Source organism: Trichomycterus rosablanca, chromosome 2, assembly GCF_030014385.1.
Source record: "Trichomycterus rosablanca isolate fTriRos1 chromosome 2, fTriRos1.hap1, whole genome shotgun sequence".
Lineage (NCBI taxonomy): Eukaryota > Metazoa > Chordata > Actinopteri > Siluriformes > Trichomycteridae > Trichomycterus > Trichomycterus rosablanca.
In genome coordinates this window covers 27,211,995-27,333,890 of record NC_085989.1, presented here as the reverse complement: position 1 = coordinate 27,333,890, position 121,896 = coordinate 27,211,995, and the positions used below count along the sequence as shown (strand labels likewise).

General features: G+C 37.1%; 10 protein-coding genes across 13 annotated transcripts; 6 read left to right on the top strand and 4 right to left on the bottom strand.

The window, feature by feature from the left end:
* Positions 1-821: 821 nt before the first annotated feature.
* Positions 822-12,866, bottom strand: klhl43 (kelch-like family member 43). 2 transcript variants are annotated; one of them, XM_062990564.1, is made up of 6 exons: positions 12,644-12,866; positions 4,200-4,913; positions 3,720-4,066; positions 3,121-3,420; positions 2,755-2,930; positions 822-2,671 (listed from the first exon to the last, which is right to left on the bottom strand). In XM_062990564.1, exons 2-6 carry the CDS (start codon positions 4,609-4,611, stop codon positions 1,927-1,929), a joined length of 1,980 nt encoding a protein of 659 aa, XP_062846634.1. In that variant the 5' UTR covers positions 4,612-4,913; positions 12,644-12,866; the 3' UTR covers positions 822-1,926. The 2 variants fall into 2 exon arrangements, with proteins under 2 accessions (XP_062846634.1, XP_062846635.1); XM_062990565.1 differs by having other exon boundaries at positions 12,649-12,866.
* Positions 12,867-15,533: 2,667 nt separating this feature from the next.
* On the top strand, positions 15,534-28,087 carry eloa (elongin A). Its single transcript, XM_063013289.1, has 12 exons — positions 15,534-15,618; positions 16,278-16,334; positions 17,596-17,708; positions 18,403-18,857; positions 18,989-19,263; positions 20,008-20,119; positions 20,252-20,404; positions 21,342-21,439; positions 22,983-23,163; positions 23,333-23,468; positions 24,268-24,413; positions 27,123-28,087. The coding sequence occupies exons 1-12, from the start codon at positions 15,547-15,549 to the stop codon at positions 27,182-27,184; spliced, it is 1,860 nt and encodes a 619-aa protein (XP_062869359.1). The 5' UTR covers positions 15,534-15,546; the 3' UTR covers positions 27,185-28,087.
* Positions 28,088-32,696: 4,609 nt separating this feature from the next.
* On the top strand, positions 32,697-37,211 carry pithd1 (PITH (C-terminal proteasome-interacting domain of thioredoxin-like) domain containing 1). The gene is made up of 6 exons (XM_062990563.1): positions 32,697-33,015; positions 34,083-34,126; positions 34,227-34,304; positions 34,391-34,495; positions 34,609-34,717; positions 36,918-37,211. Exons 1-6 carry the CDS (start codon positions 32,827-32,829, stop codon positions 37,017-37,019), a joined length of 627 nt encoding a protein of 208 aa, XP_062846633.1. The 5' UTR covers positions 32,697-32,826; the 3' UTR covers positions 37,020-37,211.
* A 2,652-nt stretch (positions 37,212-39,863) lies between these two features.
* lypla2 (lysophospholipase 2) lies at positions 39,864-54,071 on the top strand. 3 transcript variants are annotated; one of them, XM_063013264.1, is made up of 10 exons: positions 39,864-39,942; positions 44,361-44,452; positions 45,212-45,243; positions 47,332-47,397; positions 47,853-47,900; positions 48,346-48,416; positions 49,308-49,381; positions 49,521-49,622; positions 50,780-50,956; positions 52,262-54,071. In XM_063013264.1, exons 2-10 carry the CDS (start codon positions 44,375-44,377, stop codon positions 52,310-52,312), a joined length of 699 nt encoding a protein of 232 aa, XP_062869334.1. In that variant the 5' UTR covers positions 39,864-39,942; positions 44,361-44,374; the 3' UTR covers positions 52,313-54,071. The 3 variants fall into 3 exon arrangements, with proteins under 3 accessions (XP_062869334.1, XP_062869348.1, XP_062869342.1); XM_063013278.1 differs by lacking the exon at positions 39,864-39,942 and adding an exon at positions 40,103-40,121; XM_063013272.1 differs by lacking the exon at positions 39,864-39,942 and adding an exon at positions 40,182-40,287.
* Positions 54,072-57,352: 3,281 nt separating this feature from the next.
* gatad1 (GATA zinc finger domain containing 1) lies at positions 57,353-61,540 on the top strand. The gene is made up of 5 exons (XM_062990562.1): positions 57,353-57,686; positions 59,891-60,013; positions 60,105-60,164; positions 60,257-60,440; positions 61,292-61,540. The coding sequence occupies exons 1-5, from the start codon at positions 57,507-57,509 to the stop codon at positions 61,477-61,479; spliced, it is 735 nt and encodes a 244-aa protein (XP_062846632.1). The 5' UTR covers positions 57,353-57,506; the 3' UTR covers positions 61,480-61,540.
* Positions 61,541-62,468: 928 nt separating this feature from the next.
* On the top strand, positions 62,469-74,608 carry LOC134307663 (protein naked cuticle homolog 2-like). The gene is made up of 10 exons (XM_062990561.1): positions 62,469-62,587; positions 63,067-63,093; positions 63,191-63,273; positions 69,989-70,049; positions 71,015-71,106; positions 71,203-71,298; positions 72,009-72,141; positions 72,248-72,314; positions 73,130-73,257; positions 73,794-74,608. The coding sequence occupies exons 1-10, from the start codon at positions 62,563-62,565 to the stop codon at positions 74,201-74,203; spliced, it is 1,122 nt and encodes a 373-aa protein (XP_062846631.1). The 5' UTR covers positions 62,469-62,562; the 3' UTR covers positions 74,204-74,608.
* Positions 74,609-76,013: 1,405 nt separating this feature from the next.
* On the top strand, positions 76,014-80,473 carry lrrc14b (leucine rich repeat containing 14B). Its single transcript, XM_063013245.1, has 3 exons — positions 76,014-76,918; positions 78,264-78,623; positions 80,158-80,473. The coding sequence occupies exons 1-3, from the start codon at positions 76,014-76,016 to the stop codon at positions 80,471-80,473; spliced, it is 1,581 nt and encodes a 526-aa protein (XP_062869315.1).
* Positions 80,474-82,471: 1,998 nt separating this feature from the next.
* Positions 82,472-87,091, bottom strand: LOC134331743 (cytochrome b-c1 complex subunit 7). The gene is made up of 4 exons (XM_063013256.1): positions 87,048-87,091; positions 83,619-83,687; positions 83,346-83,512; positions 82,472-82,640 (listed from the first exon to the last, which is right to left on the bottom strand). The coding sequence occupies exons 1-4, from the start codon at positions 87,064-87,066 to the stop codon at positions 82,563-82,565; spliced, it is 333 nt and encodes a 110-aa protein (XP_062869326.1). The 5' UTR covers positions 87,067-87,091; the 3' UTR covers positions 82,472-82,562.
* Positions 87,092-88,594: 1,503 nt separating this feature from the next.
* On the bottom strand, positions 88,595-95,389 carry mterf3 (mitochondrial transcription termination factor 3). Its single transcript, XM_062990560.1, has 7 exons — positions 95,028-95,389; positions 94,201-94,353; positions 90,932-91,121; positions 90,638-90,785; positions 89,488-89,559; positions 89,231-89,392; positions 88,595-89,062 (listed from the first exon to the last, which is right to left on the bottom strand). The coding sequence occupies exons 1-7, from the start codon at positions 95,266-95,268 to the stop codon at positions 88,868-88,870; spliced, it is 1,161 nt and encodes a 386-aa protein (XP_062846630.1). The 5' UTR covers positions 95,269-95,389; the 3' UTR covers positions 88,595-88,867.
* A 3,160-nt stretch (positions 95,390-98,549) lies between these two features.
* Positions 98,550-112,724, bottom strand: rad21b (RAD21 cohesin complex component b). Its single transcript, XM_063013233.1, has 14 exons — positions 112,662-112,724; positions 110,904-111,092; positions 110,658-110,787; positions 109,228-109,327; positions 109,001-109,107; positions 107,699-107,908; positions 107,465-107,590; positions 107,236-107,367; positions 105,267-105,490; positions 104,865-105,015; positions 101,943-102,088; positions 100,050-100,214; positions 99,736-99,810; positions 98,550-98,861 (listed from the first exon to the last, which is right to left on the bottom strand). The coding sequence occupies exons 2-14, from the start codon at positions 111,045-111,047 to the stop codon at positions 98,670-98,672; spliced, it is 1,902 nt and encodes a 633-aa protein (XP_062869303.1). The 5' UTR covers positions 111,048-111,092; positions 112,662-112,724; the 3' UTR covers positions 98,550-98,669.
* Between the last annotated feature and the right edge of the window lie 9,172 nt (positions 112,725-121,896).

Genomic DNA, 121,896 nt, shown 5'->3' with positions numbered 1-121,896 from the left:
ATCACTTAAGTTTTTTTGCAGACGTATCAATGCATTAGGCTACTTTCCAATAGCTTATAGCACATTCCGTTATTTTTACACATTTATTTTACAATTTTTATTTGTACTGCCTTGTTAGACAAAACTTTACACTTAACTGACATAATCTAGTGATTAAAAAACTTTCATGCATTTTGTGTACCAGTTTCTGGCTGTTTTCCAAACTCTTGACATGTGCCCTACATAGTGCGCATGTGCAGGATAGACATACTAATTAGTACAGCGGTGAGCAATTTGTGACAATGCTGTTTAAAACCTTTAAGACCCACTCCTAGGAGCCATAGATTATCCCACTTACTGTTTGTTCTGTTTTTTTGCTAAAACTCAGTGCAGTAGACTGGCAACTTTAGTTTAAAACAGCAATTTCTTTACAACACTGCATACATCCTTAAAACATGTAGGCTATTTATTACATTTAAGTAAATATTTAAGAATAAACTGGCAAATAAAACTATTTAAATTAATGCACATTTGAAGCATTAACAAAGCTTAATTAAAAGGCCTAATTTATGTAAGTGTTTATTTTTGAGTAAGTTACCAAAACTAAATACATTTTACAGTTGGTTTGTTTGTTTGGTTTGTTTACATGTTTGTTTGTTTTTAATAACAAAATTTCCAGAATTATTTAATTGATAAAAATTGTAAGCAGTGTGGTGATGCTGCTTGTTAAGTAGGTGCTGTAGAGAAATATGAATCCTGGTGCCCTGGCTTCTATCCTTGCATCTATGGTAAGGAGTTTTATAGTAACAGCAACTGATTTATAAAGATAACACGAGACATAATTTGCTTTGAGAACTTTTGCTTTAATCAAGTAAAATCCTGGAGACTTGATACATCTGCATTTCCATTGTGTACATTTATTCCTTGTATTAACAAAGACAAAAGGCTTAGACTTAACCCTAGTTGATTTTATACTTCATAAAGGGAACACTGCATACAAATGAAATGCTTTTTCTTGCTCTGAGGGTTTTCCCGCCAGGTTGCTCACTGGATTTCATTGAAAATTAACAGCGCTTCTTATCTTAAGGAATGAAGGCAGTAGAAGGTAATGGAACCATTAATGACTAAGTAGTTACTGTATGTGCAGAACATCTTATACAACATATTGACATAATGTAGGGACTATCTTATTTAGTTTTGGCTATTTGGTTTGATTTTATGAAGGACCAGGTTCAAAGAGCAAGATGTTAGTCTTGCTTGAGCTGGAAATATTGCTGACAATAACTTGAATATTTCACTTATTACTAAAATTACATGTTTGATATATTTTAAAAATATATATTTAAGTTGTGGGCATGTTGGTGACACAGTGGTCTATTATGCTAGCCCAAAACAGTTGATAGTTTTGTTTGATATCTAGGCGCTGCTATCAGCCAGCCTGGTGTCCACACAGACATGATTGTTCATGTATGAGGAGGGGCAATAGCTAAAGCTTGTTGATGGATTGGCTCCCTTTCTGGAGTATTCTAGTGACCAGTATTTTCTGGTGGAGTTGTTGTTAAAAAATAAATACTTAAGCCGTATACTTTATACTATGCAGCTGACAGATGTTATTTGAAATTAAAAGTATTAAATAATATTTAAAAGCATCATTTTTCCATTTAGGTTTGTAGACATTCAGACATACAAATAGAGGTATATAAATATTTCTGGTAGCGCAGCAGGCTGCCCTAGTTTTTTGACACTATTAATCCATGGGCCCTATTTTCACTTGAGACTAAACTCCATTCACAGTTCAAAACATTGCTGTCTTAAAATATTTCTGCCATGTAATCTACATATCCCTCTAGTTTTGAATCCTCACTGACATCTACTCTGTTTCTCACTTTCTCTTTCCTCAATACTACCCAACATGTCCTTCATCCTCTCTGCCTTTTCTTCTTCCTCTCATGCATTTATTCTTCCTTGCTCATCATGGTTTGGCATGTTACGGTGTCTGCGGGAAGCGTGGCGTGGGGGTAGTGCGAGAGCACAGCAGGATACACCCACTGTGGGCTCCGGTAGCTCTTCGCCAGAGGACCAGCTGTCAGTAGCTGGGTCATAGCGCTGTACCGCTGCTTTGTAGCGCTTCTCAGCTTCATTCCACCCACCAACAAGATACAACTGATCACCAAGGGTTGCCAAACCAGCTGTGCTTACTCCCAGTGGCAGAGAGGCAGCCCTATTCCACTGGCCAGTCTCTGGTGAGAAAACCTCTGTGGTCATCACATCCACACGCTCTCCATTCAGCCCCAGCCAACTACCACCAACCACGTATACTTTACCGCCTAGTGTAGTGGAACAGTGCCAGCCACGTGGTGTTTCCAGTTGTGCCTGTTCACTCCATGTGTCCCTTTCCAAGTCGTAGTGGGCCGCAGAGCGGGAATAGGCACAGTTGACATAACCACCGGTCACCAGGATGTTACCAGAGGGCAGGATCGCACTGGCGTGGCAGCAGCGAGGCATGTCCATTGGAACACGAAGCTGCCAGCTGTTGGATGAGGGCTGGTAGCTCTCAATGGTGGCCAGCAGGCCATCTGTGTTTCGACCACCAATTGCATAAAGACGCCCATTGGTGGCCACCAGGCTGAAGTGAGTGCGCCGCTGGCGCATGCTAGACAGGTGTAGCCATGTGTTGAACCTTGGATCATATCTGGGAGTGGTGCAAAGTCAGGGTTAAGGTAATTATTTTGTTAAATTAGGTTACTTTACAATCACAGATTTCCTAAAGTGTACCTGCAAAGTGTGCCAACAGCATGTTTAGCTTGGTTTCGAGCATCGTTCTGGTCCTCTCCCCCTGCCACATATAGAAAACCATCCATTACAGCGACACACTGGTTAAAGCTCTTAGCAGGCAGCTGTGATAGATGGCGCCATGTGGCGACTCCATCACGAGGGTCTCTCCAAAGCACCTACCGACAGAAATGTATAGTATTAGTTTTGTCAAAATTAACACCAATGAAAGTAATCAAAGTACAGATAAAGACAACTAACTGTCATTGTCTAGATTACAAATTTTGCTCCTTGGAAAACAATCTACTCCCAACTCTTTACAAGACCCAAGCCTTTGTTTTTAATACAGTAGGTGTTTATACGGCTTACTTCTCGACTTAAGGCACGTTCAGTGAGGGATGGGCGGCCACCAATCGTTAGCAGAGCAGTCTGGCTGCCTCTGATCTTGGTTCGGCGGGACTGAAGAGCATTCTGTTGGTAAGGTAGCAAATGGTAGTTCATGGCATCCACCAGTAACCGGTGACACTGAGGGTCCTGCATCATGCGAGCAACAGGCTGGATCTCACTGACCAACTCGCTTGCAGGGATAGTCTCAAAACGGACATGAGTCAGCAAGTCGGAAGCGTGAACTTGTCTTTTCTGGTCAAAATCTAGCCACTTCATGGCCACCTGAATTGGAAGAAACATAGATAGCCATACATATTAACACTTGAGTTCACTCTATATCTAACTACTAGGATTCCATTCTCCACCCATTCTATTTCTGTATACAGTACATAAGTATTTATATGTACTGCAATAATTTGCTTCTGGGTCATACATATAAATAGTACCATGTGAATACCCCCACACTTAGTCTCTCCACCCCCATTGGTATATTTTTCCATTTACAGTCCAATGCTGTGGGTTCACTGTAACAAGAAATGTTTGATATAGCATAAATGTCTGATATAAACAGGTGATCCTACCTGAAAGGTGGTAACCTCTGAGGGCAAGATCAGGTTGTCATCCTGTAGGAAAGCAGTGATCTGCTCCAAGGAGAGCTGAGTGAACTGGGGGGTGTCTGCAAACTGGGCAAAGTTTTCTAGCACAAAGCGGCGTGCAGAATCCCTCACAGGGCCCAGACCATAAGCAGCACCGATGTTCCACACATACACACATGTATGTACATTCAGCTCAGCCATTAGAAAATCCATGCACATCTGGAGGAGATTAGGAATTTGTAGAGTAGTGGCCGCAGACACGGTACAGCCAATAGTGTACAAAGACATGTGCACACGGCCAAGATAAGCAAATGTGATCACATTGGCTAGACCTGAGGATAAAAGTAATAAAAATGTAATGTATTAACTTCCTGCATACAATGTAATTTACCAAAAGGGCTTGTTTAATATAATTGGATGATATTTACAATCTTTTCCAAATACTACAGAAATCAAGCTGTTTACCTAGTGGTGAAATTGTAGGTAACTCCAGACGTTTGAGACCTGGGTCCTTGGCCAAGACTTCACGCAAATACTGGCTGACAGAGGACATGACAAGCTTATGGACATCAAAGGCCTTGGTCTTGCAGGCCAGCTCCAGGTCAGTAAGGAAGCGCTCTTGTCTCATGCGGCTCAGCTCCTCTAGAAGTGCAGATCCATGTAAAGGTCTGGTCACCTCCCCACCCAGACCAAAGCCCCTTTCCCCCGGCCGGATCACAGGTGGCATGGGTATCCCATTAAGACAATTTAGCTGCTCAACGTTGAGAGGCAGGTCTAATTTTTTCACTCCTGGTTCAGGTACCAATACACCACTTTCCACCTGTGCTGGCTCTGGAGTTGCTTTCTTGGGACGAGATGACTTCTTTTTGGGGGCCATTGTGACAGGCTAATTTTGGAAATGTTTATAGTTACTGATATCTGATTATTGAGTGTCAGTAAGCAGTGGTGCTCGTGCAAACCTGTTAAAATTAATAAATATGTAACTAAAGTATTTAAGTATGTAAGTTTTAGGGGTTTTTTTTGGACAGACTTACTTTCTTAACCCTCTTTTCAAATTAGACTGACAGGCTAATGAAGCAAACAGGCAAAAACAGTTAACTGACTGAGAACTGAAGGTGGAAACTGACAAACAGATTCTATCAGACGGGGTAGGAGGTGGTCAGTGTTAGCAGTCAGCACCTGAAAAGAAACAAAAAACATAATGATTCTTCTTTATTCTAGTCAGGTAACAGTCACTGTTCAGCACACACCCTTTACAGGATACCAGTTCATTGCTGTGCAACAGAAACTTATTTACTCTTTCACACCTAGGGCCATTATCCGTAGCCAATCCTCTTACTTGCATGTTCTAGAGAGGTGTCAAAGTCCATCTGGTTAGTAAACAGGAACAAATCTTGGTACCTGGGCCTGTGCAGTGTGAACAATATCTGCAGCACCTTCATAATGACTTATTGCTAAAGTGACTGCAGAATAATTTATGCAGGCAACATACATGTAGTTAATTTCATCTGTCAGTCTAGAGTTCAAAATAAAATGATTGACATGTGCAGGTGGTCTTGGGGCATGACTACTTGATAGGGAGTGTCAAGTTTATAATTTAGTAAGGTTCATCACATATGCGAAGAAGTTAGTTTAGTTAGAAAGCTTTGGGGATTCCCACTTAAGCACTTTTAAATTAATGTTTCACATCTATATATTTTTTACTGTGAATCAGAAGCAGAATCTGGCCTTATTGGCCAAATATGCCTACATATATACAGTATATACAGTGTATCACAAAAGTGAGTACACCCCTCACATTTCTGCAGATATTTAAGTATATCTATTCATGGGACAACACTGACAAAATGACACTTTGACACAATGAAAAGTAGTCTGTGTGCAGCTTATATAACAGTGTAAATTTATTCTTCCCTCAAAATAACTCAATATACAGCCATTAATGTCTAAACCACCGGCAACAAAAGTGAGTACACCCCTAAGAGACTACACCCCTAAATGTCCAAATTGAGCACTGCTTGTCATTTTCCCTCCAAAATGTCATGTGATTTGTTAGTGTTACTAGGTCTCAGGTGTGCATAGGGAGCAGGTGTGTTTAATTTAGTAGTACAGCTCTCACACTCTCTCATACTGGTCACTGAAAGTTCCAACATGGCACCTCATGGCAAAGAACTCTCTGAGGATCTTAAAAGACGAATTGTTGCGCTACATGAAGATAGCCAAGGCTACAAGAAGATTGCCAACACCCTGAAACTGAGCTGCAGCACAGTGGCCAAGATCATCCAGCGTTTTAAAAGAGCAGGGTCCACTCAGAACAGACCTCGCGTTGGTCGTCCAAAGAAGCTGAGTGCACGTGCTCAGCGTCACATCCAACTGCTGTCTTTGAAAGATAGGCGCAGGAGTGCTGTCAGCATTGCTGCAGAGATTGAAAAGGTGGGGGGTCAGCCTGTCAGTGCTCAGACCATACGCCGCACACTACATCAAATTGGTCTGCATGGCTGTCACCCCAGAAGGAAGCCTCTTCTGAAATCTCTACACAAGAAAGCCCGCAAACAGTTTGCTGAAGACATGTCAACAAAGGACATGGATTACTGCAACCATGTCCTATGGTCTGATGAGACCAAGATTAATTTGTTTGGTTCAGATGGTCTCAAGCATGTGTGGCGGCAATCAGGTGAGGAGTACAAAGATAAGTGTGTCATGCCTACAGTCAAGCATGGTGGTGGGAATGCCATGGTCTGGGGCTGCATGAGTGCAGCAGGTGTTGGGGAGTTACATTTCATTGAGGGACACATGAACTCCAATATGTACTGTGAAATACTGAAGCAGAGCATGATCCCCTCCCTCCAGAAACTTGGTCGCAGGGCAGTGTTCCAGCATGATAATGACCCCAAACACACCTCTAAGATGACCACTGCTTTATTGAAGAGGCTGAGGGTAAAGGTGATGGACTGGCCAAGCATGTCTCCAGACCTAAACCCAATAGAACATCTTTGGGGCATCCTCAAGCGGAAGGTGGAGGAGCGCAAAGTCTCGAATATCCGCCAGCTCCGTGATGTCGTCATGGAGGAGTGGAAAAGCATTCCAGTGGCAACCTGTGAAGCTCTGGTAAACTCCATGCCCAGGAGAGTTAAGGTAGTTCTGGGAAATAATGGTGGCCACACAAAATATTGACACTTCAGGAACTTTCACTAAGGGGTGTACTCACTTTTGTTGCCGGTGGTTTAGACATTAATGGCTGTATATTGAGTTATTTTGAGGAATGAATAAATTTACACTGTTATATAAGCTGCACACAGACTACTTTTCATTGTGTCAAAGTGTCATTTTGTCAGTGTTGTCCCATGAAAAGATATACTTAAATATCTGCAGAAATGTGAGGGGTGTACTCACTTTTGTGATACACTGTATATATATATATATATATATATATATATACAGTATATATATATATATATATATATATATATATATAATTTGTTTTTGGTTACAGTAGCTCACGTATGCCTACAAAAATAAATTATGTTTTTTAAGCATTTTTGTTTTGATCCCACTTCAATTTTTTCAAAGGCACCTCTGAAGATCCTATAATTCTTAAATTCTCTAAAAGTTTCAATGGTATTTTTTTATTTTATTTGAAGTTGTCAAAAGGTCCAAGTTTTGTCTCCCAGTACCATGTGTCTTTCATATTTATTCAGTAACATGTCACATCACAGTTTATTCTAAGAATTAGTATGGTGTTCTTGCAAACATATGAACAATCCTCCAAAAATTATTAGCTAATTGAATTTAGTTTTGTCTGTGCAATTTTGGATGTGCATCTTTGTGCTTTTTCCACTAGATTTTCTTGCTCCTGAGAACCTTTGAAAGTTTCTTTATCTTTACCACAATTGCTTTTAGTCGCATAAAATCTTTTAAATAAAACAGATGCAATACAGTTACTGGTCTGTCTGCAGCCTTGATACAAAAATGGAAATAATAGGACAAAATAACACCTGAAACACTTTTTTGTTTGGTGTCCTCAGTGCAAAAACATCTTGTAAGTGTTGTGAAAAGGAATGATAACATTACAAAAAGGTAAATGCTTTACTGTCCCAACTTTTTGGAATGTGTTGCAGGCCTGAAATGCAGTAATGGATGTATATTAACAAATGAAATGTAGTTGACCAGACAAAACTGGTTCATACTGTCTGCAATAAAATAAATGTCAAAGTAAATGTAAGAAACACAGAATTTCATTTTATTTGCAATTTAGATACTTTCTGATTTGAGGTTGTACTTGTTTATAGCTGAAATGACAATAAAGGCTTCTGAATCCTAAATCTGCTATTGTCACTGTCAATAAAATGATGGTTTCAGCAAATTCCTATAGTTCTGCATACCTAGCTTCACACAAAAACAAACCAAGTTAGAGCATGACCCACAGGAGCAATCAAGTCAATGTCTAAAAATATTCTAAACCCACAGAGAGCATGCCTGGAGCTATACTGCTTAAATTACCCTCCCAGTGCCATCTGCCCCTTCCATCTCCCATGTAAATCCCCCACTTTAACAACTTTTATTCACCAGTTATGCACCTGTCTCTATTCTATGTCTTAAGTTTTATTGTTTTTGTTATGTATTGTCTTAGAACTATGTGTTAATATTCATACCAATTTGAAAAACAATTACAGATTATTCCACAGTGGATTTAATTAAGTGGGAATAAAAGAAAGTACACAATGTCAACAAACAATGGTTGCTTTTTATAGGCTGGCAGCTATGTAACAGAGTATCATATTATTTAAGATACTGCTGATTTGCTCTGGTATCAGTGTGTGGTGGTGGGAAAGCTATGTAAGTTACTGTAAAAACATTTTGATCTCGCACCTCTTTTGTTACAATGTAAAACACCTGTTAGAATTTAGGCTAAAACTGTTTACCTTAGTTCCATTGGACCACCAGCTTTTTTTTAGCCATATTGGGGGTTCTGTGAGTAAGAATATGCTTTCAGTAAGGTTCTCTTACTTGCATTTTAAATAAAGCCCTGTGTGTGTAACACCTTTGTAGAAATTTTAATTTGTGTGTTTAAATTCAACTCAACATTAGCTCAACAATTACAGTGTATCACAAAAGTGAGTACACCCCTCACATTTCTGCAAATATTTTATTATATATTTTCATGGGACAACACTATAGAAATAAAACTTGGATATAACTTAGAGTAGTCAGTGTACAACTTGTATAGCAGTGTAGATTTACTGTCTTCTGAAAATAACTCAACACACAGCCATTAATGTCTAAATAGCTGGCAACATAAGTGAGTACACCCCACAGTGAAGATGTCCAAATTGTGCCCAAAGTGTCAATATTTTGTGTGACCACCATTATTATCCAGCACTGCCTTAACCCTCCTGGGCATGGAATTCACCAGAGCTGCACAGGTTGCTACTGGAATCCTCTTCCACTCATCCATGATGACATCACGGAGCTGGTGGATGTTAGACACCTTGAACTCCTCCACCTTCCACTTGAGGATGCGCCACAGGTGCTCAATTGGGTTTAGTCCATCACCGTTTACCTTCAGCTTCCTCAGCAAGGCAGTTGTCATCTTGGAGGTTGTGTTTGGGGTCATTATCCTGTTGGAAAACTGCCATGAGGCCCAGTTTTCGAAGGGAGGGGATCATGCTCTGTTTCAGAATGTCACAGTACATGTTGGAATTCATGTTTCCCTCAATGAACTGCAGCTCCCCAGTGCCAGCAACACTCATGCAGCCCAAGACCATGATGCTACCACCACCATGCTTGACTGTAGGCAAGATACAGTTGTCTTGGTACTTCTCACCAGGGCGCCGCCACACATGCTGGACACCATCTGAGCCAAACAAGTTTATCTTGGTCTCGTCAGACCACAGGGCATTCCAGTAATCCATGTTCTTGGACTGCTTGTCTTCAGCAAACTGTTTGCTGGCTTTCTTGTGCGTCAGCTTCCTTCTGGGATGACGACCATGCAGACCGAGTTGATGCAGTGTGCGGTGTATGGTCTGAGCACTGCCAGGCTGACCTCCCACGTCTTCAACCTCTGCAGCAATGCTGGCAGCACTCATATGTCTATTTTTTAAAGCCAACCTCTGGATATGACGCCGAACACGTGGACTCAACTTCTTTGGTCGACCCTGGCGAAGCTTGATCCGAGTGGAACCTGTCCTGGAAAACCGCTGTATGACCTTGGCCACCATGCTGTAGCTCAGTTTCAGGGTGTTAGCAATCTTCTTATAGCCCAGGCCATCTTTGTGGAGAGCAACAATTCTATTTCTCACATCCTCAGAAAGTTCTTTGCCATGAGGTGCCATGTTGAATATCCAGTGGCCAGTATAAGAGAATTGTACCCAAAACACCAAATTTAACAGCCCTGCTCCCCATTTACACCTGGGACCTTGACACATGACACCAGGGAGGGACAACGACACATTTGGGCACAATTTGGACATGTTCACGTGGGGTGTACTCACTTATGTTGCCAGCTATTTAGACATTAATGGCTGTGTGTTGAGTTATTTTCAGAAGACAGTAAATCTACACTGCTATACAAGCTGTACACTGACTACTCTAAGTTATATCCAAGTTTCATGTCTATAGTGTTGTCCCATGAAAAGATATAATGAAATATTTGCAGAAATGTGAGGGGTGTACTCACTTTTGTGATACACTGTATGTTTTAAGAGGTAATCTGACCTAGGCAGTGTGGCTGTAATTTAATATTTCCTTACTTGAAAATTAAACTGCGCTCTGAGGTATTTTATGTTCCTTTGAGATGGTCTTGTATCCTTCTCCAAATCTGTGCCTTTGTATGATTAGATCTCAGACTTGTTTAAAATCTTTCTTGACTCTACAGATAGATCAGTAGATATAATTGTTGACAATTATAAAAGTTAGTGGGTATAACATCAAAACTAGTCTTACAAGGGTGATATACTTTTCCAATGTCAGTAAAAACCTTTGTTAACTGCTGTCAAGCTGAATATTAGGTTTTTGAACTGTACGTTTTTAGTGTATTTTTAATTTAAATCCCTATAATGAATTGTTCATTTGTTTGTATAAATTATTTCCTTGTTTTACATTTATGTGACCAATAAATCAGTTCCAAGAAAACCTGCCTTTTTAGATTTAATTTAAATTAATTTTAATGATTAAAATTTACCTTCTTTTTAGTAACATATTAGACATGCTACTGTGCATATTAAAAAAATAATAAGACACTGTATGCCCACCATGGCGATGTCATTAAGATAAAAGAAAAAAAATAAATAACTGTAGGAGTTTTGCATTTAACAATTGTACTTAAATTTTCTCTGTGATACGTGTGCTTTGTTTAATAATAAACTTGCGAGTGTTGCAACATCCTGTCACTGCACATACTCTCAGCCAACCAGTGTTGTTTCACATGACACCACAGCAGCTGCTGGCTTTAGGTTGTAGGATGCACATAGTTTATTGCAAATATACAGAGCCCTACTAACAGATTAAAGATTTTGCTAGAAATAGAACACACAGATTTACAAGTATTACAGCCCAATTACAGTAAGACCACCTGTCAATGAACACTGTAAATAGTAAATTAGGAAAATTTGTGTAGAAAAGAAAACATATACATTTTGTTATTGTATTATTGATGCTACAGTGTATTCTTTTTTGTCTTTGCACTGTTATGATGTATCATTTTGCTTATACAGTCACATTGATTTTAGAAACCTGAGTTATTCCTCTCTTCAATACAGACACATTTTACATTTACATTTTCAGCATTTAGCAGACGCTTTTATCCAAAGCGACTTACACAATGAGCGGAACACGATGAGCAATTGAGGGTTAAGGGCCTTGCTCAGGGACCCAACAGTGGCAACTGGGTGGTGGCAGTGCTTGAACCGGCAACCTTCTGTTTACTAGTCCAGTACCTTAACCACTGAGCTATCACTGGCCCCCAATGATGTTGAGACACAATGATGTTGCAGTGCTTTGCATTTTTAACCATAAAAATTGGCAAATGCGTGCATTCCCCTTAAATGAAACCACATAACTGATGTGGATTCTTTTAGGAAATCTAGGTGAGAGGTTAAGGTTTTTGGTTTGAGTACTTGGTCTTGTATTGATGTCACTATGCAATCAGTGAATGCAAATTCAAAGAATTTGGGTACAGAAGTGGCTTAAAATATAAAAAGTAATGAGGACAATCAAATATTACCCATAATTATACACATACTGTACACCATGCTATATAACACACTTATACTATGTTCTCCCAAGTCATATTATGTTTTATTTTTGTTTTTGATCTTTCACTAGTAGCAGTAATGAGTACTTTGTTGGTGAAATTGAGATTAGTCGACCCTTGGAGGAGGTAAAAATCTGACTTGCAAATGAATTATGAGGGAAGGGATTTAGTGACAACTGTCATGTTAAGTGCCAGAGCTAATATTGTACCATGTGTAATGTGTAAGCCACCTCCCTTCAGCCACAGCGTGTCATTTACTATATCTACCTTGTTATTTAAAGAGACTGGAAAGCATGCAGGAACCCTAGAGCTGGAGGTGAAATTAGTTCCCTCCTACATGTTATCCAGTGTCTTGGTCCAATTTGGACCTACTTCCTGGAATTCAGTTTGATCCAGTGTTATATAAGTATGCTTACACTGTAATTCATTCCTGAGCAAAAAGCAATTGTTTGCAAATTGTTGTGGAACTAGAACCCTTTACTTTATTCAACTATATTAGTCATTAACTGTTTCAGTTATTTTACATAATCATGACACCAGTTTCCATTGTGTTGCATAGATAAATCAAATGTTGTATTTTGAATTATAATGAATGAATCTACTCTTTTATGAAGGCAAGCATGCACTAAAAATTAAAGCAAAGACAAAAATGTTTTACCTTACTTTTCCAACTTTTTTCTTACTCTATGATCTTTCTTTGTTCTTTCTTTCTTTCTGGCTTTCTTTCCTTCATACAGATTTCTTACAATTCTAAACAAATCCTTTTTTGCTTTTTCTTTTCTGGTCCTTTACCCTTGTGTCCTCTGTCTGTCAGTCTGTTTGTAAGAGCACTGTCCATTTCCCAGCTTGAAGGAGGCATGTTCCAAGCAAAGCAAAGCACAGTAACATTAACCCCAACGCCTGAGCTCCACCTGGGCTCTATTTCCATATACAGTCAGCTACGCCTCTCCACCAAACATAGCTCACATCCAGCCTGCACCCCATTCAAGAGCCTGAAATGGAAAGAAGGCGGGCACTGCAAGCAATTTAGCCATGCCAACATGCTGTGTTCATGTTTTTTGTTGGAGAGTGAGCATTACAATCTTTATAGAATTTTAAATACAGTCACTTTCATCATCTGCTTCATCCTGGTCAGGGTCCTGGCAGGTCTGGTTCCATTAGGAAACTTGGACAAAAGCCAGGATTACCAGAAATACCCCCTTTCCCAGACATAGCTAATCATGTCTGTGTAGACACCTGGTCGGCCAATAGCACCGCAGACAATTGAACTTGGATTGTAATAGTGTAATAGATTGAGCACCTCTTATCATTATTTTATCATCAACATTATGAAACAAAGATATATTATTAACATTTTTATCTTTAAAAAGGTAATGAATTTTATTTATATTTAACAAATATTTAATCATCTCATTAACTTATCTTGAAAAGGTTACAAATTCTGAATGTTAATTGTAAGCAAGGCCTTAACCCTCTAATATCAGTGCCTGAGGAGCAGATGCTATCTATTATCGTTGTGCAGGATGAACCAACTCCTTATTAATGCCTTTTTGCATTTCACCTAGGGTTCCATCTCACATTTGTATATTTAAAAAATATATATATATTTTTAGTATTTGTAGTTGTATGTGTTCATTTAAAAATCACTCCCTGAATATACCATGCATGCATCTTTGGTAGTGCATTAACATTTGCTTAATTGCATTTAAAATCCTATACATTTTTTGACATTCACATTAAGGCATTTGGCACACCCTTTTTTGTAAATCCAAAGTTACAATTTAAGCAGTTGATATTATGGGCCCAACAATAATAGATTGGCAGTGGTTAAGCTTGATTGATTGATTGATTGATTGATTTTATTAAACCATTTCATATTTTTTAAATAGATGCAATACCTCTTATAAAAAAACAGAAACAATCAGGGATAACACAAAAAGTCTGTAGACTTATTTCCATTGTGATCCCTATACATAATCAAGTCCAACAATAAGCAGCATAGCAAGCTTGACATCATAATACAATCACTAAAACATAACAACACAATGCATTCATTTAATTTAATGCTTAAACTCTCAACCTTAAGGCCAACGCTTCCCAAAAAAGGGATTATCAGTTTCATTACCAACAAAAGATCAGGTGGTGAAATATAAATAGAAAGTACAATGGGTACTACACATGTCCAGGGTCCTGAAATTCAAGGTCATTTTTCTCAATTCTAGTCACTGTCCATAAGGAGTTTACCAATTTATTAATGCCTGTGTGATTTCTCTTCATGTACTCATAGCAATAAGTGGACAATTATTAATATTATAGACCATATGGATAGTGGTCACCCGAACAGGTCAGAACACCTTGTTTTCTGTTTGGGTCTTCAGTCTTATCATATATTACTCTTCTAATTGTATCCATCTCTCTGGTGGCTGACCATCCTGTTTTTCTTTTACCTTTAACTGTTCCAAGCATAATTGTTTTTCAGTGAAATGGTTCTTCTCATAATGTGTCCAAAGTAAATTGCCCCTACATGTGAGTAAGGTGAAAATCTTGCTGGATTGGCGCCCTGTCCAGCATGTATTGTATTAGTGCCATGTGTGCGGTGTTGCTGCGTAGACTCTGGCTCCACAACCACCACCTTTTAACATGTCTTTTATTTTAATATTTTCTGTATTATACAGTACATATTTCACACTAAGCTATAATGTTAAGATTGAAATGTTGAGAGTTTTTTTTATTGCTGTTGTGTTTAGTACTGAAATGCCAGTGTTACCTCGTCTGTGTGTGTGTTTTTAAACTGGACTTTGTGTTTCTACAATCGTCATTTTGATGAAGTCGTGGGCAGATATGCTGGCTTAGTGGGTGGCACTGTCACCACACAGCAAGAAGGCCCTGGGGCAGTGGCGTAAGTACAGGGGGGGCAGGTGCACTGGGGCCCATGGCAGGAAGGGGGGGGGGGGGGGGCCCTCCACGACATGAACTCAACCACCCACCTCACTATATATATATAATAAATATATATATAAAATAAATATATATATAACATTTGTTGAAATATATAGCAAACACTGATATATATGAAATAAAACTGATATATATATATATATATATATATATATATATATATATATATATATATATATATATATATATGAAATTTGTTGAAATATATAGCAAACACTGATATATATGAAATAAAACTGATATAAATTTGTTGGCCCAAAGAATTTTTTTGCACTGGGGCCTATGAGCCCCTAGTTATGCCACTGCCCTGGGGTCCTTTCTGTGTGGAGTTTCCTCCGGGAGCTCCGGTTTCCTCCCACAGTCCAAAGACATGCAAGTGAGGTGAATTGGAGATACAAAATTGTCCATGACTATCCAAATTTTAACTGATGAATCTGACACGAATGTAGCCAACGTGTGTAAAAATGACGTTAAAATCCTAATAAATAAATAAATTGATGAAGTCTGATAAATAAAAACAAAGCTGTGACGTGTTTCCGGTATTTCCATGTGGACAGATTGGGGGATGAAGCGGTTTCCGGTGGCTGTGAGGCAGCTGTAAACATGGCGGAGGAGCTGCTGGAGGTGGTGGAGAAGTTACAGTCGCGACTCTCAGACAGCCAGGAGTCTCGTAAGGTAGAAAGTGGTGGTTCGATAGAATCGGTGGTTCGGTAGCAGACGCGTCCCATGTATTACTTTGAGTGGTTTTGGATGTGTGTCAGTGCAGCCGAACAGTTCTGCTAGTATAACAACTCACACGTAGTCATCAAATCGCTTAAGAATGAGTAGAGAAGTAGCAGCCGGAGTTCTGCATCACAACTGCTTTGTCATGTTTGTGTTCTAATAGATATTTTACTATCATGTCGGATTTGGTTTTAGTTGTGAATTGTTATGTGAAATGATAATTGTACTACTATGATTAAGCAGGCATTTAATCATAAAGTACTGACAGTAAGACAGGCCGTGATTGATAGGATTTACCGAACGAAATTAATGGCCTGTAAGAACATTTCACCAGAACTGTCTTTATCGATTCCCAATATAACTGTTTTTGATCATCGCGTAAATTGTGTTTGATAGTCAGCTAACTGTTTAGAACCAGGCCACGACGACACCATGTAGCTTCACCAACTTCCACCGACAACGTCGTTTTATCTCAAAATTAACATAATATAAATTTTCTTTGATGAGGACAGTACGTGGATTTTGTTGCCATATTTAGCTGTCATCTGCTGATTTCAGGTGCTTTCCTGACATAATTCTCTTGTCTTTATTTTATTATATATTGTGTCCAGCTCCTGAAGACACTCAAGAGGCTGGGGGAGCTGCCTATGACTGTGGACATCCTTGTTGTAAGATTATACAAACCTTACACATTTTACCATGACTTTGTTTCAGTGCCACTCATTTTCACACTTTTCATGACTAGAATATCACTAACTTCAATCTTATGAATGGAAGTATTGAAATGCACCTTTGCTCACCTTTGCAAAGCAGCCACCAAACAACTTGTATAAAACAATGCAAATTCTTAAAAATGCATTCTAACTTATTTTAGAGTGAAATAATTTAGCTTTAAAAGAGCCAGATTAAAAGCTGTCAAGTACGTTTTTGAGTAGTGAGTGCTGTATCAAAACAGTTATTCGTGTATGTTTTAAATTCAGTTATTCACAAACAGTGTAAAAGTTTAAGTATTCATATTCTGTCAAAACAGCTCTGACCCAAGACATACAAAGGAGTCCTGTGGTTTCTGGTAGCATTACATTCCCTGCAGGTCCTTCAGCTTTGGTATGTCTGTGGTGGATTGTCCTCTTTTGCAGGTACACAATGTGCATATGCGCATTCACATGATCTTGGACAAAATAGAATTAGTCTGACCAGTCAAGCTTCTTCCATTGCTTTGATGTCCAGTTCTGATGCAAACCTGCCCATTGTAGGTGCTGTCAATGATGGACAGGAGTTAGCACTGGCACTTTGACTGGCACTTTAACTATGCAGCACCACACACAAAAGGGACACATTCACTTTATTACCAGTATTTCAATTTTCTCCGATTGAAGCCACAGTAGCCCCTCTGTTAGTCTGTACCAGAAGCCATAGTCTTCATGTCCTATGGAATCAATTAGTCTTGGCTTCCCAACAACCTGTCGGCAGCTTAAGGTTGTCCCTCTTTAGGGCTCTGTTGGTTGGTGTTCGCCATGGCTGCCTGTTAGCACACCTTTATGTTTTGGAGTTCATCAAAGTCATCTGGCCATAATAATTTGGCACCTAACAGAGTCACTCAGCTGTCCATATCTGCTTCATTCAGCACATTCACATTGATAAGCTACCATCTCAACATTTAGTATATCCCTGACCATGACATACAACACTGTTATGAAGTTTTAATGAATCTGTTAAAATATTATGGTAACATTTTGCAAAAATACAATCTAAACAAAATGCTGCTGCCTAGAAATGTTTTTGCTTCGGAATGCATTGTGGTCAGGACTTTTCAAGGATTTTTCAAGCTATATGCGTGTATTTTTAAATTTTCTGATGGTTATGCTTTCTGACAATAAGTAATTAATATACACATTTCACTTATGTCTGTATTCTTTTCTCCCCCCACAGGAAACTGGGGTTGGAAAGACAGTAAATTCTCTGCGCAAACATGACGTTGTTGGGGAGACAGCAAAGAACCTTGTGGCCAAGTGGAAGAAGCTGGTACCCCAGTCTGCAGAAAGGTAAGCCATGAATGATACTTTGATATTGTGTATGGGGCACTTATTTTTCAACCCCACAATTTTCGCAATCCCATTAACCCTAAACACTCCTGCAGAAACCGTACTCCTTGCTCCAGCAGACACTTTGCAGAAATTAATAAACGTGTCTTTTTTAAACTAATTTTAGCATTTTATCTATATCACCTCATGAATAAGCCATTGATATCTGGTATTGACTAATAGGAGGGCTACTGTGGCTCATATTGCAGATTCTAATACTGTTGATGAGGTGAATGCATGCATTCATGTGCATTAAATCCTTTTGTGCATGGGGTTGCATAGTCACAGGCTGTCGAAGTGCCAATTTGGCCATCAGAGCGACTGGTCTGACAAATCCTGTTTTCTCCAAAAACATATTGATGGCTGGGCATGTGTGCATCATTTACCAATGTAGAAGATAGGATGCCCTGAATGATCATTCATCTTGTAATATAGAGAAATTAATCCCAATCTGGGCCTAATTGTGCAGCTTTTGTACAGATTAGACTGAGTATCAGCATTTTCTAATACAATATTACTGCAAAATCCTTTTGAGCTGTTCTGAATTCTGGTTACCAGAACTACTGTAAAAAAATAACAAGTGCTGTTCAAGCTGTAAAATTGTTGCAGTCCTTAAATAGGTGACTACTCACAAGATTCTCTTATGCATCAACAGAACTAGTAACACAAAAGACACACGCACCCACTCACGAACAGACAAGACCAGTGGATACAAACGCCCCAGACAACCTTCACCGCCACCAGTAAGGGAAGAGGAGGATGATGAAGAAGAACATCAGCACACCTACTCCCCGTCACCCATGCAGCACTACAGCCCACAGTACAGCCATGAAAATTTAGGAGGTTATCATTCAGAGGAGTACGAGAGTCCAGCAGAAGAGCCAGTACCTAGTCCCCCACGGAAACAAATCAGACAGAAGGAACCAGCACGAGATCATAGCTCCTCCAGGGAACAAGCAAGACAGAAACGACACACACAGGGTCAGAGTGAGTCTCGAATACGCAGCGAGGACAGAGAAAAGAAAGGAAGTGCAACTCACACGCCATCCAAACATAGTCGGCAGTCCACCCAACTAGAAAGTAAGGGAGAAAAGAAAAAAGTCAGTGATGGTAAGTGTTTGCATCCCCACTTACTTTAACGGAAATTGATTTCTCAATGTCATATTTGCCTTTGTGGTTGTAAGGTTTAGTACATACAAATCTAAATATACCATGTGTTTAAGAGGACATTTTATTTACAGGCAGAGAAAGACGAGAGAAGCCACAACCAGTGTCAGATAATAATGACGACGATGATGATAATAAAGCTCCCACCATGTCTTTTGAATCATTTCTGTCATATGATGAACCCTCGTCTAGTAAGAAAAAGAAGAAAGCTCCTCGACCGTCTCAGCCTGTTACTTCTGCTTCTTCAGGATCCTCCAAGTCTGGCAAAGCTAATGGAACTTGCTCTAAACAACCTAAGCCATCTACTAAACCAGTATCCATACCCAGAGTGCCAGAGAAACGAATGAAGGTGAGGTCTTAATTACTACTGCCTAACAAACTAAAAAGTTACCCAAAGTTAACTAAAAAGTACCACGTCTGGATCATTTTAGTCTGGTATCTTTTTGAAGTTTTCATATCTGCTACATCATAAGAGTGTGCACTTCATGGTCATGTAAATTTTTGGTTTTTTTTTTGTATCTGTTGGTCCTGGATTTTGTAAAGTTGCTTTGAGACAATGTCTATTGTAAAAAGCGCTATATAAATAAAGTTGACTTGACTTGAAATGTAGGTTGAGTCATTATCAGCGTGGACACAGTGCTGACGACTAAAGCATAACACAAAACAGTGTTTTTATTTATTATTTTATTTAGTAATGAAAAACGACTTATTTGCCTTAAAAATTATGGCAAGTCACCTAGGGCTTAAAGCTGCAAAGTATCCCCAAACATCACTACCACAATCATATTTAACTGCTGGCATGATGATGAGTCTTTATGTTTTTTTTGGTTAGCTGTTCTAACTGTGGAATCAATACTGCGGAACCTGTTCGAGAATAAATAAATAAATTGGATAAATTGTCTATGTGCTCTATGGTTCCTGTTGGTCAGCTGGAATGCATTGGTGCACACAATAAGGGAAGGGAATTTTTTAAGCTGTGCTTGGACCCCCATTTCTGTGTCAAAATATTTTGTAGCATGTAATTGTATCAGTTGTTTTTGTATCTTACACGCTGCTAACTTATGTTTATAACATGTTTGATTTTTTCTGCCAGGTAATTGAGGTTATGCCTATTTTACCTGATATCCCTTTGCCAGCGATTCAGCCCAACTACAGACCACTGCCCTCAATAGATGTCACCCCATTGTCCCCTCAAAGACGCAAAGGTTAGGCCTATTTAATTCACAGGCAGCCATTCACAACATTGAGTCTGACCTGAAAATTCTTAGGGCAAATCTGAAGTCAAGTTTTCCCTAATTTCATTTATGTCATAATGCTGTTGCTTTTTTCTTTTCTAGGTCCTGTAATGTGTGATGAGGAGGATGCTGGCTTTACTGGACGGCGCCTTAACTCCAAAATGGTGGTGTACTCTGGTTCAAAGACTTCATACCTGCCTAAAATGATGACCCTGTATCAGCAGTGCATTAGAGTTTTGCAGAACAATATTGACTGTAAGTACCACAACGATATTACATTATTGTAAGCCATTATTAAAGGCATATTGCTTGTTTATTTATCATAATATGTAATTTCACAGAAAGGGTCATGAGTTTTTAAATCACACCTAGGTTACAGCATGAATTAAGTCATTTGTTTAGTGTGGATTTAGTATTTAGCATTTTGCAAGTCCATGTTGTTAGTGTAATTTATACTGAAATTACTTTATTTTTAGACAAAGTGTCTTCTAGTGGATTGTCAAACACCTAAGCCTTTAAAAAAGAGAACATTTCTCCAGATTGATAAATCACTAAAATTCGTCTTCTAAGGTTTTCAAAATGTTTTTTTGATGGTTCACATGAATACAAGAAAAGCAGATTCAGTCTCTGTGTGTCGGCACTGTCGCCTCACAGCAAGAAGGTCCTGGGTTCGATCCCCAGGTGGGGCGGCCCAGGTCCTTTCTGTGTGTTTGCATGTTCTCCCCCTGTCTGCGTGGGTTTCCTCTGGGTGCTCCGGTTTCCTCCCACAGTCCAAAAACATGCAAGTGAGGTGAATTGGAGACACTAAATTGTCCACGACTGTGTTCAATATAAACTTGTGAACTGAGGAATCTTGTGTAATGAGTAACTACTGTTTCTGTCATGAATGTAACCAAAGTGTGTAAAACATGATGTTAAAATCCTAATATAACAAAGCAAACTGTGTGTCGGTTTATAACACAGAGTACCTTTATAAACCAAGTGAAAACAAACTTGTGTTACTATTTCAGATAGAATTGGTGACCAGATGTCAGTACTTACTGCTAAATTTAAAAGTGTTCACCATTGTAATGTGTAGTAGTATAATAATAAAAATGTAATATGTGCCTTTATATAAAAAAAAAAATATATATATATACTGTATATGCAGCTAATGTAAATTGACTGATGTGTACTATATTTGCTTCCTTAGCAATTGATGAAGTTGGCGGGGTGCCTTTTGAAATCTTGGGGCCTGTTTTAGAGAGGTGTACTCCAGAGCAGCTGTTTCGTATTGAGCAGTGCAATCCGGTAAACGAATACTTACACACACTAGTACAAAAATTTTAACTATTGACCTCATTCAATACATTTTTAGTTAGAAAATAACTTGATATTTTGTAGTTTTTAAAGATTCTACACTGTTTTATAACAAACACAACAATTTCTTACTATTATATACCGTTTCACCAGAGAAAATATTTTAGTTTTAGTTAATGGCCGGTGTTATGTCAATGTGTATACAATTGAATAAAAATATACAGCAAGAAGTCTCAGTAAATAGAAAAAGAATATTTGTTTATAGAATAAGATATACTTTATTTGTCATATATACATATACAGATGTACAGTACAATGAAATTCTCTCTTCGCATATCCCAGCTTGTTTGGAAGCTGGGGTCAGAGCGCAGGGTCAGCCATCGTACGATGCCCCTGGAGCAGATAGGGTTAAGGGCCTTGCTCAAGGACCCAACAGTGGCTGCATAGCGGGGCCTGGATTTGAACCGCCAATCTTCCGGTTGATAGCCCAAAGCTCTAGCCACTAGGCTACCACTGTCCCAATACTATATACTATACCACTGTACCAATGTTATACATACAAGCACGACAAATGTCTGTGTGCACTATTATTTAACCCTCAGTGTCAGTACTTCTAATAAGCAATTGTCAAGCCTATAATAATCAATTGTTACCTCTAAGCAATTTCAGTAAGTGTTAACAAGCTTCTGACACCTTTCTTATGGAATCTTTAGCCATTCTTCACGTGCAAAAGCTTCCACCATATTGAACATTGATGGCTTTTGGCGGCAACTGCTTTCTTTAAATTCCACTTTAAATTTTGTATAGGTTTTAAATCTGGACCGATTTTTTTTAAACCAAGCTTTGCTGACTTGGACATCAGTATTTTTCGGATTCTTTATCAAGAGTGGTGTCCGTGGTGCAATTTAACCATGAAATCCTGGGTTGTTAAGTGACCTTTTTATGGTTGCCACTGACACATTTGTCCCAGTCTTCATCGGGCCATTCTTTAAGTCTTTTGCTTTTTGTAAGTTTTTTCTGCTTTTCTGATGAGATTGCTAATGTCTTTGGACTACATTTGCTTTCTCCCACGGCCAGGCAGGTTTGCTTCCATTAGTTGGGAACTTCAGGGCAATACTTCCAATGTTGTCTCAAATGTTTAAGGTCTTGGAAATCTTATACCCATTCACTATTTTGGTAAAATGAAATAATCTCTCTCAGCTTGTGTGACAGCTCTTTAGTTTGCATGGTTGCAACACACCCTGAACACTTCAATGGGTGGTGTTTATATAACACATAACAGCTGATACAAATTAAGGGTTGTTATTGAGTTCCCAATAGTTTAATCATGTTGTAACCCTGCAGGTAATACAGACTGGTTGTAGGTTTTAAGATTAGCAACATTATATAGGGGTTAAATAATTGTGACTTGGCAGTATTAACAAAATATTCTGCTACTAAACTCTTACTACGTTGATTTCTATGTCTTCACTAGCAATGGGTGTGGCTATCCAATAGTTTAATTATATGTTAATTCATATTATCTGCATTCAAGGATTTTACTGAGGAATCGGATGATCTGTGGATGCGACACTGCCAGCGGGACTTTAAGACTAAGTCTCCTCAAGAGTACGAGTCCTGGAGAGAAATGTATCTGCGCCTATACCAAGAACGGGAAGACCATCTACGCAAGCTTACAAAGAACATCAGCTCAGCCCATGCCAATAAACCCAAAGGTATTACCAGTTCTTTCCATGAGGGTTTTACTAAAGAGTTTAGAGAAACTACATAATGATTATTTGATTTTGATGTGACAAAATGTATTTTATGCTAAAGCATATACATGAATGTGTTTACCGGCTGTATTTAAGTAAAATACTAATGGTAAATTTACTTTCCTTACAGGTCGACAAGTAAAAATGGCATTTGTAAATTCAGCAGTCAAGCCCCCTCGTGATGTTCGAAAGAGACAGGAGAAATTTGGCACGAAAGACGGTTCCACCAGCAGTAGCAATTCTGCTGCCGCTCCCATCCAAGTCAAGCAAGTTGATTTTATATACTTATATATATCTTACATGAGCTAGTTCACTCCCAGTCACTGTCAGATTGCACTATATAGGGAAAAGTATGTGAACACCCAATCAATAACATTTTATCCTAAACCATGTATAGTAAAATTAAGTTAATACCACATTTACTGATTTAACCTCCACTCTTCTTTCCAACAAACTACACAGTTAGCAATATGGTAGCAAACTGTAACTTTGTCTTGCTACATGCCAAGCCCAAATTTGATCTGTCAAACTTTAAAGCAATATCAATTACACTAGAGAATGTGTTTTCACTGCTCCAACTCCAGTTATGGCTTGCTTTATTCTACACCAGCCATGACTTGGCATTGCTCACTTTTTTCATGGTCTTGTGTACAGCTACTCAGAAAATCCCAGTCCTCGAAGATTCTGACAATTCGTTCTGACATGTGCTAACATGGCTTCCATATGCAGTTTACAAGTTGATAGAGCATTGTAACAGAGTTTTTATAAGTCTGTGTAGATACATTAACAAATATACTTGTTGAAAAATGCCAAGTCACTAAGATTTTTAGATTCTCTTATTTTACGGCTATTGTCTGTGTAAGAAGGTTGCATGGGTGTATAATTCTTTTTTGCACCTGGTAGTAATGGGAGGCACAAAATAGCTGAATTTGCTAGTTAAAAAGATGTCAACATACTTTTAGCCATGTAGTGTATTTTTGTTGTTTTCAAATATTGGACATGGTGTAGTGTGTTGTGAATTAGTGTGAACTCAGCCGACAATATTTAATATTGCATCTGTTTCAGAATCAGACCATCAACGTCATATAGCTCCCACAGTCAGTCGAATAACAATGGCCAGTCCTCCCACAGCAGCCCTGCCGAGTCCTCTTATTCTCATGTTCCCAGCAGCAGTGCCAGCCATAGTTCCAGAGACAAACCACAGGTCAAAAGTAAGTAATAAAGAGAAAATATTTCTGCATTTTACATTCAGTTTCCAAAAGTAATGATTTCACATCCTGTTTTTGCAGTACTTTACAGTGATCGTATGATCACAACTTTAAACATAAAATACTTATTAAACATTAATATGGCAAAGGCTCAGCTTTTTAATACCAGGTAAATAATTCTTATTATAATTTTATCCTCCATATACAGTGTATCACAAAAGTGAGTACACCCCTCACATTTCTGCAAATATTGTATTATATCTTTTCATGGGACAACACTATAGACATGAAACTTGGATATAACTTAGAGTAGTCAGTGTACAGCTTGTATAGCAGTGTAGATTTACTGTCTTCTGAAAATAACTCAACACACAGCCATTAATGTCTAAATGGCTGGCAACATAAGTGAGTACACCCCACAGTGAACATGTCCAAATTGTGCCCAAAGTGTCAATATTTTGTGTGACCACCATTATTATCCAGCACTGCCTTAACCCTCCTAGGCATGGAATTCACCAGAGCTGCACAGGTTGCTACTGGAATCCTCTTCCACTCCTCCATGATGACATCACGGAGCTGGTGGATGTTAGACACCTTGAACTCCTCCACCTTCCACTTGAGGATGCGCCACAGGTGCTCAATTGGGTTTAGTCCATCACCTTTACCTTCAGCTTCCTCAGCAAGGCAGTTGTCATCTTGGAGGTTGTGTTTGGGGTCGTTATCCTGTTGGAAAACTGCCATGAGGCCCAGTTTCCGAAGGGAGGGGATCATGCTCTGTTTCAGAATGTCACAGTACATGTTGGAATTCATGTTTCCCTCAATGAATTGCAGCTCCCCAGTGCCAGCAACACTCATGCAGCCCAAGACCATGATGCTACCACCACCATGCTTGACTGTAGGCAAGATACAGTTGTCTTGGTACTTCTCACCAGGGCGCCGCCACACATGCTGGACACCATCTGAGCCAAACAAGTTTATCTTGGTCTCGTCAGACCACCGGGCATTCCAGTAATCCATGTTCTTGGACTGCTTGACTTCAGCAAACTGTTTGCGGGCTTTCTTGTGCGTCAGCTTCCTTCTGGGATGACGACCATGCAGACCGAGTTGATGCAGTGTGCGGCGTATGGTCTGAGCACTGACAGGCTGACCTCCCACGTCTTCAACCTCTGCAGCAATGCTGGCAGCACTCATGTGTCTATTTTTTAAAGCCAACCTCTGGATATGACGCCGAACACGTGGACTCAACTTCTTTGGTCGACCCTGGCGAAGCCTGTTCCGAGTGGAACCTGTCCTGGAAAACCGCTGTATGACCTTGGCCACCATGCTGTAGCTCAGTTTCAGGGTGTTAGCAATCTTCTTATAGCCCAGGCCATCTTTGTGGAGAGCAACAATTCTATTTCTCACATCCTCAGAGAGTTCTTTGCCATGAGGTGCCATGTTGAATATCCAGTGGCCAGTATGAGAGAATTGTACCCAAAACACCAAATTTAACAGCCCTGCTCCCCATTTACACCTGGGACCTTGACACATGACACCAGGGAGGGACAACGACACATTTGGGCTCAATTTGGACATGTTCACTGTGGGGTGTACTCACTTATGTTGCCAGCTATTGAGACATTAATGGCTGTGTGTTGAGTTATTTTCAGAAGACAGTAAATCTACACTGCTATACAAGCTGTACACTGACTACTCTAAGTTATATCCAAGTTTCATGTCTATAGTGTTGTCCCATGAAAAGATATAATCAAATATTTGCAAAAATGTTAGGGGTGTACTCACTTTTGTGATACACTGTATGTTAGGAACTTTACAGTAGATAGCAGATTTAGAGTTATCTTATATATAATAATACCAATAATCTACTGACATATGTAGTAGTATATGTTTTTAGACATAGTTTGTATACTTATATATACAAACCCCATTACCAGAAAAGCTGGGACTTTTTGTAAAATGCAGTGTACATGTGATGTGTCAATTGTCTTAAATCTAGATTTAACTGACAAAAGTAGAAAGAAAAGGTTTTCATTTTGTAAATATAAACACATTTAGAAATTGATGCTTGCAACACATTCAAGAGTTGGGGGCATGTTTAGCACTGTGTTTCATCACCTTTCCTAATAATGAGACTTTTTAATTGTTGTGGAACTGAGGACACTAATTGTTGCAGTTTTGCAGGTAATTTTTTTGTCCATTTTTATTATTGTTCTGTATGTATGTATGGTGGTGAGCCATGGTCAATCATTGCTTGTATAGACTGAGCTATTGGTGGATCCTTCTTGTATACCCAGTTATGATTCCCTTACTTGTTACCAGTTCACCTGCTTATTGTGGAATGGTTCAAAAGACTTTTTACTCTTATTTTGTCTCTCTTTCAACTTTTTTAGTGTGTTACAGGCATTAAATTCAAAATGTGTTTATATTTACAAAATACAATAAAGTTGATCAGAGCATGTAGATCATGTTTTATTTTTACTTGTAAAATTGCATAACATTGGACTGATAAGTATAGATGAATTATAAGCTACATCTTCAGAAAGTAGTGATGCTGCCAGTTGCAATGCTAACTATTCAAGAAACCAACTGTTTTACATTATCAGATGAATACAGTACATGCCACCCTGATTAATAGATTGTTGAGGTTTTCGGTGCATGTAAGAATGATGTGAGTATATGCATTGTCTAATTTTGCCTTTTTTTTCTTTTCAGAAATTGCCCCAATGATGGCTAAAACTATTAAAGCCTTTAAAAACAGATTTTCACGGCGGTAAAGGAAAAATGAGACTGGTTTTACTTCCTAAGACAAAAAGTGAAGGCAAGAGGGTACATTTACATTACAGCAAAGCGTTTTTTTGTTTTATCTCAGTGCAGAGGATTGTGAGTGTGGAAGCAAATATCACTGGATGATGGGTGATTAGTTTGTTAAATGCCTCGTAGCAGGATTTTTCCCCAGTGTTCCTCATTTTCTAATTACTGCAGTCTAAACTGTCTCTGCACACAACAGACTGATATTGCAGAGAATACCAGGTCCTTAATTACAGCAGCTAAAGTGGCTAAAGTCATTTTTACAGACTTCTTCGCTCCTTCAAGAAAATGAGCAATTTTGCTTCACTGTAATGTAATGTACCCAGAAAAACTGTGGATTCATTTTTACTTTTAAGAAATGCATTGACACATTGGTTATTGTCTATTTTAAATACTTATAAGCATTACATACATGAAGATCACTGGAAAACACATGCAACAACATCACAGATTTTGATCTAGGATGTGGTAATTTCTCTTACTTCAAAACAGTTACACACTGTACAATACACTACACTACAAGGGGACATTGAATTTTATTCTTTTTTGTGTAATCTTTTTAAGCAAACCATTTTGCATAATGGCAAACCACCCCTAATAGTGTGATTGTAAATTTTGTTGTTTTAATTTAATTCACAGTTATCAAAATTCTGTCTTTGCTAGATATATATATGTTGAGAGAGAAAGAGAAAACGAGGGTCAGTGATCTGGACTGTAAAACATCCACTCAGCTATTTATTTTTAATCTATGGACTTGGTTTGGTCTAACTTGGTCCTAAATGGATAAAATGAAAGATGATGAAAATAATTTTAATGCATTTTAATAAATGTTATATGGACCTTTTAATAAAGTCTACATTTCCCCCTGATGTACTTGGTGTAGTAGATTTAATAAGTAATATCTGTATCAGTCAGTAGAACATGTTTCAACATGGGCTTGCTGAAATAGCCTATTTACTGGGAGGTGCATTTGATTTCAGTGCCTGTCCCCAGTACGAATGACTGTAGGAGTGTTGGGTCAGGAAGGGAATCCGGCCTAAAAACTGTGGTATGTGGACCCGATCCGTTATGGAGACCCCTGAATATAGAGCAGCTGAAAAAGTCAGTTGTCAGTACTGTGTATTTTCTTCAATGCTGAGTGGCACAGCCAACAGAAAGTGAAACTTGCAATAAATGAAGTGCAAAACGCTTATCACTTGAAACACTTACAATCATGAAAAAAAGAGCTTTTAACCTGGAACTAGTGATACTGTCTTTGGTGGGGTCATGAAAATAGTGCTACATTTTCTTATTGTACAGTATTAATTATACAGTATAATGAGGGGAATAAAAAAACATTGCTGTGCTTAAATGTGATTTATACCTCACTCACAGGTAATACAATGGGCTCAGAAACATTTTAAGCTTTAAAAGGAGTCACAACCTAGAAATGGTAATGAACTCCTGCTCTATTTAAAGGAACACTGAATCATAGTAAAACACCAAGTCACTTAAATTCCAGGGATATCAATCTGTCCAGTAAGGCAGCACAAGCAATTGTGAATTAATTTTACATGCTTTAGTGTAAATGAAAGTGACAACAGATGCAGTGCAGAGGGAACGGCAAGACATCCCCTAAAAAAGGAATGGTCTTGCAGGTGATGGCAACAGACAGTTACTCTATTTTTATCTTTTCTGATTGACTTTTCGTTACTTTTGCATTTTGCTACTGTCCTTGTCACTACTGCTTATAGGCGATGCATGCAGGCCATTCAGGTTGCACAGGCAGTCCAGCTCTTTCAGGATGGCACATCCATAAGTGGTGTCACAAGAAGGCTTGCTGTGTCTTCCAGCACAGTCTCAATAACATGGAGGATATGCCAGGACACAGGTCATTACACAAGGAGAGCTGGACAAAGCTGTAGAAGGGCATCAACCCAGCAACAGGACTGGTATCTGCTCTTTTGAAGGAGAACCTAACTTCATGAGGGTGGTGTAAGGGCCCAACGTCCTATAGTGGGAGATGTGCTCACAATTTAGCACTGTGCAGCTTAATTGGGATTTACCAGAAGACACCAGAATTGGCAGGTCTACCACTGGCACCATGTGCTCTGCAAAGAGGGGAGTAAAAATGTGACAGATGTGAAGAGTCTGGAAATGCTGTGGTGAAGGTTGTGCTGTATGCAACATCATCTCGCATGACTGGGGTCAGTGATGGTCTGAGGAGGCTTATCCTTGGCCTCAAGTGTGTAGGCAGCTTCTGGATGACCAAGGCATTCATGTACCCCAGCCTTAAATCCAATTGTGAACCTCTTGGACATTATGTATCGGTGTATATGACACCACCAAGTAGCGCTGCAGACAGGAGTATGCCCAGACATTGTTGGTAGTGGGAGTTACATTATGAATAGCTGTAATAAAATTTATGCAAACTAAATACAACACAAGTAAAAATTTATAAAATCATATTTTTTCCCATATTACATGCACAATATGTTACATGGCTGCTATTTATTAGTTTGCTAGATACTTGATTGCTGTCAACGTGACCCTTGACATTTTCGTGATGACACTGCAGGGTATTCTAAATAAAGGGATTTAACCAACTGAAGTATCTCATCTATTCTATGCTGCTCTGTCATTGTATGTAGAGAATTTAATTTGTAAATCTATTGATAAGATGTTAGCCAACTATATATGAAAATCAGTATTTTTAAACACTTTCAATTTCACCAATTTCAGTTCCCTTAACAGTACATTAAAAATCCAGCTTCTATTTGTAATTTCATCTCTCATCACATCTTTTCACACTTAAGTGGCCTAAAATGTATCAATTTTACATATGAAGTCAAATTTTACAAATAAAGTCAAAAAGTATTATCTAAGGTGTTGCATAGATGCTATCCAGTAAATCATTTTCTGATTTAACTTTAATTTTCTCGTAACTTTACTCACTGTCCGTGGAAAGGTGTTAAAAATGTTATAATAGCCAGTATTTTCCGTGGCTTTTCTCTGTGCTATAAAATGCTGTATTCAGCTGTTATGATTATATTAACAGATACATTATTCCCCCCCCCCCCACACACACAATAATTATAGATTTATATACATATATATATATTATAAATAGATTTTATTACTTGCCAAATTGAATATTCACAAATGTAGATTTACAAACAAGAAACCTTACTTCATTGTGTTTCTAAAAGAAGTGGAACTCTTTGTCACGGATCTCCAAATCTAAAAACAAAACAGCTATTAAACACTGAATATTTAAAATCTGTGTTTGTTTGGTTGTTTATTAGGATTTTAACGTTATGTTTCACACCTTGGTTACATTCATGACAGGAACAGTAGTTACTCATTACACAAGGTTAATCAGTTCACAAGGTTATATCAAACACAGTCATGGACAATTTAGTAACTCCAATTCACCTCACTTGCATGTCTTTGGACTGTGGGAGGAAACCGGAGCCCATTGGAGGAAACCCACTCGGACAGAGGGAGAACATGCAAACTCCACACAGAAAGGACCCGGGCCTTTCTTGCTGTGAGGCGACAGTGCTATCCACTTAGCCACCTGAATTCTGTGTAAGTTATATTTGTCTTGTCATGCTCTTGCTGCTTAATTTTTTTTTTTTTAAATATATATTATTTTTGATATTCAGGGCAGTTGTAGCCTAGCGGTCAAGGTACTGGACTTGTAAGCAGAAGGTTGCTGGTTCAAACCCCACCACTGGCAGGTTGCCACTGTTGGGCCCTTGGGTAAGGCTGAATTGCTTAGACCAGTGGTTCTCAAACTGTGGTACGCGTACCACTGGTGGTACGTGAAGCAGCATGAGGTGGTACGCCAGATAATCTCGGAAAAGTAATTACATGTACCGAAAAAATAAATCATTTAATAATTATAAATAAAAAATAATATGAAACAAAATGTGTAAATTACTAATAAAATCTAATTCAAAGTTCTTATAATTCTGTTTTAATAAAATCAGTTTAATTAAAACAAGTTGTATTTAAACTAATGTGTTTTTAAAAATATTCGGGGCTACGCAGACACCGTACTTCATTAAGTCTATACTTCACGTTCGCAGTTTCCATCTCGAAATTTCTGAAACGTTATTAGTAAAGTTATCAGTAAAGTGATCAGTAAAGTTATCAGTAAAGTTATCAGTAGCTCTCTCGCTTTTGTCAGAGCAGATCTGTGTTTGAATCTCACTGATCTCGTTCCTGACATCACCAGGCTGCTCCGCTAAACACGCGCACTCACTCAAATCCGAAAACACTTTCAGTATCGCGGAGAATGAGCGAGCGACACGCACGCACGCACGCACGCACACACGCACGCACGCACACACACACACACACACACAGAGAGAGAGCTAGAGCTAGTAGTATAATGACAAATAATTCAGAAATAAACTATAAACTTGTTTAATTAGGTTAAATCTGATTATTTTATTGTGCTTATGTTTTAAAGCAGAATCAAACTCAGTCACATCTTTGTACAAGAAAGGATTTTTCTCAAACTTAATGAAATGCAACCACAGTCTGTCTCTTCCCTGTAGTTTTTTGCCTTTTGAAATTAATCTTTCTTATTTAAATGATGTTTGAATTAGGCCTACATTTAATGCAAATTTGATGTTAATATCGGGGATGTCTTAGTTTACCTAGCAGCGCGAAGATTCACTTTTTGAATGGCTCTTTAAAAGGAACCAAGCCAAAATATCCGGCTCCTGTCAAGAAGCCATAATTCCCATCACTGCCTATATATATATATATATATATATATATATATATATATATATATATATATATATATATATATATATATATATATACTGTACATACACACACACACCTAATTAATGTGTGTAATTACATAATGCTATATGTGGTTCTGTGATGAGAGACATAGGTGGTACTTGGAAGTTTTGATTTGACAATGGGTGGTACTCGGTCTAAAAAGTTTGAGAACCACTGGCTTAGACTGTATAATGTAAGTCGCTTTGGATAAAAGAGTCTGCTAAATGCTTAAAATGTAAATGATATTATTACTGTCATATGTTTTACTTTTTTTGTCTTTCCTATTTTTTCCTTGTCTTGTTTTTTGATTGCTGATCTTGTTCATCAAGTCAAGTTGTTATAATTGTTGAAATATGTTATAACGAAGTTTTTAAATAAAGATCTATCTAAAAAAAATAATAATAAGTTCCCGTTAGTTGATATCACGTGATTAGTGTGTAGTAAATACAAGGACACTGCTTGGAGTGGAATGTTATTAATATTAATATTATTAATAATAATAACAAAAAATAATTCTTTATTTATTCATTTATTTTGAAATTGAAATAGACTTTTTTTTTGCCTCATCAGGCGGCGCAAAACACGTAATTGTACGCAAAAAGGTAAGCGACGACATACGCAGTTTGCTATTGGTTAAGCTCGATCGCTTTGGTCCAATCAAAAAGCTGTAAATTCTTCATGCTTTGGCTTTCAGTTAGCAGCGTGTTGTTTATGTAAAGTGTGTGATTAATGAAGTAATGTGTACCGTGGGAAGTCTGACAGCACGAGTTAAAAGTGTACGCAGTTCAACACAGTTTGCAGTGGTTTAATAAGAGCACATGTCATGTCTGGGCACGGACACGGGCACGGGCACGGGTGTTGTGAGGATGATCATGAACCAGCAGAGCGTGGTGTAGAGTATGGACTGTACACACGCATAGATATAGAGAAGCTACAGTGTCTCAATGAGAGCAGAGACGGAGACGGTAAACTTGTCTTTAAACCCTGGAATGAGCGCACTGACCGCGTAAAGGTACACCACTACTTCTTATGTTGGCAGTTTCTCCCTGGCACCAACATGATGCTTCCTTGTTTTAAGTCGGCCTGTGCTGTGCTCCCCAGAGTTGTATATGTAGTAACCCCATAGTGTCACAGTGTTCCATACACTAAACTGCAAATCTCCAGCAAGAGTAAAAGATTTACTTATTTACAGTTTTAACAGAGGTTTAAATGAAGTTAAATGATAATTATATAGTTGTTTTAATAACGATAATGTCATTATAATCTGAATACTGTTCATATTCCTGATAAAAATTCAAATAAATCCATAATAAATAAACAAAAAATTCAAAGTCTCTCTTTTAACTTTCCAAGATAAAACAACACCTATAAAGCACTATTTAATAACAGTGGCAGCTTGGCAGTAGAGGGGACTTGAATCGGCAACCCTCTGATTACTAGTTCAGTGCCTTTACCACTGAGCGGCCACAACCCATCCAACCATTAATGGTTACATTTAGGACTTTTAAGTCTTTTATACATTTACGTCTTTTATACACTTGTTACTTGTGGTTAGCCACATATATCCAGTTTAAAACAAATACATTTAACTAACTACATTTAAGGTGAAGTTTAATGGGCTGTTGTAGCCTAGTGGTTAAGGTAAGCAGAAGATCGCTGGTTCAAACCCCACCTTTGTCACTGCTGGGTCCTTGACTTTCAATTGCTTAGACTGTATACTGTATGTCGCTTTGTATAAAAGCGTCTGCTAAATGCTAAAAATGTAAATGTTAGGGCAGTTGTAGCCTAGCGATTAAGGTACTGGACTAGTAATCAAAAGGTCGCTAGTTCAAGCCCCACCACTGCCAGGTTGTCACTGTTGGGCCCTTGAGCAATGCCCTTAACCCTCAATTGCTTAGACAGTATGCTGTTACAGCACATTAAGTTGCTTTGGATAAATGCTGAAAATGTAACAGTGGAATATTGTGTAGCTGAAAAAATTCATTTGCAATTATTTAGCTAATATTTGGTGATCTGTAATTAGCATGCCTTTTAGTTCATCTGTTCAGTTAAATCCTTTGTAATCTATATTTCTTCTAGTTTGTGGAGAGCGATGCAGATGAAGAACTCTTATTCAATATTCCGTGAGATACTAATCCTCTTCTAGTTCTGCATATATAGATTATATATGGACAGTATTCTAGGTTTATAAATTGATTACTTGTTCTGCTGTGTTTTTGACAGGTTCACTGGAAGTGTGAAGTTAAAAGGAATTATTATTTCTGGGGAGGATGATGAATCACACCCATCTGAAATTAGACTGTAAGTATTCTTAAACAAGTTTCCTAACAAACATTTCTATGTAATCAGTGTGTATTTTAATCATCCTCTTTATAATGTTTGGGCAGTTACAAGAATATCCTGCAAATGTCATTTGATGACACAAGCAGAGAGCCAGAGCAAGCATTTCGTCTTAACAGGGATCCACTGGCTGAACTTGAGTATCCAACAAAGTAAGTGTTTGCTCGCATTTAAACATTGCATTTATATACTCATCACAGATGTATTATAAAACCTTCTTCTGTGTGGTAAATACAAATATTTGTTTTTCCCAAATATTGTTCAGGATTGCTCGCTTTTCCAATGTCCAACACTTATCTGTTCATATTCCTCGAAACTTTGGTGCTGACTCCACTCGTGTCTACTACATTGGTCTTCGAGGAGAATATACTGAGGTATTGAACTTAGTCTAGGTGTTGACTTAATGAAAGAATTCATTCATCTGAAGATTTACCTTCTGTTAAAGAGGCTTGAGCCACACAACTAGCTCTAGACCAGGGGTGTCAAACTCACGGCCCGCGGGCCAGATCCGGCCCGCCACGTCATTTTATGTGGCCCGCGAGAGCTTAAACGACTATTGTTGTGATGGTTCGAGTAGGTACAGAGACGCACTTATAATTTAATGGGACACCTGCGACTTTAAGCCTTTAACTGTTGACATCGTAGTTATGGCAACTAACTTTGACCTTCGCTGAGAAGCCATGTGACTTTTATGGCAAAAGAACGCGGGTAGTAATGTAAACAATAAAATAAATATAAATAATTATCTTGTAATATAATACCAAAGCATCGTCTGTAAGTAGTGGCATTTATATTCTCAGTTGTTTGTAAATGTTTAGTGAGTATATCACAGCGTTTTAGTTACAAATTTACCGTAATTAAATACAATCGTTACCGTTACTATAGCAGTTAGTATCTTTACACAAAATGCTAACTCGTTACCTCTATTTTACGTTTGGTTAAATCTCATATTGTACCAGATGTAACACTTGACTACAGCTGTGTGCTTGTACTGTATTAAGTTCTTTATTGTTTTTATTGTTTGTATTTTTACTTCATTCTGGTGCACACAGTGTTTCACACAGCTGGCGAGCAAATAAACCCGACTGTATTCTGAAGAGAGCTGTCTGTCTGTCTAGCTGAGCAAGGGGGATAAACTATTAGTGAGGGCAGAACAATTGTCTTAAAATACACTGTAAAATCCTACATTAACTGCATCTCTCAAAACGCATGCTGATTTTGTGACCTGCAAAGTGACACATCCCACCAGTAGATGATGTTAAGAAATATTTACACATAATCCCAAAATGCACAAGAAGATAAGTAAGAAAATTAAGCAGAAGGAGGAAATTTAATGAAAATGAAAACAAGTTTGTGCTTCAGGAAGAGAAAACGGTGCGTCTCTTGTGTTATGAGGCCGTGTCTGTGGTAAAGGAGGACAATATAAATGCAGAATTTAGCCTCCAAGAAAAACAACAGACTGCAATCACAGCAGGATACGTTACAATCGGCCCTTTGAGGGCCACCATAATGCTGATGTGGCCCTCGGTGAAAATGAGTTTGACACCCCTGCTCTAGACCATACCCAAGATAATCACCAGCTCTACTTTTTAATCTGCACAGATTCAAAAGCCTGCCTTCTGGATTCAGCATCTCATCATTCGACTCACCCATAATAGCAATCATCACCCAAAAACTAAGGCAACTAATAAGTAGTGGCCATGACATACAGTTCTGCTGGATTCCAGGACCTTATTTTGCGACCTTAAATGAAATGAGCAAGCAGACATGGCAGCAAAGCAAACTGTTACATCACCAATCCAACAATGCCCTTACCCACCATTCGATGTCAGGCCAGCTATAAAAGCATACATCACAGAAGCTTGTCAAAAAGAATGGAAAACTTATACCATCAGTAAACTTTATGAGATCCACCCTACCATAAAAACAGATAAAACTCAATACCCAAACAACAAATTATGGTGGGAACAAATAATTAGCACAAGATGCCGCATAGGACACAAACTTACTCATACTCATGCTAAAGGGAGATTACGCCCTCACTTGCCCCCTCTTTGGATCAAGAACCTCTGTCAAACACATCCTCTATGCATGCCAAAAGATTAACCCCATTGGAACAAAATTCTACAATACAAACAACTACAAGTAAATCTTTACCTTAGCCCCCTTCCAAATAAACCTGCTTAAATTCTTAGAAAGTACTGAGAATTAAAACACTATATAAGATGTAAAAATGTTAGACTTTTAGACCATTACAGAATTATTATTAAAATTATTACATTTTGTGATTGTCATTAGCTGAAAATTCCTATGAACAATTATTTTTCTTTATCCAAAGAGACAATTTTGACAAAATACAATCCAAGCAATTGAAAATTGAGGGCTTTGCTCAAGGGTCCAACAGTGGTGGGGCTTGACTTACTGATTACCAGTTCAGTATCTTAACCGCTAAACGTGGGAGTGAAGCAGAGACCTCTATATCTTCTATATATTTCTGCTAAAAAAAAGCCTAAACTTTGCTGTTTGACATATGATTTTTTAAGTCATCATATTTGTTTGGTTTTCCTCTCACAGGCTCACAGACACGAGGTGACTATTTGTAACTATGAGGCAGCAGCAAATCCAGCAGATCACAAAGTGGAAGCAATAACTCCACAAACACAGTTCATTTCATGATGTATTGAGTTGCCTTTGTTCAAAAAGAGAGATGTGAATGCTTTTCATAATACTGAGAACAATTATGTTCTGTATACTAATGAAGAATTGAAAATATGTTGGACTTTCAAATTGAAGATTGTTCTTTTGTGCACCAATTAATTTAAATAAATGTAAGTTTACTTTGAATAAATGCAAAAAGATTAATACGTTTTTTTTTTTGTATTTAAGTGCATTATTTCCTATGTCTCTGTTTGGTCTGGTGCCAGTTGGCAATGCGTTCTGCCCCTTTTTTATTCCACACATAACTGTGGTGGTTGAGACAAAAAAGCTCAGTTTGTACTTCATCAGTCCATAGCACTTGTTTTCAAAATGGTTTGGGCTTATCTAGATGTTTTGCATAAATTAAATGTTGACTTTTTGGTGAGGTTGCAGGATTTCTTTTGATAGCTAATTGTTTGTAAAAAATAATGCTAGACAATATCACAATGCACCACCACTCCAGTGATAGTGATCTATAAATTTGCAATTCAAGTCGATGTAAAGTGATTATTTAGCCAGTTTTGAGTTATTTAGTCTGTAAGTTTGGAATTGTCATGTTTTTAAAACATTTATCTCTCCATGTTCACCCAGGTTCATCCAGCTTTTTGACTTTGTAGCAAATAAACAATACATTTACATTTTACATTTACATTTTCAGCATTTAGCAGACGCTCTTATCCAGAGCGACTTACAGAAGTGCTTCTATAGTGAACATTTCATTTCTCAAGTTTAGGAAAACAACAGTGAAAGAACACAAATCTGCTAAAACCTGTTAGAACCAAAGTGCCTTTTTTTTTTTTTTTTTTTTTTTTTTTTTTTTTGAAATGGAAAAGAATGGAACAAAATGTTAGTAAATAAGTACAAGTCAGCCTAAGTGTTTAGTAAAAAGGTGTGTTTTTAATCGTTTTTTAAAGACAGCAAGAGACTCAGATGTTCGGACAGACAGAGGAAGTTCATTCCACCACTTTGGCGCTAGAACAGAGAACAGCCTTGATGCTTGTCTTCCTTTAGTCCTGGATGGGGGCTCAAGTCGAGCAAGACTAGAGGCTCGGAGGTTGCGTGGTACAGAGCGGGGTTTGATTAGGCCAATACATGGATGACTCAAAACATTTTTAATAGCTGTTAGATTTTACATTTTTTTAGATCGGGTATAGAAAAAAATTATGACAATCAATGTTCAGTAAAATAGTATGGGATCACCTTGTAATTTGCATATCTAAAACATTCAAATTTGAAAATGCAGTCTGCAGATTTAAGACGTTAACGTTTATAGACGTTAGATTTATAGATGTTAGACTAGGCTTATATGGTTCCGGTAAAAGAGCTGTTGAAATAATTAAAACAATAGAATGGATCACAAAACTTTAGCAAGGAGTGTAGCAAAAGATAATGGCTGTTACCAGTCAGCTGTGTCCACAATTACACCCTTTAAACCTTACGCCCAATAAAGTAGGCCTGACTAGAATAAAGAAGTGGTGAAATAAATTTAAAAAACCTTGGGCGGAGCAACAAAGTACTAATTGTGCTAATTTTTTTGTTGATTATTCTATAATTTAAATAAGTTTAAAGTTTAATTACATATTTTTTTCTACACCACATTTCTGGAAAAATCTTGGATTAAACTGTCAAAACTACAAATAAGACTGTCAGTGTTTTACTGCCCAACTTAATTGTATTTTGTAAATATAAACAAATATAGTATACAGTATAAGGGTGATTCTTCAATTGGGGGAACTTTTACGTCCCTAAGTTATAAATTTGTGTTAAAAATACTTTATTACAAAACAAATATTTTAGGTATTAAAAAGATAATTTAGCATCACTAAAAAATATTACATACCAAAATAATTATGATTTTCATTTTTTATGATGATTTAAACATCAATATTTTGCTACTTTGGCCATGTCCCCAACCCAGACTTTAAAACTTCTCTGCTCTAATAAAATGCTAAAAAGTGATCAATTCATTATAAAAATCACAATATGAGTTTTATAATAACTTAAAAAGAAACAAAATGTAATTTTTTTCTTCATATTTGTACAATCTATGCATATTTTTGAGCAATATATTACTGTCCCCAGCATTATCGTCATTACCGCAACAGTGTATGGTTTCTGTAGGGAATCATTTGAAGGTAACACTTGTTTATGTTGTAACCATGGAAACAAAGACTTGCAAGGAAGCACATGCCAGCCATGAGAGAAGATTGACATTTTAATGTCTGGAAATGTGAGTAATTTAATCATGTATTCCTCCTGATCATAGAGTATATTTATTCATACAAAAAAAAAAAAGTATTTAAAGTGCATCTTGTACTAGCTGTTGACTAGCTTTAGCAAATCCATGGCCTATCTAGTTTTTTTCTTAAAAAAAATAAAAAATTGTCATTACCGCAACACGTCATTACCAACACATAATGACATTTTGCTATGCCACTTCGCTAATAAATATGAAATATTAAAATTCTATATAAGCTCAATTGTAGCCATCATTAAGTCTTTGCTCTAGCATTATCTTGACATAATTAAAACTAAATTATTCCTAATTTTATTTTTCAAAAGTTAAGATGGTCAAAAGAGCCCGCAATTGAAGAATCACCCATAAACAAGTACATATTTAAAAGTTTACACTTATATTAACCCTTTTATTATTATTGCATATTATAGCTCTTTTACTTGAAGATATATATCGACCATAGTAGTTTAGTAGTGTCATTCGTATTTCAAACAGTCGTGTTTATTTTACTGGTGAATGTGTGTAATCGCGATTAAAAGGCAATTAATCGCTCAGCTCTTCAACATAAAGCGGATGAAGGAGGGTGCGCCAGAGATGACGTCACACAGAGTCTTGCCCGCCCTTCTCCGGCACAAGCAGCGGAAGTTCCGTTGTGACCTGCAATCGGTGAGTGTATGAATTTACAGCAGCGGGCCTAGCTCTGTAATTATACTGATTCTGTTGTTTTTAATATGCGGAGATGTTGGTGGCGGTGATGAGGGTTTAGTGCTGGTGTTAATGCTGGGTTATGAGCAGCAGTGGGAGACGTTAGTGACTGGGCGCTGGGTTAATGCAGTGAGAGTGAGGTAAGGAGGGAGTGGGTTAGACAATACACTGTGCATGTGAGGAGCTGGATACTACTCTACATACACAGAGACTGGATACGGGCGGAATTAAGATGGCCATCTAAGAGAATATTCTCATTTAAAACCATCCGCACGGTTGCTTGACTAAACAGCCGGCTAGACTGATGTAAGCTGGTTACTTCCCCCTGTTGTTTTTCATGTCCACCCCTCTTCCTCACGGTTTGAATAGCAAATGAAAGCAGAAGCAGCATCGTAGATGATTAATCATCTGCTAATCTCATATCTGTGCTCAGTGCAGTCTCAGTGGCCATGTTGTATCTACACAGGGCACTGGCGCTGCTTGTTGTATAACGCAATCCAGCCCGCATATACAAGGCTTTCTTAACAGTAGTGCAGTATGAGATATTATTGTGTTTGGGTTAAACCATTCATTTGTTGCAGCAGTCGCTTCATGTATTGTTTTGTATCTTTGTTTTCCTGCTATAGATTCACATTTACCAATTGAACCAATGTATTCACCTGCTAGTAGCTAGCGCAGTGTAACAGTATTCCGTACAGTTGAAATTTATCATCGACTTTTGAAATAATCGTACCCAAGCATCTAAAGCGAACACATGTCACTGCAAACTACTTTATCATCCCGTTTGTTTTCCACAAACTGGGGGCTTCCGCGAAAGTGACCTTTATGTATAGTGGTTGGGAATATCACGTCACGCCTGGGCTGGTATTTGCCCTGGGTTACTAGCTGCATCCTAATTTTTAAATGTTAAGTTACGTTTCCTTTTCTTGACTTTTAACTCGGCTCTTTGAGGTGGCAAGGAAAGGGTAAGAAGGGCATATAACTCAAGGCTATGCATAGGTGTTAAAATTGACACAACTGCTTAATAAAGCACCAGTTTCAGTCTCAGGGGCTGATCCTGTTACGAGCTGTCTTGTCAGTCACTGACATTAGTATTAAAATAAAGTACTGTATTACATACAATAATAGACCTATTATTACTTACATTTACTACTGTTTGGAAATGCCATTACTCGCAGACTAATCCAGATGTGAAGATGGAGGCTTAGAATTTTTGAATGATCTCCTAGTGACCTCAGAGTGCCTTTAACATTAAATCCTTCACTCTCTTTCATTCTTTTTCATGCCTCTTTTAAATTAGCCAGATGTAAACAACCCACCCCAGTTTGCAAAATAGTTGATTTGCACCATACCATGATGTCAGTCCTTAAGTCCTTTTGCTTATAAGGCTTATTCTACTAGCTGTTTCTAAGCTATTTCTGTACAAATGTTATCAAGTTATGCAATATTTTTTTCCAGGCAAATAGTAATATGCCACTGGAAATTGTGGCTATTTCTCTTTGTAAAAGTATACACAGTTATATTCCAGTTATCAGTAAATATCACTTGTGTGGAACACTAAACTGTATGTGATGTAGATGGAAAATTGTCACTGTATTTTGTACAGTACTGTGCAGACTCTGTAGTCTTAATCGCAAGTCAGTATAATAACACTGTAGCTGGACTAGTAGTCCTAAACAAAATAAAAGCATAATCCCAAAGTCAGTTTTACTGTATTGAACATGGTAGCTCATAACAGCAATGCATACAGCACAAAAGAAGTAGCTGCAGTAATCTGTACACTTTGTTTGGATTCCAAAGATAAACGGTCAAATTTATTAGTAAACAGCATTTGCTTATTCCTGATAATAACGTAACACTATGACCTTATAGGTTGTTTATAAGATCCTTATATGTTTATAGGTCATAACACTCTTAGCAAGATAGTGGTCAGAGGTATTTCTGCACAGACTCCATATGCTTTATTGCAACCACACAATATGAAACCTGAGCAGCTGCATCAATGGGCTTAAGTGCAGAGGATATTTTAAACTTTTTTTTTTTTTTGACAAAATCCAAATGGACAGATTCCAAGAACACAACACATTATAGTTAGGCATACACACACTACAATAATCTGTAGTCTATTCAGACCCAGATGTATACTGTAAATCCAGCTAGCATAAGTTATTCATAAATATCCTCTGAAATATTGAGGTTATTGTGCCACCCATCCCTGTAGTTCCTTTTCTTTAGGTGCTCTGTACTACTTAAGCTGTTGTTTAATTAAAAACAATCCTAGCTATTCACTTCCCTAGATCTCTATGTAACAGGTGAACAGGTGATAACTCTGCTAGGATTGGTTGGTTGAGTACGGTCATGTTGTGTACACTTCTGTACATTCTTGTAACAGTTACCTGGTTCTTTGTAACTGTTGTCCATATAGCTCAGAAAGCATTCTCACTACAGTTCATACACTGTGTTTATACCCATAAGTAAATACTTTAAGACATTGAGTCTTAATTATTATACTAAGAAGCATTGTGTTGCTTAAGTTGCTTATTAATTTTTGTAGCTAAAGTTTTTTTTAATGTTATATAATGCAGGCCAGTCATTTACCTTTTAAATCACCATTTTACAAATGTATATGTAAAATCATGCTTAATTTGGTTTTCTATAAAACATTCGTTAGCCTACAGTAAGGGCATCATGTTCTGCACACTTTATTGTGACCACATGTCACCACGAGGACACAGCGTGATCTTAAATGCTGGGAAAAGCCATTGTAGTTAAGACCCTGACTGCTTCAGCTATGACGGGTCAAACAAAAGCCAATGTCCATACAATTGACTGACTCACTGTATGTAACACAGTCTACAGAAAGTATTCATACAAAAGCCAATGTGCATACAGTTGACTGGCTCACTGTATGTATCACAGTCTACAGAAAGTATTCATTTGCTACAAATGATAATGTTTACATTGGTTATCTACTTGTTTCTGCAGTCCCTCATACCGCTTGTCTTGTTATTCTCTGTTGTCTATTTTTAATTTATTATTTAAAAAGTAATTAAATAACTGTTTTAGGGGTTGAATTTTCTGTGTATCAACTATTTGGCTAATTTTCTTATTTCATAACATCACCGTGACCCATTCATAATGGTCCAATGAGCAACCAGTTTAGAAACTATGGGTTAGAGTACCTGCCGAACACATTTGAGTTTATTCATGTAGGCGTGGTTTTCAGTTCATTATTAAGTCGGCCAAGATCCGGCGAATGTAGGACAATGTACACACTGTGATCTTTTATTACACTTTTCCTTATGTCATCATTCCGGCATTAAACGATTTTCCCTGCTGCCATTTTAAATGCTCATGAATGGAGCAATATGTGTGAATTCCTATTTGTATGGTGAACAACAATATATTATATTTTAACAAACTGCATGGAACACTGACTTCAATATATTTATTATTTTTGCTAATTCTGGAAAAGCAAATAGTATTAAAAATATAGAAAATAATATAGAATATACAATATATAATATATATATATTATTATTATATTATTATATAATAGAATATAGAATACAATATATATACACAATATAGAATAGAATTTCTATTTGAGAAATTCACATTGTAGAGAAGTTATGTACTGGAGGTCATGTCTCAGTGCTTCAGAGCTGTTTTGACAGCACATTAGGCAGGTTGTCCTGATGTTTGGCTCATCATTTGGCTCATCAGCTTCTTTAAAAGCTGGGGTCTGAGCACACATTGTATGATGCACCTGGAATTGAGAGGGTTAAGGGCCTTGCTTAAGGGCCCAACAGTGTCTGCAATGCAGAGCCAGGCTTCGAACCCACAACTTTCTAGTTGGTAAACTGTACCCATTGCTACCACTGTCCCTGTCAAATAGTTAACTGTTATCTTATAGGTGAATCTTATCGCCATTCACTTTATTTCCATTCTGTACTACTGTACATTCAGTAGACTTGTTTTGTGCATTTTATTGGGGTGGGGTTGCAAAAATTATTTTGACATTTTAACATTTACAGTATGCATTGGTATTCACTCTTGCTGAGAATTTGCTTACAAAACAACAGTGCAGTTGTACTTTTAATATGTAATATATACAAAACCATACAGATTTTAAGTGTAAGTAGTTTTATGAGTGCTTATTAAAGTCATTATTTTAATTTATTCCAGTATTAACATCATATTGTCAGCACTGAAGTGTTTTTGTATGTTTTATTTAGTTTATCAAGCTTAAGTAGTTATGAGGACACCCAAAATTAAGAAAGCTGTTTTAATTGACATGGTTAATGAATTCCTGATCTGCTGGATGAATGGACTGGGCATGTTTTACTCACTGTCTTTTGTTTGTTTAATGGTTTCAGCACCCTTCCAGTGTATGTGTGGCAACAACATGTCTGTGCCGCTGCTCGCCGAGGCTGTGACCGTGTCTGGGACAGAGAAGGAGACAGCTGCGGTAAGAAACCAAGAAAGCTCATGACATTTTCTTGCATAGTATTCTTTAAAAATGTAGTACAGTAGAATAAAGACAGGATGTCACATGCACAAACCTTCAACACATTTGGGTTTTACACCCAAATGTAATTGACTGTGGGGTTCAGGGTGTTTTTTCCATTTTCCCCCTTTTTTTTTTCCAGTTTGTACACCAATGATAAGCTTGGATATGTGTGAAAGCAGTTTCAGAACACAGTGTGCTCCTTGGTGCCATTTTTTTGGTTTACCTAAAATGGGGTTTTGGTGTTTGCTTCAGCTCAGTTTAAGCCCTTTTTCAGACCAGATATAGAGTAATGTGAATGTCAATAGGGATAAAACAGAATGCACTCTAAAAACAAGTGTATTTGGGGCACTCAAGTGGCGCAGCGGTAAAACCCAGTAGCACCCCAGAGCTGACATCTCGAACTCGTCACTTCGAATCTCAGCTCTGCTACCGGCAGGCTGGGTGCCTAAGCAAACAATACAGATAAACTCATTCGCAGGGAGGGTGCAGGGTAAGCATAATGCAATCTAGGTAATTGTACATGACTAGATTGGGAGGAAAATTGCTTGACTATCAGTTGACAAGTAGTATTTAAAATGGCTTAAATTAATTTTCTATTGAGCAGTATTTATAGTATTTTCTTAAACTTCAAACTGAGCATTTTAAATGGTTGATTCAGACAATAATAGCCTGGCAAGGTTATTTTATAATTACATTTACTTTGTTCTTCCATCACAGGTGATCTTCCTTCATGGTCTGGGTGACAATGGGTAAGTTCAGATTGATCATGGTTTGACAAAGCTGGTCCATTGGGAAGTAAATCATCAAATAAGCTTGATTGTCTAGAAACTATTAACTTGACTCAAAAATAAAAATGTAATGTAATTGTTATTTAGCTTGTTAGACTGACATGTTAGATATAACTATATAAAGTATTTATATAATTACACATTTATTTAGCTGTTTTATGTTTATATTCTACAACTAAATGTCCTGTGCTAAACAACCACAACTAATTTATTTACAGTTTTAAGGGGTGGAAGCTGGAGCTGTACTGCTAGCTGCTGTTTTAGAATTGAGCAGTATAGTGCACTGTGTTGCCCATAGGTTCTTCATTTCATGAAATGCAATTTCAGACAGATTAAAAGCTTTAAAACCCAACCAAGTATTAAACGTGTTTATATGACACACTCTTTACTTTCAGATTAAATCTTTTCCTTTACCACTACTTCAAAAAGTGCAACTGTTTTTAACTGGTAGAATTAGTGATTTCATCTTGTTTTTTTGGGCTACTGATAACAATGAGAACTACAGCAGCAGACTGATTTTTTTCCACATTCACAACAAAAGTACCCTACAATGCTAGCCATTAGTCAAGGTAGGCTGCCATTTTTTTAAAAATAAAAAAATAGACATGCTTTTAAGAAGTTTTCACTTCTCCACAAAAAAAACCTATTATTTGAGGAATAGAAGGAGAAACATAAACAAGCCTGCTTTTTTTGTTTTTGAATGCTGTTTTCTTATTCTAATGACACTCCTACTTAAATTACTTTGTGCAAGTTTGCATTGGTCAGTACAAATGTTTTTATTGATGCTGTACATTAAAGAGCTTACTGCTTAGCACAAATAGACATTGGGAAGTGTGTTTTGGTGTGGAAAATTTTTCATTAGATAATTTAAATGAGGCTGTTTATGTCCATATATAATCATGTTTGAGCTTAGATTCAAAGTGGCATTCAAAAAGCTTTAAAAAATTACTTGTTTAGATATGGTACAGAAATACAAATAATTTTTATGATAAGGTATGATAGTAGTTTAATGAGCAATTAAAACAAGCTGGATACTGAATAATTTGTATTTTTGTTTTCCTTAAGGGCACAAGGGCATAGATGAAATATCTTGGGTGTACACAAACCCAAAATCTTGTTTTGAAAATTATAAACTCCATTCTCTGTTTTGCCCTCAAGAAATATATTTACCAGTACCTGTGTTCTGTTCACATGTGCTTAAAAATGATTTCCTAGGGAAATCCAGTAAGAGCTTGAGTCACTTGTCTGCCAGGCAGTTATAAATGAACAACTGATAAAGACCAGACACTACATTGATTTTTCCTGGGCGCCAGGACTTCCTGTCTACTGTTCATGTAACATTTAAACAATATTCTTGGTCTGCATTGATTTTTACCAATAATGCATTTGTTTACAAGTGGTGTATTGTTTTATATTAGATTTAGAGTAAGTTTTAAGGCATGTTTGATAAACTAGTCTTTAAACAAGTAGTATAATTAGGGTATGATGTAGCAAATTATACATCCTGCACAATGACTGGGATTAACCATCTTGTGAACTAGATGTAGTATTCAATAGTTCCATACAGTAAACAAGGATTTAATCAGTGGTGTTTTTGTTATTTGCATGTATATGTGTTCCAGATTACATACTTAAACGTTTTTAGAAACCAGTGTTGAATTAAATTCGCTTTATATTAACAATCTTTTATCTTCCTTCTAATTTGTTTTTGGCCAACTTTTTCGAGTAACTGCTGGCTTCTCTAAACAACCATATTGATCACCTTTTGAATGAATTGGAACATAGAATGAGGGCCAGGCCTTCTTGTTCAGTATCACTCTCTGTGCTCTTTTGATGGAACAGGCACAGTTTTCTATGGACACACTCTACAATCTTGTTCAAAGCATTAACAGAGAAGTGGAGGCTGTTTTAGTGACAAAGCCAGTGGAGCCAACTTCATATGAATGCAAATGGTTTTGTAATTAGATGTCCAACAAACTTATGGTTTAGGGCACTTGTGATCTTTATTGTGACCAGGTGTCTTTCTATTATCTTGTTTTTTTTGTTTAGGCATGGCTGGGCTGATTCCGTAACATCAATTAGGCTGCCATACATCAAGTACATCTGTCCACATGCGTAAGTAGTAAACTGATGAATGCACTTTGGATTGAGCATTACTGATGGCATTAATAAAGATAGAATGAATAGGAAGGCTGTGTGTAGAAAAATAGAACACATAATGAGATCATGATGTTGCTCCTAGTGCTGTAAACTGATCTCGGTTGGTGCTGTAATCTCAGTTGGTGAGATACAGATCGTGATACAGATATTTTGGTATGAATGTCTGACAAGCCAAATGGTTTTATTAAATTGGCTTACAATCGAATTAGTGTTAAAAAATGTACATTCATTTGAATGCTGTTTAATAGTTCGTTTTTAAACCTCCACTGATTTGCCCAGGTCATAAAAAGTGAATACAAGAAGTACTACAAAAACAAAATATACAACAGTAATACATTACATATATTTTTTAAACTATTCACTGTTTTTTTTTGGTTTTTTTTTTCATTACCTGTTTTTTATTCCTACAGACCCAAAATTCCTGTAACACTCAATATGAAGATGGTCATGCCCTCATGGTAAGACATTGAATTTTCCACAGCCATCCATGGCCAGGTGTCAGGGATTGCAATTTGCTCCTTTTCTTTGTTTGAGTGAATGCCATGTGTCTTGCCACTCTCAGTTTGATGTGAAACCAGCCAATTCCAATTCCAACCTATTCCAATTACACTAACCTACCCAGTGACACACACTTAGGGCAATATTCGTTGCTCCAATTGGCTTGACTAAATGTCTTTGGACTTGTGGGAGGAAAACTGAGCATCCATGTGAACACAGGGAGAACATTCAAACTCCCCATAAAAGGGACCCTGGCCGGGGAATGAAACCCAGCCTCTTTTTGTTGTGGGTGACAGTGTTATCCACTGTGCTACCCCAACATGCATTCTGTTTACTTAATACGATTTCAAAACATGTAGAATATTTATTTAATCTACAAGTGCAAATGTTAAACTTTTTTTTCAGGTTTGACCTGATGGGGCTGAGCCCAGACTCTCCAGAGGACGAGGCAGGCATTAAGAGAGCAGCAGAAAACAGTAAGCAAAAGTTTTTTGGTTTTTTTTTTTTTACTTGAGCCATTAGCTCCTATAGAGTATTCTTAGTTTCATAATGTTGTTCAAAAAGTTGTTTCAAAAGTGTGATGCCAAGATGCAAAAGAAAATGCTGGTATACAATAGTCATTACAGTATCTGTGAGAATTGGGCACGAGCCACCTTGACGAACAGTTCTGATGGACTGCATGCGCTGATTTTTGAAGATGAAAGAATAAGTGACACTATCGTGTTACTGTGTTGTATGCAATGAGACGTAAATTTCTCAGATTAAAATAATCTACACCAACAAAATGCATCAAATCAGCAACATACCAAAATGTTCTTGTGTTCTAATCAGTATGTGTTATAATAACAGAATTAGTATTTATTTGACTTTTAGTACTTTAAACAATAGTAAAAAAACTGCTTCAGCAGTCTAAGGCGAGTTCATATGCAGATCAACTGTGACTGTATGTATACTTTTAAAACAGCTTTTCAACACTTTGATTGATTGGATCACGGCACTGCATTAGTCTTTTTATCTGTAATGAACTCATTCACTTATAGTCCAAGATGCCTCCTAACTAGGTGTAAATGAGTCTATGTTGACACAAATGATTTACTTCTTTGACTCATTTTGTTTGCACTGATATTTTCCTTCTTGGCACACATTCACTTTTATCATCAGCAAACTATTTAATTGTGTTGATACTTGAAAAGAACACCCTCGGTTGTGACTCAACCTGTTTTTACAGCATTGCAACAAATGTATGGACTGTAGTTTCTTATGAATGATTCCGCATTGCAGCACTTCACAGCATACGCATTAAGAATTATGCTTAAATAATTGGCAAAAACTGTATATACAAATATTAATTAATTCACTTTCTTCAGTCAAGGCGATTATTGACCATGAGGCAAAGAATGGAATACCACCTAATCGCATCATCCTTGGTGGATTTTCTCAGGTAAAACAAACCTTTTTTTCATGTTATATGGTAGTGACCGCTTTAATAATGGCTGTGCACACCCTGTCAAATATTTGCCAGTGTAGTATGTCATTATGATTATGTAAGAGTGTGTGTTTTTGCATGTTTGTGTCTCTAGGGTGGAGCTCTCTCACTCTACACTGCTTTAACCTGTCAGCAGCAACTAGCGGGTTTAGTTGCTCTAAGCTGTTGGCTGCCACTGCATAAGACCTTCCCACAGGTGTGCTTTTCATCTGTGTGATGTGCTTTTAAATATGAGCTTGAATACATTTAGAAATGTTTATTATTACATCTCTTTTCTACTAGTAGTTTTGCATCATTCTGAATGAAGACAGTTTTTTTTTTACTTCATTAACTATAGACATACACACTATCTAAACTAATAACACAAACAATTTTGTCTTATAATGAAAAAGTACAAAGATTAATTATTCGAAATCCAGGCTGGGAAGATTTGTGAACACAAGTATTTAAAGACCGGTAAATATATGGTAATTTATTATTTGCAAGTTGGGATGGGGCAAATTAAGACCAGAAACACTGACAAATGGGGAAAAAAGCCCTTTTTAAAACAGGTCATGTCATGACTTGTGTAAGACATTTTGTCTTTGTCTCTTTGACACACAAAAAAACAGACACACAAGAGGAAGCACAGAAAGGGGAAAACAGGCACATTCTCAGGGTAATTAGCCTCCACTGGCGTAACCACTTATTAATTATCCAGTTCTTCCCTTATCCTCTCAGGTTCCAGCCTTAAGCTAAACTATAACCCACCTGTCGCTGCAAGTTAAGCAAAGCAGAAGCCATCTATCAACCAGAAAACAGCTGACTTTTCTAGACTTAAGGACTGATGCAAGAAACAAGTGGAAACGTGTTTTTAGGTCTGACTAAGTCCACCGTTTAGATTGTTTTTGAAAATATGTTCTTCAGCCGAAAGAAGAAAAAGTTGTTTTAATTACCAACACAAAATTGAAAAGCCAGCAGCTGTCATGGTCTAGGGATACACTTGTGCCAAAAACATAGTTAACTTGCAAATTTGAGGGGTACTCATGCAACATTCTTTCTTCTATAAGGCACCTTTTTAGGATAGCATGACTTTGGACTGCAGACAGGCCAGTCAAGCACATGCACTCTCTTATTACAGACACGTCTCTCATTAAAAACATATGGCGCAATAAAGGGCAATGAAGACCTCGGTCTGTGCAGCTGAACTGTTATATTACACAAGAATAAGAGAAAATGTCACCTTTCATTTACATATCACAATATTTTAGCAGTTAGTTCAATATAAATCTATAATTCCAGTTGTCTAAACTGTGGCCTCATTTATAGCTTGTGACGGATTATGTGAATAAGTATATATTTTTGCTCTCTTAGGCTGCAAGTGGCAGTGCAAATAGGGATATCCCAATTTTGCAATGTCATGGTGAGATGGACCCCATGCTACCTGTGCAGTTTGGAGCCATGACAGCCGAAAAACTTAAGACAATCGTTAACCCGCAGAAAGTCGCCTTCCATACTTACCCAGGCCTCATGCATAGCTCCTGCCCTCAGGTGAGTCTGGCGATGTGTGTTTAGTTTTGTTACTCTTTACCTGTTTTTGAACAGTACAGTGTTGTTGTTCTTTCTTTTTATCAATAGATTGATCCTGTATTTTATGATTGTTTAAATACAGCCATTATATGTATGACAGCTATTGTTTGTTTTTCACTCTAATACATTAACTTGCTTTTGTGAAGTTATATAATGTTGATGTACAGTATATTGTGTTGGATGAGGGATGTAGGAGCTAGGGATGAGTGATGTGGCACAAATGGACATAACATACAGTACAATAAAAGACAGAAGTTTACATACACTATTACATGTTAATGGCTGTCTTGGGGGTTCAATTATTTATCTGATATCAGATACTTAGAATCAGATACTTAATTTTCTGCAGGCTATCATTTTAGCCCATGGAAATGTAAAGTTGGCTTGATTGTGGACAGTGCCAATTCATGGCAAACGTGCATTTGAATTACATCTGACCATCCAAACAAATATTCTCTCAGCATAAGGACACCCCTAACAATCAAACATATTTTATTAGAATGTCCTACAATTTCAGCCATCAGAGACTATTTTTATAGGGTTGAGAACATAAAAGAATTGTTTGAGAAGATTTGTCCAGTTAAAAGTCTTAACTTTTTAGAAAGTCTTGATATTAAACAAATGATATGAACATATCTGTCTCTGCCATAAAATAGCCGATATGTTGCTGATATGGCAATAAACCCAAACAAACAAACTCAGCATAAGGTGACAGTTTGTAATTTTAATCTTGACAAATATGTCACTCTTCCATGTTCCCTGTGTGTACAATCGATGTTTTGTACAGATACTGGGATCTAAAGTTAACTTAAAATAGCTGAATGTATGATTACACTGGGGATGTATTGAAATCTTTGCACAGTTCACAGTAAGTGTTCAGTCTGCTGGGTGCTGTCAAACTAGCCCTATTTATTTGAACTTGGAACTTTGGATTACTATCGGTTATTACTGTCTACAGCTGGTAACGTCTTAAGTTACGGTAAGTATATTTTTGACACATTAGATCTTGCCATAATATCCTTATTCTTATCCTTAGATTTTTTGAGATATGTCATTTAGTTACAGAAATCATTACAATTTCAAGATTGCCATGGCGTGTCTTATGTTTGACATGCGTGTAAAATTTTTGACACAACTTTGTTTTTTGGAGTGTTACTGGCTAGACACTGCAGTTCACTTTAACACCTGGGACATTTTTATTTGAATTGTAACTGTGTCTTCATTTCTGTATGTGTGTTAACATACTTTTTCTGGTTGTGTGTGCAGGAGATGTCTACCATGAAGGAATTCATTGAGAAGCATTTACCCAGAATCTGACCTTACTATGACCCTTGAACACCGACCTCTCACCTCTGGCCTGCCATTTTCACACAGGAAACAGCCATAAGCATCCCCTACTACACGGTCACCCAGAGGCTTTAACATCTGTACATACTGTGAAGATGCAACACATTAATCCATTAAGTCTCATGCCTTTTATTGGAAATGTATATATGCAAAAGATGGACTTTAATTTTAAAGTTTTAGTGCCGCTGTACATTATACAGTGTTTAGTGTGCACAATACATGCTTGACATTTACCAGTACTTTACCAGTTTATTTGGGAGAATCATTAAGTTTCACATTACATTCCCATTAACGACCCAGTTCTCAGCAATGTTTTACTTTTTAAGGTGTAAACATCATTCTGCTACATTGTAACTGCTGCCGTCTGGAGTGACTCAGGTCACACTGCTGTGCATGCCGCTGTCAGAGGTTTCAGGAAAGGAGAGGAGGATTGCAACGCTGCCTCCTGGTGCTCTGGTTTACGCTAAATCTTGTTTGGTTCAGTTGAAAGCTAATAAAACAATTTTCATTCTGAAATAAATGAACTTTTCACCATGCTGTGTTCTTCGAAAGCAGTTATTGTTTTTAATCTATACATTGAATCTATTTTGGTTAGAATGGCTGCTTGCAGTTGTACCATATGTGCTAAAAGTATGGCGTGAGTATTTAAAATGAGTATTTAGTCAATGTGCTGTCTATAGTGTAGTGATGTTAGTTACAGCTGGTACAAAGATTCAGGCATGATGAGTTTATAAAATAGCCAACATTAGATTCATTTTTATATGCAGTGTGCATCACTCCAGGTGGCGTAGTTTGCAGCGGTCTGTTTTTAGACAAGCCTTTTTTAAGCAGACAGCATCTGCAGTTTCTAATTCTTAACCTCCTCAACCACTGCTTAATGCAGAAAAGCCACAGTCATGTGACATGCAAATGCAAACCATTTATAGAGCTTGTACATTCTTTTCTTATGAATGCTGGTTTAGCATTCATCAGTTTTAAGGCAGCATTGTTTTTTTTGTTTTTTTTTTCAGGAAATTTTGCATTTATTTCTCACACTACAGGTTATAAAAAGGTGAAAGGTCGGTTTACAGGGTTTAACCGCTTAGTAAACGCAAGATATTTGCAAGTCAAGTAACATTTTAATAATATACGTTATACTAGGATCTATGACTGTATAAATTGGAAATAGTAAGGTTTACAAACCTAATTGATCTCTATTTCATATGTTCTTGCTCTGTGCTTCTGACCATTTTAAATCAGTCAAAAAATAAGAAAATATTAAGATCTGCAAGTCCTGAATGTTGACTAGAAGATTTTAATTGCTTAATCTCAGTATTACTTTATTTTGCGACCTTTACCTTGTTTCTTCAGCTTCAGTTGGCTTACCTACCCTTAGCATTTCAAGTTTCTTTTAAAAGTAATAGTTAGGTTTGTGGGTTAGAATTAGATGTGTGTGTAGCACATCAAAGGCTTAAATGTTGTGTGAACCTGGGCTGTGTACGGCCCAGGCTGTTTCCTAAGCAGCAACTACTTAAAACTGGGTGAAACAGTAAACTTAAGTGTGTATGCTCTTTCTATATTGTATCTTTGGTTAATATGTTATTATTTGTGCTCAGTTTTAAAATGATTGTATTATGTTATCATTGTCTGTTTGGTTGGAGTGTGCTGAGGGACAGTTAGTTCTTTGATATTTTTTTTCCAGGACCCAAGTATGTGGAATAAATAATGCAAATCATGGCAATATAATGAATTAGCCGTGTTTTTATTACTGTACATGTGGTGCACACTATACAAAAGCAGTAAGCAGCCCAAAATGAACATAGATGTAACTTACTTAATGTTGTAGGCTACCTCCTATGTAGCATGCTACTGATTTTTTTAAAAATAAATAAACTTTAAAATAACTAGTTATTAACTAGTTAAAACTAATTTGTGTTTTCTGATAAGTTAATTGGGGGTTTCTGAAAATATGTATACACAATTTGAATGTATAATTTTGCTTGTGTAAGTTCTATAACAGCAATATAGTCCTTGTTAGTAATAATCTACAGCCAGTGGCTTCTTTGTGTTCCCATAAATAGGACTAGTTTGACTGTACACAGTCTGACCCTGAAGCATTAAAAAAGGGACAGTTTAGGAAGCTCTGTACCCATAAAAAAATGAAGGTCTTAAATTAATCTGTACAAACAATTGTTGATTTGTGCAAATTACCTGATATAGTCGTCTTTTTGCGGAGTTCATTAAGAAAACCTGCCCTTTCATCTTACGCTTAGAAAGCTCCTAATTTAATATCAGCAACTAATTTAAAGTTCTTTGGTTTGCAAAGTTTGTGAAATAAAACAAGTAAACATTCAGGAATATTGCCATCTCTGGCTGTCTTCACCTCCCAAGTTCTTTTTGTGCAAACAGTTGTGCATTCCTCTATTATATATACTCCTTACTTTTCAGTGGCGGCTGCTGGTCTTTCAAAGAGGGGAAGCTCATTGTCGGCTTACATCATAAAATTTGTCAATTTATTTATACATAAATTCTGCCCTCTGTTCCTTTTCAAGAAAATGGCCTGTGATCCTATCGTACCAAGTAGGCGTCTTTTCCAGGGACTTGACCAGTGTACTCTCAATGGCCAGCAGAGCTAGGCTGCTTAGACGGCCTTGGCCCATTGTACTTACTTTTTGCACCAAATCAATCTTAGGCGTTGATCTGCCCTGCTGTTTAATTCTAACTTTCTCCTCGTAAGGAGGACTATCAAATGGCTTTGCCAAAATCAGGTTGACAATATTAGCATTGTCTGCCATCGTGTGCACCTTGCTAGCTGGCTAGTTCACTCCGACCTAGCCAACAGTATGAATGATTGATTGAACGAACTAACGAAACGATATTAAACTCGAACAAGGAAATGTTGAAATTATGTTAAACTGAAACAAATACTATGAATGTGTTTTATTTACACAATGAACAGTGGAAATGGTCAAGTAATTTCACCGAGCAAATACCAAGAAATGGGTTGCAGTTTGTCTTTCGACTTCACTCGCAAAATCCGCGATGGGACTGAAGCTCCCAGTGATTAAGTGACATGTAGATCTCAAAATAGCTGTCAATCAAAACGGGATTCAGCCTTTCGACTGATCCTCCAATCATCTTGCAGACCCGCCCACAGCTCCATTCCCCCTTAGAGACGCTCAGCGTCCGGGGGCGGGACAAAATCGTGGCATTTATCCAATGACCGGCGAGTTTCGAAGCAATGAAAAAAACCGTTCCATGCAGTCCCGTCGAAGTGAATAGACGCTCAGCTTCTACGGGCAAATGCATTGACGCTACGGGAAGTTAACAAAATCGAGTCAGTCGATTTGTGATAATTAGCTGATTCTGAACGAACTCGTCTTCGAGATGAACGTGTTCTAAGGCATTTGTAGTCAATGAAATGTTAACACAACTGTACATATTTGACCATTTAATTTTTGACATTTCAGGGGAAGCTGAGCTTCCCTTGCAGTCTTAGAGAAATCACCAGTTATTTTTGTATCTTTTGTATCCTCTCATGCATAACTGTAGCATATTTACTCCAGTTCTACCATACTAATGGGCTATCTATCGTGTACTGGTTTTTTAAACTCTATCTACACTAGGGTGGCCAGACGTCGGGTTTTAGGTCGGACAGTCCGGCTTTTCAGCTGCCAGTCCTCCATCCACGCAACGCTAGGACGGACACTTAAAAATCCTTTTTTTGGAGTGAACTGGTTTCATTTTTGATCAATATTATCTGTCATTGGCTCAGGTACATGTCAAAACAAATGCTTTGTATTTCATTGGTTTAAGCCTCATTTGACTGCTTATAGTGCTACCACTGGCCAATCGCAGAAGGTCCGTCCTCTAAATGCTAGTCTGTGATTGGGTGGTTGAATTTCGCCCGCCCGCTCTGTTCTGTAAACACCTCTACCTGAGTCAATCACTCAGCTCTCATGCTCAGGATCACTGTAAAAATGCCAAAAAGTAAACTTTTGGAGGCAGCGAGGAACGGACTTAAATATCAAAAGTAGACACAACATTTAGTGAGTAAAACAATAAATTTGTTATAGAATTCTTGCTTAAATTGGTCAAAAACTCTGTTATATGGGTTATGGTTTCATACTGTGTGTTGTAGTATCGTGTCCCCCTGTTCCTAATATGACGTCCTCCTTTTGGGTGTAATGTCCTCCTTTTTGTGACTATGAATATGGCCACCCTAATCTACACATTTTCTTATATTCTATTCTGAGAATTGGAAAGGACATAGCAAAATTTTGGATTTTTAAAACCATACCAAGGACCATTGTCTTGTTGCAAGATTCATCAACGTTTTAGTTTATTTTTAATGATAATAGTTGAAAGTCTGTTAATATTGGCCTGCATTCATTCATTCCCACTGTTTTAGTCCCTGATGCAGAAATACTAAGAGAATGGTGTTCCTCTCCTCATAAGCACAGTTTTCTTGTCATGCAATATATTTTTATTTATTTTATTAAAATGAATTTTATGTTAATCTGAATTATAATTGAAAACAATAACCAGTACAAAAGAACAAACTTATTTCGCTTGCCTAGAGTTTTAAATTAGCACCCAAAGGTAATTATTTCTTTAAATAAATTACAAACATTTCGTAGATATATTTTATAGATATTTCTGTTAGAAAGATTATTACTTCATGCAAATAGTTTAAAATAGCCTAAATTTAATTTTCATTTTATCTGTTTACATTGATCTCTGCATCAAAATCTTTATTACTTCATTCTGTGGTTTTCCTGACCTACTAGTAAATTAGGGTGTTAATACCTCTTGATGGTTTACTTCTAGTATAACTGGTTTAATTCTAGTATAACAAACAAGTCCATTTTAAAGACTATTAGTACAGAACATTTTAATAAGCGGATTTGTCACTGACCCATAAATTCATGTATTTTGCGCGCTTTCGTTTAAAACAGAGACTTTTATTTTGAAGCGCAGCTGTAAGGACCCGGAAAGTGTACCGCAGTCAGAGCGGACGTTGAATCCAGCCGATAATGGATGCCATTTGTTACAATGAAAGTGTTCAGAATAAACCTGTTATGTTCTATACACATGAACCAGTTTACTTTGTTTAAAGCGTTTAGTAACTGAGTCATTTCTTTCCGCAAGCAAATCAGCAGACAGTGAGTGGAGTGAATGAATCATGCCACTGGGGTTAAAACCGAGCTGTTCTTACTGCAAAACCAACTCATCGTCTATGTGGAAGAAGAGCAGCCAGGGAGAAATCCTCTGCATCACATGTACAGCTAAAAGCAATAACGCAGCAACGTCGGGACTGTCGGCCTCCTCCAACACCCAGCAGAATAACTGTGGAGGAAAACAGGTACACACACTTCTGTTTGCTTCACCAGGGCTACTCAAACAAACTAACCCGCAGTTCCTCTGGTTAAAAAGATCGAGTTAAAGACCTGTTGTGCAGTCGGTGTTCCAAACACTTGCACAAAAGATCAGTAATGTTTACATCTGGTAATGAGGGATAGAATTATTGTTCTTGGCGTACATTTACATTTATGGTGTTGAGGAGACGCTTTTGAACACAATACAAGCAAATGAGGGTTAAGAGACTTTCTCAGTGCCCAACAGTGAAAACTTGGTCATGATGGGCAGCGACCTTCCGATCAGTAGTCCAGTACCTGAACCGCTGAGCTACTACTGCCCAAATTCATCCAGGTGTTCATCATGGTGTTCATCCAGGTGTTTCACTTCAAATAACAGTACCTTAAATAATCTTAGCAGTTTCGGGGTATTCTCCAAGATTGTAAAAACCTTTTCATGTTGGCATATTTGCTCCAGTTCTACCAGATTGGTGGGCTGCTTATCGTGTACTGCTTTCTTAAACTATTTACAGATTTTCTATTATATCCAAGTTTGGAGATTGGGAAGGACATGGTAAAACTTCAAACCATGCCACAGTTGCCTTGTTGCAGGATTCATCAACACTTTATTTTTATTTTGTCATTTTCCAAGATTGTAAAAACCTTTTTTTTTTTTTTTTAATTCTGTTTACTGGATTAAGGAAGTAAACAATGAACAGTAATAACAATGAAAAACGTGTTAGTCTTAGGAACCAACTAAATATAGTATTTTCGAACACAAATTTCAATAATGACCCGCACATCGCGCCACACATATCACCCATAATCAAATGTTAGATGATTGATATTAATAGTTTTCATCTATCTTACCACTAAAGTTAATAACTCACTATAATAAAAATTAAAATAATAAAAAAATAACTACAAACAAATATATAAATATTTCCAACACTTTCCTTTGGGATTAATAGTTCTATCCATCTATCACACACATCAAATTTACAATTTCTTAAATGGTTCTATTGGATTTCCCCATCCTGTCTCATTAAACCGCAAGAAATAAAATTAAACCTTTCTTTCATTAAACCTTTAAGACTGGTAAATATGCTTTTTTCGCACTTTTATTCACACGCGATTCACGTTTGTTCCAAATTGGTGCATTGCTCCGATGAGCAAAAAAATAAATACTTTATATGTTGACAAGTGAAATTAACCATGTGAGCTATGCACATAATCACTCTAAAAATGTCCTGAACAACTGCATTTTCCTTTCTGTATTATAGAGGACAAGATAGTGTTTACTTTTTCTGAAGAGCAGAGACTAATGGTACCATCTCAAATTATATCCACCGCCCTATGTAGTGCACTATGTTGGACATGATATCATAGAACTTTTACAAAAATCTTCCTTAAAACGGCTGGTTTAAAGCCCCTGATATCCAACAGTAGCTTAGATAACTACTTATTAATCATTCAGCGACTGTTAAAAGAAATGTTTTGTACTGTTAGGAAGTACCCTAAGTAGGGCATAGGCGACATTTGAGATGGGCCCACAGTCTCTTTTTAAACGGCGTTACTAACGAAGCAGAGGCTCTGAACTCTAACTTTTCCTTTTCTGCTCTTTGGCTGTGCTGTAGTTCCTCACTGTCAAACAGGTTGTCCAGTTTCTTGCACTTTTCTGCATCTGCTTGCAGCTTTTTCTGTGTTTTATCACGGGCTTTTTCTGCACCTCCTGTACGCTTTTTCGACCCTTTTTCTATCTCGCACTCATTCATAGTTTCTGTACCGGTGGTTGTGATTACGATTAATTTTGGGGGAGGGACATTTCTGTGATTGGCCAATGGACATGCAGTGAGGATACTGTGGTGGGCCAATGCACACTTCAGGATTATTATTCAGGAATATTTAAAACAGAATGTATTTTTCACTCTCTCAGCGGCCCACATACAGAGCGGCCCACCGGGAAAACTCCCGACCCTCCCGATGGCCAGTCCATCCCTGCCCGAACCTCTTATTCCCATCTTAAGCCTCAAACACAGTTAACTGCATCATGCACTACACTCATCCTTTGGTCACCAATGTTTATGTTTACAAAAACGTATCTTGTCCAAATATTATTCCACAGCTTTACTGTTTTCATTAAAGGTCTATTTACCTAGATTTTATTAGATTTTATTCTGTATAAACAATACATTTCTGTGCATATTGTCAGTCTAAACAGGAGATCCACAGAAGGTCAGCACGATTAAGAAGTACTAAGTACAAGGCCCCTGCTACTGAGAAGAAAGTTTCTTCAAAGGGTAAAGGAAGACGCCACATATTCAAACTCAAAAACGTAAGCACTTGTAATGTTAAAATATTGTATTTTTTTATTGCTGGTCAGGCTTACAAGTATACACAGATTGAATGCGTGTCTCTTTCCTCAGCCTATCAAAGCTCCAGAGTCGGTGTCCACAATAATCTCATCAGAGTCCATCTTCTATAAGGTAGTTCAATATTCTTATTCTTTTCTTACATAATGGTTTCCTTTTTTTATTTTTGTTTATGATGATGACTTTAGTTCTGTCCTTTCTTTAAGGGTGTTTACTATCAGATTGGAGATGTAATAAAGGTGACAGATGAAGAGGACGGTAGGCCATATTTTGCACAGATTCGTGGATTTGTTCAAGACCAGTACTGTGAGAAGAGTGCTGCTCTGACATGGCTAGTCCCTACACAGTCGAGTCCTAGAGATCAGTTTGATCCAGGCACTTACATTGTTGGTAAGTTAGCATTGTTGCTTAAACCATGCACCTCTATCTAATACTGACAGCATTACATTGGAAAACAGAAGGCTGGAATGTTTTCGATGCCCTCTAGTGGCTGGCTCCAGTTCAGTTTTTACTGTTATGATTACCCAATAGACCTAACATAAGTAAAATTGACATAAGTCAATTTCTTTTATGGTAAAACTGTCACTCCTCATACTTTCCCTCACGTCTGCTTATATTTCTTTTTGTCTGCTTATATTTCTCTTTTCCTGTTGATATGTTTTATACATTTTATCGGATGATATTTAACCGGACATGAGTTAATAAACACAGAGTAAATTTTATTGGATGGTTTTTAACCGGACCTGAGTTAATGGACATAATTATAAATAAGTACATAATTAGACTGGATTCCACCCTTCAGTAAATACTTGTGCTTTATTGGTCCATTCTGTGCATTGGACAAATTTGTCAGTTTTTCCCATTTGTCCCACAATGTCCATGTTAACAGCATTTTTGATAAATGTTACTTCCTACTGCAAAACAACAACAATAAATAAACTTAGAACAAGACACCCTTTGTTGTCAGACAAATCCGTCTTGTTCTTGCCCTCTTACCTGGTATAATCTGTGTAATCTAATTTTTTCTCAGTGTTTACTAAATAACTTGGTCATATATAAGGAGCATGTGTGAGCTGGGCTTGTGCCCTACATCTAATATTTACTGTGCAGCCGGTTTTGGCTTTATTGAGCTTTAAAGCAGCCCAATAGTAATCAGCAGTAACATGTTGTCGCATCTACTGTGTGATTCTGATGCCTGTTGACAATAAACTTGTTGACTAATTTAAACTGTTTTTGCATAGGTCCAGAAGAGGATTTACCAAGGAAAATGGAATATCTTGAGTTTGTTTGTCACGCACCTTCAGAGTATTTCAAATCAAGAAGCTCCCCTTTTCCAACAATTCCTGTTCGCCCAGAGAAAGGCTACATTTGGACCCATATTGGACCTACGCCCACTGTTGCAGTCAAAGAAACTGTTGGTTGTAATTAATTTTGCAATTGAACTTTATGAACAGAAAACATGATTAAATCATTTGATAACTTTTTAGCAACTCTTTAGTCATCTTTTTGCATTTTCTTTGACTTTTGACTTGACCTTTGATTTAGGGGTTTATCAAAATTAAAAGTGATTGACATGCAAGTCACAAACAGATATTCAATATTTTTGACTAGTCTATATTCATCAGTTAATTGCTTGTAATTTTTCCTGCTGCTTTTCCAAATTTACAAGACATTCAAAAACAGACTTAACTAGTTGCTCGGTAGTTTTCAGTTTTTGTTTCAAATTTTTTTTTAGTTGCTATTTTCAAATTTGTGGTAACAGCAGTCATAAGGTGGTTTGCAAATGTAAAGTAACCAGCAGTGATTACAGGACAGGACTGGGTGAAATCATAACATAGTGCTTTCAATATGACAATAAACAAGACAAAACACCATGTAGATTTTTCAGCCAGCCATCTTAAATATTTTTGTGTTGTCAATGTGTTTAAAGTGCAAAACAGATATACGAAATGTAATGTAGAAGTAATTTAGAACTTATAGTGATACAGTCAAAGTTTGATATCAGATAAACAGCACATAACTCAACTTTAAAATAATAAAAACATATGAATCTGGGTAAATTTGCTTGTACACCTTTATGTAAGAATAGGGCCAAAATGAGGTCACACTTTAAATGGCTTTGTATCAGCAGTTTTGTATCTGCCTTCAAAACTAACTGGTGAGGGTTTCATTAATGAATATATATGGAAAATCGTGGCTCAGTGGGTAGCACTGTTGCCTCACAGCACGAAGGTCCTGGGTTCAATTCCCAGACTTTCTAGCTGCTGCAGGAACCAATCAGTGAAGGTAGGCGCGTCCATTTGGTGGGGGTAGGGGTTGTTCTTGTTCTTCCTCAGTAAAAAATTCCCACAGAGGAACTCTAGTAACTTTAGTGCTGATGTGAATATTAATGTACAGCATATAGAGAGCTAGTTCCAAGACTTAGTCCTAAGTTCTTTCTATCTAGTCATGGCAAACAAGATTTATCAGCTACTTCTAACTGGCTAATCATTTTAAAAAGAGACCTGGCAACATGGGACAATTACAGTCAAAAAATGGTAAGATGTTATTGTCAGTAATCTGATAATAGACCTAAAGTAAACAATTCTTTAACTCTTTCATTAGTTTATTTACACATTTTACGTGACGAGGCAGCAGTTGGACTAATACTAACTGGATGTTTTGCCTTAACTTCAGCCTTATTTTGTTTAATTTCGACCAGTATAAAAGCCAGTATTTACTGTTTCACAAGACAGGTAGTATTAACACAAATGTATACAAAACTGAGTGATCGGTTTATCCAGTTCCATGACAAGTGTTTCTCCTCTGCTGCTGCTCGTACACGCTTATTTATTATTTACTTACATATAACAAATAGAGTAAGCGTTGGTGTTTATTTGTTTTAACTTACATAGAATTTGACAATATTTGTAAACTGTTTTGGACGCTGAGGCGCTTAAAGCAGTGTGCGGAATACAGTGAACTGTTAATAACCATTTCTATGTACCTCACGGGCTGTCATTTTCTGTGATTTTAGCTTGTAAACGCAGGGAAAGTCCAGAGGGTAAGTAAACCGCATTAGATTAACCCTTGTTTCCTGAGTTTATTTCTGATACTTTGCCAAAAATTAAATAACTTGAATTAAATTACTGCTATTTAAGGTGGCACGTTAGCGACGGCCACTCATGACTTGCAGAAAGAGTCGGTTCATCCCAGCGAATCACACCGATTCAGAAGCAAACAGGTAAAGCGATGGCGCAGCTGTTCATTCAGCACCTCACTTTATTACATACAGTTATCTGACATCATGCTTAGCTATCACAACCAAAATACAATATATTTAAAATGCAAAATGTTCCTAATTTTATGAACAAAAAATTTTAAGATGTTGCAATAGTGGTCAATATTTTATTGTTCTTACTTTTACAGATAACGTGGAAATATCTATAGAACCGCTGTTAAAACAATTTGATTAAAATAAGTTTATGTTTAAAAACATTTGAATAAAAAAATGTGAATGGTATGAAGTCCTTAATTAATACAGTTTGCTTTAACTGAAGGCTTTTGGTATTTCTAAATGATAGAAACTATAGTGTGTGATTAGGTGGCAATGCTTAATTAAATTAAGCCTTTACATTGCTGCACACAATGATTCAAACATTTAAAAACTATACCTTTAAACCTTTTGCATGTGATTCACTTTTGACTGCTGGCATAAGTTATAAACTGACATGTAAAGTTATATCATTTCCACTCTTTAGGTGTACCATCAACTTCTAAACTAAATTAGTTATACTTTAGACATGACCATATAGGCCACAGTTTTTGAACTGTGCTTGAGAAGGATTTAGTGCTTTTTCCTGTCTTTCTTGCCCTCTTATTCTCTCAATAGAGCCTGGAACTTTCATCACAGTGTGAAATGCATGTGGCTTGTAGCCAAAAGAACAGGGTCTTTGAACACAACTCCACCGCACATCTGGTACTGGTTTTATAAACAGAGAAGGGCTGTCTTGGGAAAATGGGGGTAAGTGGTTCGAGGAGGAGGAAGAAGAAGCGAAGTTAGTGGGAGGGGTGGCATGACAAAGGGTTTTGGATGAACTAAAAATGAGTGAACTTGGGCAGATGGGATGACAAGCCTGGGGTTGGTGAGGAGTCTTTATGTCTCTGCGTAGGTTGTCAGGGGTCTGTCTTGTTGATTAGCCCCTGTTAACATTCATGTTTGTTGTACATGTACGTTGTTTAAATCTGGACCAAAATGTCACCAAACATGTAACTATATGGTAGTGTTATAAAATTCTGACTAATGAACTGGACCAACTCAAAATAGTTATGCTTTAAGGAGACTTAAAGCATAAATTGAGGAGTATGATACAATTTCAGATGGCTTGAGAATTGAGTCACACTTTTACATTGTACTTTATTTGCAGGGTTCCACCGCACTTTAGGTGGAGTAGACACCAACTTTTAGTCTTTAATGAGTGCATTTGAAATTGTAATTAAATAGAAATTTCAGTATACATATTTTTTATAATTTTATACCTCTTAATAGATGGTGTGGCTGTTGTTTATCTGTAAATCTACCTTAATGCTTTAATGTTCTTGTCAGTTTAGCATTTTAATGTTTCTTGTCTGCCTATTGTCTGCTTATTATTTTGTGTGTGTTGTAAAGCATGTGTCATTTAAAAGAGCCAGCCTCTCAAAAACATTTGATGTTAGCTTGGAGGACCTGAAAGAAACCCTGATTCACCCTTTTTCCACTCTCAGACACACTTCAAAGGTGGGGAGGTTGGCTCTGGAGGTAACTGTTACATATTTACTGAAATGGTTAAAACAATAAGCAAGCAAGACTAAAATCCCAGCTTACGGAGTGTAGCTCATGGTACCTGTAGACCTAAAACCACTGGAACAGATTTGGTGGTAACGCAACCCTGTCTCTTTTATACTGTTTCCTTGCCAGCAAAGAGATGAAAATAAAACTTAGAGATAACTGTTAATTATTTTTGCTATGTTGCTGGGAAGTAAAACTGTAGCTCTTAAATGTTTGCCTGACAGAGTCTCGAAAGACAAAATAAACAAATCTCAGCAAAAATAATTATATTCACAGCTGTCTAATTAAAATCATATAAATTCATATGTATTGATTTATGGATTAGTTTTAAAGTCTATATTTTCAACACTCATGTATTGCTTTAAAGCCTCCCATCAACACTCTAAAGTAATGTGAGTAATGCTAAACTACACACACTAAATAAAATTACAAAGACACTATTCATCACAAAATCTCTGCTTTGACAGAAGAAGCATAAACACTAGCATAAAACAGTGCCATGTTATGCACAATCTGTGTAGGAACTATAAAAATCTTTACATTTTTAATATTTAGGAGGATAATTTAAATCTTTTTTACATGTTTGTACAAATAATTAGTTAGTTTAGTGCATGACCACTAAAGCGTCAATTCCATTCACCACGAATAATTCTACAGAGTATCGGATGTTTTAGTAGCTTGGGCCCGGTCCATACCCTTTGCTACCTTGGTTCAGTAAGATGCACTGTCATGCTTTTTTTCTTATCCTCTCATCATGTAATAAGGCTCCAGTCCAGGTGTTTGGTGACAGGAAGTTAAAATGGACAAAGGAGACCACTGTTCCAATACTCCGATTGGGTTCAGAGAGCATTGTGTCTGGGTGGTGGAAATAAATCAGGGTTTGTGGGGGTGGCTGGCCTCGTAACACCCGGCTTAGGGCAGAAAAAGCATCTCCTTTTCCAAACTGGTAATCTGAGCACACATGAAAGTCCCTAGAACACAGATTGTGGTAGGAGTTTGGCTGTAATGACTCAATGGCTTTGTTTATTGCCTTATTTATGCTTCAGTTAAGCACCTATATGTTTTATGGTCACATCCTGTCCTTGCACTTTTCTATCAGACCTCATTGTATGGGTCTCGGAGAGATTAAGCTGCTCTGTTTATTTATTGCATGATTTAAAGTTGTTGCAGATTCCTCATGTTTGGTAGATGTTTTTACAGATGACACTTACTTAATTAAAGAAAATTCTATTCCAAAGCCTTCCATAGGTTTCACTAAAACTACTGTGCATGGTAACTACAAACTCCATTTTCTTAAAAGTTTGGAGATTTTGTAAAATACAATAAAAACAAGAATCCACTAATGCAAAGTTGTATATAATGCTTTTCAAGGTGATATCTTAGGTGATGTAAAACAATGTCAGGTCTCTGCTGTATAACTTACAAGTGTGGCTGTGTAGACACAGGGTGTATGTGCTTGACTAGCCTGTGTAATTAATGGAAAAAGTGATGTAACACAGTGGTAAACATGCACAAAGCTTCACGGTCTTTTGAGCTATCTGAGATTAATTCAGGGCCCAGAGAACTAGCGGTGTTTCTGCATGTAACAAATTGTCCCAGCATTTTTGGAAATAAGGTTTGTAGGTCAGTACTTAATAAAACTAAATCACAGCTTGTAAATACCAACTCGAGTCTTTTTAAAGTTTTGGGAATTTTACAATTTACCCAGTGTTTTTTGGGCTGCACGGTTGCTCGGTGTGTAGCACTGTCGCCTCACAGCAAGAGGGTCTTGGGTTCGATCCCCAGGTAGGGCGGTCCGAGTCCTTTCTGTGTGAAGTTTGCATGTTTCCTTGTGTCTGTGTGGGTTTCCTCCGGGAGCTCCAGTTTCCTCCCACAGTCTAAATACATGCAAGTGAGGTGAATAGGTGATACAAAATTGTCCATGGCTGTGTTTGACATTAAACTGATGAATCTTTAAAATCCTAATAAATAATAAATAAATAAATATCCAGTGTTTTTACATAATGCTAGTAGTTCCAAGATATTCTTGGATATTCTTGCAGCCATAACATTTTTTGGAAATTTTTATAGTGGACTATATTTTCAGCTTTACTGACTTTATAGATTTTAGTGACATTTGCTTCCTGAATTCACTGATATTTAGTAGAATTAGTTCTTTCTGTGCTACTAGCTGTCACACAAACCCAAAGCAAAGATCCACCTCCATGATAAACAACTGGCAAATATGTTTTTGTCATCAAATGCTAATCCCTTTTTCCCCCAAGCATTTTTACTGACTGTGACCAAATTGTTTTACTTTTAGCTTATCAGTCCATGGCATTTGTTTCCAAAATGTCTCAGGTGTATCTTGATTTTTGTGTATTTTAGATGTTGACTTTTTTAATAAGACTGTGGGTACAGTTTGATGATTATGTTTTCATGAACATCAACACTCCTGTGTCACCCAAACCTCCCTTCATGTCATTGTGTCCCCCATATTGTTAAAATACGGGAATTTGTTTTCTTTTTCTGGACAGCATACAAACATTTCTGAGAGTTTTCTTGATCTCTTTACATCCACAGTTTTTTACTGAATATTATTTCCTAATGGCATTTTAAACAGTGGACATCGTGTGCTGGAAGAACTTTGGTACAAGGTCTGAAAAGCCAAAAAATTGTTTGGAATTGTCCTTAGCTGGTAGTTTTTATTAGCAACTTGCAAGCAGGTAACACAAAAAACACATTTGTTTTAAATTTTTTAACTGTATAAATTGTTTTGATTCTTTCAACTAAAACATCAGCAAAATATGTTATTTATTGTCCAAGATGCTCAAACCTTTGAGATACAACTGTGTTACGGTATTATGATATAAAATAACATAAACTGTAGGAGTGGCTATTTCATATTGGCAAACTTCATATTGGCAAAAGTGTGTAGTGTGTGCAAGTCTGTTTCTGCTTTCCTTTTACTTTTTATAAGTAATGTTAATATAATCAAGTGTTCCTCTTTTGTTTTGATTAAATTAAAAAATTGATAAATGCAGCATTTATCAGATGCTCTTATCCAAAGTGACTAACAGAAGTTTTACCTTATTTCCATAGTCTAGCACAGTTTAAGGACAAAAATATATAGATAGAACACATGGGTTGTGTTTTTTTCCTGGAAGACAGAAGCATTAGTGCGTGCAAGGGTAATTTCTATTAAAATACATAGTAAAGCGATAGTTCTTTAGTTATCTTTTGAACATGACAAGGGACTCAGCTGTTTGGACAGAAAGAGTTCATTCCACCACCTGGGTAGGAGCCTTAATGTCTTTCTTTCTCCTCTCTTCAGTTCTGACTGCATATGTATCAGACTTAATGTCCATAGACATAGACATGTCTTATATTCTAACCTGTATGACTGCTGAATGTCATAGGTGTCTGTAGTGACTGCACCTGAAACAGACTGTATTTGTATCACCTGTATTTGTGATAACGTCATTGTTGTGAAAACACCATACAAATGAATTTATTTGAACTAAAGCTGTGTATAAATTTATCAATGGCAATCAGAGGATGTCACTGTAATTAGAAATTACAGATAAACATGCAACATTGATTTTTAACCACAAAGAACAACAGAAAGAATAGACTGGAAACACGTGTAGGCAGTATTGCCAGAAAAAGCATGCATGTACTTAGCCTTTGTGTTTCTTATTGGCAGTAGTGCATCAAGAATTACTTGGCTTGATGGAGAACATTATTTACAAGGAAAGAGACATGCTCATGGTCGAATGTTTACTTACATTTGACCATACAGTAAATAACTCCTTACTTTTTTTGCATATCCTTTTTTAATACTTTTGAATCCTCTAAATATTAATATTTATGACAGCTAACACATTAAGACCACCCTGCAAAAATGTGCATGCCAGCGTACATGGGATGGCACTGCACATGGTCTTAGTTCATGTGGACAGCAGGGCACTACATTGTTAATCCAAGGAAAAGATGGCAGCAAGATGCACCTCGGAACATATAGAAGTTAAGGAGCCTGATGGTAATGTATTGGTATCAGAGGCCACAGGACTCCTTTAGATGTCTTGTGGAGTCCAAGATTTGGCAGGTCAGAGCTGTCTTGACAGCATTTTTTTTGTGGTGGTCCTAATGTCAGTGTATGAGTTCTAAATGTGGTAGATTCTTCTTGACATATTTAGTAATTCAGTCATCCAATGCCTTTTTAAAAAAACATAACTTACTGCAATAGCCCATCTTTCAGTGATCTAGAAAACAAAAAAAGCAACAACAACAAAAAAAACTCACTATATTTTCCTCCAAAGTATTGCTCAAATAAGATGTCTTGCCTGCATGCTTTCTATAGTACACATGTAACGGCATTAACAAATACTTGGCGCTTTTAAAAGGATCACTTAATATGTCCCTTGTGTTCAGGAACTCTCCAGACCACACACTTCGTGTTGTATAATTCCAATCTGAGGCTGAAGGGTCATCTTTCAGTGTTACATGACCAAAGGGAATTTGAAAGGCCTTCTGCTCTGGTTTGAGGTGCATGAAGCAAATTATAACTGAGAGATTAGCAAAGATCTTGAGCTGTTTTGTGGCGTAGGCTGCTTCACTTCCTCTTGTTAACAGTAACAGGACAAAGCGTCTGGAAACAATTGTGCTCGAGACCACAGGAGTGTAAAGAATGAAGCTGTTCCCCTCTCCATGGTGGATACATTTGGGGGCTGATTAAACATCTAAACATATCAAGTGTAGCAGGGTTTGTATGCATGTTTGTGTCCTAAAGTGTCTGATGTCTTTTATTACATTTTTGACTGTTTTTTATAGCTTTATGTTATATAAGAAGCAATGAGTGTTGGCAAAGACTTTTGGGAGCCTGGTGCTTTTGTGTAGATGCACTAAAGAATTATTTCTGACTATTATTTTAGAAAAGTCTAAAGTTGGAGCACATTTAAAAGAACTGCTGGAGCTGTGCGTGTTTGACCTAGATACTAATACAACCCTCTACAGATGTGCAGCCTGCTTCAGTTCTCTCATCCATTTGTATTTCTGCCAGACAGACCGACCAGGCCAATAACAGATGTTTTTGTAAAAATTTTACTTATATTTCTTAGTCTTTTTTACTCTCTTTCTTCTTTCATTGCAGGATAAGTGTAGTGCAGAAATAAGAGACGACCTCTTCTTGGATTATGACTGCCCTCTCGAGGGTAAGCTCAGAAACCTTGGTTAGAGCTGATGGAATAATCAAACGATTTAGAACCTTTTTTTGTCCCTCCAGAAACTTTGCATGTGATAAATAGAGATAATAATTACAAATACTGAATATATGCAAAGAAAATGTTTAAACCTAAAGTACAAATGTAAAATCTAAATGTAAATTGCTTAGTTTACTGTACCTTTGTCTTATTTATATAGATGAGTATTTATATATAGTTTTTGTGTGGTTATCATTAGTGTACATATCTTAAGAATTATACATTTATTTAAAATATTAGCTTATTATAGTGACAATTATTATACCCAGATTGTATGTCCCACAAATTGAATACAATAAAAACAGCATGGCCAAAAAGAACATTCCTTCCTATTTTTTTCTTTTACCAGGTTTCCTAATTAAGCTAAATGTCAACACTATTCTCAACAGTTTGAAAACTGTAGGTCCAATTTAGCACTCGGATATTTTGAATATTTACCTGGACTTTCTGTTACTGGTAACCTTATTACTATGCCATGCTGGGCACAGGTATGAGTTTAACGTGTTTTTAAATACTGAAACTGTAAAACAATGCACTTGTTATAATGTGGAAATATGATCAGAATGTTTTATTTCATGTACAATAAAAATTACATGATACAGTAGTCATAATTCTAATTTAAAGAAAAACGTTACATTATTGTCATTTTAATAAGCTTGGAAGCTGTTCGTTGCTGACAGTTTGAGCCAATTTAAATGTCTAAATGGCACTTTCTTAATGAAATGTTTCCTACACTACAGACATTCATCACAGTTTATCCATTTAGTCAGTCAATGTATCCTACTATTTCTTATTATTTCCAACTGACGGCTTTCAGAAACAATGTTTGGATGTTATATAAAAAATTATTTGAATGTTAAATATATGTATAAATACATTCTTTTAACACTTATTTGTTCTTCTTTTTTTACTTGCAGTGATGTTACCCCCAGAGAAAAATGCTGAATACCAAAGTCACAAAATCTTTCCAGAAAATAGAAATACATTAAGACTGAATGCAAATGTCAATGTAAGCATGCACCATGTAGTACGTTTAGTATAGTAACTACTACTGCACTGAATGTGCTGTTAATGTGATAAATGCTTGCTTTTTATTTTCCAACAGGACATGAAGTGTGATGGTCCATACAGAGAGGAAAATCATCAAGAATGGGTGTTTACTTTGTATGATTTTGACAACAGCGGCAGTGTATCGAAAAAGGTAACAGCTGTGATAGTGCTAATGATGTGTACAGTATCTATGTGTCCAGTTAATGATTGTCCCACTCTTCCTGCAAACACACCATAATGTGTGCAACAGGACGGGGTTTTGTTTTAAAATTCTCTGTACATTCTATATTGGGGACAGGCCAGGCAGGCCAGCCCAGTACCCGTACCCTTACCCTTCTTCTACAGCCATAAATTAATTTGCATTTTTCATACTGTCCCAACTTTTTGTGATTTGGGGTTGTAAGTGATTTTTGCACTTCACTTAATTGACTTGCACAGTTCTGAAGTGAAAGCAGTATATATAGTGACAAATATATATGCAACATAAATACACCAGTCATATATAATATTGCAGTGTATATATTATCTGTGTTTACGTTTGCCTACAATGGCTGATAATTCTTCCATTATCTGTTCTATGAAATTCCAGTATAAATGTACATTTAGATGATTAAGTATTTTTTATAATGTTTGACTTCTTAATATTGGTTTTTCATCCTTAATGTAGTTACACTGTCATGTTCATCAAAAATATTTTCTTGTTTATCCTGTACATTAATCCAAATTAATCCATTCTGATAAAAAAAAGTTATTTTAATGAAACCCATTTTGATACTCTGACAATTAGCTACTCCATTATAGCTCTGAAAATAACTGCACAGTCTGTCAGATTGTGTATGTAACTGTGGTTTTATGGCACAGGGCATGTCAAGTTTAATGCATACAATCTATGAGGTGGTGGAAGCGTCAATAAAGCAATCTGCACTTTGTGACAACCAAACTCTAAGGGTCAGACTGACTTTCACTCCCTTATTATGCAGCGACATCAAAAAAGGTAACTTTTCCCAGCACATTAAGCTGTATACACAATATAACAAATGAACATGTTTTAACATAAAGGTTGAAGGTATTAACCAGGAGGAACTTTACTCGCCTTTTAGATTGGGATTCTGGGAATCTTCTGAACAAGAGTGACCAACTGGAGAAACAGTGGCCAACACATATCAGGTCAACTCACAAATTAGTATGAATCCTAAAGTAAAACTTTGCCCATGTTATTTACAGAGGTCATGTAGCAATTCTGAACAAAGGAAGAGAAATTACAATACGTACATTTAGCAAAAACTCTCTCTCTCTCTCTCTCTCTCTCTCTCTCTCTCTCTCTCTCTCTCTCTCTCTCTCTCTCTCTCTCTCTCTCTCTCTCTCTTTCTCTCTCTCTCTCTCTCTCTCTCACACACTCACACACACACACACACACATTTCTGTAACAGGTCTGTGTGGAGTTTGCATGTTCTCTCCGTGTCTGGGTGGGTTTCCTCCAGGAGCTCCGGTTTCCTCCCACAGTCCAAAGACATGCAAGTGAGGTGAATTGGAGATACTAAATTGTCCATGACTGTGTTTGATATAACCTTGTGTGAACTGATGAACCTTGTGTAATGAGTAACTACCGTTCCTGTCATGAATGTATCCAAAGTGTAAAACATGATGTTAAAATACTAATAAACAAACAAACTGTAAAAGGTTTTGTAGCAAATTACAGTATCATGCCCACCTGCCATGCCAATAATGGTCAACAGTGGGTCATGGAGGTGCAGGTGATTGTGTTTGTTCCTTTTACTCTCAGTGCCTCATTGAGCTGGTGGAAGTAGGTCTATCATGGCTTCCTTGCAAGACAGTTGCTGGCTTTTCTGTTTGCAGTCTGTACCTGATTTTGATTTAAAATTCCAATCCAAATGAATTTTTTTACTCCAATGACACAGTTGCAAAATATTCACTGCAACAGTATACTAGATGATATAAAAACTATTTTTCAACCCTGACAGGGGCCTGGATAGAGACCAGTCTAACAGTTCAGAGAAGAATCTCTCTCACCTTAATGAGAATACAGAACACAGAAACCACTATTTGGACCTTGCTGGGACTGAAAACTACAGCTCCAGATCTGAAACAGGTATGATTTTTATAAGTGCACCATCATACAATAAAGCTTTCAATGGTTGGTTCAACAAAGCTTATAATGTTTGCTGTGTAAAAATATCCTGTCATTTGTATTTAAAAAATAATTAAAATAGGATACATGTTCAAATAGACACACAGGAAGGCTGGGAATTTTTTTAATGAGCTTCAAGTCAAGTGGGTTGCTTTTCTGTCTTAAAGAATGTCCTACGTACGCTGCACACATGTTGGCAGTTTCCGCTCCACAAGTTCTACATAAAAATTGCTCTTTTGTTGAGGCACAACAATCTGGAAAAAAGAATGCTTTAAATGTTTTATGAAAACAGTTTAAATGAAATACTTTTGTTAGATAAGCAAAAGTTTTAAGAGAATTAACAGTTCACATTGTTTTGTTTTTATTCCATTTTACAAAATATCCCAACTTGATAAAATGAAAAGCTAGAGCTAGCATGCTTGAATTGACACATTTTTCGTGTACTCAAACAGCTGTTTAAAAGTATTAAGTAAAGACTTAATTCAATATTATTTCAGACAACACCGCACAGTCAGCTGTTGAGGAGCAGTGCCAGGCTAGTCATGCACATGTTGCCCCTCAGACCCATCATCGATGGCCCCAGTTAAATCACTGCAGCCCTGGGAAATATAATGGACGTAGCATTCCAGTCCTCAGGTCCCTGCGAAGTCGCAGTAAGTCTATGGGAAGTGGAGGGGGCACTACCAAGATCAACAAAATGAATGAGCATCACCCAGTCCGCTGGTGTTGTCCTCCTCAGCAGCAGAAATCTTTGCATGATATCCACAGTAAACATGCCCATTCCGGATATCGTGATGCCACGACAGCCTCAGTTGCTCAGCATGAGCACCATCATATTCATGAGCACCATCATATTCATGAGCATCACCATCATTATCACCATCACCACCATTACTACTCATCCTGACTGCAGCATTTAACTAAAAAGGGAAAAAAACATTAAGAAAGGAACAAAGAGAGTGACATATTTTGAGACATATTTAGCCTTAAATTTGGTAAACTACCATGTTTTGCACATATATGTGGGCAATTGTTTCCAGAATCAGCTTCTTGTTGCTATTCTTTAAAGAAAAAAGCATGTTGACTGCTATTTGTACAAACTTTGCTACAACTGCTTCTAGTAATATACTAATACTTTAAAATCCCTTTAAACCCTCATTGTGAGATACTAGTAGGTTCTGGTACTGACACCTCACTTGAATGATATGTTTTTATATGTATTTGTAGATAAATAAAGTTCTGTATTGGTATAGATGAAAACATTGCATTTAAAAAAAAATCAAGAGTATTTGACTTTGCTCTTGCTTTAAAAACCAAAGACTTGTTTTAAAAATGCCAGAAGACTGGTTTTCTACATATATATTAAAGAGTTTTGTATTTGCACACTGCAACAATAAAACAATATATATAATTTGTGTAGCATTTGTATTCATTCTTAATGAGCACTGCTATGTTTGATTTTTAAGCTGTATTAATTTAAATGACACCAAATCTTTAAAAATTACTTAATGGAAAATAATGTAGAACCTCGGTAATTGTAATGCTTAATTTATCAGCTAAAATTAATAATTTTTACTAATACCAATTACAGGGAAACACACACACATTTTATTTTTCACTGGTTATTGGCCCCAAACTCTTAATTGCTTGGATTCAGCAACTATTTTTAGGGTCGTTATAGCTAAGATTAATCAGAATGTCTTGGTTTAAGGCCTTGGTTGTATTCAACACAACTTTAGGTCACTGTGGATTAAAGGGTCAGTTAAATGACAAATGTAAACTGGAGGAGAACATGAACAATCTACAGATACCTGCTAACATTAAATTTTGTATTGAGGTGCTTGGGTGGCACAGCTGTAAAACATGCTAGCACACCAGAGCAGGCATCTCAAACTTGCAAGTTCAAATTTCAGCGCTGCTACTGGCAGGCTGGGCACCTATACACACAATGATTGTATTAGCTCGTCTACCGGAGAATGCTGGAGGAGATTTCTCATAACTTCTGCAGTTACGACCTCTGCTGGCTGATCAGTGGCACCTGCACAGAGAAGGGGATAACGGAGATTGTTGTGTGACACTGTGTGTAATACAGATCTCCATATGAGGTAAAAGCACAGGTGAAAGCGCCCATGTCGGAAGTGGTGTGTGTTGGTGCGGCCCTCCTGTCAGCAGCAGTAGAGAAAGCGAAATGCAATCAGGTAATTGGGTATTTGGGAAAAATACAAAAAATTTATTGATCCCTCAAATTGTGCAGCAATACTTACTAAGTATTACTTAATAATATTGGAAATATCTTCCTTGTATAACAGTATGCTGGTGCTATTTATTATATTAAAATTACACAATATATATATAGGTCTCAGTTCAAAAGCAAAATTAGCTTTAGAACAAAAACAATAAAAGGTTGTTTTAGATTTAAGTGTGTTGTTGGTTGTAATTGTTTGCAAAAGTTTGATGCAATTTAGGTTTTCAAATAGAACTGCCTTAAGCCAGGTTCTAACTGAGTTCATGAGACAGCTGATTCTAAAAATACGTCCCTTTCCTCTACCACCCTATCTCTCTCTCTCACACACACACACATACACACACACACACACGCACAGAGCATATTTCAGACTCAACACATGCTGGTACAACGAAAGAAAAGAAATCTGCCTTTAATAACATTGCTAAAAGGCTGACGAATTTTAAAAGAACGATAGAGTTGATAAAACAGCATGAAAAGCTTAAGATTTTTGGCAGCAGAGGGCTTTGGTCGAAGTGGACTATGTACGGATAATAATCTCAGTTGCCTGTCATACAATCTCTACCCTATCCTGTTCAAAGCTAGTTACCTTCAAGAGGAGGCAGATGTGCTCCATAAGCTGGTCAAGACATGGCCTCTGACCGAGCTAAACCTGCAGCGACTGCTGGGCCCAACAACAGACTGTCAGGAAGATTTCACTTCCCGCACCTGCAGTCTCTGTCTTAGAGCCCTGCTGATTGGACTGAAGGACTACGTTCTCCATGAGACCACCACATATGCCAAAGTTCTGCGTGTGGTGGATCTAACGGGTCTGCGGGACATTGAGCACTTGGTCTGCCACTGTGGAAGGTCACTGGGTCGCTGGGCACGCACCGAACTGCTTACGCGTATGTGTTATGAAACAATGGTTGCCATGCAGGCAGGCCAGGCGGCTGCATCAGCCTGGGAGGTCGAGGTGGATGTCCGAATTAATGCTTTCGTAACTGGACGAAACTATGAGGTGGTTTCCCAGGCTTTGATTCTCCTTAAGCACTGTCCGCTAAAGCTGCGCTGTGTAGGCCTGCGGGTAGACTCGCTTGGCCTGAAAAATCTCTTTTATCTTCTGCGTCTGGCCAACCCTGAGGGCATGCAGAAGCTAGAGATGGTACATAACATACGTCTAGAGGCTCCGCATCTTGAGGTGATGCTATCACAGCTGCGATTTCCCCTACTGCGCTCCCTCACATTGCCAGCACAAGCGTTGGATGTGCGTAGACTGGCTGTGTGGGATGAGGGCTTGTTTGGAGTTCTGGGAGACCTAATGAGCAAATTGGGAGAGCTTAGAGAGCTTTACATGGGCTTCTCCACCCTTACAGGACATCTGAGACAATTGCTAAGGTGAGAAAACATTGATGCTTTTGCACAGGCATAGAGTCAGAATTTTTAGTACCATAACATGTAAAAGTGACTTTCAGTAAGCACTACATGCTTGAAACATTATTATAATATAAATTATAAATGTGTCAGTATCGGCCAGGACCTAAATGATAAACTGATATAGTCTTCTAATTTTATGCCATTATGACATGACACAGATCCTGCAAGTAAACATAAAACACAAACTTCCATAAAACCTGCCATCACACTTACCAGATGTCAGTATTATTTAACATTAGCTAATCCTTTAGCTTTAACAAGAAGTTTTACAAAAACCCCAAAACAATTAAAGTCAAAAGTTTCTATAAACTTGTAAGAGATATGCATGTTGTGGCAGTTATAGGGAATAGGGAAAAACTGTCAGCTCATGCTGAGTGGAAATTTGTCCAGGCATCCAGGTATAATCCAAAAACGTAGAAAAAAAGTTAGGCTTTTAATTAGATGCTATTGGGCCTCAACTGATATTTTACTACAGTCAAGCAAGCTCTAAAATCAATACCTTAAAGCCTGACTAAAGAGAAAATTATTCTATAAACGATTTATTATGTGCAGGAAACTTAGCCATGACACAATGGCACATAATAAATAAATAAATGACATTATAGAACTTTATATACCCTTAAGTTAATAATCTAAGTTGCTGTTTTTTTATTTTGCTGATTTTTTGTGGGGTAATTTTCCCCAACATATCTTCGAAAAACCTCAATACATTTAAAAAGAATTTTTTTGAAGTATTTAGGACGAAGAGGTATGTCTAAATTATTTTGTCACAGGAAATGAACAGTCAAAGAATGGTTGAAATCCTAAATGTAATTTTACTCTAACTGTGGTGACCTTTTAGGACAGAACAATGCTATATTAAGTAAAAACAATATAACACATGAGAAATTACTTAATAACCACATCACACAACCACATTGATAAGGAATGTAAATGGTGTTTTTTTTTAATCTATGTATTATAAACATATAAACTATAAATTTAGTCAACTGCCAAAATGCATACAGCTTCTTAATGTCAATGTGAGACAATGACACTGCCAGTCTTACAGTCAAAACAATGCTAAGTGGGGTAAGAATGCAAAAATAATTAAATAATACATTGAATGGTTTAGAAAGTGTCATAGTAAACAAAAAAACTTATTTAATCACACCAAACAAAATTACATTTAGAACCTGGAAAAGAATGTGTGTTTAGAATGACCTTCCATATTATTCTTATTGACAGCTGCCAAACAAATGTGTCATGTATTTATGACTTGTTATTGTGCCATGACAACATGCTAAGTGACCTGTATTATTTCTAGTCCTCTGAACACCCCACTGCAGTGCATAGAGCTGGCTAACTGCAGTCTCAGCCCTGTGGACATGGCTTACCTGGCCAACAGCCTGCATAGTGAGTTCCTAGTAAAGTTGGACCTTAGTGGCCATGTGGTGGCCGATGTCTTTCCAAACACCTTCCGTAAGCTGTTGCATCGTTGTTCAGCCACGCTCAGATGTTTGAGTCTGGAAGAGTGTGGTCTTGAGGATGAAAACCTAGAGCTCCTTCGCCATGCTTTGGAACCCTGTCATGCACTAGAAGAGCTGAAGATTCTGGGCAACCCATTGAGCATAGAAGCTCTGCGACATCTCTTCAACATGCTAGCTCAAGGCTATCCAGCTCTAAGGTAAGGACATTAACAACAATTTCCCCCATTTAATTTTCATGTTTTACCACTGCTTATTCAGGTCAGGGATGGTTTCAAGCCTCAAAGCTCGTGTTAAAAAGAACAGGAATACATCCTAACAGAACTGTGACTTGTGTAACATAGAACTACACATATGTAACCCAAAGTATGCTGACAGCAACAGATCGATTTTGTCGTAATGTTTTTTTAATCTTCAATATTTTAATTGTTAACTCACTTTTTCAAGAACAACTGGTCAAAGACTGTATATAGAATGTAGACCTCACACACCCCACCAACCCTAGCATCACCAAAGGAATACTACTAGTACAGTAGACCCTTGAATTACGAACGGTTTACCATACAATCATTTTGGGTTAGGAACGATCTTTTTCAACTTAATGTACGAACACATTTTGGATTACGAACCGAAATTCGCGAAACACGTGACGTCACGAACAAGTTGCCTCAGACTATCTCTCTCTCTATAAATATATAGTGGGTGAACATTCGGACAGCAGACGGTGTTTTTTCTGTATTTTTTTTATATTTTGTAAAATTCAATATTAAAATGCCCCCAAAGAATGTGCAGAGGAAGCGTGGTGGTAAGAAAATGAAAAAATCTATTACATTTGTTGTTGTATAGTTACTCCTGCCAGTAGCTGTCACTGTGTATCAGACAGTGGGGACAGTGAGTGAGAGAGAAGAAAGAATTTGGCTCAGTAAAGTATTCTTTCTTTTGTGCAATTACACCTACGAAATACAACACTATTGAAATAAAGAAGGAAATAATAGAGAAATGAGAGTTAGTGTTGTTTCTGGTAGATACAGTACATTTTATATAAAAAAGAAGGTAATTTATTATGGGGTATGGTACAGCACATGTACTGTACTGAAATGTGATGTATGTGTTTTATGTACAGTACTACTGTGTATTTTTGTTTATTATTGTTTATTACAGGAATGTCTATTCTATTATTAAGATTTAAGGGAAAATATACTTGTATTTATATCAAAAAAGACCATTTAAGACATTAGAAAGGTTAGGTAAGGGGGTGGTTTAGGAGGTCTGGCACGGATTAATTCTATTTACATTATTTCTTATGGGAAAAATAGGTTTAACTGACGAACATTGTGACTTAAGAACAGCCCTTCAGAACCAATTAAATTCGTAAGTCAAGGGTCTACTGTAATACTAATACTAGTAGGTTCTCTCCCTCTCTTTTTTTTGGTGGGTCCAGTTTTCCCAGAATTACTGGGCATATTGGAGTAACATCCCAAACAGGACGCCGATAGTGCTGCTGTGGATTCAAAACCTAATGGGCTAGCACATTTTACTGCTGTGCTACTCAAGCAACAACATAAAAGTGCTGTAAAAGTATTTTATTGGACCTTTTGGTTTAATCTCCAACAATGACAGTTAATTATGGCTGACCAAGGTAGATTTGGTTCTATAACTTTGCATGAATACTAGTAAAAAAAAAGACGAAATAGCTGATATCATGTCTCATTTTAGTAAATTTATTGTCATTAGATATGTGGAGCTACCAGTGCCTCGTGACTGTTACTCTGAAGATGCAACCTACCCCCTGGATGATTCTACACTGCTGAGTTATGATCGGCAAAAGTTCCACCAAGCAAAAGTGGAACTGGTGGGCATCCTGGAACAAGCTGGTAAAGAGCATGTTGAAGTATGCACCCCACTGTTTGGCACTTATGATCCTGACATCCATGAGACAAGCAATGAGCTGGGAGTTGCTATGCTGCATACCTTAAATAATGTAATCGGAAACTTTGTACAGACTGTAACTAGTGTCAGTGAACGGAGAGAACAGAACATTAATAAATAAGCCTGGGAAATTTTAAACCTACTGGTCAACCCAACCAGATAATTCTATTTTGTTTGCTGAAATGTATCTAAATGTAGCAATTTTTTTGAAGAAAAGCAGAAATATATAAACAGACCTACAGACCTATGAATTGTGCAATATAGAATTATATAGTTTTACACACAGATGAAACGAAGTTATTGACAGCAACATATGGATGTTGTCCTATTGTTTTTCCTGTTCTTTTATAATTCATTTGTTTTAGAAATGTACCACACATACCCCACCAACCCGAGGTTGAGGTTCTCCCTCAATTTTTGTCATATGGGAAACAGTGAGCTAGATTTTGTAAACTTATTTGACCCATTTTATTCAATCATCTAAAAAAATTATGGTATTATTTTAATTAGATGCTTTAGAGAGCTGCCGAATAAACTGGGTTCCACTACGATCTTTATCATATATTACTTGCACAAGCAACTGTGTTATAATTAAATGTGCTTCCTTGTTGCTTCTAATATAGCAGCCTATTAAATGGACAAGAAAAAACATAATGCCACAACTGGCACAAACACTGTGCAGGAAATAGAGAACACTAACTTGTCCCCTTCAAATAGCAAAGACACCCGGGTAAACATATCAGCATTCGAAAACACTATCTTACCAACATTTACTATAATTAAGCACATTTAAGAGGTTATAAGTGTTACTTAAGTAAAATAACAATTGGGTCCATAGTTATTTGGACGAAGTTGGTTGTTTTATTTGCCAACCACAGCAAAATAAAGGTATACACAACAGATATGATTTCAGCTTTAATTTAAGGGTATTTGGATCCAAGTAAGAGTAAATAAATTAGTTATTTTTTCTTTCTTTTGAATGGACCAAATATAACTGGACAGCTAGCTGCCTAGCCCATTTATAACCAGATGTGTATCGTTCCCTCATTATTTTAACTACAAAAAACTTTGCTTTTTGAATCTCTTGATGCAATTAGTCAGTATAAAACCCAAAAGAGCTGTCAGCAAAGCAAGCTATCATTTGGTTAAAAATTTTAAAGAAACCAATCAGAGATCCAGCAAAACATTACATTGCCAAATTAAGTTTGGTACATATTTAGAAGGTAAAAACACAGTGATACCAAAAAGCCTGGACGATTATGGAAAAACTGCTGTAGATGACTGAAAGCTGATCTCTTGTGAAGAAAAACCTAAAATAGCTTCCAGATTGAAAGCACTCTCCAGGAGGTCGGTACCTTCGTATCAGTCAACAATCAAGACTTACAGCAAAATGTAAACCACTGGTAAGCCTCAAAAACAGGAAACAGATTAGAGTTAGCAAAAAAACATCTGGGGGAAAAAAGCCTAAGCAGTTCTGGAACAAGATCCTTTGTACAGATGAGACTAAAGATAAACCTTTATCAAAGCGGTGTTAAGAGAAAAGTAAGAGAAAAGGTACTGCTGAAGAACACTATATAATTAGTGATGCACAGATGAGGTAGTGGTATAGCCTGCACAAAAGCATCAAGAAGAATTTTTAAGTATATAAAACAATTACCAAATGTCCAGTCAAATGCTTCCAAATTCACTGAACTGTGCTTTAAACTTCAGATGGCCAATAATCCAAAGCACACAGCAAAAAAAGGGGTCTAATGTCTATCTAAAAGTGTAAAGACTACAATGATTTTCTATGTAAATTGTATGTTATCAATGTATTTACACAGCACATCTAAACGTACAGAATCCTTGGTTTCTGATAGTCCTATTGGATTACTATTTAATGAAATATTTTTGTTTCAAGCAGGTGCACTTAAGAGTTTGACATTTTAAAGCAGAGGTTTGGGTGCATGTTAATGAATGATTTAACAATGCACAATGATTTGAACACATCTGTAACAATAAGCCTATTGTAAACATGTAAGATAAGCTTTAAAATTAAATGTATACTACAAAAACCCTTCTGGATTCATTTTTAATGCCTGCTGACTTACAGTATATTAAGAATGCAATCACACAAAGATGTCAGTATCGAAATTTAATTAGTACATGGAAGTCACGCTCAATAAACTTTATCTTAAATACAAGACAGCAACACCAACACTCCTATCATCTTATTTTTTCTGCCACTCCTCCCTTTCTTTTCTTTCAGAGATTACCTCTTTCAAGTAGGGCTCAAGGTAATGCACATCCTATAAAACAAGACAAACACAGAGGCTTTAATCATTGTTTCCCCCCAATAACTATCTTCATATATAGCCAATACCCATCATTAGTAATACTCAAGCAATTCAATTAATTCGATTAATAATTAGAGATAAAAGTTACAAAATGATAGCACATATTTAATATTAATCAATATTTTTGGCTCAAAGTACATCAGAACTTGTTTAGAGACATTCCATACCATGGCAACATTTTGGGTGCGAAATACGAATCATATTAATACACAAAGCATATTTATTAATGTTGCAAAAATTAATGGTAAGTGACACTTCAGCGTTATTAACATTTGTGTATTTGTTAATATTATAAAAGCCATACAGTTATAGCAATTAAATATACTATACAGTACTGGTGTCAAGTTAAAGAAAAATCTAAGTCATTTTAGAAGGCATTTTATAATTTGAACCATGCAATTTCAAAACGTTTTACAACATACAGTCAAGTATACACTTAAGAGTATTATAACTAGGGAAATTGGTTCAAATTGAATTAGGGCCAGATGAACGAATTCAAATTGCCAGGGTTTTGAAAAATGTGTAAAATATAGAAGAAGAAAATGCATTAGCAATATTTTAGAGCAATAAGTAATGTTTCTGAAGATAAAATGTAGATTAAGCACAAACTATTTTAACATACAACAGATTCGTAAAATGCAGTTGCTGACTACTTACTTCTTCGTATTTTGTCCACTGAATTTTGGGAAGAATTTGTTGTTTAAGAGAAAGATCGAGGGCCCTCTTGATGCGGAACATGCGATCATTGTAGACGGGCTCTGGAAGCCGATGAACGGCCTCTTTCACGTCTGCATTCTCATAGATAGTGTCATCCCGCAGAAGACCTAAAGTGTATGACATGACAAGACTTAGGATTTAAATAGATAATTAGCAACACAATAACCTAATTATTTAACATTTGTACATTTTGCAAGTGTGCTCATTACTGACCAAGCTTGTTGAAGCCACATGCATTGTAGTACCACTTTCTAAAGCCCAGCATAAGTCTGCCAGTTGCCACTGTAGGGAAGAATAAACAAATAAGTTACTTCAAGATCAAGATGAAGTACTTGACCATTCAGGATCACTTTGTTTAGACTACAAGAAATTAGTAACCACCAAATGTATTGTAATATATTAACAGATGCTTAAAAAGGCATTGCTGCATTTTAAAGTAGGGTTAAATAATTAATTAAATTAATAATTGTAATTGGTCATTGACAAATAATTGACAAATTACTTGACCTATGGAAGAAGCCTTTATTCTTAACAGAACTGCATTTTCTTGCCTGATCTGTTTATTTTTACAAGACTTACATCTATAAACGTAACATTCAGCAATGCCACATGTTTTGTGACGTTAAAATGGGTTAGAAAAATGTCCTTTTGTAAAACAAAGAAAAACAGTTTGCAGTAGATAAAGATTGCTTCCTTACTTGTGATTTTCATTAAAAAGAATCCACGAAAAACTGTTGGATCAGTTGGTATAGGAGTCATTCTATAATTTGGGGTACATTCCATGTCCAGTGATAATAATTATATTTATTCTAACAATTTTCTTAAAAAATTTCATATTTTACCTATTAATGGAAAACATGTTGTAATATCACAAAAACATTATGTGCATCCTATGCTTCATTTAGTTTGAAATTTGTCATGATGTTCCTAAATGAACAGTTTTTGCTGTGTCTGTTTTTTAAGTTGAGGGTGCCTTGGTTTCAAAATAATGAATAAAATTATTAAGGGCATCAACATCTTTTTTTAAATTTATTTCAATAGTTTAAATACTAAAGAAAAATAATATTTTATATTTTAAATATCTCTTTTAAATAATTTAAATATATTTATTTATTATTGTCCGCAAAAGTTCTGTCAACTATGTTACTAACAGAACTCCACTCAGCAACTCAAAAATGGTTTGTTCTAAAACTATGTGACCAGCATTACATGATATCATTGTTCTCTGTGGAGGGTATATAGAACACACTGTGGTGAATGTTCTCTTATTTTTTAAAATATTTTATCTATAATAGAACATTGTCAATGAGTATATTAATTGACCGTCAACTATGTTACATACATTGTTATGGTTACAATTTGTTTAATAATTTTAATTCAAATGTATGTTCAAATTAGACATTATTCTGTTCAAGAAATGACATGTGGTCAGCCAGGCAAGGTCTACCACTGAAGTTATCGGTCAAAATAGGGAAATTGTCAACTATGTTACCTGTCAACTAAGTTACCTAGTAGTCTACATCTACTTGCCCTTTTAAATAAAATAAAAAATAATTATGTTTAAGCTTTGCAACTAGTGGATATGTTACACTAAAGCAGGGGTCTCAAACTCGCGGCCCGCGGGCCAATTGCGGCCCGCAGGCCGATATTTTGTGGCCCCCGACTTAACGTCAAAGTTCATTGTTAGTGCGGCCCGCGCGGTTTTCTCACACGCACCTATTTTGCCGAGTCGTTGCGCAACTCATTATTTTTTCACTTAGCAACGTATTAGCAACGTCACTTGGCTGAAACGTGATTCAGAGCGACACCAAGTGGAAGGAAAATATATCCTGTCAGCCAGTGCAAGATACAGAAGACAGAAAGGTGCGATCGCAAAAGAAAACAAATTTACCAAGAACAATTTAATCAAAAAGAGCAAGAATTTAAAATATATAAAACAGACAATGCACTTGATATTAAGAATTAAGAGAGGTGAAGTAACATGGACACCAGAGTTAGCTCAGTGGCGGAGAGATTTGGTAGAGCAGATGTAAACAAAAAGAATAAAATCTAGATCACTTTATTTATGAATGTGAAATGTATAAACACCTGAGAGATAAATGTAATAATGATAAGAAAAACTTATAACTTCATAGCTCAAAAAAGCTATGAACAATGATAAAATTTTCTAATTCCTCTCAGAATATATAGAAAGGGCTTTCTGAATAATATCCCAAACACTCAGGTATTGGAAAGAATACTAAAATATTGTACTCAGGTAAAAGTACTACTACTTCAAATCATTTTTTACTGAAATACGAGTAAAATTACTAGTCTAAAAACCTACTCAAGTAAAAAAGTAACTCATTTAAAACATACTCAGAGTAAACGTTACTTCGTTACTTGTGTTAGTAAAAAAAAAATTCTTAACAGCAGGGGGGGGTCTCTCCTGTGTAATGCAAACAGGACAAGTGGATATATCTCACAATAGCTGTTTTTAATTGAAATATAATAGAAAAAACATGTTGATAGAACATTTAAAGCATTTAGGAATGTAATGTGTCATTTTAGTACAGACCATCCCATAAAACATTTTCAAACTGTATAAGCACTGAAGTTGGCATTAATTGGGGATTCTATAGACCAGCCTTCTTATCATCACTAACAAATACCAAACAACATCATACTGCAGATCTCATAACTCAAAACAAGTCACGGTTACAGGTGTTGTGACTTTCACTAAATGAAAACCTTCAAGATGTAAGACAATTCTGGGAATAATGGATCTTTGAAGGTTTCTGGCAGCAAAGAGTAGGTAAAAGAAGCCTATGTTCTGAAGAATTGTTCATGTTCTGAACTGTTATTAATAAAGATTGAGAAGTTTGGATCAGTTGTACTTTTGTTTGGAATACCTGAAACCCTTTTTTTGTGGAATACTTGATGCGGCCCAGCCGCTCCTAGACTCTACCTCCAGCGGCCCCCAGGTAAATTGAGTTTGAGACCCCTGCACTAAAGGAATATATTAATTTGAACTACTGATTGTTCTATTGAGAGAGAACAATTTTTTTGTACTTTTTTGGAGATGTGAAATGTACCCCAAATTATAGAATGACCCATAGAATATTCTAATCAGTGAAACCTAATATTAATTGTTTGTTGTCCTTAATGCCCCTTTGGAGTGTTCTGTACATCTCATAGTCATAAAGCTCATATTTATACAGCTCATCATCATCGGTGAGGATAAGGATTTGGTTTTTACTTATTCATTAACACTGGGTGACCTTAAAAGTAAACTGTATGGAAATGTAATAAAGCACACTGCACTCTCAGGCTAAAATGAAACGCTAAAAAGAAAACCCACTATTCCCAAGAACCTTTCTGGTTTACATAATATAACTAAACAATATAATCACCACAATGTAATCTAAAAAACAGCGTTCATACGTTCTACTGATATGCTGTAAGCACAGCTAGCGTTAGTATGCTAGCTAAGAGGACACTTAGGCTAAAGGACACTGCACTTGGCATCAAAGGAATATAACAAAGCAGCAACCATATAACTATATATATGTACACACACAGACTGCACTCATAAACAAGTTGAAAGTAAACAAACATATTTACTTATATTTTGCGCAAACGACCTACAACTTAATTTCATACCTGGTGCCTTCGACGCCATTTTCGCCCTTAGAGAAATCAGCAACGTACTGCGCATGCGCCGATGCTTTTTCTGTGGATGTACCGTGTAACAGAAGAGCTGCTACCGACCCTACTGCGCTACAGTGTAAAAACAGGAGCATTGCAAAAACAGGACAACATTCAACATTTTATTACATTCCTAGTGAAAAACAGGTAACACTTACTGTTTATTAGCTCCATTTAATGCATTGAGGACAACGCATATACATATAAAAATAATCTGAATTTGTGTAAAAAGTGGTGTGCAAAAGTGAATAGGACATTGAGGTCTTCCCCTGATACGTTAAATCAAAAATGCATTTATACTAGCAAGAAATGCCATTTCAAAGTTTTATTTTTTATTTTTTTAACTTATTTTCACTTGGAAAATCAACAAAACTAACAAAACTAATTATCTAGATTAAAAGTTTCTATTTAGACAAATGTTTCACAAAACTAGCCTTTTAAGTGTGCTTTTTAATAACTACAGTATAACTAATAAAGACTTTATGATTAGCCATGAAATTTTGGATTAAATAACTACCCATTAAAAACACAACATTCACAACACAGTGACCACCAGTCTTATCTAAAAAAAGGTTATTTATTTATTAGGATTTTAACGTCATGTTTTACACACTTTGGTTACATTCATGACAGAACAGGTAATCACTGGTTACACAAGATTTATCAATTCAAGTCTTTAATGTCAAACACAGTCATGGACAACTTTGTATCTCCAGTTCTCCTCATTTGCATGTCTTTGGACTGTGAGAGGAAACCCACATAGAGATGGGAAGAACATGCAAACTCCACACAAATAACTTAATTGACCTAAATCTCACACTGTAAATACAAAAGAACTCGAGCTTTATATAAATTAAATGTATTTAATTTAAGTGAATAAAAAAACCATTGATTACCCATATTTACTTTAATTACAGGCATCCCAAAACTAAAACTTGTCCCTTTTAATGCATCTTACTATTTGACCTGGGTGTTTAGAAAAATGCTTCTCTACCTGTGGCTTGTTCTAAATACAGATTCGCCAGTAATTGTAAAACATGGTTTTGTCAAAATATTCATGTTTTTTTTTTTTTCTCAGAATGAATTTAATTTCTGCAATATTTTGTAATTTAGGTAACCACAACTTTCTACATAGCTATAATTCAGCACATTTTCACATGTGCCAAACCACATGACATCTTCAGTAGTTGCTTCAATCTGATTATGGTCACAGAAACATGTTGTGGAGGAAATAGCTTATTTTCTACTAAGAAAATAATCAAAACAGAACTAGACCAGGTATATAAAAACATTGCTTTGGGCTTTATATTAAAACTGTTGGTCTATACGTATTTCTACAGTGCATTCCTTTGTTTTCAATACAATTTTTGTCATTTATTATTGTGACAGTTAAATGGCTGCTAACATATTAAATAACTATATTTTTGGGATACTTTATGAAAAAAAAAAAGTTCTCTGTTTAAGTTGTTTATTATGTTTTCACAGATTAATTTAAATCGTCAATCAAACTCAGAAACACATAACTGAACAAAAGTCAAACATACAGTCAAAATACACCATTAAATACAAATACAAACAATCCACTTTCTCCAACCATGCTTTAGAAATTTAGCTGAACCCTTCTGATGCAAAAGTTATAATTGCAAAATTCCATGAATCTGGAAAAAGTCCTGTCACCGTAATTACGTAATTATGAATTAGTCCTGTAATTGTCAATAGTTGATTAAAATGATCTGAACAATCTAAAACTCACATACACCCCTTTAGGTTTACCACTACAGAGTTTTCTGAAATCTTTCAAAATCATCCAGAGAGGCTAATGCAACTTCAGAGCAGAAAGCTTCATCTGGCAGGGCCACCAGACGCTCCAGTGAGATGTAGTTAGGATGAGCTGGTTCATAATGAGCATGACCTAAATACTGAAGAAAGAGGTGTCTTTCCTTTATACGAAGAAACTTCGCATTCAGCACCTGATAAAACCATAAAAAATTAGACAGGTAACAACATCTCGTGTCTGAAAAATATTGCACTTATTTTCTACTGAACCATGAAAAATAGATATACATGTGTACCTTTTTCAGACAAGAAAGTACCCAGAGTTTCTGGGTTTAAGTACAAGTAATACAGGCATTACTTACTTGGGGGAACTTTGTTATAAGAGAGTGAGGAACACCCATGGTGTTGTGGACAAAGTCGAATACTTGTGTTAGTTTTCTCTTATTGGCTGTTAACACCTTTGGAACCACAGTGACAATGTGCTGGATTTCATTTCTGCGAAAGCCAAACTCCAGTTCACAAACCTGAGTAAAAAATAAACTTAAAATAAGCATGAGGTTATAAAACAATCGCCTAAGTACCATTATTAGCTTCTATGCTAATTAGAAAAAATACTCACCTTTAGGTTTTCCTTTACTGGCTCCAAACTTCCACAAAGTAATCTCGGTAGACGGGTAACAACATCTCGTGTCTGAAAGTTACATTAAAAAGTTTACATTTAAACTGTCAGAAAATACATGTTCTAACAAGCCAGGCCTTGTGACTAAAACACGCCAAAGTCCAGGGCTCCAGAGATGTGTATTGATCAGTATCAGTAAAGCCATTCTGATCTGAATATGACCACAGTTAGCAGAGAACACTGTTGACTAATTTGTATTATGTTTATGTGCTAACGATGCTTTATTTTTTATGGAGTATGGAAGATTATGGAGGAGTGTCGTACCCATCAGCACTCTATTAAAAATAGGAACTATCTTTGTATTGTGAACAATCATTAAGTTTACCTTTAAATGGTCGTTGTTGTTCTCATACAAAAAAAGTATATTTGTTGACCTAATGTGGTAGAAATAAGTAAACTTTATTATTTGCAGGCTGCATTGAGCCTTATTATGTTATCAGTATTATATATTATGCATATAGTGCATTAGCTATATGCATTATAATGCCAAAAATATTTGGAGACTGCTTTTAATTAGTGAGTTTAGATGCATCAGCCACACCCATTGCTAACTGTTATATAAAATCCAAAAGTTTGGGGAAGGTCCTTTTCTGTTCCAGCATGACCTCAATAAACACAAAGCAAGAGTCACTCAAAATATCGTCCAAAGTTTTGCAACGGAATATCCAACAGGCTTAAGGTTAAGAGTCCACATTTTGTTAATTTCCACCTTATAACCAATTTGATGTGTTAAAATTCTTTACAAGCATTTCACAGTTTAAAGACTTAACCTGACAATGCTTCAAATATAATGACAGTGATTTCTTTGTAGTTACACAATAAACCTAACCTGCATAAAATGTTAAATTGTAAAACCTGACAATCTAAAAAATGGCAAATGCAATTGAATAATTTTCACAGGTCTATTATTGGGTTGAAACTTAATTTGAAGAGAGTTTATTAAAACAAAGTTGAGTGACAGTGCTTTCTGTTCACACACTAAGCTAATACTTGATGGGCAATTATAACATTCCATCCCAATCTAAGGCATTGGCTTAGAATTCTGTCACTACTTTAATTGTCTAGCAGAATGTGCATGATCAAAGCTCACCTTTTGAGCGTTGAGACCCAAGTGCTGCTGAAAAAATCCCAGACGGTTGTCCAATCTCTTGACACTAAAGTTGAGCAGATATGGAGCTTTGCTGACCATCGCAGTGACTGCCTCTGAACTGAACTTCTTTGACTTTAAATATGAAACCCTTCAACAAACAAAGTTTAAAAAAGAAATTATAAATAATGATTTATGTAGTAAATTAAGTATCATAATTGATAACCAAACCAAAATGTATAAATACAGCGGTATTATTTAGTATTAATACATGACAGAAATGGGATCTCCACTGACCTGGCCTGCAGGTTTTCCATGCTCTCAGTGAGTATGAATGGGTTTTTTGTGAGAACTGCACCAAGTTTAGAGTCTTCCACTCCAAGGTCCTTCAAGAAGAGAAGTCGTGGTGCTATGTCAGCTTGGAAGTCAAGCCTTACTAGCATGGAGCCCACATTAGGTCTTTCCTCTAGTTTTGACAGACTGACACCTAGAAGCAGTAACAGTCATAGCAACTGTGAATGACAGAAAACCAAAGGCCAGGTACAGTCACTACTGATTGGCTGCTGTGTATAAGACACATGTTTAAATACGCTTGTAAAAGACATGTATGTCACAGCAGGATTTGGATTTCTGTAATTTCTGTATTTGTCCTTTTCCTGTAATTGAATGATTGGGATATTTTGTCCAAAAAACTTTGAGTTTTGTCACATAAAATATGACAAAATCTGATGAATACATCAAATTGTTTATTCATTTGGGGGTATAGAAAGTTGGCTTTTTTGTGTCCTCATAAGTAGTTCTAATACTTACAACTGGGAAATTTATAAAGCTCTGTACACTCTTTAGAAAGCAGATAATAGATATTTGCAGATCAGATTTATAACAACCTCATGTTTTAAGATCATCTTTACAAGCAATTGTAACAAAATACATGGTACAATGGTCACTGCCAGTGTTGGGAAAAAACTCGTAATTTGTTGAGTGGCTGTAAAGAAATGAAATGCTTAGAAATGATTGCTGGTAAAAAAATATATATGTTTGACATCCGTTTTCTAGGCTCTCCTATTGTAATTCTTATTGTAAATCTAATGGGTGCGATCTAACTATTTTATTCATATAAGCAAAAGATGTAGTCAACCATCCACTAATAAAGAACTAGGAGACCATGCAATAAGAAAAATTATTACATGGAAACTAGAAAATTATATAGAAATTTCTGCATTGCCAAATTAATAATCCAAGGTGCTACAGTTGGCACATACAGTGCCTTGCAAAAGTATTCGGCCCCCTTGAACTTTTCAACCTTTTGCCACATTTCAGGCTTCAAACATAACGATATGAAATTGTAATTTTTTGTGAAGAATCAACAACAAGTGGGACACAATCGTGAAGTGGAACGAAATTTATTGGATATTTTAAACTTTTTTTAGAAATAAAAAACTGAAAAGTGGGGCGTGAAATATTATTCGGCCCCCTTGCGTTAATACTTTGTAGCGCCACCTTTTGCTGCGATTACAGCTGCAAGTCGCTTGGGGTATGTCTCTATCAGTTTTGCACATCGAGAGACTGAAATTTTTGCCCATTCTTCCTTGCAAAACAGCTCGAGCTCAGTGAGGTTGGATGGAGAGCGTTTGTGAACAGCAGTTTTCAGCTCTTTCCACAGATTCTCGATGGGATTCAGGTCTGGACTTTGACTTGGCCATTCTAACACCTGGATACGTTTATTTGTGAACCATTCCATTGTAGATTTTGCTTTATGTTTTGGTTCATTGTCTTGTTGGAAGATAAATCTCCGTCCCAGTCTCAGGTCTTTTGCAGACTGCAACAGGTTTTCTTCCAGAATGGTCCTGTATTTGGCTCCATCCATCTTCCCATCAATTTTAACCATCTTCCCTGTCCCTGCTGAAGAAAAGCAGGCCCAAACCATGATGCTGCCACCACCATGTTTGACAGTGGGGATGGTGTGTTCAGGGTGATGAGCTGTGTTGCTTTTACGCCAAACATAACGTTTTGCATTGTGGCCAAAAAGTTCGATTTTGGTTTCATCTGACCAGAGCACCTTCTTCCACATGTTTGGTGTGTCTCCCAGGTGACTTTTTATGGATATCTTTGAGAAATGGCTTTCTTCTTGCCACTCTTCCATAAAGGCCAGATTTGTGCAGTGTACGACTGATTGTGTCCTATGGACAGATTCTCCCACCTCAGCTGTAGATCTCTGCAGTTCATTCAGAGTGATCATGGGCCTCTTGGCTGCATCTCTGATCAGTCTTCTCCTTGTTTGAGCTGAAAGTTTAGAGGGACGGCCGGGTCTTGGTAGATTTGCAGTGGTCTGATACTCCTTCCATTTCAATATGATCGCTTGCACAGTGCTCCTTGAGATGTTTAAAGCTTGGGAAATCTTTTTGTATCCAAATCCGGCTTTAAACTTCTCCACAACAGTATCTCGGACCTGCCTGGTGTGTTCCTTGGTCTTCATGATGCTCTCTGCGCTTTAAACAGAACTCTGAGACTATCACAGAGCAGGTGCATTTATACGGAGACTTGATTACACACAGGTGGATCCTATTTATCACCATCAGTCATTTAGGTCAACATTGGATCATTCAGAGATCCTCACTGAACTTCTGGAGTGAGTTTGCTGCACTGAAAGTAAAGGGGCCGAATAATATTGCACGCCCCACTTTTTAGTTTTTTATTTCTAAAAAAAGTTTAAAATATCCAATAAATTTCGTTCCACTTCACGATTGTGTCCCACTTGTTGTTGATTCTTCACAAAAAATTACAATTTCATATCGTTATGTTTGAAGCCTGAAATGTGGCAAAAGGTTGAAAAGTTCAAGGGGGCCGAATACTTTTGCAAGGCACTGTATGTAAAATGCAACAAAACAAAAAATCTGTGATTTATTAATTTCCTTAAACCTTTGTTTAACTGAGATAGGCCCTTAGTTCCAATGAAGAAAAATCTTAATGCTTCAGCATACCAAGATATTTTGGACAATTGTATGCTTCCAACTTTGTGGGGAACAAAAACGTGCCTTTCCCAAACTGTTCCCCATAATGACATGGTTGGGTAAATTTGGTGTTGAAGAACTTGCGTGCACACAGCCCTGACCTCAATCCCATCAAAAACCTTTGGGATTAACTAGAACAAAGATTGCAAGCCAGGTCCTCTTGTCCAACATCAGTGTCTGACCTCATAAATGCTCTTCTGAATACATGGGCAAAATTCCCAAAGACACAAAGAAAAATCTTGTAGAAAGCCTTCCCAGAAGAGTGGAGGCTGTTGTAGCTGCAAAAGGGGAACCAACTCCATATTAATAAAAATGGATTTGGAATGGGATGTCAAAAGCTCCTATAGTATGCAATATTTGCGAGTTATTATTAGACAAATGTGTTCAACCTTTAGGTCACTGAAATAATTGAAATCCCAAGACTGCCATGACATTTATGTCCCTTACAAGTGTAATTCTTTGAACATATTCTTATTTACCCAAAGAACAGGGGAGCTGAACCCCAGGATCTGGGGAGAACTCCTAATCTATTGTACACTTTAGCAGAAATCATACCTAGCTGTACCAGTTTTGTTAGTGTTTCTGATTTGTCCACATAATCTCCCAGGGTAAATGTGGAGGGTGGAAGATCTGAAGGTACAGTGATTTGTATGGCATCTTCCTCACTGATCTCTTTAAATGGAGACAGACCGGATACTGCATTCAAATCTGCAACAGATAAGATAACCAAAGCAAAATAAAATTATTCACACATTTTATTTATCTATTCATACTTTGAAAATCAACATTTAAACAAATACAAATCTAAGCAAATACATCCTTTATACATGCCTATTCAATTTGCGTAGGAATCTGAAGGGTTAAATTAAAAATGCCCCTTTGTCGCCCTTTGTTGTCACTAGAAAGAATGTTGTGCTGTGTTTGGTGGTTCAGCTATAGATTTTTAAATGACAGTACAATTAATCAATCATATCGTCCCTCTTAATAGGTGGACTTTGTTATCGCTAAGTAAAGTGACAGGTTTTACCCGCTGTGCCAGCTGCAATAATAACTGTCCGCAGAGCTTTGTGGGTGTGATCGTCATGTGTTTTGAACCCCGGCCTGAAACAGAACTTGTGTGGTGTACACTGGTTGCATTTTCTTATTTTTCATAATTGAGCAACACACTGATATAAATTTCTCATTTTGAGGAACACAAGCTTGTTTATATTTCTAAAAAGTAGTCTGGGGAGGAGTATGTTAGAGGGCTGGATTTAAGAGTCAGGGTCCAAGGGTGGATTGGCTGGTTTAAGATGTGAGTAACTGAGTGGGGGTGTGATCTGAGATGGATTGGCACTTATGGTTGACATGAATTAATGAAAGATAATGTGAGACATACATACCAATTAAGGCTTTTGCAGTTTGTAGACTAAGTGATGAACTGGTTTGCTGATCACTGAAAGCTCGACTTGTAAATAATTTCCACTGATCATTCCACCTATGTAAGAAGCTCTGATGTACCAGGGATGTACCAGTATGAGCAGTGGGTTTGGAGAGATGGCAGAGTTTAGCCATCTGTAGAACATCTTGAGATTGTACAAACAACAGCCTGGAGTTCAACACACATCGCCTGCAAACAAACATTACTATCCTAATTAATAAAGCTATTACTGGATAAAAAAAAATCTAAATACACAGATACCAGCTGGAAATGTAATAATTACATAACAGAGCTGATCGCTACTAGAACTAAGATGTCAAAGCGGTGTTGTAAATGTACACACGAAGATAACAAAAATGTGTTATCGCATATAGAATTACGACTCCGACAGCGAACTCAGTGCTGTGTGTATAAAGCTAAACAATAAACAATTCGAATTAATTCACAACTACATAACTAAACCAAATCATTTTCATACTGAAAGTCAACCAACGTAACACACGCCGTACAAGCGCATTTCACTCATTCAGTGGTGCCAGCTGCATATGCAGCAACACGTTTACTGTATACTGCCATCTAGCGTATTGATATAAATTATGCTTTGCTCTTCATGCATTGCCCTGTTTTATCACTACTTTATTCTTATCAGGATCGCGGTGGTACTGATTCATTAGGCGAAATGCAGGAAGCACCCCGGACAGGTCGCCAGTACATTACAGAGCACACACACACATTCACCCTCACTCACACATAGAACAATTTTAGTAGCTCCACTTGACCTGACTGCATGTCTTTGGACTTGGGAGAGGAAACTGGAACACCCAGAGGAAACCCACATGGACACAGGGAACTCCACACAGAAAGGACCCTGGTCCTGGCTGGGAAACAAACACAGACCCCACTGTGCTGTCCTGTCAGCGAAATATTCAGTATTTAATTCTTAAATGGAACAACGTAAAACAAAGTACACCCAAATTTCATTCAGAAAACAATGCACAGAACAGGCCAAGACTTTTCAACATTCTGCTTCATCCTGGTCAGGGTAGCAATGCTTCCAGGCACACAATAGAAACACTAGACACCAATACATTACAGGAAACCCTTCCACACACCAATTTACTCACACACACTCAGGGAAAATTTAAAGCAGCGAATTCACCTACTGGCAGGTAGGAAGACAACTTAGGAACTAAAAGTAGCCAACATTATGGTCAGTGGGTGGCATGGTAGGTAGCACTGTCTCCTCACAGCAAGAAGGTCCTGGTTCGATTTCCAGGTGGAGCTGTCTGGGTCCTTTCTGTGTGAAATTTGCATGTTCTTCCCTGTGTAGGTTTTCTCCTACAGTACAAATACAGGTTTATTTGAGATACAGTACTAAAATTGACCCAGTTGTGAATGTGTGTGTGTGTGTACAGTATATGCCCTGTGATGGACTGGCAACCTGTCCAGGGTGTTTCCAACCTTTTGCCCAGTGACTCTTACCCACTGCAACCCTGAATAGGATAAAGTGGTTGTAAAACAGACTTTGAATTAATAAATGAATGTCAGTGATTATTCTCATGTTTGCTGCCATTTTTTATATTCAACATTTGTTGTATGTATATAACAAAACACAGAATTGTTGTAACTTATGATAATTATGATTAGCTGAAATAATTGTGACAGAATTGATTTAAGTATAAATATGTATTTGAGTATATTCTAGCCCAGTCATTAAAGTCTTTGATTTTTTAAACATGTTTTATTACAAAAATTAGATAACACATGTATCAGAGCTACAGGCATATAGATAAAGTGTCATGGCAATACGTCTTATTTTAAACAGTTTTCATACGAACAAGCAAAGTGAAAGACTGAAAGCACATAAGCTTAACTAAAAGAAGTATGAATAAAACACACTAAAACAAAACATAATTACCCAAATCACAAAGTAGAATATAAAAATAAATAGCTGGAATTACAGTAACGTTATTTACAACCAAACTACTAACTAACCTTTCATACATAAAACTTGCAACAGATGACAAAAGCAACAAATATCTATTTTACTTCAATAAGTGCTTGTTTAGAGGATAATAAAAACTGATTAAGAATTGAATGGCACATTGTTAGTATATAATTTAATTTTATGTATTTTACAATTCAGCATATCAAAATAATTTTTTTTGTTTTGTTGACTTGACATGGTTAGAACATTCAATTTCTGTGAGCATGAGGGCAATGATCACCTGCAGCTCAGGTAGCTTTTTTATACACTTGCAACTGGAAATATTTAACCACTTATAAATTTTTAACTAAACTTTTCTGCAGAGCTAGACGTTGCTTAAATGTAAGTCTTTATCAGCTGAATTATGTAGCAAATGAACAAAATAATTAATGTAGTAGTTTAGAGTAGCATGATATTTTGTTAATGTTGCCATGTCACAATAATTTAATAGTTTACAGTAAAGTAAACCATTGGGAATTCAAAAACTACCCTTAATTTGCTTCAGCTGTGTTGTGTTATATAAACACCACACATAAATTCAAGTGTTTAAGATGTGTTGAAACCATGGTGAAAACTAAAGAGCTGTCTCAAACACCACTCTTGACCAAGAAGCACAAGAAGGGTTCAATGGAATACACCAGAAGGAATTTGGTTAGGCCTGCAGAATTCTGGAACACAGTTCTATGGAGTGACCAGTCAAAACTACTAGGATATGGATTAACAATATGTCTGTAAGAAGAAAAGGGGAGGCTCATGAACAGAGGCATACTATTTCCATGGTCAAGATGCTAAGGGGATTTTTTTCTGCTGCAGGAATGCAAGAGCAGTGTCAGAAGCTTGTTAGCACTAACTGAAATCACTTTTTAGAGGTTATCACGGCAAGGGGCTGTTTCACCAAGTACTGAGTATAATGCACTTGGAAATCTTAAGTTGAATGTTTTTCAATTCAACTTAAAACTGTTCATTTATGTAATTAAAATTTGCTTGCATGTATCAATAAACATTATTTCTTTGTTTACTGAGACTTTTCAATATAATTTTATAAAAATAATACACACATTAACACTACCGATTATGGTGAGGGCGTTAAATATTTCCAATTTCAACTGCATATATATAAAAACGTACAGCTTATTCATTAGAATTATTGTTTCTGGACTGGACTTTGCACCTTTAGTTTTAGTATTTAACAGCAGTTGTTAGTGTTAGCTTATTAAACTGAGATGCTGCTGGTCTCTTGAACTTTCTCTCTAATAAAAAGAGCCTGTTTATGTGTTACTCAACATGGATTACCTGGCGCATGCAAAATAATTAAATCTAATTCATTCACAAATGTAAATTATAAATGTTAGATAAAAAGATAAATGTTATGATTTTATATAGTAGCAGACTGAGTCCTAAAATCTACAAACTACTGTAGTTCTTTAGTGTCTGTACTGTATTTAGCAATGTAATTGCAACATAATTGTGCATAAGACAAGAGATTTAAAACCTGGTCAGACGAAACACTGTATCTTCTACATTTAGAATCAGGTGGCATCAAAACACACAGAAAGAGTAACAAAACATAAACAAGAGCAAAAACTACCAGTGAAATGTTACTTCATTGTATGGCATCTATATGATGTGAAATCTAGGACCAGGAGTGGCGATGATGTCACTGTAGGGCTCAGCCTGGGTTAGCTCCACTGCCTGCTGCTTTTTTAGAACCAAGAAGCTGTAGAATTTGGCTGCTGCTTGTTTTCTGTTGTTGTTCTTGCAAAGTTCGAGAAGGCTGATTGATTCTGCTCCAGTCTTGGCAATCACCCTCTATACAGACAAAAAGGTTAAATTACAACAACTGAGTAAGAAATGTTTTTTAGCAAGGATCCAGAGTGCTCCAGGGTGCTAGTGAGGAAATCCACACATCTGTGCAAATAGCAGGCTCATGTAACAGTTATGTCTATTATTTAACTTAACCTTGCTTTGGACTACTGATATGTGTAGGATTATAACCAACTAATTATAACTTGATGTGTCATTTCAGTCACACGCTGTATGCAGAAAAATCACTTTGTGCTTGCTATGCCACTGAGCACCAAGCTTGAAAACAATACACAATATTGACAACATTACCTGACATTTTAGCGGTTTATTCCCATGCAGTTTTGTATGAAATGTATTTTAGTTTGTACAAGAAAATGTTGACAATGCTCACTTTTCAGAGACATGAGAAGACAAAAAAACAAAAGCAACACAGATTCTAAGATTAGGCTAGATCTGGCTAAACATTTTTATATCAAAATAACCTTTGACTTTTTGCAACCTTATTGAGTTCTCAATTTCCTTTTTAATTTATGTATGTATTTATGTAATTTTACCCAACCTACACCTAGTCAGCCATAATGACAATGTAAAAACATGTTTTTTTAAATTAATTAAAAATCAAAAACTGAAATAAGTATTCAGGTGGCACAGTGGGTTGCATTTGCATTTCACAGCAAGAGGGACCTAGTTTTGATTACCCGGCCGGGCTGCCAGGCTTCTTTCTGTGTGTTTTTTTTTTTATTAAATGCTTTCCCGGGGTCTGCACGAGTTTGCAGTTTAGGCATCACTTTGTAACAGCACCTTAAAACGTGTGACTGCTGTGAGCTGTGACTGTGAAAGGTCATTTAAACAGAGGAACAACAAAACTCATTTGTACCTGCAGGCCATGTAACATCTGCTGTGTCCTCTTGTTCCACCTCCTCTCTTCCTGGTCCTGGTCTCCACCCTCCTCCTAACAAAACATTACAAAACAAAACCAAAAACAGTTTTGTCTGATCACACTCAAAAACCTTTTTACAGAACAAATGCACATGGCATAAAAACGTTATACCACGAGACATGACAAATAATCAACAACATTAACCCAAAACTATACATCTTCAAACTAGCAGGGTGGTGAACAAACAAAATGATCATTCTGGATGCACTTTTGAGTGCTTTTCCTTTGTATCACCAAGCAATTTTCCTAACCTCTTCTTCTTCATCATCATCCTTCTTCTCTTTGTTTTTCTCACCCCCAAGCAGGTCGAGTTCAGGGATAAGCTGGGAGATGTTAACAGGCTCTTCTGGAGGGAGTTCTACTGGCTGAACATTAAGCTGTGTGGACACAATCGAGGAGCGGTCATCGTCCAGCATCTACACATACAACAGACACATGCAAACCTCAATATCAGAAATGTTGTGACCGTGTGTAAAATGCAAATAAAAACTACAGTATTTGCTTTCCATCTGTAGGTACAAATTATAAATTTTTTGTAAATATACAATGATAAGCCAAAACATTACGACCACCTGCCTAAAATGCTGTCAAAACAGCTCTGACCTTCTGGGGCACAAACTCCACAGGACATCTGAGGGAGTCCTGTGGTATCTGGTACCATCACATTAGCAGCAGGTCATTTAAATGATGTAAGTTGTAAGACGGATCATCTTACAGAAGTCTTCTCCACAGTTAAATTATGCACAGGTACCTAGCCTTCTACATGATCTTGGAGAAAACACGATCTGACAGACCAATCGACCTGCCATTGCTCAGATTGCTCTGAAGCCTGTGGATCAAACTGCAGTTGTTCTGTTGGTCCATGCCAGATACCATGCAACTTTTATGTCCTCTGGCATCAATGAGTATTTTAGGGGCAGCGGTAGCACTGTGGTTAAGGTACTGGACTAGCAATCAGAAGGTTGCCAGTTCAAGCCCCACCACTGCTAAAACTGCCACTGCTGGGCCGATTAACAAGGCCCTTACGACTGCTAAAGTTGCCACTGCTTGGCCCCTGAGCAAGGCCCTTAACCCTCAATTGCTTGCATTGTATTTAATCATAGTTGTAGGTGTAACTTTAAATAAAAGCGTCTGCTAAATGCTGCAAATGTAAATGTTAATTTTGCCTTCAAGTCAATTCCAACTCCAGGCGATCATATGGTTTCTCCAGAACATCCTGTCTCTGTTTGGGTCTTCCTAATGGTTTATTTATTATTCATCTAATTGTATCCATCTTGTTGCTGGCCATCCTCTTTCTCTTTTACTCTTTCAAGCATTATTGTCCCTTTTATTTAACTGTCTTTTCATAATCTGTCTATAATAAAAGAGCATCCATTTAGTTATCTGGGCTTTGAGTAAGATGTTACATACCAAAGTAATGTCTAAAACTATTTTTTATTTTTAAGTTTATTTAAGTTTAGTATTTAGGATCTTGACTGATCTACACAGAACCTTAACACTAGAGTGCCAATCCAGCCCATAATGCTAAGTCTTCAACTTGACAAAACCTGTAAAGGTAGACAGTCGATGTGCACATCGCTATCTTTTGTTTAGTGAGAACTTTCTTGTCTCTGTAGACTTAACACTTACTGCCAAACCCGCCATTTGTGATCCACGCTCTCCTTTTTTTTCTAAATCTATTTTTTATAGCCAGTGCTCTAGAGCTAGGCATTGATCTACGATCGCTGGTTCATCATGGGTGGACCGAGTAGCTAATGTTGTTAGTACATGCCTACTAGCTTCAGTTAGTTTATTTTAGTTTTTTCTCAGCAAACTGATCAGATTTTCTCTGCTATTTCTAATCGAGTTTAGTCCCTCTTCTTTTTGGCTTTAAGCTTGTTGTGTCTGTGTCTGCTGGGTAGCTCACATTTCTCTTGATTCTGCTTGTATGAGTCGTCTGACACTGCTTGCTTACCCTCATACACATGGTCTTAGAATGTCATTCATGTGCATGGCAAGACCATTTAAATCATGTAACACGTAGCAAGGTTTTAAACCACCAAAACCCTAAATGGCTTTCTAAAGTGGTTATAATAAACTTGAATAGAATTTAGGGGCAAAATATTACTTGATCAAAAACAGACTTCAAAGGAAGAAGGACTTACAGGCAGAGCATGCTCTGTTTCCTGTGCCTTGCGTTTCTGGCCACGGTGGCTGGATGGAGGAGGCATGACTGATTCATCAAGGGTAGTGCGACTGCCCTCCATGGCAGAGGCCTGCATTACACTAGGCTCCTCTAAGATTGTCTGGTCTAACATTAACAGCACACAAAAACAAACAAAAAAGATAAGATAGTTTGATAAGTGAATCTGGGTTAAGGATCAAAATCACATCTTATGTCACAATCTGAATACATTTAAGGCATTACATTAAAATGAACTGTTATTGCATGTACAGTACATCACAGAGACTAAATGATTTTATAGTGTGTAATGTAGTATTATCAAAACCTCTGCTGCATGCAAAATACAAATGATTGTACTTAATACTCTTCATTTTTACAGTGAATAAACACATTTAGATAGACCAAAAAAGGTTCTTATTCTTTATGTGAGTTTTGCCTCAAGCAGTTAGAGCCGATTTCTTTTTCAAAGTGCAAATACAGCGAACAATAAATCAAAATCTGATTAAGATCTGATTCTGAAAGTAATCTGATTATTCAAATGGTCATGCAGACACTATATGTTGCTTATCTTAATTTAGTTTAGGCTTTATTGGGATTAGTAATCAGATTAAGCTACCTAGATCTCGACCCAGGATTGATTTAAATAATCAGTTTATTCAGATTGTGTATATAGGTAATTGGCATGCTTTAGAATCTATGTGTCTATGCTAAAAAGCAATTCCAGTATAAGGCAAAGATGAAGACTGTGAAAGTGATGTTTTATGATTACCTGTTAGACGAACAATACTGCAAATTAAGTTTAATGTTTGGGATGTAACTGTGAGTTACTGTTTGTGGTGTAAGTTTATTATCTGTGAGAAGTTTATTATATATTTTTATTATTTATTTATTATTTTTTTATATTTATTATTTAGTATTTACTAAACATTTCTAGTTTTAGTCTTGAAAAATAGCAATAAACTTTTATACGTTTTAGTGTACCTTGTTTTATTGGTGAAGGAATATCACCTGTTGGCAAACATAAATTCTTTTAGGTTTTAAACATAGTAGCCCATTTGCTAGTGTTCAAATCTTAGCACTATTGGATGGTTGGCCGGCTATGCAGAAATGACTTTTATAGTTCTTTTGGTGATGTAGTATGATGACATCAGCAAACCTGAGATTGCTAATGGTCTTTTCACCAATCCTGAATCCTCTACAAAAGTCCTTGTAGCACTGTTCTCATAACTTGCTCTCCAAGGATGTTAAACAGACATGGTGAGATGTTACCTTGTCAGACTCCCTGTCTTACCTTAAACCATGCTGATGTGTGATTGGCTGTACTGACAAAAAGCATGTTGTTGGCTATACAGTTCCTCAGTAGTTGGACCAGGTGTAAGGGGAAACTCATGTCAAGCGTATTTATCCATAATTGGTCATACTGTATAATGTTAATCAACTTTGAGAAATGAGTGAAACATACATATAGCGCCTGCTTTCTTTCTCTTGCTTTCTCCATGATGATCAATTTAAAAGTTTATGAACTGATCCAGTGTGCCTCTTCTTGGCCTGAATCTAGCTTGTTCTTTTCTTGGGCAATCTCTTCTTCATGCTTGGCTTGCATTCCTTTCAGGATTACTCTTAACAGGATCTTGCTAGCATGTGAGACCAGTGCAATGGTCCTGTAGTTGCTGCATTGGAGCAAGTCACCTTTCTTAGGCAGTAAAAGAAAGACTGATTGTGTCCATTCTTCTGGCCAGATCCCAGTCTTAAACACTTTTCTGTAGACCTTATGCAGCTTCTTTAGAGTCATCTCTCCACCAAACCAGAGCAGTTCAACTGCTGTGTCATCTGGATCAGGTACCTTTTGCTTAGCTAGATCTAGCATGGTACTCTTGATCTTTTTTTTAGTGGCCGCAGTTTCTTTTATTAAACATCAATCTGCATGTCCTCCATTTCACCACTGTACAATTGTTCACAGTAGTCTTTTTATTTTTGACACTCATTCTATGGTATGACAAGTTTCTTCCTATTTTGGCTTGATGACTGTAGTTTGAGGCCAGAATGGTTTGATGAGCTTCTTCACTATCTGGAACACAGGTCTGCAGTTGCCTTTCTTTGCATTTTCTTTCAGCTCACTGCATAATGAATCCAACTCGGCTTCTTGTTTATCTCTTCTGAGTATCACGTTGAAGTTTACTGTATATATCTGGGAACTTTGTTTTTGCTTTACGCTCCTTTCTTATCCATTCAAAGGTGTCTGACCCCTACCATTTCTCGCACCATGACCTTAGTGTCTGGCCCTTACTGTTTCTCACACAGTGACCTTATTTACCAAGGACTTCACTTTCTTTTGCATCTTCTTCAACTCTTGCTTGGGAGTCACTACAAGTACATATTCAATCTCCTTGTAGAATTGTTAAATGTGTTCATCTTGTTTGTCAGTAAGTGGATAATAACACTGGATAATAGTCATATCTTTTTGCTTTGTGGGAAATATGACTGATATGACCGCTACTCACTGGGTTGTAGCATGTTAGGCTTTCTGTGTGAGAACAGCACTGTGTGTATATTAAACGTCTTGAAGTGCCCATTGTCTGACCACTTAATTACATACAACCCATAAATGCTAATATTCAGTCTTATTAATTCACTACCAGGTACTGACAAACTTGCCAAGTAAATTGAGACCCTGAGCATCCCACTGTCCTATCTTGACACAATGTTTAGCCTTTGTGTCACCGCATCTTTTCACTATTGTGCTTTTACTGTGTCTTCTCTCTCTGTAGCAAACTTTTCACAACTCTCAGGGTCATAGGTACACTTAAGCTTTTCCACCACAACAAAGTAGCAATCCCAGGAGAACGTTTTAAACAAACAAAAACGTATGCTGCTTACAGAAAAAAGCTTTATAGTCACCTACCGATAATATCTTTTTGAGTCTGACCCTCTTCTCTAGGCACCTCAGGGTTCTCAAGGTCTTTAAGAAACTCATCTAGGCTATCAGCCTCTCCACCCTTCCGTCTCTTCCTTAGCTCTTCTGGCACAAGAGGGGTCAGGCATCTTGTGAACATCTAAAACACAAACACACATCTGCTTCAGAAAAGGTCAGATCACTGTATACATTTTTTAAATAGCTACCTAAAATATTCTTATTTACCATGTATTAATTGACTGAATGAATAGGGTACTGACAATAAAATTGTTCAAAGTACATATAAAAAGTTTAGAAAGTTTAAAGAGCCCTTTAATTTAACTGTTCACATATTATATTCATTCCATTACTGTGTTAGACCTAGCTTTAGCAGCACATGCTTAAACTGACCTTAAGAAGCCTGCTGTTCCACAGTGGCTGTGCTGGCAGGGAAAAGAGCTTTTCCACCCCTCCTGTTTCCTTCCACATCATCAACTTCTTAGTTGGTGGAGCCAGATCCAGGGTGGTGACAATGTCTGAGTAGTCACTAAGCTGAGCCCGGATGGTCTTACTGTCCAGCTCCTTTACACTGTCCACAATCAGCTTTCTCTTTCTCTTAGCTTTGGTTTCCTTTACTAATAAATACAACAATATAAAAGACATTAAGAGAAAAGTTTTAGTTTATACAGTTCAGTATTTTTGTAATGTAAAAAGGTCTACTCAAAAACACATGGATTGTCTATTTTCAGCTGTGGTCACCACAGCGGATCATTCCTGAACATCATTCTCTGTCACACCACCCACCTGCATGTTTCCCCTCACTGCATCTATAAACCATCTCTTTGGCTTTCCTCTTCTCCTCTTGCCTGCTGACTCTATCCTCAGCACCCCTCTTCCTGACAGAACTCCCATCCCTCCTCTACACATGCCCAAACCACCTCAATCTTGCCTCTCTAGCTCTCTAAAACATCCTACCTGCACACTCCCTGTAATAAACTCCAAATCCATTTAAATGTGTAATGGTGTTTGTTTTGTGTCAATAAAAGAAAGTTAATCCCAAACAGCTAAATAAAGTGTTTCATTGAAAAATCTTGGATGTCATTGAATTAATTTCACAGGCTAATTTTAAATATTTCTATATAAAAGGATTACCAAAAAGTAATCACTGTTTTTAAATACAAAAATGTCTTTTTTTTTTAATTACTTGAGATCTATGTTTCCCATGTAAACCATATGCGTTCTTTGAAGATCTGGTGATCTATGAGGTGCTATAAGAGAAAAAAAGTTAAGTTCTGTGTAAGGCAGCACACGTTTTGTGCTTCATTTACCGCAAAGTGCATAGTGACGGTTACGGCAGAATTTAGGCCTTTAACATGACTGGTGGCAAAACTGCTTTCTGGATTTTTTTTTTATTATTATTTTTGTTTATGCATTTTCTCCCCTTTTTTCTCCCGATTTAGCACGTCCATCTGTCAAGCTTCCTCTCCACTAATGCCAATCCCCTGCTCTGATTGAAGAGAACAAAGCTAACCCACACCCCCTCCGACACATGGGTAGCAGCCGTATGCATTTTTTTCACCTGCACTTTGACGAGTACGCATGCAAATCAGCACTGTGTAAGGAGAGACACACCCTGATCAATTCACTTTTTTCCTCATCTCTGTACAGGCACCATCAATCAGCCAGCAAAGGTTGTAATTGCATTAGTCATGAGAGAGAGAGACCCTATCCGGCTTTAATCCCGCCCCTATATGAACAACAGGCCAATCGTTGTTCATGTGGTTGCTCAGCCAAGCCGGCAGGCAGAGCGGAGACTCAATACGATGTATTCGAGATCCCAGCTCTCGAGATTCCAGCGGTAAAACTTGTGTTCAGCGTGTGTTTTACCGCTGCACCACCTTAGCGGCCTAAAAACTGCTTTCTGTTGTCTGTGCCGCTGAGCTTCAGGATTGAAATAATGAACACTATTACCAATACTGACTAACATTATTGACGTGCATTTACATGCAGTTTTGTATGAAATGTTTTTTAGTTTATACATGAATGCTCTGGCAATGGTTTGGAGAATGCTCTGGCAGTGGCTTCTCACATCTGGATTTGATTTATTTTACTCATTTTACTTTTTCATAAAATACTTTGATTTTACAGTAAATGAAAAAAAAAAAACCTTAACAGTTATTTCACTGCCTCCTTAGCTAGAAGAACTTCAGCAAAAATAAATATTGTAATTAACACTGTGAATAATGGAGATTTCTTGTAATTTTATTCTGCTGTATTATCCACTCTACTTACTCTACTTAACTACTTAACAAATAATTGCTTTTTTCACTGCTTAAACTATAGCCAACTGACTATGACAGAATGGTACTTGCATGCTGACCTGTAATGTCAATAGGTTCAAGGGCAAATGCCTCCTCCTCATTGTGAACCAATGTGGTTTGCTCTGTCTGGTCTGTCATGGTGGGAAGCTGCTCCACAGGGCCCGAGTCTGGACTGTCTGGACCTCCCGCAGCTGTACAAAGTGCATCCACCTGTTTCATTTTTATCATACTTACAACAAAACATCATAAAATAACAACTGAGCTGAAAATATATTAAACATATCTTACGAGAGAGGTTGTCAAAATCATCATCGTCATCCCCACCATGATCCTGTGGCATCATGGTGCTCTCTGTAATGGCTGGAGGGTCATCGAAAATGCCCCCTCCATCCTCATTACTGAGTAGTTTGTCCACTACAAGCAGAAAAGCTAAATTTAATAATAAAACCATGACTTCTAATCACAGGCCAGTTTTGCTGTATAATCCCTTGTGTAGTAACAACTTACACATGGTCCACTTACCCAGCATGCCTCCCTCTGTGCTTTCCATAGGGTTGTCTCCAAAGTCGTCCTTGTACTGATCATACTCCAAATGGTTCGATTTATCGGTTATCTGACCACTAGAAGATTCTGGTTCCAGCAGTAGGTTGGAAGCAGAAGCGCCACTGATGATGTCTTCCTCAAATGCACCCTCTTCCCGCATCATCTCTCTGTCGTCCATGCCAAAATCAGCTAAGGAATAGAAATTAAGTTTACCTAGGGCATCTATACGTCATTATCAGATTGAATGATATGGATCCAAAAAGGGAATGATCGTAAAACAATGTGGGTTAAATCTGTAATAGGGCAGGTCGCACCATGCCTTGAGAGTGAAGCACGAGGTGAAGCCCCGCACCTGCAAGAATGCAAAGCATCTAAATGCAATTAAGATAAATTGACAGAGCTCCGTGCCTGTTCTGCCAAAATGTCAATGCAGAAGGACATGACTCCTAACATGGCTCACTGCCGAACTGCTTCAGCAGCTGAGCCACATTACACTGTGTGTAATTAACACCCTCTGATCAAAAAATAATTTTCTGATAGATTCATAACTGGCATATGCAGACCTATGTATCACTGAAGTACATGTAGATTTATTAATTCTCTTAATTATTAATAATCTTTATTCAACTGCTAAAAGTAGACAGAAAAGATTTCCAATGTTTTTGCTGATTAATTTCAGTGTAATTTTAGTGTAAATTTAAACACATTTAAGATCTGATGCAACAGACTCAAAAAAAGATTTCTCCAAATTCTCTCATGAAGTTTGGAACACAGTGGTGTGCCACAACCTATCATTGCTTACAAAGACCTTTAATGGATCCAATCATACCAATCATGATTCTGTTACCTGTTACCAACACTGGACCTTCAATATTCTATCAACTTTTCATACTTAATTTATCTCTGTCCCAACTTTTTTGGAATGTACTAATGGCATTAAATTCTAAATGTGTGTTTATTTACAAAATACAATGAGGCTGAAAGATGGGAAATCCTTTTCTTCAACCTTTGTCAGTTAAATAAAGATGCAAGAAAATGAACAGATTACAGATTCTTTATTAATGCATTTTACAAAATGTCCCAACTTTTCTGGAAATAGGATGTGTGTATGCACTCTCTTTTAGAATTCTTTGGCCTTCTGATTTTATGCTACAGTGAAATCCATACATTTTAAGCCATGTATAAGCTAGAACATACAGTTAGTGCACAGAACTCTTGAGAGTATTCCTGACTACTGTAAGCAGTCTTAGAAAGCAAGGCAGATCAAACAATTAGCCTTACCAAAGTCATTTTCCTGCAGTAAATTCAGGTTGCCCACCTCCTCTCTCATAGTAATTTCCTCCACACGAGACTGATTCAAAGTAAACTGCTGTGCGACATCTATATCACTGTACGACAAAGCAGTTACAATCAAACATTATCAAACACTTGAGAAAATAATGAATAACATACATTTAATTAATGTGTAGCAGTGAACTGTAAACGTGCTACTTAAATAATATGCTTACTCCAGGTCTGGAAGAGGCTGGTCAAAGTCATGGAACTCCTCAGGTAAAGTGATGGCATTGTAGGCAGCTTCACGGTTCTCTTCAGGCAGATCTACCACACCTGTGTCAAATCCCAATAGTTATAGTATTATCCTTATATATGATATATAATCAGTCACTTGATAATTAATCAGTCACTTGATATCAGTAAAAGTCATAAGAATAAAGACATTTTATCCCATCCACAGATCCTATAGTTTCAGCAATAGCATGGAATATTCCAGAAAATTAAATTCATGTCTTTAAAAGCTACCTTCAAGGCATTTGTGCCTCTTTGCATTACATCAAAGGAAAAAGAAAAATGACCATGACATAAAAAAACTGTTGACCTTCACAAGCCTGGTATTTTGTTATTAAGATTTTTTTTTTGTTATTAAGAGTATTCAAACAACTAAATGTACCATGTTCATTTGTTCAATCAAGACGCAAGTTTAAACACCATGAGACCACAAAAGCATCATACCATTCAAAAATTTAATGTGTTATTTCCCCCTAAAGATGACATGGGAAAATTACAAATCATTCTAAGAACAACAGCAAACAACCTTGTGAAGATGCTGGGAGAAACAGGTAAAAAAGTATCTATACCAAGTGTAAAACATGTCCTATATTAACATGACCTGAAAGGCCACTTAGCAAGAAAGTAGCCACTGCTTCAAAACCGACATCAAAAAGTCAGGTTACAGTTTGCAGCTGCACATGAGGACAAAGATCTTGGCTATCGAAAAATGTCCTCTGGTCTGATGAATCAAAAATAGAACTGTTTGGCCATAAACCATAGTTATGTATGGAGGAACAAGGGTGAGGCTTGTAAGCCAAAGAACACTATTCCAACCATGAAGTATGGGGCTGGTAGCATTATGTTGTGGGTGTGCTTTGCTGGAGAAGAGACTGTTGCACTTCACAAAATAAATGGCATTATGAGGAAGGAAAATTATGTGGCGATATTAAAGCAACATCTCAAGACATCAGCTTGGGCACAAACAGGTCTTCCAAAAGGAACAACAACCCCAAGTGTACCTTCAAAGTTGTGGCAAAATGGCATAAGGACTACAAAGTAAAGGTAACTAAGTGGCTCTTATCCCACAGAAAATTTACGATGGGAACTAAAAAAGCATGTGCAAACAAGGAGGGCTACAAATCTGACTCAGTTACACCAGTTCTGTCAAGAGGAATGGGCACAAATTTCAGTAACTTACTGTGAGAAGCGATGCTAACAAATACGTATCACACATGTAAACTAAGGACTTCAACTGTAAATGTTAACTAAAACATCTGTTTAAAAATGTTCTAGTCTGAATTCATTACCCTGCAGATATTTTTTTAATTGAAACATACAGTTAGATTGTTACATAAGGTAGAAACAACTTTTTAATGTTATAATGTTATACCTGGGCGAAAGGCCATCTTAATCTTGATAAAAGCTTCATTGCAGTCAGCAAGCAGATACTTGGCTTTTCTGTGGTAGATCCGTACAACACCCAAAAGAAGGTGGCCAGATGTGCGCAGAGCCATTTTCACCTATACCAAACAAGAAAATGTACAAATAAGCATTTTAAGCCCCTTCTGTTTTTTCACATCTAAATAATCTAAGTAATACATTGTGTTGTTACATTTTCAGATTTTATCAACCTCACCTTTGGAGAGATGATGCTCTCAACACTGCTCTCCAGGTTGCACTCAAACACATGTGCCTTAGTCAACTTTTTATCCCAATGGGCCGCTAGCCAGATTTTGGCCAACGGCCCACGTTTGCTGAGGACAAAGTGGGCGTAGAACATCGTCCCTGCACCTTCTCACGAGTGAGGTGGCGGGGGACGACAAAACTGCAGTTGAAAAAAATCAGATGTAAGATACACTCATCATATAAATTTTGAACCATTTACTACATTGAAAAGACTTGAAATGCTTTGTCTTATATGACTGGTTAAGTGTTTAAAATGCAGCTAAGACCCTACCCTGGCAATTAAGATTTAGTAGTAAGATTTTTTTTTTTTTTAAATATTTTTCCCCCTCTTTTCCCCCGTCTAGTCGTGTCCAAATACCGAGTGCGTCCTCTATACTGATTCGACCCTTCACCGCTGACTAAGGACGCCTCTCAACTGACTTGCGCCCCCTCCAGTAAGCACAGTCAGTACAGACTGCATTTTTCACCTGCACGAGTCGAGTTCATACACTTGACGGGCACTGTGCATGGAGGACCACACCCCATCAGCATTTTTCCTCAGCCCAGTGCAGGCGCCATCAGTCAGCCAGCAGGGGCCGCAGTCGCACCAGTTATGAGGACCTATGATCCAACTTTCTTACCCCCTAACCCTGAACAACAGCCAATCGTTGTTCGTACAGCCGCCCAGCCTAGTCGGAAAGGCAGAGCTGAGATTCGATACGATGTATTTGAAACCCCAACTCTGGTGAGCTAGCGTACTTTACCGCTGCGTCACCTGAGCGGCCGATTTAGTAGTAAGATTAAGCATCTGTTTTTAGATGCTTCAATGGTATTAATTCAATGTAAACATGCAGGGAGGCAAGAAAGCCATTCAAGCAGTACAAAAAAACAACACAGACACAAACAGTTCTACAGTTAGTTGTAATGACCCCAGGAGCGTAGCAGCCTCAACCTTTACTTTGTTTAAATTAATTTCTTTTTAAAAAAATCAAAAGAATGCTACTTTTTTCATGCTGGAAGTGCCAAAGTAATAAAGTATAGCTAGAAAAATAAAATCGTTTTACATGGAAGAATACTTTAAGAACGACCCGCATATAAATAATCTTAGTATGGCAATACGGCTGATCTATATGGGACACTAGGGTGCTCAGAGTAATATACTACAGTGTACAGTATATGAACTGCTGTTAGTGTGAGACGGTAGTTGAGCTGTCAAGCTGAGCGCGGCCTCGCAGACTAACTGCAACACATTGCTGATAACAGTCTTATTGACAGACTGTGTAACGTATCTTATTTTTCCCTACAAATTTATCTTTATCCAGTTGATGAACCTTTATAACGGTATAATAAACATGTAACACACTGCAGCGGTTTGCGCTGCTGCACGTCTGACCGTTACTAGAAGGTTCTACGGGGCTAACGCTATTTCCAAAACCTCTACTGCAGCCACAGTGGTGCTAGCTCTGAATGTTTTTAATAATATATACGATATCTACAAACATTAAACCTATAGACAGTTCCTGCGTTGATAGGTGACATTAGCAGACACCTAGTTATCTCTGTCAATCAGCGCGCAGCAGCCTAGCCTGCTAGCTTACATAATAAACATGCACTATAATCTATTTTAAAGCTAGATTATAGTAGTTAGCGCATTATTCAGGTGTGTAAGTAATTTAGTGAACGCATGCAGTCTATGTCTATTAGCGTTCTTTTACGCAACGTTACTTACGAAGCGCTCCTATGGTAGCGTTCCTTATTTGGGCACCGTATCCAGGTCTCTCTCTCTCTCTCTCTCTCTCTCACACACACACACACACACACTTTTTCGCTTATTCCCTCCTACAGTGTCTGCAGTACAGTTTCACTAAATTAAACAAAATGGCGCTACGACAAAGAAAAGCAGCATCTGCTTGTTCTTATACATGGTAATTTTTTTCTTTATTAACCGCATTACTAACATCAAATAAGAACCCACCCTTGGCAAAGATGGGTAAAAAATCTAATAGAATTGTTCCCCCTACAACCTTAGAATCATAAATGGCAACTTTTAGCAGGAAAGTCTGCCATGTTTTCATTTGTGAGCAGTAAAGATAGAATAAGAGAGTGGATTGTGTGTGGAATGTGTGATTTGGTGGTGTGTCTATGTGATTAGCAGAAGAAATGTAAACAAATATTCTTCACATGTGAACAATTTATATTCTGTTGTGTATTCTGTTGTCAGTCATAATGTACGTGATCTACATGTGATCGAATATTAAGTCATATTGCAACATGTTCTTCAAGTATTTGTAAAAAAATATCTAAGTGTACCTTGAACCGAGTATATTAAATACAACACAATTATATATTTATTTCACTGCAGACAGTATGAACACAAAATATGTTATGTTTTGTCTGGTCAACTTCATTTCATTTGTTAATATACATTCATTACCGCATTTTAGACTTGCAACACATTACAATAAAGTTGGGATGGTAAAGCATTTACTGTACCACTTTGTAATGTTTCCACACCTTAAGGCATTTGGAAGTTGCTCCCAAGGATTTACCAAACTTGTGAATGTCTTGGATGAAAAAAAGAAACACATATCCTCTGCAGTATTTAGAAAGTTTACAACAGATAGAGCTGTAATAAACCTGGCTGAAAGGAAAAGCAATCTGAACCCATGCAAAGTAATAGAAATGGCTAGAGAGGCAAATAATTTTCATTGAACTAGATTTGCAAAGTATCACTGTGCTATCAACAAATCTGCAAACCTACAATAAAATGCCACCTACATACTAACAATTTGAAGTGTGCCAGAAGAAAGGCTTATTTTCTTTTATTTTACTAAGCACAATTCTAAATGCCTGGTTTGTTAGATGCCACTGGAACTTTGACTGAAACTGAGCTTTTTGGTCATTTTCCAAGTCACATATTCTTATTGCATTATGCAAACTTTTTTTTTTTTTTTTAATGAAGCTTGTTATTACAAAGATGTTCCTACAATTATCATTAAAACAGTTTGCCATCCATAATAATCACTGTTATGTTATGTAAAGTCTGGCTGTAGGGTCAAATACATCTCCTATACAATACATTTATAGATTTCCTGATACTTACACACTGCCATGCAACTTTGAACTAGCATGCCAAGAGAATACTTTATTGATTTACATTTACATATAACTGAAAATGTAGTTTAGTGGCGACTAAAACACTTTCGTTATTACACTAGATCAATTAATTCACCTATATACTCACAAATAAAACAAACATGAATTCTGTTTTTTATTAAGAAAGAAGTGTTATTTAGTGGTTTATTCCTAATTTCAGAATCAACAGCTTCTCTGCTTGGTTGACTGTGAGGGCTATGTCTGAAGGGACACAGAACCATCAATGTGTTGCGTCAGAAAAATTCACCACCAGTGGTTTCCTTCTTCATTTTTTGTGAGTAATTAATGCAGAAATTCAGGTTATTTCAAAGTGGTCTTGGTTTTACATTAGATGGCTGGTTTTACCTCTTTTAAACATACGAATGGGAGGCTGTAGATTGTCTAATTTATACATAGATAGAAATACTTAAAGATCTAGTTAGCAAATAGTGAAGATAGATCCAAAATACATCCAAAATGTCTCATTTTAAACAGATAAAACCTAAAATCAATAAAGTCGGTATGTGGGCACAGCTGGTAGAGTGCACTGTACAACTACATGGGTCTTAAAGACCTGAGTTTGATTTTCTTTTTTGGTCACTGTGTGGAGTTTTGAAGGTATTTACAGTAATGCGCCTGTGTGGGTTTCATTCTGGTACTATTTTTTTTCATTCTGGTAGAATTTTCCCATCTCGCAAAACCTGCAGACTGTGGTTTGGCTACTCTAAATTGCCCCATAGTAGTAAGTAAGTAAGTGAATGTGTGTTACTGTGTGATGGACTGGCACCAAAATGTATTACTGCCTTACACTCAAGTGTTAGTGAATGGTGTCATACCCACTAACACTTTGACCAGAATTAAGTGGTTAGTGAAAATTATTAAGGTTATATCTAAGCTTGTGCAACTGGAATAGAAGCATACTTTTTACTTCTAAATGGTGGCAGTTGCAGCACGTAAACTGGTGCCAGTAGAGAGCTATTATAAGAGAAGGCCTGAGAACCAATGACATAGCTTATTGATTATAAGCCAAGATATATAGAAAACGGTAGATAGATTCTTTCATTGTTCTGTTGCTGTTTACATTTTTATAGCTGTTTAATAGGTTTTTCCATCAGTGCTGCCAATAATCTACCAAGTCTGCTGGGACATTGGGTTGACATCAAGCCTGCAATTTATTGCTGAGCTGACTAATTGATTAAGTAGTCATGCACAGTGGACATTAGTTTATCCACCCGATGAAAGTGAATTCCAAATAGTGTGATTTAAAAGTATCCACACATTATCAAATGTACAGCATAATCAGTATTAATTCAGAGAATACTTATGTTAACAGAGAACTGTTGGAGCTAGGTTAGTAATAATCACCTCACTTTGCATTTTTTTGGCATTTTGGGTAAATATATACAGAGAGCTTCCTCTTTCGCATTCTTTCTGCCTGAAAACAGAGCCAGTAATTTTCTCCAACATCTGATGAATTTAAATTCTCAGCCCTACACATTACATGGTACTGTGAGCATGCCAAGAGAATGCTTAGTTTATTTACATTTATCAGCGAACATACTTTTGTGCCACACTTTCTATTACACTAGATTTTACCAATACACTACACTCAAAAAGTGGTTTCTTAGCAACAGACAATTTCTTTGCATCATTATCATCATCTGATTATAGTTGTTTTTATAAAGAAGGGTTATTTGGTGGTTTAGGATCAGGTGTTTTAATTAAAACAAATGTATGTGGATTTCCTACAGTTTTCCTACAAAAGGTTACATGTGGGTTTCAGAATCACGCCCACATGCCACTATGGCCGGCTGGCGGCATAGCAATACAGACTACAACCAGTGGTGTTTTCTTTAATTAGGCAGTCTCATTAGTGTTAATTTGCTGCAACTGTGACCCCTTTAAATACTGCTTTCACTGTCCACCTTGCTCCAGGCTAATTGAAATGTGCTGTATATAGTTAGATTTAAATATGTAAATTTGATTGCACAGAGTTTTGTCTTTTTAAGCAGAGCATAATGTGTCCACAGTCTTTTTTTTTTTGTTGCCATTTCTGATAGTTGTGCAACAATTGGCACCTTCTCTGGCTGGATTCCTGTGATTACTTACCCAGACTGCAGTAACAGGACCTTTCAATTTGTTCTGAATGAGAGGTTTGTAATGCTTAACCAGAACCACCTTTCAGTAAAGGATATAACTCTTCACAATAGCAATGATGAAAACAAGGAACAATTTCCTGGAAGGCCTCGTCAGTTTTGGAACGGGGATATTTTAACCATTATTTCGAACATGCTGCTGCATTGCCTTTCTGCACTCCATGTAACTTTATTGTTGTCTATAAACGTTACATACAGGTGAAGATCACCTCTGCTGGCTCTCTTAAAATTGCTCTTTTGCAGATCATTGAAAGAAGTGGCAATTTATTAAAAGGTAAAGTATGAGAATTGTAATGTATATACAGGTCCTTCTCAAAAAATTAGCATATTGTGATAAAGTTCATTATTTTCCATAATGTAATGATAAAAATTAAACTTTTACATTGCACACCAACTGAAATATTTCAGGTCTTTTATTGTTTTAATACTGATGATTTTGGCATACAGCTCATGAAAACCCAAAATTCCTATCTCAAAAAATTAGCATATCATGAAAAGGTTCTCTAAACGAGCTATTAACCTAATCATCTGAATCAACGAATTAACTCTAAACACCTGCAAAAGATTCCTGAGGCTTTTAAAAACTCCCAGCCTGGTTCATTACTCAAAACTGCAATCATGGGTAAGACTGCCGACCTGACTGCTGTCCAGAAGGCCATCATTGACACCCTCAAGCAAGAGGGTAAGACACAGAAAGAAATTTCTGAACGAATAGGCTGTTCCCAGAGTGCTGTATCAAGGCACCTCAGTGGGAAGTCTGTGGGAAGGAAAAAGTGGGGCAGAAAACGCTGCACAACGAGAAGAGGTGACCGGACCCTGAGGAAGATTGTGGAGAAGGGCCGATTCCAGACCTTGGGGGACCTGCGGAAGCAGTGGACTGAGTCTGGAGTAGAAACATCCAGAGCCACCGTGCACAGGCGTGTGCAGGAAATGGGCTACAGGTGCCGCATTCCCCAGGTCAAGCCACTTTTGAACCAGAAACAGCGGCAGAAGCGCCTGACCTGGGCTACAGAGAAGCAGCACTGGACTGTTGCTCAGTGGTCCAAAGTACTGTTTTCGGAAATCAAGGTGCCAGAGTCTGGAGGAAGACTGGGGAGAAGGAAATGCCAAAATGCCTGAAGTCCAGTGTCAAGTACCCACAGTCAGTGATGGTCTGGGGTGCCATGTCAGCTGCTGGTGTTGGTCCACTGTGTTTTATCAAGGGCAGGGTCAATGCAGCTAGCTATCAGGAGATTTTGGAGCACTTCATGCTTCCATCTGCTGAAAAGCTTTATGGAGATGAAGATTTCATTTTTCAGCACGACCTGGCACCTGCTCACAGTGCCAAAACCACTGGTGAATGGTTTACTGACCATGGTATTACTGTGCTCAATTGGCCTGCCAACTCTCCTGACCTGAACCCCATAGAGAATCTGTGGGATATTGTGAAGAGAAAGTTGAGAGACACAAGACCCAACACTCTGGATGAGCTTAAGGCCGCTATCGAAGCATCCTGGGCCTCCATAACACCTCAGCAGTGCCACAGGCTGATTGCCTCCATGCCACGCCGCATTGAAGCAGTCATTTCTGCAAAAGGATTCCCGACCAAGTATTGAGTGCATAACTGAACATAATTATTTGAAGGTTGACTTTTTTTGTATTAAAAACACTTTTCTTTTATTGGTCGGATGAAATATGCTAATTTTTTGAGATAGGAATTTTGGGTTTTCATGAGCTGTATGCCAAAATCATCAGTATTAAAACAATAAAAGACCTGAAATATTTCAGTTGGTGTGCAATGAATCTAAAATATATGAAAGTTTAATTTTTATCATTACATTATGGAAAATAATGAACTTTATCACAATATGCTAATTTTTTGAGAAGGACCTGTATACATTAATTCCACTATATGCTTTATCTTGAAAACACTGGGCAAAGCAAGATTACAAGGCAGAGTTTAGGCCTAGCCAGGGCAGCCAAACAGGCTTATTGCTGCTGCACAATTGTGACCTCTGCTGTCTGGTCGAGGTACATGCATTAGTGGTAGGGCATTCCCAGAGTTTAGGGTCTGTCTTTACACGATACTATGAGACAATGTCCGAGAAGGTGATAGGATGCAATGTGTATACAGGTGTATGCCCAAGAGGTGCCCAAGAGATGCCCAAAAGCAAGAGAATAGCAATACCTAAATTGGCAGTGATTAGATTGGGTAAAATAGGTGGAATGCAAAAAAAAAAAAATCTATTTAAAAATAATCAAGTCTCAATTAATTTTGCGCGATGCAGTTAAGCAGATTTTGACCGATTTTGTATTTGTTTTTGATTAGCAGGGGATATGTGGTGTATTATAATTTTTACATTTCACCACAGATGAGACTGGGCTAGTAAAGGATATCAATTGTCTTAATTCTTAACTGCTTCAGTGTTGCTTTGGGTCGTTGTGAGGCTATGGCAGAGGTTTCCATTAAATCTGATCAATCTGCCAGTCACTGTTTCTGAAAGCAATTAGCATGATTCATCTACCACCACAATGTATGTTAAGGATGTGACCTGGCTTGTGTGCTTTGTTTGTGTTACACCCTTGACACTGACAGTTCAAGCATACAGATTTCACTTTAGTTCTATCAGACCAAGTTCGGGAGGTGCCCTGACCAAGGCAATAATATAGACTCTACAATGTACACTGATGTTTAAAAAATGCATTTAACTTGAAGTCCATGCCATTCCTACTTATGTCCACGAGATGTCACCGTGGCTCTATCCCAGATTAAAAATAAACACGTTCTTCAACCAAACAAAACCTTGAACTGAGAATACCTACACAGACTAATATTACTGAATTGAGCCTTTAAAATCAAAGTGGTCTTGAGTGTCTGAAGATGACATCAAAATAATTAAACCATAGTAAAGCGTAAACTTGGCAACACTGATAATTCTTCTCTAATAATCAACAAATAAATCCCATTGTAAACTATCTAAACCACAAACACAAAACTTTGAGGTTTATGGTTCTTGTTGAGTTGTGCAAACTTAACCAGTGACATCTTAACATTAATAAACTAAAGGTGACGATGTATCAGGAGGTCTAAGACTTATACCATCATTGTCACACTGCACACATGGTATGGATGAGGTTTACAAGTAGGGATGATACACTTTATTACACTACCAGTACTAATGATTCAAAAACAACTGCATCTGTTTCCATGAGGTGACTGTGGTCCTTCAGTTTATAAAGATCTTTGCAATGAGACATTCACCAGATTGACACAGCTACTGCGATAGTCTATGCCATGCTGTAGAACAACAGGGCAATAATTTTAGAAAGTGCTGCACATGAGCTCAGTAGCCTGGCTAGATTACCATTGATAACAGTCCAACAAGGCTCATATCGACTAGTTACTTACTAGGCCCTTTACATTCCTCCTTTTACACCCACTAATTTGGTAAAGACACATCCTCACATGAATTCAAATATACTGTAGTTGTTATAGTGATAACACAGTTCATTTTTTTTTATTTGCTTTTTTGAAACAGATACTTATGTATATTATACTAATGATACTTTAATAATCATTTTTTGCTTACTGTACGGCATTTACTTGACCTGATCTTACAAGATTCTTTACATTATAAGAGGAATTTAACTCTCCTTTGCATACATGTCCTCAGGCTTCTGCAACTGATTCTCCTGGTTATAGGTGAAATAAAACAAACATATTCAAGTGATTTTTTATCAATACAACATTTTATTTTGCAATTTGTCTAAAAAAAAAAAAACCTTCCAAAGGCCTTTGTTTCCTGTGTTTATCTGCTTCAAGGATCTAGACAGAATACCAAAAGCAGCACAATAAATTACCAGAAATTCTTATTTGCCATCTGGTTTGTCAAGACTAAATCTTCCCACTGCAAAGTACTCTGAAAGCCATTATTTTTTGCATAAATAGCTGATATGTTGCCATTTAATTGTCATTACATAAATATTTATCAATACTTTAAGATTGAAAATGCTTGTTTCAGGGCAAAACTAAACAAGCACAAATTAGTCAAACATGTCTTGGCTAATGTCTTGTATTTTCTAAAATACAGTTAGAAATGGATGTATATTAAAAAAATGAAGTTGACCTGACAAAAACTTAAAATATCTTGGGTTTGTACTGTCTGCAATGAAATATAATCAAAGTAACTGTAAGAGACACTGCGTTTTGTTTTTATTTGCATTTTTCATACTGTCCCAACTTTTCTAAATTAGGGCTGTACATAGGTGATAAAATGGCTATGGCAGAGACCTACAGAGCTGTTTAATGCATAGAAGCTAGACGTGCTGTCCTTACATTGTCCTTTGCTCTTAACTACTTTGGCTCCTTGTGTTAATGTATTTTGCATAAATCAAAGTGCTTTGTGTAATGGATGGGAACAGCCATTTCAATCGCATTACCTTTGGTAATGAGGGGATTTGGAGTTAGAGCATGTGAGGTTCCTTTACCCCTTCTTGACAACTGAACAGCATACTTTTAATTGGAAATGATCACAATTCTCTTCTGAGCTTTGCTGTGGAAAGCTTTGGCCCACATCCATTCTTACATGGCACACTGAATGAGACATCCATCAAATCTCAAGACAGGCGATACTTGTTCTCCAGGAGGCGGAAAGAAAAGTGACCTTCAGGAACAGGGAAGGGAAAACTTCCTTTTCTTACTCACCACTAGGGCTACACAATACATTATTTGCAAAATATTATTGCAATATTGACTTTTGCAGTACTGATATTGTAAATATTTTAATGTGGTCATAATTTCACTGGTTCCATAATATTGTCCTGTGGTAGAACTGCCCTGTGTGTTTCTTGTTATACTACCTCTGACACACCCACATAGACTTAGAAAGGACTTGCCGGAGAAAAGGCTACATGGTCACAGACCACCTTCACTCCATGCACAGAGACTAAATGAGAAAGAGACAAAAACAAGGACCTTAATGAATAAAAATGAGAGTGAAGTTTTTTGCTAGTTCTTCAGTTGCATTGCTATTGATAAGCTATTGATTTGACTTGATACTAAGTTAAAATAAAATAATACAATATTGTTTCTTGACTTTAAAAAGGTGTAATAAAACACTGTAACGGAAAGCTCATTAGTGTATGGATAACAATAAGCAAGGCTGTTCCATACAGTAAATCAGTTAACAGATATTGGCTTTTATTTATTTATTCATTTTTTATTTAGCTGGTAGTGGTGGCTCAGTGGCTCGATGGGTAGCACTGTCGCCTCACAGCAAGAAGGGTTTTATTCCCACGTGGAGTTTGCATGTTCTCCCTGGTTCTGTGTAGGTTTCCTCGGGGTGCTCCAGTTTCTTCCCACAAATACATGTCCAAATACATGCAGTCAGGCCAACTAAAGCTACTTAGAATTGCCCTAAGTGTGAGTTATGTACTGGTCAGTGTGTTGTGTTGTCACAATGATGTGAGGTTGCCAAGATTTCAGTAAAAATGTTTAAAAATGTTTCCTCACCTGTCAATGTGCTTTTAATATACTGCACCTTCTTTTTTTTTTTTTTTTTTACAATTGCAATAGTTGTAAATATATTCAGAGTAGATGTAGTGCATATGCACTACAGTGTATCACAAAAGTGAGTACACCCCTCACATTTCTGCAAATATTTCATTATATCTTTTCATGGGACAACACTATAG

Excerpts from the sequence above, each read along its gene's own strand:
- klhl43 (XM_062990564.1), bottom strand. The coding sequence starts at position 4,611 with ATGGCCCCCAAAAAGAAGTCATCTCGTCCCAAGAAAGCAACTCCAGAG. Across the intron at positions 3,421-3,719 it reads CAGAGGTTACCACCTTTCAG|GTGGCCATGAAGTGGCTAGA; the intron begins GTAGGATCACCT and ends CTTCCAATTCAG. Across the intron at positions 2,931-3,120 it reads AACGTGCCTTAAGTCGAGAA|GTGCTTTGGAGAGACCCTCG; the intron begins GTAAGCCGTATA and ends TTCTGTCGGTAG.
- eloa (XM_063013289.1), top strand. The coding sequence starts at position 15,547 with ATGGCGGAGGAGCTGCTGGAGGTGGTGGAGAAGTTACAGTCGCGACTC. Across the intron at positions 20,120-20,251 it reads GTCCCCTCAAAGACGCAAAG|GTCCTGTAATGTGTGATGAG; the intron begins GTTAGGCCTATT and ends TTTCTTTTCTAG. Across the intron at positions 23,164-23,332 it reads CCATGCCAATAAACCCAAAG|GTCGACAAGTAAAAATGGCA; the intron begins GTATTACCAGTT and ends CTTTCCTTACAG.
- pithd1 (XM_062990563.1), top strand. The coding sequence starts at position 32,827 with ATGTCTGGGCACGGACACGGGCACGGGCACGGGTGTTGTGAGGATGAT. Across the intron at positions 33,016-34,082 it reads AGCGCACTGACCGCGTAAAG|TTTGTGGAGAGCGATGCAGA; the intron begins GTACACCACTAC and ends TATTTCTTCTAG. Across the intron at positions 34,305-34,390 it reads CACCCATCTGAAATTAGACT|TTACAAGAATATCCTGCAAA; the intron begins GTAAGTATTCTT and ends ATGTTTGGGCAG.
- lypla2 (XM_063013264.1), top strand. The coding sequence starts at position 44,375 with ATGTGTGGCAACAACATGTCTGTGCCGCTGCTCGCCGAGGCTGTGACC. Across the intron at positions 44,453-45,211 it reads CAGAGAAGGAGACAGCTGCG|GTGATCTTCCTTCATGGTCT; the intron begins GTAAGAAACCAA and ends CTTCCATCACAG. Across the intron at positions 49,382-49,520 it reads TCCTTGGTGGATTTTCTCAG|GGTGGAGCTCTCTCACTCTA; the intron begins GTAAAACAAACC and ends TTGTGTCTCTAG.
- gatad1 (XM_062990562.1), top strand. The coding sequence starts at position 57,507 with ATGCCACTGGGGTTAAAACCGAGCTGTTCTTACTGCAAAACCAACTCA. Across the intron at positions 57,687-59,890 it reads ATAACTGTGGAGGAAAACAG|TCTAAACAGGAGATCCACAG; the intron begins GTACACACACTT and ends GCATATTGTCAG. Across the intron at positions 60,441-61,291 it reads TCCAGGCACTTACATTGTTG|GTCCAGAAGAGGATTTACCA; the intron begins GTAAGTTAGCAT and ends GTTTTTGCATAG.
- LOC134307663 (XM_062990561.1), top strand. The coding sequence starts at position 62,563 with ATGGGACAATTACAGTCAAAAAATG. Across the intron at positions 71,107-71,202 it reads GACTGAATGCAAATGTCAAT|GACATGAAGTGTGATGGTCC; the intron begins GTAAGCATGCAC and ends ATTTTCCAACAG. Across the intron at positions 73,258-73,793 it reads CAGCTCCAGATCTGAAACAG|ACAACACCGCACAGTCAGCT; the intron begins GTATGATTTTTA and ends ATATTATTTCAG.
- lrrc14b (XM_063013245.1), top strand. The coding sequence starts at position 76,014 with ATGAAAAGCTTAAGATTTTTGGCAGCAGAGGGCTTTGGTCGAAGTGGA. Across the intron at positions 76,919-78,263 it reads CATCTGAGACAATTGCTAAG|TCCTCTGAACACCCCACTGC; the intron begins GTGAGAAAACAT and ends TATTATTTCTAG. Across the intron at positions 78,624-80,157 it reads CAAGGCTATCCAGCTCTAAG|ATATGTGGAGCTACCAGTGC; the intron begins GTAAGGACATTA and ends TATTGTCATTAG.
- LOC134331743 (XM_063013256.1), bottom strand. Across the intron at positions 83,513-83,618 it reads ATGTGGCTTCAACAAGCTTG|GTCTTCTGCGGGATGACACT; the intron begins GTCAGTAATGAG and ends CATACACTTTAG. Across the intron at positions 82,641-83,345 it reads AGTGGACAAAATACGAAGAA|GATGTGCATTACCTTGAGCC; the intron begins GTAAGTAGTCAG and ends CTTGTTTTATAG.
- mterf3 (XM_062990560.1), bottom strand. The coding sequence starts at position 95,268 with ATGTTTGTTTGCAGGCGATGTGTGTTGAACTCCAGGCTGTTGTTTGTA. Across the intron at positions 94,354-95,027 it reads AACTGCAAAAGCCTTAATTG|ATTTGAATGCAGTATCCGGT; the intron begins GTATGTATGTCT and ends TATCTGTTGCAG. Across the intron at positions 90,786-90,931 it reads ATGGAAAACCTGCAGGCCAG|GGTTTCATATTTAAAGTCAA; the intron begins GTCAGTGGAGAT and ends TGTTTGTTGAAG.
- rad21b (XM_063013233.1), bottom strand. The coding sequence starts at position 111,047 with ATGTTCTACGCCCACTTTGTCCTCAGCAAACGTGGGCCGTTGGCCAAA. Across the intron at positions 107,909-109,000 it reads ACTGCAGGAAAATGACTTTG|CTGATTTTGGCATGGACGAC; the intron begins GTAAGGCTAATT and ends TCTATTCCTTAG. Across the intron at positions 105,491-107,235 it reads TGAACCTATTGACATTACAG|TAAAGGAAACCAAAGCTAAG; the intron begins GTCAGCATGCAA and ends TGTATTTATTAG.